General features: G+C 42.3%; 6 protein-coding genes, 1 long non-coding RNA gene and 1 pseudogene across 23 annotated transcripts; 3 read left to right on the plus strand and 5 right to left on the minus strand.

Moving 5' to 3' along the window:
• The first annotated feature begins 1,818 nt into the window (after positions 1 to 1,818).
• On the plus strand, positions 1,819 to 18,050 carry gprc5ba (G protein-coupled receptor, class C, group 5, member Ba). 2 transcript variants are annotated; one of them, XM_070980483.1, is made up of 4 exons: positions 1,819 to 2,756; positions 11,561 to 12,592; positions 12,840 to 12,961; positions 14,595 to 18,050. In XM_070980483.1, exons 2-4 carry the CDS (start codon positions 11,563 to 11,565, stop codon positions 14,637 to 14,639), a joined length of 1,197 nt encoding a protein of 398 aa, XP_070836584.1. In that variant the 5' UTR covers positions 1,819 to 2,756; positions 11,561 to 11,562; the 3' UTR covers positions 14,640 to 18,050. The 2 variants fall into 2 exon arrangements, with proteins under 2 accessions (XP_070836584.1, XP_070836583.1); XM_070980482.1 differs by having other exon boundaries at positions 1,838 to 2,756; positions 12,840 to 12,985; positions 14,595 to 14,928.
• A 2,791-nt stretch (positions 18,051 to 20,841) lies between these two features.
• Positions 20,842 to 33,344, minus strand: iqck (IQ motif containing K). The gene is given in 10 exon segments (XM_070980484.1): positions 20,842 to 20,991; positions 20,993 to 21,075; positions 25,350 to 25,461; positions 31,945 to 32,029; positions 32,256 to 32,333; positions 32,450 to 32,502; positions 32,619 to 32,716; positions 32,816 to 32,966; positions 33,052 to 33,179; positions 33,263 to 33,344. Coding segments are annotated over 10 exon segments (876 nt in total). The 5' UTR covers positions 33,315 to 33,344; the 3' UTR covers positions 20,842 to 20,955.
• Positions 33,345 to 34,431: 1,087 nt separating this feature from the next.
• Positions 34,432 to 61,551, minus strand: sun1b (Sad1 and UNC84 domain containing 1b). 12 transcript variants are annotated; one of them, XM_070982161.1, is made up of 23 exons: positions 56,551 to 56,896; positions 56,019 to 56,116; positions 45,713 to 45,901; positions 45,135 to 45,397; positions 43,968 to 44,225; positions 43,667 to 43,801; positions 43,125 to 43,253; positions 42,326 to 42,409; positions 41,299 to 41,409; positions 41,036 to 41,155; positions 40,714 to 40,807; positions 40,168 to 40,226; positions 39,584 to 39,786; positions 39,070 to 39,345; positions 38,890 to 38,982; positions 38,293 to 38,384; positions 38,008 to 38,152; positions 37,605 to 37,919; positions 37,411 to 37,495; positions 36,925 to 37,040; positions 36,575 to 36,742; positions 36,386 to 36,478; positions 34,432 to 36,296 (listed from the first exon to the last, which is right to left on the minus strand). In XM_070982161.1, exons 1-23 carry the CDS (start codon positions 56,560 to 56,562, stop codon positions 36,180 to 36,182), a joined length of 3,255 nt encoding a protein of 1,084 aa, XP_070838262.1. In that variant the 5' UTR covers positions 56,563 to 56,896; the 3' UTR covers positions 34,432 to 36,179. The 12 variants fall into 12 exon arrangements, with proteins under 12 accessions (XP_070838262.1, XP_070838270.1, XP_070838269.1 ...); XM_070982169.1 differs by lacking the exons at positions 56,019 to 56,116; positions 56,551 to 56,896 and adding an exon at positions 61,464 to 61,551; XM_070982168.1 differs by lacking the exons at positions 41,299 to 41,409; positions 56,551 to 56,896 and adding an exon at positions 58,793 to 59,051.
• Positions 61,552 to 62,770: 1,219 nt separating this feature from the next.
• LOC139342921 (uncharacterized) lies at positions 62,771 to 63,290 on the plus strand. Its single transcript, XR_011603080.1, has 3 exons — positions 62,771 to 62,918; positions 62,999 to 63,117; positions 63,198 to 63,290. It is a non-coding gene; the product is annotated as an uncharacterized lncRNA (long non-coding RNA).
• Positions 63,291 to 64,672: 1,382 nt separating this feature from the next.
• Positions 64,673 to 72,604, plus strand: LOC139344171 (centriolar coiled-coil protein of 110 kDa-like). Of its 5 annotated transcripts, none has more exons than XM_070982141.1 (14): positions 64,673 to 64,848; positions 65,626 to 65,836; positions 66,661 to 66,789; positions 67,442 to 68,660; positions 68,883 to 69,004; positions 69,202 to 69,379; positions 69,635 to 69,744; positions 69,842 to 69,958; positions 70,085 to 70,186; positions 70,268 to 70,384; positions 70,797 to 70,870; positions 70,961 to 71,026; positions 71,144 to 71,203; positions 71,537 to 72,604. In XM_070982141.1, exons 2-14 carry the CDS (start codon positions 65,672 to 65,674, stop codon positions 71,610 to 71,612), a joined length of 2,535 nt encoding a protein of 844 aa, XP_070838242.1. In that variant the 5' UTR covers positions 64,673 to 64,848; positions 65,626 to 65,671; the 3' UTR covers positions 71,613 to 72,604. The 5 variants fall into 5 exon arrangements, with proteins under 5 accessions (XP_070838242.1, XP_070838243.1, XP_070838245.1 ...); XM_070982142.1 differs by having other exon boundaries at positions 64,685 to 64,848; positions 65,665 to 65,836; XM_070982144.1 differs by having other exon boundaries at positions 64,714 to 64,848; positions 70,115 to 70,186.
• A 1,398-nt stretch (positions 72,605 to 74,002) lies between these two features.
• LOC139344184 (nuclear GTPase SLIP-GC-like) lies at positions 74,003 to 85,712 on the minus strand. The gene is made up of 23 exons (XM_070982175.1): positions 85,609 to 85,712; positions 83,601 to 83,682; positions 82,919 to 83,031; positions 82,731 to 82,778; positions 82,569 to 82,607; positions 81,663 to 81,696; positions 81,402 to 81,488; positions 80,882 to 80,972; positions 79,494 to 79,710; positions 79,163 to 79,402; positions 78,501 to 78,707; positions 78,202 to 78,377; positions 77,296 to 77,389; positions 77,125 to 77,212; positions 76,538 to 76,659; positions 76,072 to 76,245; positions 75,823 to 75,980; positions 75,513 to 75,630; positions 75,289 to 75,397; positions 75,067 to 75,200; positions 74,634 to 74,715; positions 74,424 to 74,501; positions 74,003 to 74,313 (listed from the first exon to the last, which is right to left on the minus strand). Exons 2-22 carry the CDS (start codon positions 83,665 to 83,667, stop codon positions 74,428 to 74,430), a joined length of 2,472 nt encoding a protein of 823 aa, XP_070838276.1. The 5' UTR covers positions 83,668 to 83,682; positions 85,609 to 85,712; the 3' UTR covers positions 74,003 to 74,313; positions 74,424 to 74,427.
• A 1,386-nt stretch (positions 85,713 to 87,098) lies between these two features.
• LOC139344183 (nuclear GTPase SLIP-GC-like) lies at positions 87,099 to 98,581 on the minus strand. Its single transcript, XM_070982174.1, has 23 exons — positions 98,478 to 98,581; positions 96,476 to 96,557; positions 95,794 to 95,906; positions 95,556 to 95,603; positions 95,395 to 95,433; positions 94,570 to 94,603; positions 94,308 to 94,394; positions 93,788 to 93,878; positions 92,360 to 92,576; positions 92,029 to 92,268; positions 91,383 to 91,589; positions 91,084 to 91,259; positions 90,179 to 90,272; positions 90,008 to 90,095; positions 89,421 to 89,542; positions 88,955 to 89,128; positions 88,706 to 88,863; positions 88,396 to 88,513; positions 88,172 to 88,280; positions 87,950 to 88,083; positions 87,508 to 87,589; positions 87,298 to 87,375; positions 87,099 to 87,187 (listed from the first exon to the last, which is right to left on the minus strand). Exons 2-22 carry the CDS (start codon positions 96,540 to 96,542, stop codon positions 87,302 to 87,304), a joined length of 2,472 nt encoding a protein of 823 aa, XP_070838275.1. The 5' UTR covers positions 96,543 to 96,557; positions 98,478 to 98,581; the 3' UTR covers positions 87,099 to 87,187; positions 87,298 to 87,301.
• A 1,370-nt stretch (positions 98,582 to 99,951) lies between these two features.
• LOC139344185 (nuclear GTPase SLIP-GC-like) lies at positions 99,952 to 109,841 on the minus strand (annotated as a pseudogene).
• Positions 109,842 to 119,074: the final 9,233 nt, after the last annotated feature.

A 119,074-nucleotide genomic window follows, 5' to 3' on the forward strand; every position in this document is an offset into this window, starting at 1 on the left:
TACTTCCTATCCTATTTCCTGCTTCCTACTGTTCTGTTCTTGGGTGCTTTTGTGATGTTGACTGTGCCCCCCCCCCCCCAAAAAAAACAACAACAACAACAAACAAACAGGAAAGCTGTCATGTACTTTCACTTTAGGTTTACTCATGATTAAAAAATCTGCATATATGTCCTAAGTTTGATGTAAAAATGGAGAATCTGTCAGCAAGAAAGCAAAAAAAAGTTTTCCCCAAAATCTCAAATTAGTTTAAGTCTATAGGACTCACACACACCAAAACACACACCACCAAACGGGTCCAATTTATCTTTCCAGATCCACTTTCAGTGATTACCTGTTAATACACCCCTTAAATACACTATCATCCTATCGGTGAGGTGTCCCTCCAAATCCAGTCATTGTGATTAGTTATGTGTGATAGTGTAATGATTGCATTTTCTCCACACAATCTCTCACTAATAACAAAGATGATGAGGATGAGGATGGTATTGACGATGCCTGTCTGCTGATAAAGTGAGAGAACCATTAATCTCCCCAGCCGCCCTCTTTCGAGCTGCGACCCCTCCTCCTCCACCACATCTACCTCCACCCCCTCTTCCCATGCTGTCACTCTCCCAGGCTGCACCTGTCAGATTAGTCTCACATCCTCAGCTGCCACTCCATATGATACGCCTCCTTACTGCCCACAGCCCGCATGTCATCTCACTTTGCATGTATTTATGCGTTTGAGTGTGTGAAAGGGAAAGCAAGGGGGGAATGAGAAGACAATCCCATGCAGAATGTGTGTGTGTGAAATGTGTGTGTGATTGGTTGTTGGTTCCCAGTGTCTCCCTCATGCTGCAGCGGGATTTATCTTGGTGATGTTCCCAAACCACTGGATTATTTGCAGTCCCAGAAAATGAGCCTTGGCTTTGTGAGTGGATGGAGAAAGGAGGTTTGGTCCTCCACTGTCTGGTAATATTTTATACCTGCTGCACCATTATGGTTACCTGGTCAGAGGTGTCATGGCTGCTGTGCTCCACTCCTGCTTGACTGCAGAGGTGATTTTTGGGAGGCAGTTCAAATTGTGGCAACACTGCCACAAATCACTACCACTGGCTCACAGCATGCACCGGGATAAAGGCAGGATGGAAGACCAGGGTGGGGGTGGAAGCAGTGGGGGTTGTGTGGGCTCCACCATAGAAAGCCTCCCTGGCAAATGGACTGGAGCAGCTGAGGCGACAAGCATGTGACGAGAGGGAGAAATAATAAGCGCCACAGTAGTTTGTGGCTGTGTCAAGTACCCGCAGCTAACGAGAGTAATCCCCGACATGAGGCTAGATTACTTTCAAAATGCAAGTATCATTATTTACAAAATGACTGGCAGAAAAAGGAGGCAGAGATTTGTGAGTTTACAATATGTTAAGTATGAATAACTTGGCACTAGGTCTCAGTTGAATACTCACAATGCGCTTTTATGGCTGCATTGGAGGGTTTATGGTCCTTCCGTCTATCTTCATGTTCCCTTGAGCACCTAACCACTGAATTCTACTTTGCCCCATACAGATAAGAGGATAAATGAAAAATTGGGGATTGGGAGGCAAGTGGCACTGTGCTTTGGATAAAAATGCAGTCCATTGACCAATCCATCAGGGCAAAGGCACGTTTGTGTCTTATATAGCAACACATTACAGTAAGTTGTTTTGGTTTTCATCCGACGTAAACTACTCCTAAGAACTTTATTGTGAAAGGTATAACCAACTTCCGGTTATACCTTTCACAATAAAGTTCTTAGGAGTTGTTTACTAGTTTAACTTGACACTATATCGGCGTATTTTCTATGACTTAACGCAGTGAACGAGGCAAAACCAGTGGCACAAACTGGAACTAAGCAGGAGCAGCATTTAGACAGTCCATAGTGTGTGTTCAGCCTGTGACAGTGACATTAAGACAATAGCTTCACGAGGTGTGTGTGTCTGTTTGTGTGTGAGTGCGTGTGTGCGTCCGTGCGCGTGAGACGCGCTGTGAGCCTCGAAAGGATTTAATAAGGCGGTCCCCGCGTCAGGCACCAATTCACTTACCGGAGGGTAAAACGGTGAAAGGAAGGCAGGACACAGGGGACTCAGTGGGGACTGTGGCGGCTCTGGAGAGCTGTCACTTTCTCTCTGTGTACGTGTGTGTGCGCGCAGAGAGGGATTATCAGTACGCACGTTCGGAGCACAGTTTTGGTGATGCATTCAGTCGGGAGATGTGCAGCGGGGAGCAGTGAGCGTCAACCCGGACATTCGGCGGCATAATCGGCGCAATAGCAGGAGCGGGGGATCCGGCTTGTTCGGGGGGTCGCCGTCTCAGCGCGTCACAGGATCCAGCCTGATTGTGTTTGATTTATTTTTGATGAATGCCGCTTTATTGGTGCAGAGTGAAAGTCTGAGGTGCGCACCGCTGAACAAAGGATTTAGGAAAACACGATCAAGAATCTCTCCCACATTTGACACCCGACTCCCCGGGTTGGACTTGTCAAGACTCGGCATTCATGCCCGCTCTGCCTCTGAGGACAACGGACACGGGCTGAATAACCGGGATCCCCCAGTTTCAAACGTGGAGCAGGAGGAATCGTCTGGGCTGATCGCGCACGGGTCCATGTGGATGGAGAGAGGATACGCAATCCCAGTGAGCGGAGCTGACACCGAAATGTGACATTTTTTTACTCAGCCTGCCATCGTACCTGACAACCGTGCATCTGCCTTCGTCCTGCATCGGATTTGTTTACGTCGATTAAGGTACGTGCTGCTCATCATGTAGCCCACAGGATATTGATCAACAGGAATGGGAGTAGAGGGGTGATATGTCCTTGTGGATAGGCGTGTGCGTGATGCACAGTATATTCAACGGGTTGAACTATTTTAGCTGAAGAAACCACAAGGGATCTCCGTGTGTTTGAATGCATCTCTCGGTGTGTGGGGGCTTATCGCCGCTGAGGTGGAAGTTGCATCACTGACAGCCCCCGGAGAAAGGCGATGTCGATGCACCAAATGTAGCTGTAGGTGTGTGAAGCCGACACATCACGCAGCGTTGTTAGACGTGTTACAGAAATGTGTATTTACGCACAGAGCATGCTGCAGGGATGTACAGATATTTACGCACAGGGCTTGGCAACATATGGCCTTGACCCCAAGGAGCATTTGACAGAATCATGTTAAGCGTGACTAAAGACTGCAGGACTTTGACCTGTGTGAAATATAACGAGAGCCTGGCTGTGGCACGTTTTTCTCACGAGGATGAAAACGTCGGTCTCTTTTAGTGGCTGCGCCTCCATTTTCACCTCACAATACAGTGGGATATTTTAGGAGTGTCAATCACTCCTCCATTCTTTAGTTTGGAGGTTAGATGTCATTCTTTATTTTTGGATCTCGCTGTCTGTCTCTCTCTCATACACACACGCGCGCACACATGCACACGCACCAACACACATAGAGAGAGAGAGTAACAATGGTCTTACTGCTGCTTGCTCAAACAAACACACTCTTCTGGAACCCTACAGGGACCCTCCCATGTGGCCGGTATTGTTAAGGATGGGGGTTGGGGGGGTGCTGGAAAAAAGAAAAGAAAAAAGAGCATTCTCCAAATGTGTGTTTGCATTAAGCTGCTCCTTAGGTCAGCTAAAACCAAGGGTGTCCCCCTGCAGGAGCCGTGTCCCTCCCACGCTGGCCTCATAAACAAGAGGCAGGGCCCTGCACTCTTCTCTTAACTCATTAAGGAATTGCACTTAAATGCCCACTGGAGTCAAATTAGATAAAGGAAGTTTGTTTGGGAATGGAAATCAATGTGTGGATTGACTATGTGTTGGTGAACAGGCAGATGATACATGAGCCTGGAGCCTCTGTCAGTGCAGTATTTGTGTACTCAGAAAGCTCCCGGGCCTATTTTGGAGTGTTCTCTTTTCCATCATTAATCAATATTCAGGAGAGAGGAGCTGTTTATTCTCAGGCTGCGCTTTCATGAGTTAGTTAGCTTCCTCATGGGAGAAGACGATGCAACAGTATCTCCTCAGGGCTGATGCCATATGTACCTTGTTCAGATGAGTGTGTGTGTGTGTGTGTGTGTGTGTGTGTGTATGTGTGTGTGTGTGTGTGTGTGTGTGTGTGTTTGTATTACTCATGTACACAGTCACAGTGTGGTGACTCGCCTTTCTTTTGGGGACAGAACACAAGTTCTCAGCTTCAAGAAATGAATTTAAGTCTCTGTAACGTCCCCCAAAGTGATGGAAACATCACTCGTGTGTGTGTGTGTGTGTGTGTGTGTGTGTGTGTGTGTGTGTGTGGCCTCTTTATGTGCATGTCACAGCTGAGTCGAAGCTGAACAGACTGCGATTTTCACGTACATTCGAACTTCCCTGCTTCTCTTTTCATTTGTGCATTTGTGTTTATGCACCCACCCCTCCTCCACACACACACACGCACGCACGCACGCACGCACGCACACACACACACACACACACACACACACACACACACACACACACACACACACACACACAGGCGCACACACGCTCCAGGCACAAGGCTCGCTCCAATTCTTCCTTTGCACATCCGGCTGTTCCTTGTTCCTCCTGCTCCTCTGATCACTATCATCACACTCTCAAACCAGATCTGATCTTTCTGTAATCCTGTGATCACCCCCCCCCCCCCCCCCCAAAGATCCTGTCACTTTATCAATTATAGAATGGTTATTGATATCACATGGAATCTCGCTGTGCTTATCAGGGTGCATTTTATTGGGATGCCTTCACATCCATGGCTGAACCCCCTCCCCATCTGTTGTTGTTGTAGGAAGAGGAGGAGGAAGAATAAAAGGGGAGCAGAGGGAGGGGTGTAAGGCACTGGCACTGTTAATTGTTAAGTCAATTAGCATATGGTCTTGCTGTGAGCCCAGTCACATGATAATGAGGCCTAATTAGGATGGCTGGGGATGTCTGAGGCGGCTGGGGAAAATACTTCCACTGTCACTTTCTTCGTGCTGACACCCAGGAGGCCGTGCAGTGAATGAACTACCACTTTTTCAATCTCGCCGTTCAATATTGTTTCATGTCTCTCTCCTTTTAGCTCTGCCTCGTCTGTCTTCTGTGAGTCTATTTTTTTCCCAAAAATTCGTCCTCACCGACTTCTTTTCAATACTTTAGCACTCCATATGTCATAGCCTGACATCTACTGCATCTCTCCCCCTCTGTCTTCTCCCTCGTCCCCTTTTATTCCCATCTTTTTTATCTGCCACTACCAGCTGCGAGGGCTCGGTGACGTCACTGCGGAGGCTTACAGATGTGTGGAGGTTGGAGACAAAGTCAGCGTGTGCATTGTAATTCATGGTTGTTGTGCATTTTATTTGAAGGAGGAAGTGGGATGCGTTTCCAGTGGTGAGCTAAATGCATTCCTTTGCATTTGCTCAAGAAAAAATAGAATTGTCTGATAGCTATGTCAATCAAACAAATGATATCATGAGCGGGCTGGAAGAGGCAGCTACAACATATATCTTGTCAGGACATTAAAAAACAATACGTTACTGCAGATGTGGTGTAAATCTATGTGCAGGGAACTTGTATTAAAGGTTCACTGTTCGGACGTTTCTGTTGTTGCTTTTGGCCACGCATCAAACCATGTCATGCTGATTTGCCTTTTCATCACCACTTTAAACGTGCTGAATTGTGCCGAGTCGCACCCAGGATGGACCGTCTCCGGAGTTGGGTCAAAGCACCCCCTACCGCGTCCAAGTGCAGTGATGTCAGATGGGCTTCGTCATCATTCAGGGTTGATTCAGCGACATGTCTAAATAGCCTCTGTTGCTATTGCCAGACATAATAGATGTCTGTTTTTCAGGCAATAAGCAGTAGATGCCAAGCAAAATCATACAAACAGCCTGAAAATCCATGATCATAAGTAGCTGGCTGCCAAGAAACAGGGCAACAACAGGGCTGAAGAGGGCACTGCTTTTAAATGTCATTGACTCAAACAAGTGCGTCATCAGTTAAAGGCACACCTTCGAGCAGGTAGCCCTGTTGTAACGGAGATACGCTGAGTCAAACCGAGTCAAGCCAAGCCAGCACATGTGTATGGAATGGGGCTCTGCGTGCACTGTTGTGCAGCTGTGATGTTGGGTCCGTTTATGTCAGCAAAGATATCTTTCTCGAAATGCAGACTTGGAAATCTCATGTAAATTGGCTGCACTTTTACAGTTTTCTGCGTAGGAGGTCTCTGACTCCAGCTGAATGCTCGATTGGTAAAGCCATCTCTGGGAACGAGTTTGTAGATTACAACAATAACCATGTGTCCTGTCAAAGTGTCCTTGAGTGCGAAAGAGAGCTCCTGCGGATCTATTGTGGGTGAGCGTCCTCGCTAAGAGGCGGTTCGTTTAAAAAAACCCCATCCTTTTCTCTTTGTTTCAGCCTTTTGCTTACATTAAAACTCCTAAATGTGCACGTAAAGGTAGGAAGTGATTTGAGAACCAAAAAAGACATGAATCAAAGAAGAAAGGCGTACATTTTTCTGTAACATATCTAAGATTACATATCTTACTTGTTCTAATACTTTATACACTTGATGCTGCTGTATATTGGAATTTCCCCTCGTGGGACTAATAAAGGAATATTGAAGATCTCCTTATTGGCACTCCTTACTGCCTCCATTTCTTCTCCTTTCTGGGCAATATTTCCGACTTTAACTCTTGGAGCAACCTCATTCAATACTCACTCGAGAAGGTGAAACACAGGTTGCAACTAATAAAAAAAAAAACAGTCTGAGATGCCACTAATAACAAAGTTGACCATTAGAGCATACCGACTTATTTAGAAGTGCAGTTGTGTTTTTAATCCACGGTAAATCTCATGCAGTGAGACAGGACATCCGCACAGCCCGGGTTAACTTAACATGACTGATATCTAAGGCCTTATGTAATCCCAGCGACTGATGTAAGATGTAAATTTATGCACTGTCAGAAAAGGAAAGGTGTCTCAGTGTTGGAGGAGACAGTGGATAAGGCTGGAGTCTCGAATAGCGTCACCAGCGAGCAGATGCTAGCGCAGGTCCTGCAAGTGACCTGCTCACCTCGACAGCTGGATAAGTGTCTTTCCAGACACACGCACACACACACATTTTCTCCATTATCATCCCAATAGTCTATATGAATAAAACAGTAGGAGAAAAAATGAGAATTGAAGCGAGTCATCAAAACGCAATAATCCTCCCAATTATCACCACAGTAATTAGACAGCATCTGGTTGTGTGCTATGTCTGATAATTATAGGAGGAGGTAATTGTACAGGACGGTTCGTTAGATTTCCTCATCTCTGCCTATCCTGGATCAGATCTGAAGGACTGCAGTGCTGCACATTTGCACTCTCACGTCTGTATTCCTGCGTGTGTTAAACAGCAGCGCTATAAGGAATGCATGCTGCATACTTGCCACATTCAGCTTTGTGTGAGAATGTGGCGCCTTCACAGGCACACACAGACGCTTAATGCATGCCACCAAGCAGAATGTTATATTTACATGCAAACAGAGCCAGCACACATGGGCATTATGCTAGCCTGTCGTGCAGCGTGAGTGCATGTAACCCCGCTATGTGCAGAATACACAACAAAGATGGACCTCTGAGCGCCAGCAAGCTGCTTGGCACTGAGGAAGATGATGCCTGAGAAACAGCAGCCATGCAGCAGAACTGGCAGGAGCTGGATCCTTCCCCGGTTACATAAGATACACAGCAAGAACAGAGGCAAAGGGGTGGAGGGAGGAGGAAGGGGCACAAGGAGAAGCCAAAATGGAAGGAATTGTGGTGAGCTTTGGATTAGATGTTGGGGTGAAAAGAGGGAGAAAACGTGGGGAGAGGAAGTGTGTGAGGCGCATCTTTCACAGCACATCTTCAAATGCAGCCGAGAGATGAGACCGCTCCGCCTGCTGTGGAGGAGAGGTGGCATTGAAATCTGACAGAATAGAGGATTTTAAATGGAGGGGAGGACAGAAATGGCTGCATGGAGCGGGAGTGACAGAGAGAGAAACATGTCTAGAAAGATGGGAGGGAGGGGAGGATGAGACGGCGGCAGCATCCTCTGTGCTGCACAAAGCGGAAGGCCAAGGGCTCTCTCTCTCTTTTCACATGACTCATATGAGTGAGAAGCAGCGTAGAGGACTCGAGTGTGTGGCATGTGTGCTGTAGGTGTGTGTTAATGTACTGTATGTAGTGCATGTTTGCATGGACACTGGTGGTTGTGCACAAGCGTGTGTGTGTGTGTGTGTGTGTGTGTGTGTGTGTGTGTGTGTGTGTGTGGCCTCTGGCAGCCCTCTATGTGCATCCCTCAGCTTTCAGCTCACTAGTCTGCCAAGTCACACTCAAAAAGCAGCCAGAGCAACCATCTGTGCAAGAGGGAGTGACTGGGTGAGAGGGTGAGTGAATGAAAAAGCAGTCCCTCGCTAGGATGTTGTGAGTGCACACTGTGTCTGTGTGGTTTTACGGGCTCTGTCATTAGGAAATGGCAAAAGAAGGCGGTAAAGAAACACAATAAGAAAAGTCCCAAAAAATAGACAGAGGAGGAGCAGTCTGCCCGAACGAGCGAGCCTTTCTCTCTTTGTCTCTCTCTCCCTTTTGTTTTATTCCTGTCATTTAGAGATGGGGTGTAACCAGTTAGGAGAAAGCTACGAGTGTACCAGGAGTGTGTGTTTGTGCCATTTGTGCAGGTATGCATGTTAGTGTGAGGTGCTTGTGTTTGCGTGTGTACAAAGCACTGTTTATTGTGCATGTTATGGTGACTCATCCCTCCATAAGCACTGACTGATGTACCAATAATAACCAGCGGATGTGAGCAGCTGCAACAAGCAGGGAAGGAGACGACAGGAAACGATGGGCTGCAGTAACGGCAGGAAACCAGAGAGCGAAGAATTTTAGTAATGAGGAGGCGTGAGGAGGAATTTGGAGGGTGTAAATCTCTGAAGGATACATGAAAGAGCTCTAAGCAAATTAATATGCACAAACACACATACATGCACACATGCACACATCATTATGCCCTCTGGGGTCTTGCCGAAATAAATAATGATATTTCAGAAGTTGTAAACAACCGCTGCCTTAAAAATATTTTTTTTTAATGGATATTAGGGCAGACACATCAAACGGCTGCAATAAATGGATGGATGCAATATCTGTGTGTGCGTGCGAGTTTGTGTTTTGTGGAAATTTGGGGAAGAAGTGAGCCAAACTGAACTCTTCTGTGATAAAGTACCTGTCGTTTGAAACAACCTCTCCAGATTTCAGCAAGGTGGAATCATGGACATAACTTTTATGCCAAAGTGTTGTTAATAAATTTACTCTCATTACCTCATAGAAAAGCAGTGGCAGCAGAAGAATCCAGATCTGTTACTTTTAGTAATAGTACAAATACCAAACAGTGAGATACTCCACGACAAATTAAAGTCCTCCATTTAAAATGTCATTTCATTAAAAGTATGTAAAGTGTAATCAGGAAATTATACATAAAGTATTAAAAGTGAAAGTATTCAGTGTACTTGCATTAATGTGTGAGCAGCATTTTACTTTAAAGCTCATTTTAAAGTGTTTTATAGAACCACAACTAATGATTATTTTCATTATGGATAATTCTGGTGATTATTTCCTGATTAAGTGATTGGTTGGTTTGTGATACTTCAGAAAATAGTGAGAAATGCTCATCACCATAAGCAAGAGCAGCAAGTGACGCCTTCAGATTGCCCGTTTTGTCTGTGCAATGGTCTGAACTTCAAAAAGCTTCAGTTTACTGTAGTTTAAAACAAGGAAAAGTAGAAAAGCAAAGTAGTAGTACCTCAGATTTAGAAGTGCGGTATGTGAGTAAATGTACTCAGTTACATCTCACCACTGTAGAAAAGTTACAAGTCACAGTGACAAATAATTGTACTATGAAAATCAGGAGTTGTCTGAGTATATTTGCTGCAGATCCACCAGACTTCCTCCCAATTTCTCGCTATTTTCCTCATGACAGAATAGAGTGTCTGGGGGGTTGTCTCTTTCTCTGTCTGCCCCACTTAATAAGCTGCACGCTGGAAGGACTGTGTGTGACCTGTAGCCCTGGCTGGTGTGTATTTAAACCTACCACTCTCCCCTGACAGCCTTACCGTGTAACTCCCCTTGATTTACTGGCATGGAGAGAATATGAAGCCGGGGATATCCAGTGTCCTTTACAGGGTATGTAAATATTGTGTATTTGTGGACACCGGGGGATTTTTTTCATGTCCAAACTACAGCGAGACTGAAGTCCTCTGAAATAAACAATCCAAAGTGTAGCTTCCAGCATGGAGAAGCTTAAATTGTGTGTGTGTGTGTGTGTGTGTGTGTGTGTGTGTGTGTGTGTGTGTGTGTGTGTTCTTTGTGAGAGCAGATTGTTTGACACACTCGTGTATGAGCCAGCTTGGAAAGAATTTCTGAAAGCTTGACAGTAACCTGGCAAAATGATGTATATGTGTGTGTGTGTGTGTGTGTGTGTGTGTGTGTGTTTGTGTGTGTGTGTGTGTGTGTGTGTGTGTGTGTGTGTGTGTGTGTGTGTGTGTGTGTGTGTGTGTGTGTTTGTGCGTGCATGTGTGTGTGCGGTTTCGTGGTGGCTTTAAATACAGATCAACCTCTCCTAAAACACACAGCTTGTCAGGAGAAACGACAGCACTGATCATCCAGCAAAGACCTCAATGAAGCGAAAGAATGTGTATTTGTGTGTGTGTGACAGCTGTGATGAATAAAGGGATAGGTAGACTGGGACAGCATTGGTTTTTCCACACAAACTACTGTGTTTATTTTTTTCTTCTCTGTGACACACAAGTGTATGTGTGTTTGTGCTTGTGCTCGGGGCGAAGCGTATTGGTGTGCAGTGCATTATGCATTGTCTCATGTCTTGCTAGATGCCCTTAGATGCCTGATAGTGAGGAGAACTGCTTGTACCCACCGCTTCCCTTCTCTGTATCTGTTTTTTCATAAAAATATGCATGATGCTGCAGCTTTCCTGTCAGTGCTCCGGGCAGCCTGTTCATTGGACAAGGCTTGACAAATAATGCATCTGAAAGTCCGCTTTGTAGCATCGTAGGTGCTACGATTCTGACCTCGCTTCTCTGCGGTCAGCTTATCTGGGCTCTTCTGGGTTTATGGGTATTTTTCAGCCACGTGTATGCTGTTTGTTTCAAGTTGTTTGCCACAAAACGAAACCTTAAAGCCTTTAAAAGGCTCAAAAAAAGGGCAGGGCTATGGGCTACCATTAGTGAAACAGGATGTATGTGTGCTTTTGTGTGTTTGGAAAGGCCTCAGTCATTCACCCTGCATGAACTACTGTCCTTTGTTTCCTCTCTAAAACACAGCAGTGGCTGATTGTCTGTATTGTCACTCACAGGCGGATGATTACTGTGGATGACTGATTGCTCAACTCAACTGCTGCTTTTCAAACATTTATGACCAGAACCACTGACTGACTCTCTCTTTGTCTCCTGTTTCTCTCCATTCTTTTGACTTTCTCCATTCTCGGTCTTGGTCCTTCATCTCTCTCTGTCTTCTGCTCTGTTGATCTCTCAGAGATGGCGTTCCTCCCGGTCCTCCTCCTGCTGCTGCTGACTGTAGCTCAGCGCGCCACTAGTCAAGACTCTGAGGACTCTGAGGCTCTCCCAAGAGGCTGCGGCTGGGGCCTTGTGCGTCCCTACACCCTCCTCTGTGACCTGGACTCCATATGGGGTGTGGCTGTCGAGTCAGTGGCTGCCGGTGGGGTGCTGACTGCCATCTTGCTAGCCCTAGTCCTGCTGTGCCGTTTACACCACATCAGTGAGGCCGAGAAGCGCAGCGGCGTGGGGCCCATCCTCCTGCTGCTACTCGGCATCCTTGGCTTGTTTGGCCTGAGCTTCGCTTACCTGATCGAGCAGGATGAGTCTTTGTGTTTGCTCCGCAGGGCCCTGTGGGGTCTCCTGTTTGCAGTCTGCTTCTCCTGCCTGCTGGTGCAGGGTGTCCGCCTGCGTAGGCTTGGCCGGGAGCGCCGGAGCCCCGGTGGCTGCGCCCTAACAGGCCTTGCGCTGGGTTTGAGTGCCGTGCAGGGCATCATCGCCGCGGAGTGGCTACTTCTGACCGTGCTGAGGGAGGGACGAGCTGCTTGTCAGTACCTGCCACTGGACTTCTCACTAGCCTGCAGCTATGTGCTAGCCCTCCTGCTAGCCGCGCTGACTGCCGCCTCCCTGGCCCTGTGCGGGAAGACACGTCAGTGGCGCTGCAACGCCATCTGGCTGTTGGTGACCTGCCTGCTGTCGCTGCTGCTGTGGGTGGCCTGGGTGGGCTTCTATCTGTACGGCAACGCCTGGCTGGGGAGGTCCCCGGACTGGAATGACCCGGCACTGGCTATCGCTTTAGTGGCTCAGGGCTGGCTGCTGCTGATCTTCCATGCCATTCCTGAATCCCACATCTGCCTGAGACCCCCTCCACAGCCCACTGCCCCGGATTACTTTGATACCTCCCAGAACTCGACACGCATGAGGGAGACCAGCTTCGACGAAGACATCCCTCTTTCTCACAGGCAGTTTGTGGAGAACCAGGGCTACGGATACAACGATGAGAACACTGCAGGTGCAGTACAACCCAATATTTTAAAGCAGACAGGCGTAATATGTGTGGACAGGCTGTAGGTGGAATGTAGGCCAAAGTGAGTAATAGAACACCAGGAAATATTTGCATATGTGTCTAGAAATAAGCACAGGAGGAGTTTTCTGTGGTGCAGAATTACACAGCAAGTGTTTCTTCCTTCAAGACAGACAGTGATGCGGTGAGTCACAGTAAGTAATCTCTGTCCGCCTCTCTGTCTCTTCCACGCCAGGCTTGAGAAGCGGTAGCGGTGCCGGGCAGCATAACAGTAACACCGGCGCCAGGCCCAGCGCTCCTTTCCGCAGCAATGTCTACCAGCCCACCGAGATGACCATGATCCTGAACGGGGGAGCGGTGAGTACATCCGCCCAGTCACAGGTACACGCCGCTTACACGCCGCTCTCTCATTCGACCACGCCGGCAAAACTGCATGCACATTTGTGCGTTCCAGACCGTACTGTACGTCATTGCACAAGAATGAGGGAGAGGTGTGAGTGTGTGTGTGCATTATCACTTTGTGGGTGCATGGTCATGTGCCTGTGCGTGTTGTATTTTGTGGGCACATGCATGGATGGGTTTGTCACAAATGGTCACTCGTCTGAGATTGATTTGTGTATGGGTGAGTGTCAGAGAGTTTCCATGTGTGTGTAAATAAGCCGCGATGCTATCTGTCCACTGAGCGATGTGACTGTCCACCGGCCTGTCACCGCCTTCATTATGCAGGATGAATGGGCACTCTGGCTGGCACAGGTGAACTTCTTTGCAGCCACTGTGTTATGAATTAAGCCTGCCACACAACAGCATAACACACCACCTCACACAGCACTGGAGGCTAAAACGCTGAAGCACACACTCTCTACTGACTAAAAGATAATTTATAGTCACTATTCCCAGAGACTGCAGCGAGGTGTGCTCATTTAGCTGACAAAGAGAATGCAAAGACGTCTCCTTAAGCTGCTCTGCATTAAATATCATTCGTTTGTACGAACAGTGATTTTGTGTCATCATTTTCAAGACGAGTTTATTCATATAGCATGCTTCATACTCAAAGGGCTTTGCACAAAGCATAGAAGATAGTAAATGAGAAGTTCTCACACAGCAAATTAAAAGGATAAAACCATTGTAAAAGATGAAACAGAAGAAAGCTAAGGATGCAGGGGCAAAGTAATGGTTTAAATGTCTGAGATTGAGTTAACAGTTTGACATTTTCGAGAGCCAGACGAGAAGATCAATGCCACTCTCTTGTCTGTCTGGTAATTATTCAGCCAACAGTTAGCTTAGCTTAGCTTAGCATAAAGCCTGGAAGCAGTTTGACATGCTCTGTCCAAAGCAAACAAATTATAACCTACCACAGACAAGATGTAGTTTTTGATGTTCAGCTTGTGTGTGGATTAAACAAATGAGGTTTAAAATGTTACCTCATGGGTTTTAGAGGTTCTGGTAGGTGGATTTTGTTACCTTTGGAGAAAGCCGGGCTAGCTGTTTCCCTTTGTTTTCAGTCTTTTAGCTAAGCTAAGCTAACCAGCTTCTGGTGTGACTTGAGGATGATACTGGTATTTTCTTATCCATGTCCTAGCAAACAAAAATGCTTAGTTCCCAAAATGTCAAACTGTTGCTTTAAAGGGAATGGTGAGCGTAACGGATTTGAGGTTTAAAGGTGGTAACAGTTGGACCAGGTCTTACATCTTCTGGAGGTTTGTTCCAGCTTTGTAGAGAACAATAATTAAATATTGCTACTCCGTCGTTAACTTTAAAATCTGGGACATTAAGACACCTACTGGATGACATGAGAGGGTTTTATTTTAAAGTAAGAGACAGTCAGAAATGCACTTGCCCTTAACCTTGAAGGGATTTGTAGAAAGCATGGGTAAAAAGTATAAATGGGACCTATGCAGCTCCTGTATGCATGTGTGTAAAGATGTGTGTGTGAGTATAATATGCTATCCAGATTGTTAATCATCTTACAATCTTAATTTTCCTTCTACAGGTGCCCTCTGCCCCTCCAACCTACACGGGAAGGCAGCTGTGGTGAGTGGGAGGACTGGAAAGAAGATGTGTGGTAGAAAATGAAGAGAAGAAGAGGATGGAGAGGAGGGAGGGGTCCGGGATGAGGGGCCCACCTGGTTGAATTGGACTTAAAACATGGACACCAACAGGGCCCTTTCATTCTGTGTACAGACTTAAACACTGACTGTGTGCCAATCAACCATAGTATGAGTGTGTGTGACTGAGAGAAAGTAGGGTATGGAGGACAGAGCTAAAGCTCTTCTAGAACACAAATCTCTATTAGATGGGTTGGAAAAACTCGACCAGCAAGTAGCAAAAAAAAAAAAAAAACTAAAAAAAACCCACGCTGACTCGGATCTGAAAACATCAACATGCAGTATTCTTTTTCGTTTTGTTTGATTTGCTCCCCTGAGACTACAGCACTGTAAGCATCCTCGAAAACTGTGAAATCTATCGCTTTTTCCTGCTCTATCTCTCTTTCCTGTCTGTCAGGATGTCTTTGCTGCTGCTCCTCGCAATGCTGGCGCTCAAGTGGAAACATTTGGCTCTGTCCTCCATCCATCCACGGCGTAGGTGAAAGGCAGAGCACATGGGCAACTGTACAGCTCGAGCACGGCCCTCTTAAAAAGAATCCAGCCTCTGTGGGTGTGCGTGGAGAGTACATGAGAGGGAAAAAACAGTGTGCGTGTATCCCTACACCTCACCTCAAACCCCCCCCTCTCCAGACTGTTACCCCTCGGCCTCCAACCCTCCAACATGTCTCCTTCCTGCCTCTCCATCTCTATCTCCGGTTCACATTTCTCTGCACCGTCTGTGAATAACACACATAACTCTTCTCACCTTGCATCATCCTCCCACCTGCATGGACACTTTGCAAAATGTGAAACAAACTGTGAAGCCTGAACTGCGGTCGGAAAAGAAGCTCCCAGTGACCACGCACACAACAAGAGCAGCCCGAACAGAGGGATCACAAGCTGCTAATGAACTGCTTTTAGGATATATATATAGATATACGATGGAGTGGATTCTGATTGGACGAGGAGGGCGTCAGTCGTTAGCAGGGAGCCGCCGCTTCATGAATCTAGGTCAGACTACTGTGTGCTGCTCTCCCACATCTCCGGTGGCCACTGGCGGTTTGAACCAGCCAGGAGAAACTGTCACTTTATATCAGCAGGAAACGGAGCGAGGAAATGAAATGGTCTCCTGTTCTTAGTTCCTCTATCTGTGTTTTATGTGTGCGTACGTGAGTGTTGTGATTTTATGAGCGTTGGGAGTTGAATTCAAAGTCAAGGTTGCTTTCTGGTGCTAAATATTCCTCCACACGGCTTCCCAGTGAGGCACAGAACCACAGGAACAACACTGATGCAGATACAGTAGTCAGACTGTGAGTGACAGGCTATATATAGGGCTGTGTGTGCTGGTGTGTGGAGATATCCTAGAGCCTTAGAAAGATCAGATTTACAGTGCAAGGTAGAAGGAGGGAGATCAAATGGACAGGAAGAGCGAGGAGGAAGGAGATGCGAGGCGGCCCGTGGGGGGGTCTTTGCGACAGTGAAATCCCAGTCAGTCCGATCTGTTTGAGAAAATGGCTCCCTGGTCTGTCTGTGTGTGTGTTTGTGTGTGATGTGGGGGCGGCCCGTGCTGCTCTGCTCTATGTGGTTCTTCATCTGCTGAAGCGTCTCCTCCTCCTCTTCATTCTCCTCCTGTCTCCCTGTGGTCGACTAAAGCTCAAGTCTCCGTGCCAAGACGGACTCTTGTTTCACCGGAGTCTCCGTTTCACGCCCTTTCCCTTCGCCAGCTCGCTCTCTTCACCCGAGGAGCTGTGTACATAGTAGTGCTGTAAAGCTTTGCTTGCTTGTTTACTTTTTTCTTTTTTTTTTAACTGTAGGCTGAGTTTAGACACCAGTGTCATATGACTGACTACTGCAAACTGTTTTTATCTGGATTTCTTTTTTAACTGGTTTGCTTTGTGTTCATACATTTGCTTGTTGTTACATAATGCTTTTATTTGATCTCATGCTGGTGTCTTTTATTTTTTAAACTAGCATTTTGGAACTGTTTTGCCAACACTAGATATGCTTTTATTTTAAATTTTTTTTTTTGCTTGATTAATGTTCAAGGAAATGATATGAGTTGTCATTTATGGGGATTTTTGTCAGTTGTACCTCCTGTGCAGACAGTGGTCCACTCTTTACTGTAACAGTTACGGGGGTGCAAACATAATTCTTTCTATTTTTCCAGTAAAATGACAATGGCTGTGAATAACTATTGGCACTTCATGCAGTAAACCATGATCAATCTGTGATACTTAACAGGGAGGGCTGAAAAAAATAGCCCACCACCAGTCATTTTGGTGACCCCTGGTCTTACAGAAACCCTTGACTAAGAAAAGACTAAGGGTCAACCCTTGGCTGCTGCTGTATGTTTATGTCTTACCCACTGGCTATTCTAAAATAGGACTGGTACCAGCAGGCCAGCTCCATGCCCAAAGAGAGCGTGTGCTGCTATGCCAGGCTCTGTTTGGGCCGATCCTGGTCAGAAACAGGCTACGGGCCCCAGATCCGTGCATCGTAGCCCATGGAGAAGAACTGTCCTCAGGTTTTTGGAAGGTCAGCAGTAACGAGACAAAACTCTGTCAGTGTCTACACTCGGAGCGGAGGGGGGAGGTTTCAGTTCTTGTGATGAATTCACTCAATGTGGAATTTAAAAAAAAGAAGCATAATAACATGTGACTTTGTAGATTTTGCACTTGTCGACTACCTATCTGTGCATGCTTATCACCATTTCTACATGTAAGACCTTTCTCAGACGTACTTTTGAATACTAACTCTATTTATGTAAGGGTCATGTGACAGCAATCATAATTTCAGTGTATATCAGATGACACACTTAATGTCTGTGCTTTCTTGAACAACAAGAGAGAGCTGTCTGTTGAGAAACAAAGAGATTAAAGTCAGGGGAAAAATGGTCCAAAATAGTATGATTCCCCAAAAAGGAACAAAATGCCATCATCACTGGACCTAATAATAACTTCCTCTGTTAGTTTGAAGACTGGAGGGGAAAAAAAGAGAATCTTCCGACTGATATCGTCTCTGTGTTTAAAATCAAATAGACTGTGGTGAAATTTGCACAAAACTTCTATATGTTAAGTTTGTCATCCCTGGGCAGCCCACTGAACACCCATCCTCCCTGGGTTTGACATGTCCTTGCCTGTCCTCTCCTGATTTGTCTTGCCTTCAGACTGTTCCAGCGGGGCAGCTGACGGGGGTGATATTGGTTTTCACAGCTGTGACTGTGCAGTGACGCAGCATGCCTATGTATAGAACTTTATTCCCCTGATTAGAAAAGAAAAAAAACAGTTAACTCTCTTGTTTCTGTAACTGAATCAGGAAAAAAAAAGTTCAATAAAAGTGTCATGTTTGTAGTTAACTTTTAATTGCATGTGGTGTTTTTTTTTTTTTTTAAAGTATAAGTTGTCTTTGCCAGTAGGATATTACAATCCTTATCTTCGCTTGCTGTAGGTGGCGGCCTCTTGTGGCTGTAGTAATTATGACACGAGCAAAGGAGGGAGGTGGTGGTGATGTAGTACAAAGAGCAAGAAAAGCCCACAGAGGTGGAGGAGGTGGAGTGAATGGATGGGTCAAACCAACCCAGGAGGCCGCTGTTTGTGTCCTGTGTTGACGTACTTTAATCTACGTAATGTACGTGAGTTAGGTCACGTATGTAACAGTAATGTACTTTCTAGGGTTTCCTGAACCTAGCCAAGTAGTGCAACCGTTTCACAACGTTAACCATGTGACGATGAAGGTCCAGTAAGCTGGCACACTCTTCAACAGGCATATATGTCATCTCACTGGCAGTCAACCTGTTCTGTCCTTTACAGATGAGGACATGGCACTGATACAGTGACAATCATTATTAGCCTGAAGAGTTAAAATCAGAGCCTGAGGGATTTTTTTTTTTAAGCAGACAACGATATTGAGATTCGAGAGTTTAGAAATCTTAAAAACGATTTGTCATCCAATATTTGTTTTTTAAGAGGAATAATATAGACACATATTCATTTTTGATAAAGATCCCTAAAATTATGCAATTAAAGATGTGCTGATATATCAATGCTGTGTTCACAACTTGTTTCTGCTGCCCCCAACTGGCCAAAAAAATCCAATGATCTTACACTGGCTGTCTGTCATTGAGTGTGTTTTTATGAAACCAACTGGATTTTTTCTCTTCAATCCTAAAGGTCATGCAGCAGTTCTATCGGGTTTTATTTTTAGTGGAAGTTAGTAGCTACTCCACTCTTAAATAGAGTAAACTGCCTTTAATTTCAGCGTCTAACATCCTCCATGTTTTATGGGTTTGAACAATATTTGTCCTACTGTTTAAATCTAAGGACATGGTGCGAGTGGAACTTACAATCACTGTATTCCTCACTCACACATGAATACACTCTAAACCCTGTGCGTGTAAACAGTCGTGTTCTATGCTTCCATCTTCGGCCTAGTATCGCAGCCCAGAACCAGCTGTTTTCTGGCTTCGCTCTGACAGCCTGGTGCCCACACCCTCCTGCTGCTGTGTGATCCAGTTTCATCTGGGCCCAGAGCTGCCAGACTCTGTGGAGCTGGCTGCACTATCAGATGTCCCCAGAATGAAATGGGCTGTTTTATCACCTCACCCAGTGGCAGCTGTCTCCCAGACATCCACATACCTGCAAAGGGAGATACCTGACCCTCCTCGTGCTTCAGTGTGAGTCAGTGTGCGTCGGCGACAGAGACGTTCAGGATAGCCATCCATCACAAGACCACCGCCTCTGCTCTGCCGAAACACTGGAGGGGAAACCAGGAGTATCCTCTCAGGTATGCAGGGTTCAAGGAGTGGTGGAAATATGCCAGGAGTGCACTTTATTCTCTCTGTTTAATTGGCATTCAGTCAGGAGAAGACAGTTAAAACCTGTCCTTAAAGTTGGAATGGAGGAGAGCAAAGACCTACAGAGTTAGTTGTGCAGCAGCCTTTTTACCTGGAATATTTGCACATTGAACTTTCTATGGCTGACATTTCATATTTAATTTGATGTTTGATTGCTACCTGGTGCAAAAAAAAAGTACTGGAGTCAGCAGGGTCAGTGCAAAATGCCAAAACTTTAGGTACAAAAAAAGACCAAAACCGCACAAGAAATATACAAATATTCTAACTCTAAAATCCAGCATGTACAGAATGCATCAGAAATATAATGAATCCTCCTACAAATCATACAGTGTCGATTTTAATGAGAGTGTATATTTACTGTGATGTTGGTGTTTTATGTCTTCATGAGTGAATGTTTTTCTATATTGGGCAAAGCCACAAATCATCACACAGCTTTTCTATCTTAGCAAAATTCATTTATTGGTAACAAGTTAACACGTCTCTTTTTTCCTCTGTGACATGAAGCAACTTTTCCATAAAATACACATACTAGTGTTAAAGCTATATTAGGGTTTAATGTCAAACTTGCCTCACTAAGCTACCATTCAATCCATATAGTGTCAGGAGATATATAACAGGGTTAATATCATTTGTAAAAGGTAAGATTTAAGGAGAATTTTGGATTTTCCTGTATGCTGCTCTGCCAGATAGTTGTCAATCACTCATGAGTGATCTCAAACACTCTTTTCTTCATCCTCTGTTTCCCTGACAGGGTAATTTCCTTTTCTGATAAACAGGACAGAAAGCGCTGCTCTGCACGCCGAGTCACCTTTCACTCTGGCCTCAGTTCCTGGCTTGAATGGAAATGCTATAACCTCTTTTGTGGAGTGATATGTATTGCTAAGGAAAAAGGAAATGACAAGGCAAGGAAATATGATTTGGGTATCTTCCAGTGAGCTGAGAGGAAATATTAAGTCTGTTACGACAGGTCCTCTAATATGTGAACCGTGCTATATGTTGTTCATTTGTTGGGTGAGACTCATGAAGGGAGGTAATCCATCAAAAAGGCAATGAAAGCAATCAACTAATTAGACATGGATCTCAGACCATAAATCCCTGCCTGGCCATATCCAATTGGTTACAGGCGTTTTTAATGGCCTGTTTGACTGATCACTTTGGTCGGTCTGACATCAACCTAACAGAGTTTAATAGGCTTTAAACACCACAGAACCCTTGTACACAGAGCTAATGATTTCAGTTCATAGTACCACCATTCTAGCCCAGGTTTGGAGTTCCTAGTAAAGATGGAGACAAAGCAATCTGGGATTTGTCACCAGGCTCAGGTACAACCAGGAAATCAGTCACTGGTGATGGGGTGGAGGCCATTTTTTCATCGTTGTGCAGGCTGGGGGTCAGCCACTCACCGTCCTCAGGGGTCATCTGGGTGGTGGGGGTGTGGACCACGGTGCTCTGCGGAGTGGGGGAAACGACCTGGATGGATACATCGGAGTTGCCGGGCTGAGGGCTCTCTAGTAGATCTGTCATGCCAGAGCCCACTGGAGACAAACAAGAGCTGCATCTTTAATATGAACAGCGTCACTGTTACTTTCAGCAGACCGTGACAAATGTTCATCATTTAGAAATGTGCACAGCAGAGCTCAACAATAAGCTTTATTCTTTGAGAATGTCGCCATTCTGCTGCACGCTGCACAAACAACAGTTTGGTGTCCTAAAAACCGGGAAAAAAAATCTTCTGTTAAAAGATTAAAAGCTCTCCGAATTGTCAGACAGATCCTTAACTGTTGTAGCAGAAACTTGCCCACAAGGCTCTTTGCCGTCAGGTCTCACAGACTTCACTTTGCACAAATTTCTGTTTCCAGCACAGACGTTGCAATGGGAAATATCAGTGAAGCCTTTTAGAAAAAAATGAACGAACAAGCCGTCTTTATATCTGTAAAACAAAGACACATCTAATTATACTGTGAACGCCCTGTTTTTGGTAAGTTACAGTATTCTGCTGATTGCAGCTTCTCAGAGATCAAATATGGTGGAGATGAGCTTGTCCCAATTACAGCTGATAGGAAACAGTATTTTAATAAGGCCTGTGTTGAAAAAACAGTGAACCTGTTTAACACATCATGATTCAGCCAGTTCTCTCTGTGACAGCTGCAAAGCTATTGTGGTGGCCTTTTGTTAACTGCCAGTAAAAGGCAACGGCTTTGACATTATGGAAGTGAAGCTGTGATGAATAGACTGCTACATTTGGCCATTTATACCACAACAAGAGCCATGGACGGGTTGTCAGTGATGGCAGTGAAAGCTCTTTTGCTTTATTTACACACTAATGACTGTAACTGTGGTTTAAAACGAGGTTTTGAAAATCGCTAAATTGCTGCATTTTTCTTTACTCTTTGAGATGGATCAACAGAGCTTTTCATATGTGCCAATCAGAAACATGGCATGGAGGGTCTTTATAATAAATCATGATCAGAAAAATGCAGAGTGCAACTTACTGTATGTCAGACTTTGGAATAATTTACTGTAATTGGCACATTTCTTACACTGTTTCATGTCGTGATATACTATCGACAACAACTGGTGTTTTGATACAAGCACTCTGACTTACTATGCTCTTCACCTTCAGGAGGAAAAATGCTTCCCGGGCTAGCTAACAACTCTGTTTTAACAACGACTGGGCTCGTGGTAAACATCCAACATGTCAAGGACAGTCTTGCCGTGATTCATGAGCTGTTGAGAGCTGCACCTGTCCAATGAGCCGTGACCTTTTGACCCTGACGAATCATCCTGTGTCTGCTCTCTGGATTACTTTGCACTTCCCCCTTTTGTTTTTCTCTCCATCTCTGACTAATTCTCATTTCGGACTGTGAAACATGAAATGGCACAGGAGGTATCGCATGCTGGTCCCCTCAGGTCAAATGAGACGAGTGCAGCTGTTGGATCGACTTAAAGAGCGTGTATACAGTAGGGGGGGGATTCCCTAAATAATTTCTCTCTCTAGCTCACGCTCTCTGGACCACAGTCCTAAACACGGGTCATTTATCCTTGAGTGCTGGAGGGCAGTGCTCGCTTCATTAGAACCAAAACAACAACAAGCAAAACCAGGAAAGAAAGTGCAACTTCAGCATCAGTCTCTTCCCCTCCCTCCCTCCCTCCCTCCCTCCCTCCCTCCCTCCCTCCACCTCACACATTTCTGGCTCTCTCCCAGTCTCATCCATTTCAGGTCAGAAAATGGCTTCCATTCAGGACAGTCTGGGCAGACTTTCTTGTACACTCACACACACATCCCCAGCCACCAACCCCCCCACCCCCCACCCCCCAGCTGGAATGACAGGTCAGCAGTAGTGGTGTCGTAGCAGTAGCAGCAGCTAGCAGCAGCAGCAGCAGCAGCAGCAGCACAGTGTGGCTGTGGAAGAATGTTCGTCAGCCCGCCACGGCTGCAGTGGGCGCCTTTGTTGTGTGGAATGTGTCAGTGTGGAAGAAACCTGTGTTTATGACAGTGTCATTGTTTGTGAGCCACAAAAACAGAGATGCAACGACACCCAGCTGTAGCGTGTGTGCGTGTTTGTCATTATCTATGTGCACATTCATTTAAGGCGCCTGTAACCAAAACTTTTGGACACATGGCTACTTGAACGTGGCAACTCGTAGCAGCAAACTCATGACTCTGCACTTCCACTCAGTTCCACTGTGTTTTAAAGCATCTGTAAGCTATTTTGATTTTCTGGCCCACAACTGTACTGCTTTGGTTCACTGTCACCGCTTTCACAGTGTCGTTTACAGTCAGAGAAAGCAGCTCTTTTCAGCAAAAACGCTCCGCTCAGCACCAAATGGCAAACAAAACTAGTAACTATGTCTAAGTCTACCTTATTATTACAATTATCATGCACAGTCTACCACTTGGAGTGGCTGAATCTGGACGTTTCAACCAGTCATCTATTGCTTTTATTGTGCTCTTTTTGGGAACATCTATTTTGACTTTGCTGTTCACTCGTGTACTAGTTCTCATGCACTCTCAATCGCAACACGTGGTGGCACAGTATTACAACTGATTCAGGTGGCTGGGAAACTGGGGTGTGTCCTGTGCAGTCAGCTTGTTGTAGCTGGGAGTTGTTGTTGCAAGCTGTTGTGACAATAAATATATTAAAGAAGACAAAGACTCTACAGCAGGTCTGGGGGTACTTAGACGCAGCGCTTAGCTAAATGCTAAATCAGCATGCTACATAACATGGGAACAATGACACTGCTAATATGCTGATTTAATATGCCATGTTTATCATTTCAGTTTAGCATGTTAGCAAGCTAACATCTGCTAATTAGCACAGAGCACTTCGTATAGCTGAAGTTGATGCTAATTTCATTAGTTTTGCCCGTATTTTGTCATAAACCACAGTATTGGACAAATTCACATTTTCACCTGATGGTGGCGCTGGACTAAAAATCAAGAGCTCACCAAAGTCATGAGGCTTCATCCCTGGATAATGGATATCTGTAAGATTTCATTGTCATTGATTCAATAGTTCAGTCTGGAACAAAGTGGTGGACTGAGTCATCGACATTTGAGCTAAAATCAGAACCAAACCAATTAGTCATCTATTTGTGTGTTAATTTCCTTCCCTTATTTTAATAAAATCTAATTGTATATTTTTTCAAATTTGCTGAACTTCCTCAGTCTGGTCATGCACCCTCTAATATCTGTATACTGGTTGGGACTGACTCCTACAGTGTACCATTGTGTGTGTGTGTGTGTGTGTGTGTGTGTGTGTGTGTGTGTGTGTGTGTGCGTGCACGTGCATGTGTGTGCGTTCAAGGGCAAAATTTCATCACTCTCATCGAGCTCTAATGCCAGTCAGTCACACTGGACATGGGTCTGCATTCTCAGCTGCTCTGCTCTGTCCTTCATGTGCACACACACACACACACACACACACACACACACACACACACACACACACACACACACACACACACACACACACACACACACACACACACAGCCATACTTTTGGGGACATTACATAGACTTACATTCATTTCACGGACACTTAATGTAACCATAAATAACCTTAATCCAAGTCTCAACCTGAGTGTGTCAACAACAGATTTATGTCGCTACAACAGGAGGAATACACACCCATGCAGACAAACACACACACACACACACACACACACACACACACACACACACACACACACACACACACACACACACACACACACACACACACACATACTCACATTCACTCAAAGACCTAGACACAGTTTATCAGTTTCTATTTCTCTCCGTCTTCGCTCTGTATCTCTTCTCTTTCTTTACATGTTTTCCCATTCCCCATCCTCTGCTCTATCTCTCTGTGACACAAACACACCCTGAGCCCTGCAGACATTTTCTTTCTCGCAGTCTACTCTCTCTCTCTCTCTCTCTCCTTACTCACTGCCCTTGTCTCTTTCTCTCTCTCTATCTCTGCCCTCATTCTCTCTCCGTGTCACTGCGCTTTGAATCCTCATCTCTCTGCTTTAACTTCAAAGCCGTGTTGGGATGAATACTGTATCTCTGCAGTTTATACGTGTGTAATTGTGTGTGCCTGAGACTGTACGGTGCACCAGTTGATATGATATGTGTGGGTGCATATTGGCGTGTATAGCACTGTATGGGTTGACATCTGTGCATTGTTGTGGGCATCCTGCCTGCCTATCAGCAGCTGTTGTCAGCCACAGGAGAAAATTCAAAGATCAATGGTATTGTGTTGCCAGCGAGCCCGAGGCCTGGCATTCAGTGATACCGTGCGTGTGTGCGCATGTGTGCTCCCACCTCGGCTCTCTTGTTGGGCCCAGAAGTGCTCGACAGTTTTGGCAATGTCACGGTTCTCTCTCAGTTCTTTTTGCCACTGGCGCAGCTCCTGCACATCTGGGCGTGCCCTGATCTATAACACACACAAGCATACGCGTGAAGGCAGCAGCACGTGCATACAGTAAATTCCCATCAGCAAACATCATCAATAACATTATTAAGTTGCTAGCTAGCCAGTCCAAGCAAGCTGCCAGTGTTGCCAAAAGAGGTCCATTTAGAGTGTCCCATACATTATATAAGAATATATTTGTGTTCATGTTACATAGAAAATTGACAATTATTTTCATTATTTGTTTATTTCATTATTTTTATCTTATATTATTACAGTTTATTATACTGTATTTGGTTCTTTATATTTTGATTTTCCCTCATCTTGATTTTCTCATGTGAAGTACCTCGTAACTTTCAAAGGTGCTGTATAAAGAAGCTTTATTATTACACTTATAGCTTTAACACGTGGTAAGTTATGAATTGCAACATTAACTTTGACGCTACTTTGCACAATATAGCTATGAACATAAACTAAAGCCTGTGAGTCTCAGTGTGTGTTAAGTAAAAGTCTTGCACATAACTGTATTGAGCTGTATTCTGCGGAGAAACACCATCACTGCTGAGAGAAATGAAGCGTGTTAAGATATATGAGCGAGCATGTGTGTGTATCCGTGTCCACATAGGTGGGTAAATGGGTCACATTCTGCTGCAGATGAATGTGAATAAGCTGTCTGCTATTCTTCTCTCTGTCCAGGCAGTAGTTAGCCTGAGCTGTGCTTTTGTTCTCGTAGGAAACCCCTGCAGTTGTAATGTGTTTGTGTGTGGGCAGCTGGATTTCCTGAGAGGTTACTAAACAGGCTTGCTGTTTAAGATTAACAGAAAATGTCCCTGAAGAGCTCACTCTCCCACTAACTCTTTCTTTCTTCTCTTTTCGTCCTCTCTCTCCTTCAGTACCCAGTTGTGCCTCTCCCTCTCCTCACACTTAACCTCTAACACTATCTCTCATACCAGCCCCTTATTCTCTCCTCATTCTCCAGCACATCGATGTTTCATCCCCCTCCATCCATCTCTTTCCTCTCTTGTCTGTATTCCCTCACACCTCTCCTTTCTCCAATCTTATTTTCCTCTTACTCCTCCCTCTCCATTCGACCCCAACTTTCTCCCAAGTGCCTGCTTGAATGGCGACAACTGTGTTGCTATTAGCAGTGGGTATGAAAGTGGGCCTGTTATATAAGCCTGGCGATGGTTTGAGGAATGGGCAAGACTAGCGGGCCCCAATAGTTAATTTACTGGGTGTCACAGTGCCGCAGCAGTCCCTCTGCTGATGGGAGCAAACCATAGAAATGGAAATGAGGGGTGAGGGTCAGGGGGGTGGATGGGTTGGAGTCTTGTGTTTGCTTGTGTGTGTGTGTCTATTTGTGTATTTTTGGCCATTTCTACTCTGTGTCACTTTCCTCTGGTGTGCAGTAGAATCCTTATAACTCCAGTACTTGTGCTGCTGCCAGCCACTGCTAAATGACAATTTAATATTTGACGGCCATCAGACCCCTGAGGCAATGCTTAAATGTGTCACACACAAAGACATAATCAAAGTCTCGGTTCTTGGAAAGCCGGCTTTTTGAATAAACATGCAGGATGCTGACAGTTTGTGTGTGATAGCAGGAGACAAAGAGCTGAGTTGAGTGTGTGTGCCTGAGCGTTTTGAAGCCTGTCTGTGTGCATCAGCGCAGCTGATTAGCAGGGCTGGCGAATGGTTTTGACTGTGTGCATCTAGGACTCTGTGTGTTAGTGTTAGTCTCTGCATGCTGTGTGCGATCACATGTGCATTTGAACTTGATGCACAGCAGCAAATTATGTTTTTCTTCATTGATTTTTCCTCAGCTGCGTCATTCACGATGCTTTCACAATACAGCATCTTGTTGCTATAATCGTCTGTGTCACACATGACGGAGTGTGTTTCACTGTGCACGTGAGTCAGTCCTCACATGCTGTGCGTATGCATGAAGGCTGGGATTAGAGTGATTAGAAAAATTAGTAAGACATTTCAAGGCTGCGTGCATTCACACGCATTATTTGACACGCGAAAGCAAAGCCAACAGCAAACACACACAAACTGAAAATCACACAAAAGCACCAAAACACTAAAAAGAGGGACTCCATCCTCTTCCCTCTCTCAAAGCCGACACCACCAGCAGCACAAGCAGAACCCCCTAAGCTCACCCACAAAAATGCGTACAACCGCACACTGACACAAACTGTGTGCACTATGCCCTCTTTCCCACACACACACACACCTCAATCCCACTGCACAGCCTTTCAAGCTGCCTTCCTTTTTGTGCAAAGCTGCCTGTGAGACTGAGCTCCTCTCCCATTCTCACACTCTGCAGCAGCACAATGGCTTCTGTTAGGAGGAACTGGCTGCACTCACATCACCAGCCTCACTGACAGGCTGCATAAAGACACAGCCACCGCAGCCTGCTCTATCTACGCGTCACACTCCATCCACCCACCGATCCATCATCTTTTTGTTGACCAATGCTTCTATCAAAGCTTAACCAGCTGTGATCTGATTCGTGCCTTTTTAGTGGTTGCACCGTGGCCCTATTGTCCTTTGGACGAACACTTACATGTAAATTAGATCCAAAATATGATCTATATCACAGATTATAGTGGATGTCACAGGACTACTCCAGGAGGCCTCATGCTATGACCAGTCCATCTCATTCTGGGACAGCGTGCCCCTACAGGCCCTCTGCAGGAGGGGGAAGTGAGGACGAAGCAGGGCCACCGGCTACTGGATGTCCTGAGTGCCTGTGACATATTTTCTGCATGAGTGTCAATGCATGTGGTCTGTCACTGACTCAACACCGGACCTCAATTCAAACCATTCATCTATTGCTGCCCTAGGATCATTCAGCCGGAATCACAGACCTAGTTCTGCTCTTAACTACACAGCTCTCCCGGTATGAGTGTGTGTGTGATTCTTTCAAACAGCTCTATTAGTTTATGTCAAGAAGAATACACTCACTCGTCACAGTGTCCCACTTTTAGACAATAGCTGCTAGTCCAAGAAGTCTTTCCTCAGACATGTCAAGACTGTGACACTTTTGTCTTTAAATTAGTTAGCAAATGATAAGAAAGCATTATTTTTTGTGCATTGCATTGCTATTCTTAGACACAAAGCATTCACTTCAGGTGAGCAAATCACGATTGTTTCTGCAAACAGTAACCAGCAGCTGGTTAGCTTAGCTTAGCATAAAGACTTGGAACAGTAGGAAACAGCTAGCTTGGCATGTACATGTTATGTTGTTTTGTTAAATCTCCACAAAGACCAAAGTGTAAAAACAATTTGCCATTGCATGAGCTGTTATGTGGCAAATCATTTCCTGGCTGGAAGCAACGACTTCCTGGAATCTCCGCACAACACATAACTCTTATAAAACTGCAAGGAGAATCGTCATTTTCACGCTTGCACAGAGCCAGGCGAGCTGTTTTTCCCTGTTTCCAGTCTTTATGCTAAGCTAAGACAACCAACTACTAGCTGCTAGGTTTCTATAAACCGTACAGACGTGAAAGCGGTATCGATCTTCTCATCTGACTTTCAGCCAGACAGCAAATAAGCTTATTTCCCAAAATGTTGAAGTATTCCTTTACGTTATGTATAAAAATAAAATAAACCAACAAGACACAGAATTAAATCTGACAACAGATCACAGGCTGAGAAGAGCTAACCAAACACAAACACCTGGTCCCACCTGGACAGAATCGAGAGTGTCGGATTAGGTTAGACATGGTCATGCTGCACAGGACGGTGCTGTGCTATGGTCAGGAAAAGGCCAACCTCGCTGTGTGTATGCTTAATAAATGTGCAAAGAGTGGGCAGAGGAAATGATTATGATAAAAGCCTTCGTCTGTGCTGACCGCAAACCCCTAATACTGACAGCCTAATTGTAATGCCTATTTATTACACAGCAGCCACGTTACTCCGACTCAGCTGACTGGACCTGAGAGAGCCTGAGAAGTCTTAGTGATCAGCAGAGTGTGTGTGTGTGTGTGTGTGTGTGTGTGTGTGTGTGTGTGTGCATGTTCTGTACATATGTGTGAATTACAGCAGCAGGCATGGATGAATGGATTAGACTCGGGCTAAGGCACACAGTCTAAAGAAGATTATGTAATATGTTTAGACCCATCAGCTCTTTCTAGTTGTATGTGAGTGAAACAAGACACAATCGCCTGCTGGGTCACAGATGTGAGTGTTTGTGTGTGTGTGTGTGTGTGTGTGTGTGTGTGTGTGTGTGTGTGTGTGTGTGTGTGTCTGCGTGTGCTTTCTCTACCGCTGCTCTTCTTCAGTCCCTGATATGTTTTGATGAAACTTATTAATAATGGAGAGTAAAAATCCAATCTACAAAAATACCCTCCTTCCCAGCTTCCTGCCCCGGCTCTCAGTCTGTCTGTCTGTCTTTCTTACAAACACACACACTCGCACAAACACACACACACACACACCCTCTGCAGTCAGCGCTGCGTCAGGCAGGTTATATAACAGCAGAGGGTGTAAGAGTGAGGGGGAAAGAGGGGGTGTGGACAGGGTTGAAGAGAGCAAGGTATACTAATAAAGGAAGAGGATCAAATCTAGATGAGGATAATAATCAGAGCATTATCTCCATATCTATAATTTTTTAGAGAAGAATTCAAAATCCGCACAGAAAACTCATTTCATTGAGCCAATTTTTGTTTGTGTGTTTTTCTATAGCGAAATCCCATAATCCTATTATACTCTTACTGTACATACCCTCAAGAATATTCTCAAGTATTTAAAAGTCTCACAGTAGGCCATTTTATTGTGAAAAATAAGCTTGTTATTGTACACTTTGATATTAACTTTGTAAGCCGTGATATCTAGAAATATGAGTTTAGGCAGAATACATTTATAATGGGAGACATTTAGTGCACATGCGTTCTTTCGCCAGCAGACACAACTGAAGTTTTACAGTGCATCAGTGCTTCACGGGGGACTCATTTTGTGCTGATGTCCTCGTCTCTGCTCTGCTGCCCACTGAGCTGTTAACTGTTATTTTTCTCGAGCCAAGGTAACAGCAGTCGTGACACACCACAATGCCTGTCAGAACTTTGCCACAGCGCCTATACCCAAAATATCTCCACCCCGTGTATCTTGAATAAGTCATGATCCTAAGAGGCCAACTTCGGGCCCTGATTGTTCTGCATTCACAGCCTCTCTGTGCTTCTCAGAGGCTCCAGCCTCTGTCTTTCTCCCTGTTCTTACCCACTGCAGAATGCTGCCAAGGCTGCATTTCCCTCCATCTCACCCCATTCCTAATCCAAGGCCACTCTGCAACATCATCTTGCTTCTTTCCTCCCTTTCGTCATCCATCTGAAAATATTCCTGACACAGCCTGAGCTTCATCCTCCCAGATATATCCTCCCATTCTCTCACTACTGACTGTCTCTTTCTGGCTGCATCTGTCTTCCTCTAAATCCCTTGGGGTGCTGGGCTGCAGTGCTATCTGTGGCCCCGCTGAACCTCCCTCAGTTCAGGGTAAACACAGGGAGGAGTGACAGGCAGCTGGCTCAATGCTGCCATCTCATGTGTGCAAAGGCCAACTTGATTCTGTGTTGTCACACAAAGAAAAGAGGAAGTGTTGCCCCCTGCTGGTGAACAAATAGGGCAAATGAATGCACTCACACATTCAACACATCTTGTCATGCACACACCCACAAACTACATGAAAACATATTTTCATATCATTCAAACAGACAAATTGTGCATGACGGCGCAGCTGGCATCTTTTGCTTTCAATGGTTTGTGTAGCAAGATTGAATCTGAATCTTCTCAAAGGAAGAAGGATAATGAAAGAGAAAAGAAGAACCTCAAGACTGGCTTTATGTGTGAGCGCGGAGAAATCGCTGCTGTTTGCCTCTGGTAGTGTCTGTTTATGTCTATTTATATCACAGTACAGAGCACTTCAGACCACAACGCCCACACAGGAAGGAATTAAATCCCGGCATCATCACTGATGACATAATCAAGCTGCTGAATGAAATTGCTGTCCCTGTGGAAGAGGGGCTTTTCAGCGGGATAGGATTATACAACAAGACCGGACTGTGGGCCAATGCACACGCAGGAGGTCGCCTGTTGTGTTTGACCAGATGCACACAGCCAGGCAGAGAGGCTCACTGTGGTGTGTGGGGTAATTGCAGGGTTCCTTCACGCTTCCAACTTCAAAATCCCATTTTTTCACATTGTAACTTCTTAAATCAGTCTGAAAAGAGGCGATAATCAGAGCTGGCCTGAGCCTGAGCAGCCCAGCCAGGCATAGCTGAAGTTATATGTCAAGTGATAGCTGTGTAAAAACTCATTTTACATTACAAACACTTTATATTTTTACAAAGCTTTTAATTTAATTTGAAATTGCCTTAATTTTCTCAGACTTTAGACTTAGTATGTTTCATTTCCATATTTTGGGGGGCTTTTCAGACCTGTGTTTAATATACTATTGCACAGAAAGCCTGCAAATTCTTTTTCTTTTGGTCATGTCCAGTGTACCTTATATCCCCTCCAGAAAGCCTGGATGAGCAGAGCAGCTTGGTCCTCACTCAGCAGCAGAAAGAGAGGGAGCGCAGGCCTGGGACTGAGGATAGAGAGAGAGAAAGACAGAGAGAAAAAGTGTCAAAAGAGACAAGAGATGAAGGTTTGTCGAAGCATGTATCTGTAATAGTGTACTGTTTGTGTGTTGTTGACAGGAAGCTGGTGGCCATGAAACGCCAAAAGACAAATTTCCCATAAAAAATAGGAGTTTCATTTCTTCACAAACTATCAGTTTGCAGGTGACAGCTGTGGACTGAGGAGACACTCACTGAATGCTGAGCTGCTCTTTCACAAAGGGGATGTCATGGAAGTTCACTGGAACTTGTCCTTGCCTGCAGGGGTTGTGGCTGTGGAAAAAAACACACACACAGGCACGCATTTTTGGGGAGAATTGATGGGGTGAGGTAAGATAAGCATTATACACTGAAGAAAGACCTCTGTGTGTGTGAGGGAAGGCTCTTACTTGTAGAGCCACTCAGTTAGGAAGTCGCACGGGTTAAATGCTGTCATTTTTCTCTGCAATGCAAAAGACAGTAATGAATGTCCTGCATCATGCAAAAGAAGTGGTCAGAATCACGAGCTATGAGCCGCTTGTAGCTTGTTTAATAGTTAGAAGGAGAAGAAAGTCAGACCTCAAAACAGCCATGTTTCTGGGCTTCTTTCAGCAAAGCCTCCAGTCCAGGCAGCAATACCGGAAACACTCTCCTCTCCAGAAAATGTGTGACAGGACCTGACACAAACTCATTAACATATATTTATACAGCATATATAAACCAGGAACATATCAGCATACAGTTGCACCCTGCAGAGCAAAGCCCGTTTATCTTACATTCAGGTACTCGTGGAGGCGATGTTGTTTCAGCTGCTGACAGGCGCTTCTGGCTTGCAGAACGAGGTTTTCCAAACACAGAGAAGTCAGCAAGAGCAGGGTGGCAGAGAAGAGGGTCGAAGTCTCTCTGAGGATCAACATCCACACACACCTGATAAAACCAATGACGATGGTGTCAGAGGATGCAGGTTAAACCAATCAGATGCAGGGATGAATGAGCTGAATGATCAGCTAACCTCCCGTGTGGTGAGTCCATAAAAGTCCAGGGATTGTGTACTGGCGCCGTACTGGGAGAGCTGGGTGCTCACTGGGCTGCTATCTGTCCTCACAGCACTGGGAGAACTGGGCCGCTCAGCTTCAAACTCTCCAAAAACACATAAAAAAGTTTTAATTGACGCCGTTTTTCAGTCCACAGAAGCATAAACAAAACGAACAGTACATTCTTACCTTCACACACTTGCTGCCAAAGTGTTTTTTTGGCACCCATTACCTTTGCCATTACTCTTCCAATTGTCTCCAACGGTTGCTGGGACTCCCTGGTCTCCAAGGAAGTAGTCATGTCGACGACTTCCGGTGTCACGCAAATGAGGTCCGCAAGAGCAGACTGCTGGGCAGCGCTAGCAAGTCACAAGGTAAAACCATACAAAACTAGTGGACAAATATATTAAAAAACAGAAAAATAACCAGAATATTAACAGAATAATAACAGTATCTGGAATACAATACTGACACAGCTTGTTGTAGTCATAGTGTAACATATCATGACAGCATTACTAGTAGCATACTATGGACTGAAACGGTGCAATTCATGCCCAACAAACGGAGCACATTTTCCTGAAATAGCCTACAGCCGCTGGTTCTGTCGACGTGTACCGCGCCTGAAGCGGTCTTCTTTACATCACAATAAACAAGGTCGTATTTTTGTCCCTGAATCTAAAAAGCTAAAATGAGAAAATATTCCATTTCAGCCGTTTTCAGTGTCGGAACAAAATCGCTGCAGCACCTCTCCTTAAATCCCACAGTTCCCGGACTCACCGACAGAGGGCAGCAGATAACGTACAATTAATACTACAAGCACTTTCACTGAAATTCTGATGAAATACTTCAGATATAAAATATGACTCACTAGGGAAAAAAAGAGAATTCTGTTTGAGTCCGCGTCTATTTAGTTTACTCTGAGAGGACTGTTGCAAATAAAAGTCTATAAATCTAACTGCTCACCTATGTCTCTGGTTATTGTAGAGGTTTGTGCCTGTAGGAAGTGTCTATATGCTTTAAAAACACCTTAAACTGAGAGTTATTTCAAATTAATGTATAAACAAAGGGGATTTCATGTACATGATTTGTTGGTTAAGTAGCTGGGGGTATCTTTAAGGTGCTATCATACCAAACACCATCATTAAAGATGACTTCAGAAGTATAAATTAAATTAATGGTATTTCTAGGGATTCTTGTTTCATACTGCTGGTCATCTTGTACTTTTGTTTATTTAAAATTTAATTATATTCCTGATGTGCTTATTTTTCTCTTCTACCAGGAAAAATTCTGCCAATGTCACATTTGTTATTGTTGCGCAAAAATAAAGATCAAAATAATCTTTGTCTTAAATTGTGATTATGTTATTCAGAGAAGTTTTTCAAAATTAAAGTCTTTATTGGAACATATTCCAAAGCAGTTAAGTCATCTCATGACTGAACAAAAATAGCCATTTATCTTAAAAAAGAAAGTCCCAAGATGGTTCCAAAATGCACTGAACAGCTTTTGACAAAATATACATTGCAGTAACTCACATCTTGCAGTCACTAATTGACTTGTTAATAAATAAGATTGTGAACAAAACAGTTTATACATAACATTTTAGACTTCCTCATGTTTGCACCCAAAATTGATGACTACACCCCTGCCCCCATTTCTTTTAAACAAATCGTGAAAACCCGTGCCACAAATACTTCTCTAACAAGTCGTTGCAGTGCATTCTTTGACATCATCAATAACCCCCCAAAACAAAACAGGAAAAAAAAAAACAAACAAGCAAAACAACACGATGTAGAAATAATGGTAGTAATACAATAATAGTTATGATAATAACAGGATGATTCTTTATAACGCAACACTGATAAAAGCAGATATTATAAAGGACCAGCTATCAACAATGAAATATACAGATTACATTCCTTCAGGGGTTTAAGATAGAGGGAGTCCATGTGAGGAGGACGTTTAGAACTGAGCAAGTGGGAGACAGAGTCCCCTCTTGCTAAAAACAGAAGGGGAAAAAAAAAAATAAAAATCACACTTGTCTAGAGGAGTAATTATATTATTTAGCTTTCAACATTGATTGGTAATTTCAGTTCCAGGCACAGGACTCAAAGCTTCAGAGAGGACACTCATATGTAAATCCATGATGCATGTAACAGGTCAGGAGTATGGTTTGCGAAGAGTCACACGCTAAGATTTATCCTGGAGCCCATCCTTAACCGTACACGTTTTTGTACGTAGTGAAGAGCCTCCTGGTACTCTGAACACACAGAGCTCAGGTCAGTGGTTATATAGTGTTGCTGTGAAGTTAAAGGATGATTTGCATCAAAGCCTCCGCTTGAGAAAACATTCAGAGCCTGTCCATAGGCAGCATGTTCAGTTCCAAAGGAAAACAAATCTTAGTTATGGCTGTGTGGATGCATGATGCCGAGCCTTGAATGTAGTGAACCTTTCATGTCCAGTGTACACCCGCTGTGAGTGTGGTCCAGTCCTGCAGGCTGCGCAAACAGCTCAGTTAAAGTCAATGCAGAGACTTGACGGCAACAAGGGAGTGACGCGCCTGGACAGCGTCGCAGGCAAAGGTGCAGCGGCTTTGATCCTGATAATGGCGGACTAACAGGAAATCAAAGTTCAATAGAGATGGTCAAGAAACACAAACTAAATCAGACTGAAATGCAATGTGTGAGGAAATGTTGGAGATGAGTCTGTAATCCCCCATTTTCCACTGTACAAGTGGAAGGTGCTGAGGGGAGATGGATTTGTCTGCTCAGTGGACTCTTCCACCCTCGTGGGTTGATTCAGTGCAAGAGACCTTTTATGAAAAGGGGACTGGGAGTTTTAGCTTCTTCCGTGGCTCCATTCTTCCTCTGCGACCGCCGACAGTCCTCATACAGACTTTCCCGTGATTCTTTCAATATTACAAAACACACGTTCAAGATTCAGTCCGGGCACGTTCCTTCGACCATCCTCGACTTCTGCTTTCTTTCGGTCTTTCATACAAAAACGTCCACAGCGTACTGCCGAGTCCCCTCTGTTCTTAACAGGTCGGTGAGAGCTATGTACAGATAGTGTGATATGTCATATATGAGCTTTTATGTTAGTGGTTGGTTCACTGAGGCTGAGGTTCTCCGTGGACTCGGAAGCGATACATGCAGGTGTATTCTGGATGGCCCCAGTTAGACAGGACCCGCACCTCGATGATCTGGAAGGTTTTGTCATTCTGTTCCTGAAAGTGAAGAGGACAAATATTCAGAACAGGCCACCGAACAGAGGAGTGAGCTTTACTCTTCTGAGAGGTTGGAAGTGTTACGTTACCATAACAGGAAAGGTTTGCAGTGACTCCCCATCTTCCTGGTATGTGTAGTGCCCCAGCAGCTTCCCTTCTTCCTGGTACTCATCATCTAGACCCTACACAAACAAAACATCAGGGAAAACACTCACGCTCATGCTTGCGTTGGATTCAGAAAGTCCAGTTGCACGGCTTTATATTTGCGTGTTTCTTACAAAAACAGTGAAGTTGCGTGGGGCGCTGGTGATGTTTCCAGTTGGGGACAGAGCCTTGGGGATGTGCTCCACGCAGAAGGAGGTGGGCAGGATCCTCAGGGACAACCGGATCACCAGGTAGCCCTGAGAGCCTTTGAACGCCCAGCAGTTACCTGGGTACACATCAGGCTGGGGGAGGGGGGATTCAAATGTGAGCAGTGTGAACAGGAGGAAGGATTGGAGCTAGAAAAGCTGTTTCAGTGTTCACAGGAACACCTCACTTTTATTTTAAGACAGACTTGAAAAACTGTGAACCTGTTCTTTAGCTAACTTCACAGTAAAATAGACATTTGTGTCACAGTGAGGCTCACCTGGATGACAACGCGTGGAGATTGGGAGAAGTACCAGAGCGGCAGGCCAAACAGACTCATGAGGGCCGTCTTGGTCTCATATGTCTCCGAGCAGCGAGTACTGAGGATGCTGCCACCTGAACACACACAGAGGTTCAGAGGAATTTGATATTTAGCCTGTTTTGATGGTGCAAGTAGAAAGACAGGAAAATCAAACCAGGGATGCTGTGATTAACTCATAGGAACATCTCAATGCCCATGTTACTATGTAGGTCAACACACTGCTCAGCAACACACATGAAAATGGAGTCTGAGATTCTGCTGTTAATACCCTGTTGTCCTCGAGCCTGGCTAATGCCTGCACCCTCGTTACGTAAGGGACGTACATTAGAGTACGGCACTGCGTTATGGAGCAGAGAGCTTGCTAATCCCTGCAGGGTTAACTACAGACTTGCAGAAAGGCCCAGGATGGACAGAACTGATACCAATGCGAGGCTTCCTTCCTACCTCCAGACTCCAGGGCGTAGTCCACCTGGCCTGTTCGATCCTGGGAGTAGAGCCTCAAAGCGTTTTGGACAATCAGCTTCACTTGCTGGGTAGAGACCAAAACACAAGAGTTGCAGATTAAACAAGAGCCTAAAACATGACAGACAAACTTGATCTAACAGAGCTCTGCTCAGATTATGTGATTGATTCATTACCTCTTCTGTCAGTCCCTCAGTGGCAGCAGTGTGCTGGACTGTCCCGGTTACTGTCTGAACCAGGGTCTTGGCTTGGGACTCGGCCTCACCCAGGGTTTGGGCCCGGTTAAGCTCCAGCTGCAGCGACACATTTCTCAGGATGCTCATCTCCAGTGAGGCCAGTGAGGCCTGCAGGTCGGGCGTGCTAACGTAGCGCTGGGACAGCCAGTGGATCAGAGACTCAGGCACCGCTCCCTCCTCCTCTCCTGTCCCACCACTGCCGAAGAACAGAACCTGCAACTCCTTACGCACCTGGGAGGACACCTGGGCTGATATCTGGAACATTAAAACAGAAATCTACTCAATAAAGAAACATCAGTATGACTGTAAAGCCCAAACAGGAGTCAGCATTTGTGTTACTTACCGATTCCTGCAGTGTGTCCAGCTGCTCACACTTGCCCTTGCATCCCAAAACACCCTGCAGGTCCTGTCGGACTTTGCCCAGCTCTGCCTCAAGTCTCTGCACCTCCACTAGCAGAGCATCGTGGTCCTCCTGCTTCACACCCACACTGAGTGAAAGACACATATGTGAGCTGCCAAAATCTTCACAAAACGTAAATATCAGACTAAAAAATATTAGCAAAAAAATCAGTAAACGTGTGGAGTTGAAAGTTTACGGATTTCTTGTTTTGGTTTGGTTTTTTCTTACCTGACAGGAGCTGTGTCTGCTGCTGAAGTGACAACCTCTCGCTCTCTTTCTTGCCTCTCGTGCTCAAACTGCTGCTGCTTCTGTTGCACCTCCTACAACACATGTATTCTCTTAGAACCAGCTCTGCCTTTATACCTGTGTAAGCCTGTCAGCATATTATTTTTAATACTGTTCTTTCTACAGCTGTAAGAGTGCCACCATTTCATCTCCTGCCAACAGTTTTTTGTCAGTTAATAATTAGACTCCACGCTTTGCATGGCTTGACATGTGTTGAGTATTGTTAATGTTTACCACTTGACCTGTACTCTTAGATTCTGTACTTGGTTATGGATTAAGGTTGTGTGCTTGCTTGCTTATATGATTTGCTTTTATTTACAAATTTAGCTGCTTTAATGATTTATGTTTCATGGCTAATTCAACATTATCTCCAAGGACAGTAAATGACGATTACACATTGAGATAAAACCGGCACGAGTGTGTGATTAGCCTGTGAAATGCCAGAAATGTAAGATAAATAAGCCATCTTGCAACATTTTCACATGCATTCTGCAGGCATGTTTTCAAGGTGTTTCCTCTGTGGAAAAGCAGTGAATCTACCTCAGTTTTGGCTGCCAGAACGTTGAGCAGCAACTGTAAATCAGCCAGCCGTGCTGCCTGACTCTCTTGGTGTTGTTTCTGCTGCTCTGCACTCTGCATGGAGCAGGAAAAGGACAAAATGAGAAACATTTGAAGCAAAACATCACTCTGGTAGCTTCACACTTATCCTCATCTGCCTACCTGTGCCTGTTGTGCACTCTCCTGCTCCAGCTCTCCTCGTAACACCCCGAGTCTCTGCTCCAGCAGGGAGGACACCCACAGTCCCAGGGTCTCCCTGTCGGTCTGAGTGTGGAGCTGCTCCTTCAGGCTGCCGTAGAGACCCAAGATGTCCTCGTGACGCTGCTCCTGCTTCTGGTCCCCATGCTGGACTCGCTCCCACAGCAGGGCTAGTTGGCGCTCTAATCGTTCCAGTCGCTCTAAGTCCACACTAGAGACTGCCATAGGAGGAAGCACCGGCTGAGGATGAAGAAGTGAACAAACAGAAAACAAGTTACAATTTTGTGGTGACTCCCAGGATGGCCCTGCCTTGCACCAGAGACACAATGTCATTATTCATCTCTGAAATACACAGTGTCTGTGTGCAGCTGACCACAGGAAAAAACAACAACATACATCATGTAATAATTTATACACACATTCGCAATCACTCAGTGCTTTCTGATAATGCTTTCATTGCTTTATCGCTGTATCTTACTGGTGCCTGTGAGACTGGGGTGGCTGGGGTTTGCTCCACTGGAGACTCTGGTGCAGGGACGGGAACAGATGCAGGAACAGAAGCAGATGCTGGCACCAGGTTAGACAGGAGGGTGAAGGGAGAGGCAGGACGCCACTCGGTTAGATTTATGGCTGGCAGGTAGGCGAGCAGGGCAGCAGTGGACGGACCCCACAACCATAAAGCTGCATGTAAGACGAAAAAGGTACCAAAGGTTGAACTCATCATAAACTCACAATGTGTGGATAAACTTTGATATAGCCCTTCAGAGATGTCAGGATGTCAGGATTCACAGATGTATGGAGCAGCATCCAGTACCCAAATCCATAAATGTGTACTTTGTTTTGTTGCTGTGTAAGTGTGTGTGAGCCGTGCTGAACCACAGAATGGAATAACTCCCAAACAGCCAAGAGAGGCTGACCTGAATCTGGTCCTGTTCTCTGGGGATGCGTGCTGGTTAGGACATCTATTGCTTCACTACAGACTGATTTTTCTCTGTATATGCTCACAAAATGGGTTACACCGGAGATAAAAGAAGAGGGCGCAGCGCATTCTTATAGACTCACCGAGGAGGAGCAAAAGGGGCAAAAGGAACAGCAGGAGCCTCCAGAGTTTGGGAAGGCATCTGAAACACAGAGTCACACACGGTCAGATAAATGCACAACTGACAGGGCACATGCTGTTAATCCAAAAACACGAGAAGCTTTATGGAAACTGTCAAAACTTCCCAAAGGATAACTGATAAATGATAGAAAAATGTCAGCTTTGTCTATTTGACAACATTTTTTGTTGAAGAAATCATTTACTTTTTAATGACATTGCAGAAAATCACCCATTTTGAACATTTAAACCGAGACTAACTGATTTTTTTTGGCCACCTGGGGGCAGCGGAAGCAACACAACAATGACATAATATCACAGTGTGGAGTTAGTATGGTGGATTTGTTAGCAAACAGTTGCTTATTTACACATCCAGCAGCTAAGGAGCAACATTTGCATTCATGTGGAGTCATGTTTCTGGTCATCTGATGAATGTAAGTCCAATATTCGTTGACAGTGCTGTCATAAACATATCAAAAATAACTGGTAGATAATGGGGGGCGTGCTCTTACCGTGTCAGAAAGAAGACGTTGAGGACAGACATGAGAGACACCAGCTGGTACCATCCTGTTGCAAGAAACCACAGAAGTGCCCTTCCTGCCTTCACTGGGCAGATTGAAATAAAAAACAAACACACACACACACACACACACACACACACACACACACACACACACACACACACACACACACACACACACACACACACACACACACACACACACACACACACACACACACACACAGAACAAGAATGAGAACACAATCAGACCATGTTGCTAAAGAAAGAAGCAGAGCATATTCCAAAGAAGAGGAGAAAAAAGCTCCCCTAACCTGGAGCTGCCAAGAGCATCCAGAACAGCGACAGCAGTCTCTGCACCACTGTCCCGGCTCCGGAGCCAAGTGCTTTGCCTGCTCTCACCATGCAGTAACCTGGCTGGAGGAGGCAGTAACCTGGAGGACAGGGTGACAGAGGGACATACTTTCACTGATTAACTGCATGAGTGGTCTATCCCTACAAAGAGGTTATGTTAGAAACTATCCTTGTAACAGTATATCTATGGGCTGTCATCAACATAAGGGAAGTGCTGGTTAACCTGTGTAAGCTAGGACGCTCCACAGTGCCCCCACCAGGCGTCGAGGCCTGGAGGACTGTGTGAGGAGGACGGTGTGTGTCTCGGAGTGCTGCTTCCCTTTACAGTCATCACCTGTGTGCGTCACAATGATGGACAGCAGGCAAACGGAAAAGAACAGAAAAACAAAGGATGCGTGAATGAATGAAATGAAGATGGCTTACAAAAATAAGAACCAAAGTAACACAATTCTGAAAACAACCAGAGCAACGGAAATTAATAAATAAATCAGCAACACAAAACCAAATGCATATGATTAAAAAAAAATAAAAAATACTAGTGGGCCACTTGCAGCCACTTGGGCCAGTATGCAGTGTACTGTGTGTGATGACAACATGCACAGCTAAATGTATGACAGCACTTCTTGTTGAACCCTCAAATGCTCCTGCAGTCATTCTCGTTGTCTTCCGACAGAAAAATGCTTTTATTTTACTTTCACTTCATCCTAACTTTTTTTTATTATTAGCATGATTTTACGACTGTGTGGCTGAATGGACTTCACCATCCAAACCTTGCTAATGACCCAAAATGCTAATTGTCATTGCATTGCTGTACGCGTGTCGATTTCTTTTGTTTATTTAATATTTTAGTTTTATTATACTTTCGTTTTAGCAATTTGTGTTTTTTATACGTCATTTATTTAATATAGGGAAAGATCCGCATCTGTTCAGCCTCAGTTTCTGCATGAAACAAGGAGCTTGTTAAGAGAAGTTTATTTATGTTTGGAATTGTCATCACTTATGTTTCATTTTGGTGTTGAACTGGTCCCTTGAAATAGCTTTGGAGGACTGACTTGACTGAAAGAGAAGCAAATGGAGGTCACAACGGTCAACAGGCTGCTGACCAGTTCACACAACCTCTGCTCGCTGGTCCTCACACAGGTCACGCATATAATTAACTCCGTCAATCACGGCTAACACAAGAAAATGTACCAAGTTTAGAGAGAGCATGTGAGTGTGTGTGTGCTTTTTGTGTGTGTATGTCTGCTTACACAGTGAACCATTGAGATTAAGATGTGATGCATCTTCAGTCACCAGGTCCTTCACATTCATGCTTCCACAGAAACTTGAGTGAGCTGCAACATATATACAACACATTTATTTACATAACAAAACGATGTTGCGTGAGAAAATTGTGGCGGAATGAATGACGGATGATAAAGTAGAAGAGTTAAATGCACATTTTGCCAGTGTGACGGCAGCTCTATGTCTTCATGAAGAAAATGAGAATAGAAGTGCGTGAAAACAGTGAAGGGGACACACTGTGATGACTGCTAGAGACAAGAGTGCAGAAATGTGGTGAAACCGAAGATTCAGAGGTGATCCAATTCTTCAGCAGCTGTGAAAAGAACCAGCTTAAATCGGGAGCATACTAGAAATAAAACCAACCTTGATCAAATTGAGGCGGGAGTCAGGCTGTTGTTTCAGTTCTGCTAAAAGAGTTCATTTAAGTGCACATGCTCTCACAACCTCATGTGAACTAAAGGATTCCTATTAAAAGAAATGCAACTTATCATGTGATAGTTTTATCGGAAGTCAGGAAATGGTGTTTTGGGGTGTTAAAATTTTGTTTCTAGTATACTTCCTCCCTCAGAAATAAAAGGTGTGAGGGCTGGATGGAGAGAAATGACAAAGAAAATCCTTCAACTATAAATGAGGCTTCTTTCTCCTTAAACACAGAAAGTAAGACTTTTGAAAGGAGAGAAATGGTGACAAGAAAGTTTATTAATAGAGAAGAAGCAGAAGAGGTCACAAGCTGTGACCCTTAACCTTTGGAGTAATGGCTGGTACCTTGTTTTTCATAACCATTAGCCCTGTAGGCCATCACTCTGTGGAGAGTGGTCTGTTTAAACAGCGACAGTTGGGACAAGCTGGAGGACACTGCTCGTCTCATCGAGTCCGCAAACGATGCAAGGACACCTGGTGACACACCCACCCCCGTGCAATCACTGTTAGTCACAACGCACAGTCCAGGCACAAAATTATACAAATATAAATGTGTGACAGGATGAGGAGGAAGTGACAGTTAGAAACATCCCCTGAAGGTAACCTGAGAGAAAACCCACAGGAAGCCACGGAAAGCCCAATAAGAGGAAAGATAGTAAGGTTACATCTGAAATAGATCTAGACCATGACTCAGCCAGAAACATTAGGAGTGATGGCAAGATGCCTCATCAGCCAGGAACCAACAAGGAGTTGAAATTTCAAATTAGCAAAGAAGTCAATCTCTCCTTGAGCTGAGTGACTCAGGAAAAACTGCCACCACAAAAGACAGGAAGGAGACAGAATGATGGGTGATGGATGACGAGCAAAGAACGTCTCCTGTTGTATACCTTTTCCTGGAGGGCTCTTGGCCCTTGAACCCAGCCAGAGCACATTGTTGAAGAGCAGGGTGACTAAGGACACTATGGGGGCCAGGGCTCGTTTGCTGTAGCGCATACACGTGTTAGACATAGACACCAGGACACCTGGAGAGAGACACCACTACCAATTATATTCTCATTATCACAGCTTCATGAAGCTATGAACATACTGGACTGTCAGCACGTCCCAGCTCCAATCACTTCAATATGAGGAAGACCAGCAGTCTGCATTTCAAATGTGACACTTGAGTCCAACTCAACAGCTTCTCACCTGTCTTATTCCTTCGACTCCGGTCTCTGGAGTATATACTTGTGAAAGGCGACGAGGAGGACGAGGAGAGGGCGTCTAACGAAGCTTCTGCAGCCTGAGATGATGATGATGAAGACCGTGTGATAAAGGAGTCCATCTTCTGAGAGTGTAAAGAGCAATCTTTGCAGATGTAACCATTGGCGAGCGAGGTGTGGGACTTTGACGCGCTGGCGCCGCCATTGACACTTGATGAGCTGTGGTCAGTGCTGAAGCTCCTCCCTGAGAGAGAGCAGCATGTACACAGGTAAATAAAACCAATTCATTTTTAAACACACAGCAAAACACTCACATGCATTTAGTATGAGTGGAAAAACATTACTAAGCACAAATGTTTTGCTTCACTTGGAGGGAATCCATTGACTTTGTTTTCATGTTCACTAATTTTCCACTATTATTCCAAATATGACAAGGTTCCTTTTTTTATAGGGCTCATGTAAACAGCATATTCCGATTAGGACTTACTTTCAATGCAGAATTTGCAGATTAAGACGTGGGATATGATACACTAATTCAAGAAAAAGTATTATTTGAAAAATGTGCTTGAAGTAAAAGTACCCATTATGCAACCAAAACGGGCTCTGTCAGTGTTATATTAATATATTTTATAATATTGGAATATTATTGCTCCAATAGCATGTAAACTACATTTTAATGCTGCAGCTGGCTGCAGGTTGAATGTGCTTGATCTTACTCGTTTTATGCTAGTGGGTTGTTGGATGCCTTGCATTTTATATGCGCAATATATACTATACTAAGTAAAGGCAACAAAAATGCAGTACTTGTACTTGAGTAAATGTACTTTCCACCACTGAAAATTTACATAATGCTGGTATCAGAGCCTAACTTTTAATTAACACATCATTTCTATGCAGCAGCAATAATCTCACTGTTCTAATGTTCCATATCATTCAGGTTCAATCCGTATGGCAACATATTGAAAATACAGATAATATAGGTCAGAACCTAAACTAGTATTTACCATTGTATTATTTTTTACTGTTTCATGCGCGTCTTACATTATTCTAGCTTTGTGTTGTGTATCCTGCATGGTGAAGTTGCACAGATAACTTCATTCTGCACAAGCATAATGGGTCATTTGCGACGGATTCTATATTTTCAACAACTGACCCAAGTGTCCATCCACAGAAGTAGACGTGGTGGTGGTGGTGGTTGTGGTGACAGTGCGGTGTCTCAGGTGGGTCTGGTCCACGAAGGAGGTGAGCAGAGAGGCATCGCATGCTGTGCTGCTTTCCTGAATGACGCTGCTGCTGCTGTCGTTAACTGGGGTACTAACAGCTGAGAAGGAGAGGGTTTTCCTCGGTGTGGCGGCTTGGCTCAGGGATAAAGACAGGGTGCCTGAACCTGACTGCTGCTTTTTGCTTCGCAGTGTCCTGGGAGAGCAAAGACAGGAAACACGAAGAAGTATGAGTTTTGCTGCATGTATACGAGTATGACAGAGGCATGTTTAGACCACTAGTTAGATACAGTATGTACAGTGGAGTCTGGTCACTTAAGTGCACATTCACTGCATGCCAGGTAGTAGGCAATAAAACAGGCACTTGACTACTTGCAAATACCACAAGAGTGGGTACGGGCACATACCCATAGACTGAGGCTCAGACAGGCATAAAAAGATGACAACATTTACTGATTTACTCTCTGGTAAGCTGACATATGAGAGCATTAGTATCCATTGCTAGTCTCACCGTGTGTCTTTCCTGGTGCTGGAGTAGCTGCTGCTGTGGCTCTGGGAGTAATCAGCCGTGCTGTCGCCGCCGTAGTGGCCAGCGCTGGTCTGCAGACGCAGGCTCCGCCGTGACATCCTGGGCGACTCGTATACGGCTGCAATCTTGTGCTCCCTCTCAAACTCTAAGGCAGCTGTGGAGTAGCTGGAGCTGAGAGAGTGAGACGCAGGAGGGAGGAAAGAGGGACGAGTAGAACGGGAAAAGTGGGGGAGATCGAAAAGAAAGGGAATGCGTGACGGTTAATTCCAAGGCGGGAAGTTTCTTATATCTGCTACATGGAAATTCGTTTGGAAACAACAAACAGTGGCTTTCAACCTCAATTCAATACTGAATAGAAATATCCTGCGCTTTTCCAGATGCATGTGTCATCCTCAGTCAGAGAAGTGTTCTTGTTTTTGAACAAAAACAAACAAAACACAGGGACAGACGGTCCGTTCAGAGAGCTGCTGCTCCCTGCAACTGGCAGTGGGCCTGACAGGAAGTGACTCACTCACAGGGGAGTGAGAAAACAAGACAAAAGAATAGGGACAATGTGTCTCTGCAAGTCAAATTGGAAAAATGAGCCCAATAAACATGCCGAAGTATGCTAGTGGGTTGGGAAAAAAAGTATTCTACACTCACTGCAGCCTAATGCCAACCGTAAGTGGAAACACACCATGAATGTTGTAAATTTTGCCTCTGCCGTGCAGCTGTGACTCACAGGGCCAGGGCCACACCCACCTGGCAGGGTAGGCACACAGTCATAGCCAACAGTCAGCCTTGACTAACTGGCAGCAGGACAGCAATTGCGAAATCCACAGGAACCACTATAAAAACTATGTCTATAATCCCTCCCATGGAAATGCCCTCTATTAATGCCCCCTCAGTGGTACAGCTGGTAAAGGTTTACTTAAAGCTTACTATGCTGGTACTCTGCGATCAATTCCAATCAGACAACCTGAACTGAAAGGACCATGTTGCACTTTCCTTACAGGCTGTGTACTCTCCTCAGCATGTGGCTCAACTGGGTCAGGCAGAATTACTCCACAGACAGGCAGGGGGGGTTGGAGGAAGAGGAGGGGCAGAGCACTTTATCTGTCCCTGGAGGAGAGAGAATCAACTTCCTGCTTGACACTTAAAAAGGAGGGACGTTCCCTGTATAAACAAGAGCTGTTTGGCTTAAGGCACCTGAGTCCCTGTCTGTGGTCCTTGCACAGAAGTGAGTATATCAAGGCAGAGACTGTAGACTGAGCAATATCAGCTGTATGTACATGCATGTGTACATGTACTGTGCGTGTTGCTCTCTGGTCCTCCCACTGGCTCTAAACCCTGAGGATTACACTCCCACTGAGAGCCAATTATGTGCTTTCATCCTCGCTCTGCCTCCTGCCTGCTGCTGCAACTGGCTTTTCTCGGAGCACATGACCAAGACAGCACCTCTCCGTCTGTATCCTGTTGGTCTGAAACTGATCAGAGCTAGCTTCTACAAGCAAGCATTTACCAAGGAGAAAGACTACACATGTACTAGTTATTTAGGACCACAGCCCTCGTTTACATGTGCGTTTATGTGGAATATTGGCTTCTTCTCTAAAAGCACAACACTGCTTCATATTCCAACACTAGAAGATTATCATCATCTTGTCTGACAGGACCCTCTCCTGATGTCAATCTGTCCTCTATAAAAAAATAAATAAATACATGGGAGTGGAAAATCAAGTCACAGATATGACAACTGATTATCATATAGCTACACAAAACTGTCCCAACAGAGAAACTCCTTTATCTATGCTACTGTGTCTCTCCACACATACCTATGAGCCATCATTTACACCCTAAAAGAAATTAAATCTCACCCAGGCAGAATGCAAGAGGTACAATATTATATATCAGACTTACAAAATAATTTAAAATGCAGTGGCACAGTATGAAAACAAAGCTGACATTAGTACTACCTGCAGCAGCTAATAAGCAATACCAACTTCCAAATACTACTTAACTAACAGATAATCATAGTATATTCAAATTCATATAAAACTGAGCTGTAAATCAACTGTTATCTACAAACACATCTGTACTGAACTGCCTGAGAGCGAGAGGTACACAGCAGAGCAAGAGACCACACAAGGACAGTCGAGCAGAGAGGTGAAGTAAAGTCACTGTGGCTCCCCGTAGCAGACAACATGGGGACCCAGGAGGACACGCTGAAAGCAGAGGAGCGAGAAAACAGGGTGTCCCTAAATGCAGGAGGGCCAGAAATCAACCGAACAATCTTCTTTCCATCACATTCTGCTTGTCTCACTCAAACATGAAATTCAAATGTTGGAAAACAGCTGCAGAGAGTGCAAACCTCATGTTTGCTCTGAATTTCAAACTTTGTAGACAAAAATATTCATTCCAGTGGGCCGAATGTCTCAAAAACCAGTGAGTCCAGAGTCCAGTGAGAGCACAGTAAACAATATTTTATTGACCTCACAGTTGCAATATAAAGCTGCAGGGCTATTAAACTTAATATAGCTTGCCTCAAGGTGACATCCAGAGCCAAAAATGAAAAACATTCACTGTGGCATGTCTTCATGTGCATTCAAACTTAGTTTATCATACCAGATCATAATGGCTCAGGATTTGTTCGTAATGCCCTGACTGAGCTCCTGGGTGGGGCAGGGTGTGTGTGAGAAAGCAAACAGACTCATCTGTCTGTCTGTGTAGCCTACAGCCAGACACAATCGTTGATGTAACCTGCACCTGACAACTCATGAACAGAGATCTTTACTTGAACAACACACCTGCCAAGCCCCTATCCAGACTGTACAAATTAGAATGTACATCTCAAGCTAAAACAATGTTTAAAAACGGTTCAGATCCAATCCCATCTCATCAGGGGCTGTAAACAGTGTTTAATTCGTTTGCAAACTCTTTTCAGCTGTTCTGGGTATCCAAACTGATCTGTGTGCCGCTCTCTCCCAGGTGGCTCCCACGGCCTACATCAGTGATAAAAATAGAGACGCGAAGAAGACGTGGATGAAGAGACAGACATACAGTATTGAGAGAGAAGACACTTCCATCCTGACATTCAGCTTCCCGGAATCTCTCCTTACGTAACACTAAAGCTCTGATACTCTTCCCACACTCAGTGGGCACAGCCGGCTTTCTTACAAGGCACAACTACACAGAGCATTGCATCAGACAGGATCCTACATTTTAGCAGCTTTTGTTTTGTGAAGCACGTCTCATAATGCAGAGCAACATGAAACGAGTTAAAGGTTTGGTGATGATCAGAGGACAATGCAAGACACTGCTATGATATATGGCCCACAATAAATAGCCATTCGTCTTTTAAATTCTTTATAAGGTCTTCTCTTATTCCTTTACTATGTTATTCTTACATAAGGATTATTTGACTTGATTTTATTGATTACTGACCCTCCCATTGTATTTGAACTGTTTTTTTTGTTGTTGTTTTTTTTTGTCCCTTTTACCTGTCCTTGTGTGTACTTGTATTCTGTATTGTTGCAAGCTGTTCATAACAATTGCCCCTGGTGGGATTAATAAAGTTGTCTGTAACTGTAACTGTAACAAGAACACAAATATACAAAAAGCTGTGAAATGATTAGTCCATAAATCAATATGTTTGCTCTCTTCCGTAATCTTATGGTCTCTGTCGCAACCATGGCAAAATGAAACTGCACACAACAGTGCTATAACATGGAGAGCAAAGGACAATCTTTATTAAATGAATATGACTTGTCACTTTTGTCACCCTAATGTCGGTAGCAGGGTAATCCAAAACAGGCATAAAATAATGAGGAAGTAATAATCACGGCCTTAGGCTTATTGCTCGAGAGCAACCACTTTTTTGACTGCAGTGAAATATTATATTTGATAGACTACATGCCAACAAATGTGGACTGAAGCAGAATATTTCGAATTTTGGAAATGATTGCATTTATCCTTTTAATAAATTTGGACTTACCTTACAATCCTACACAATACTTATAATATTAGTGTAGTGCCCTCTTTATCTGTAACTGTGCACAAATACAGGGTTTAAATAGAATGACCAGACATGCAAAAAATAAATAAATGAAAACTGCAGCGTTGGGGCTGTTTAAATCCAGCAAAGTGCCAAGTTGCATTCACATTCATGTCTCAAGGTCACAATATCAAGATTATTAGAATGGGATGAACATACAAAGGATGGACAGACACAATATTATGCCTCTAGTCGGCAGCATAAAAAAAAACAAACTGTGCAGCATTTGAATGTTGATTTAGAATTTGAATGTCAACACAACGAATAAGGCGTCGAACTACTCAGTGCGGTTCTGAAGAAAATAATGCACAATGTGATGATGAAAATAAGATGAGTTTAGCAAAACGTGTTAGCTCTAAATCGCTTTTTATGCCAAGCATGTTTAAAACATGATCTATGTCTGGCCCAAGAAAAATTAAAATCACTTGAAGATGCACATGCAGAGTGGAAATAGGATCAGATGTGCCAGATAGCCTCAGGATGGGCTGATTGGATCTAAGGCATTCATCCAGGTGTAAACGTGACTTGACAAATGTGTTCACCATCACTTCACTGTCTGCTCTTAACTGGCTCCTCAGGATATTATAACCTGGAGACAGCAAGAAACCAGATTTTTTTTTGCAGCAGCGGCAGCATGGGGTTTAGATTAGCTGCCAAAAACACAGAGACAAAACCGGCTTGTCATGATTTCCTTCAGATCTATTCAGAGAGCCGCAGAAGACAAATGACAAAGAAAAAGTAACTCTAGTAAGATTGCTTCTGGTGAGTCTACACCTCCAGCACCATGTTTGCTTTGCTGCCACTAAAGAGACTTGCCACCCACCCACCTTCTGCCTGCTTTGCATAGTGTATACAAAAAAATGAGATCCCATCGCAAGGCATACAGTATGGACACTATGAGATATCCAGGTTTACACGCAGGGACAATGATCTGGTTCTTTACCAACTACACAGCAGATGTGGTTTGTATTTGAACAAATCAAAAAAGACATCTGGATTCAAAAACACATTTGTGCTTGGTTTACTGGAGCAAAGTTTGAAGTCAGAATCGTTTGGTTATTAGTTTTAGTTAAAAATGGTGCTCCACTTATCACTTAATTGACTAATTGTTCCAGCTTTAATAACTTTATCCAAAAAATTGATTTGATAACTAAATAAACGCCAGTTTTTAAGAGATAGGAGACATTTAGTCTGTTCTCTTTGCTAGACTTCTATTACAAGTTCAGAAACTGATTACATAGTAGCACCTAACCTGCCTGGATCGAAGTCGACTGCAGTGAGCTCACATGGTAACACACTTGTACCACAAAACCCTTATGAAAAAACACTGACTACCATTTGTGGTCTCCCTCTCCCTCTCACGTTAAGATAGATTATAGAAACCCGACAGGTTGTAAATCTCAGCCTCAAAACCGCAAATGTGGTCACAAAAGCCCTGTCAAATGCTTGCCAGAAAGCCTATATCCTCTCTCTCTTTCTCTCTCACACACACACACACACACACACACACACACACACACACACACACACACACACACACACACACACACACACACACACACACACACACACACACACACACACACACACACACACACACACACACACACACACACACACACACACAGAGAAAAGAAGAAAACAGAGAAAAGTTCTTGCAAGACGAGGGGGTGAGCTGTTCCCAATGAAAATCAGGAGGAACAAGAACAGACACTCAAAGTTGCTGGGAAACATTTGTTAGTTAGCCGTTATTGTGTGCTGTGTGTCTTGGGTAAGACGACTCAGAGACTCTTGTCCTACCATGTAACAGATTAATAGAACAAAATGTTAACACTTGCAAATGTTAAGTCAGACATCAGATCTGCAATCTCGTTTATTTTCCACGGACGAGTCTGCAGCTGCCATTTCATAAGGAGGAATTTGTTTGGTTGGCTCTTTAAACCAATCACAACTAGTAAATACAGCTTTTCTCCCTCCTCTCTAACACACACAGCACAGGATGTGATATATGGGAGCAGTGCAAGCACAAGCAAATTTGAGGCAACCGCACTCTTACTAAACCTTCATGTGTTGGATCCCTTCCAAGGAAAAATAATGTCAAACTTGGGATGCTTTCATTCGGATGAAGGAAACTGAGTATTTTGCCACCCATTCCCAACAATTTATTGAAATCTCCACCCTGTGAAGCTGCGGGAGCTGTGTTTACCAAAATTATACTCTCAATTTGTTTGCCTGAAATTCAGCTATGCGAGCCTCTGGAAATCCGTGGGGGAAAATAACACACGAGAGCAAAATCGTAGTACACTGCCTTCCTGTTTCCTCAGACTGTTACAGAGTGGAGAAAGTCTTTTCCCCTGAGGTGCAGAGGCCTATATTTACCAGAGGCCAGGAATTGGTAGTCTGGGAAAGAGCAAAGAGCCTTCAAATTTCCATTCCAACTATCTCCGGGTGGGCACAATTTGGCACTGTGATTAAGATCATACGAGCCCATCCTCATTTTCCCTCCCACAGACAGCACTTTCCTGGTGCCCCACTCTCTGTGGTGTCCTTCGCTCTCCACGTTATAGCACTATAGCGTGTCGTTTCATGTTGCCGTGGTTGCCAGAGAGACCACTCAAACAGCTTCCCTGGCTTGACAGAGACTGTGATAGTAGCAGAGGCTGAACATGTACCATTTACCAACAGACAGAAGCTGTAACACACAAGCTTGGCTCATACGGAAACAGAAATGCTTCTAAGGTCTAAAATATCACAACATAGGCTTAAATGCATGCGATGAGTTCTTGAAGAGACCTTTCCAGAGTAGTATTAAGCGTATGAAAAGTGCAACAGTTATAGAAATATCTGTGCTGCTGTGAGTTTAACTTTGAAAAGGAATAGGACTCCAGCTGCTGTCATTTGCTTGGCACTTGACCAGTGATGCATGAACTGAAATACACCCTTACCAGATGTCAAAACAACTGTGACAGCAGGGTGAACAACAAACGCCCAACTGGCACTCAGTGAACAGAGCTTTAGTTGCATCCCCAAGCCTCGTCTTCCACAGCATGACTTGCATGCACAAATGTCACAATGCATTTCATATGCACTCTCAGATTTATGTTAAAGCCAGTTTGCTTTAATGCTTTGTACGTTTTCTACCCTTGTACCACTCGTACAACCTTTCAATCGTTTACATACTGCTGCTGCTGTTCACAGAAAGCCACATATAGCATCAGATAACTCTGCTGCTTACTACTAGCACAGTTTCGTTATCACTTGTGGGGGGGTGGGGGGGTAAAAAAGCACTCCAACCAGAGGCCCCACTGACCCACTTCCACCATCATAAAATATGAAGGTACAATACAATACACAGCACACGCGACTGCTTTCAGTGGAGAGATGGGCTGATTCACTCTGTCTTTCAAGAGGTGGAACAATTCAGCGCTGAACCACATAGTAAAAACAGCCACTGTACCACCTTCCACCTGAGATGCAAATTGCAAAGCTTTATTGATGCAGTACTTCTCTAATTTGTAGGCCAGTGACCAATGATGGTGTATCAAAGACGTGTGTATGTAAAAAGAACTGAGGGAAATATTATGAGGTTACACGTTAATTCCAACTATAGTATTTCCATCTATTCTGCCACATCTCTCCACTCTTTCCTCCAGTTAACAGAATATAGTTTTGTCTAAACAACAGCAACAATTAAATGTGATACCTGTGATTACAAGAGAAAAACACAACGTCCTATATTAAAGGATTAGCTAAACTGATTGACATGATTTAAGACATTGTCCAAACAAGACCATACTTACTACAAACACTAAACATAATACCAAAAGCAGGCTAGAAGAGTGTGTTGGGTGAGGCTTTGCACCCTTCCTGCAAACACTGAATTAGTCCAGTAGAGAGTGAGAGGGAACGAGTGAGTGCTCAAAAATACCAATTCACGAATAAAAAACTTGCTTGGTTATAAATCTGTACATGAAAGCGTACAACCCTCATTGTATTTACTGTATTCATTAAATTAACGGGACTGTGTTTGACTGGCCTCCTCTCTCTCTTTCTCCTGTACCATTCAATGCCACAAAACTTGTGACTGCTCTTTTGAGTTGTGACAACAGATGGGCCAACGGTTTCTGTCACCTGACCCCGTCCGTCTCCACACTGCCCTCCTGTATTCGCTGTAGGCCACAGACACGTACAACAGACACCCTCTGAAGTCTGAGCACAATCAGCTGTCAGACTCTGATGGGCTGACTTTGAACTTTGGACAAGTGGCAAATATAATATTTACTCTCTGGTTGTTCTGTTTTTCACTGAGAATATACAGTAGGCTGAGTCAAAGGCATGTAACTGTCCTGTTAGCTGATTTAAACTTCATCAAGTTTATTTCTCAGGAGAGCTGAGAATCATTAGCTGCTCAGCTGCAGTTCACACAGCCTAATAAAAACCACAGATATCTCGACTAGCTGGTCACAAAGCATAAACTATTAGTCTAATCCTGGGATCAGGGCCATGGTTGTGACTGTGAGGTTCATTAATAGCTCCTCAGCTGACCGCTTTCAAAGGAACACGATTAGCTTGTTCCAGCCTTTCAGTCTACCTGGCAGATTCCAGCAGGGTGTCAAACGAGCTTTTGTACATTCATCTTATTTTGCCTCAGTCCATAGTGTGACTCATAGGACGGGTATCAAGAGAGGATTTCACTTTACTGCAAAGCACTTTTGGTGCCACAAAGCTGAACTGAAATCACAGGAATGTTAAGGGTTTGTTCGCTTGTTGTTTAGCCAATTATCTGTACAACATCAGCATATAGGACATCTACAGCTCCACATGAAAACACCAGGCTAATTCCCACTGTGCATAATCAATGCCATACTCACAACCTAATCAAACGATAATAACTGCTGACATTTAAACATAGATTACAACAAATGCAACAGTCACATAACGTGACATGCAATTATCATGGCGGCCTGAACTTGTCCAACTGGATGGGAAAGAGCTCAATGTAATGCATCTGCTGACTTCAGCTTACACAGTGTGCTCTGCATCTCTGCAAAACACGGCCATAAACCTAATGAGGGGTCTTTGTTCTCGAACTCGAGAACTCGATTTTTTTTTACAAGACACTTTCATACTTTTACTGAAATGTTGGTAGGCCTCTGCCTGTGCAATTACTCTTTGTTTCCCTAAAGTCAGAAAGCGAGTTAAGCATGGGGAAACGTGAGATTTCATTTCCAGACCTACACACTCAGCCACCTCTGATCTGATAGCTACTGACATCAACGGTGACAGCACTGAAGACAGCAACATTCCTCCACATGCACAGACCTCCGGTGAAGTGTCGACCACGCCTACAGTATGATTTGTAATGACAAGCTGGAGAAACAATGCATAGATGAGGAGCATGACAGGAGAGGTTGGTATTACAGGAATGGCGCGCCCTGTTTATCCAGAACTGACCATGCTGCCCTTAAGCTGAAAAAAAGTTGACGTTTGCACCTTGACTCTACAACTTAGTAAAAGTATGTGCAGAGAAATCGAGGGTACACGCCGTTTTTACCCTGTGCAAGCCTCCTCAATTCCCCACAAAGCATATAAACACACACCAACTGAATCATGAGGCTGAGTCATCAAAACCACAACCGCAGGATTTTTTTTTAGAGTAACTGATTTGCAAAACCTCTGAAAGTTTAAAAAAAAAAAAAACAATATAATCAAAAGTACAGACTTTTAAATATTTCATTCTGTAATTGTGTTTGTAGGCAATTTCCGATCTAACTGGGAAAAGGGGCTCGACTATCAAAGCAAGCTGCACCCTAAAAACAACATACGGTCGGCTCGTTGCTTTTAAGGTTTTTAAACAGGACACAGAAAACCAGCATGCAAGTAGTGGATATAAAACCGCCTCTGAGATAAATTGGCAGCCAAGAAACCTTTGATTATATTACGCTGTCACAATGACATGAGTAAACTGACAACCATTATTATAGCAGTGTCAAGGCTGATGGCCCTTAATAGCATAATATGCTAAAAACAAGACAAGAGCAAATGGAATATGGAGTAGCTGGTTGACACTTCACTTTAAAAGCCTAAAAACTGATTAAAATGCAACAGCAGGGTCTCAAGGACAATTTGGCTTCATTCAGAGTTAATTCTCTGAGCTGTGTGGAGTCACAAATGACAGGCAGAGTGTGACAGAAATGCCACAGGCCTGACCGTTTGATGCTGCAGCCAGCGTACCGCAGCTCACCACTGAAGTCTCACCTGAGAGAGTAGGTATAGCCGGTGTTCTCTGGAGCACACTGTGGCGGCGTATATGTGTGCAGTTGGGAAAAATCCATGGTCATTCTTCTTTGTTTAGACTGCAACAGTCAGGATGCAGAGAATAGGACTCTTTAACCAAAGCTGACATGGAGGAGAGGGATAACAAGCACAAAATAACTTCCAAACACACTCACAAAAAACGCATGCGTTGCCTTGTTCAGCCTGTCTCTTGCAGAGAAATTTGTTCTGCTAATGAGCTCAAGTTTTGCCACTGAGAAAATGTATTTTAAAAACAGATTCAGAACCGCATCTACGCATTAAATGCAATACAGCACTGGCAAATTCCCCGCCTCTTCCCAAATCAATTCAAGTGCTATTCACTGGGCTGCTCTCCAAGATAACATAACCACCGGTTACTGCTACGCTATAAAACCATGTCAGAGAGACCAGCGCAGGCAGGCCCTAATGAGAGCTGCAGGACATTCCTTTTCCCCAGGAACAACAATGCTACTGTGGACGAGAGTTGGCCGACCTCTTCCTGCATGCTGGCTCTGGCTGGTTGTTGACGGACGCTACGGACACCACTGAAGCTGTAATGAATGACTTGTCTCTTCTCTGGTCGGCAAAGCAGTGGCAAGCAACTGACAGGAATGGCTGGCAGAGACAGAACAGAGAGAAAGACGATCCTCTCTCCTGTTGTATTAAGCAGACTCCTCACCAGGACAGCTACTCCTACAGTGACTTCTTGGGTATGCTCGACACACACAGAAAGAACAGTATTATGAAACCAAGTGAAACAGCAAGGGGTGGGGCTGAGTTTTAGGCAATGGGCGGGAAAAAAAAACTGGTTTGAGGGTTGAGCTTCTCCCAGGGAAACCTGCATTGTATGAACAGGCTGTGCAAATACTGTCACCATTACACACTATGGCATTCAGTTGCCAGCTTATTAGGTACACCTAGCGAAAACTAATGCAGTACAATGCACAGTCCTGCAATAAGTACTACCTCTATGAAGGCAATAACATTCAGTTTTTGTTGAAACTGCTGACTGAGATACTAATTCAACTCTACGGTCATGTCCTCTGCAAAGACAAATCTGAGAGGTTGTGAATGATTAATGGGGAGAGGAAAAAAATTAACACGCTGATCTTTCCTTCTTTATGAAATGCTGGATATTTTCCACAGGTATTTAAAGGCAACCATTTGAGAAGTTTAGGGGGGTAATCTCTTCGGTGGAAATGCAAACCACTCAGCTGAGACACCTGAAATGTGACATGGAGCCCCAAGTAGACACTGATTTATGCATAATGGGAAACACCTGCTCATACAATGCAGTAAAATTCAACTCCATCATCCAAAATAATCAGTAAGTTGAATCAAAACCTCTCTGAAACAGTTTCAACAAAGAACATATAACCATTATAACCTTATGAAGGTCAGATTTATTGCAGGACCATTGTATTAGACTGCAGAAGTTTTAGCCAGGTGTACCTAATGAAACTGAGTCGCCATGCAGCATACAGCTCTATCCATGTGGCCAAAACCTCCTCATGTATCCTGAGGAAGAAGGAAGCTCCTGCTCCAACTTCTGCTTAGCTATTCCATCAAACAGAGATCATGTGTAGCCGGAGCGGCAAATAAAACAGATGGCTTTTCCTAAAATCCACCACCAAAATCTCAACTCATAATCTTAATCACGTTTCAAATCCGCATTCAAGTCTCCGAGCCGAAAAGAGGGATAAACGGAAACAAATATCCAAAAGCCAAGGGACTACTTTAATTCAGCCAGGCTTACTTTATTTATTTATTTATTTTTGACTAGCCAAGTGGTGCATTGAATCATGATGCAAGCCCCAAATGTGGGTCCAAAACCAAACACCAAACCTCCTGCAGCACATCAACTGTGCCTCACCTGTGACAGCTGAGGGTGAGGGACAGCACGGCGTAAGCTCACCTGTACTCTTCCCGCAGGTGTATTTAGTAAAGAGCAAAATACATCCTGCAGTTTATATCTGCGCATGTGGCTGAATCGTTTCAGAAAAATTATGGCATTTAATCCTTGAGCTCATAAATCAGGCGACAGGTTCAATATAACAGACCATGCTGCCACACACACACACACACACACACACACACACACACACACACACACACACACACACACACACACACACACACACACACACACACACACCTTTCCCACAGTGCTGCATTTCTACTCACACGTTTGTTTTGCTAGCTCCTTTACGCAAACCACCTGCGACGAAGAGGGCGAACTACGAGTTTTGAGACTCGTCCGACTGTCAAAACAGTGTTCAGAGCGGTGCCGTTTCAAACACACACTGAGTTTAATAATAACTGCAGATAGCGTCCGGCCAAATGACATATAAGCCCAGATTCATGCTCATACTGCCCAGTGCTAAAATTAGACGCCATATATTTAAACAACGCCGTCACTCAGCTCTGACTTACAGGCTTGTGCAACGACGCACTATTCCCATTTCTCACCGTACAGGTTCATTTCACATTTCCCAGTCAAAACACGCACTCGGCTGCCACTCTTTATGCCGGATAACATATTAAACAGTTCAAGTCGCAGATGTGTACAAATCAGACCAGAAAGTAAGGCCTGAGATTGCGTTAGTTGTCGGTAAAGGAGCTCAGCAAGGACAAAATAGACGTGGAGAAAACGAAATGGCACATTCACGACAGAAAACTGCAGCTATATTTAACATATTTGGTGTTCATTCTAGGCTAATAGCATGTCAACTTGCCCGCGTGGTAAGAGTCCATGTATGTTGATATTCCTTAAGAGCGTTATCCAAAGGAAACAGATCCTCACATCACTGTCACGGAAGATGCGCAAACTTCTGCCAGCATCCCGACGAACAGGATCTCAAAGATTATTTATTACTGCGCTCCCGCAGACCATTAACCTTATCCTCTAGTTTAAAAAAAACGCAAAAGTTTGCAAGTAGCCTGTGAATGTTATGCTAGTGCACAACAAGCAGATTTCCAAAATGGCTTCCCGGGCTAACAAAGCCAGAAGGATCGCTGCCGAGCTGATCCTCCCACTCCCAGGCCGTCTATTGTCGGCCGGGGCGCACACTTTAAATCTATTGGAGGAAAGCAGCACTGGTGCAACGGCATGCCCGGGACTGCTGCAGGGGGTCTGTGCATTAGCAGGGATCACACTATTGTTTAAGTTGACATTGAACCCCTGGAGGTGATCTAAACTCAAACTGAAGTCCCTGGATCGCATCACATCTGCCACCAAAACAACCTTAAAAGACATTCACGATCGCATGAAAGATCGATGGTATTGTAACAACAATAATATTAGTAATATCAAGACGTGTAATTTTTATTTATGTGTGGAGAATTAATATTATAATATAATGTAGAAAATAGATTTTTAGCAACCAGTGTTAGTTTCTGCTCTCCTTTATCAGGTAAATAAGTAATTGCTATATTCTGCCACATTTACTGCAAATGCAGGGACGAGTCAGGACTTTTAACACCCCCCAAAAAACAAAAAAGAAAAAAGCCCTACATGACCATGTACATTATGTTTAAGTTTCAGTGGTAGAACATAAACTGCCCCCCCCCCCATTCCCTAAAAAATTAGACAAATGGCCTCATTGTATGCTATACTCCATGTACTTAATGCCATATTCAACACTGAAACAGAGTTGCCATAACTTATCATTAGACTGCAGTAAGAGGGAAAGGTGGCATCAGCACTGCTGCATTGTTACTACAAACACAAATACAACCGGGAAAAAAAATCATTACGTCATTAGTTTACATACAAAACATACAATCATCTTTCTAAATATAATGCATTATCATGAGTGGTCCCACATAACCACAAATGTTTTCATTCGTTTCTGATTAGACCTACTGTGTGAAGTCATCATTTACTAATAAGAATGATAAAGTTGGACATTGTCTTACAACAAACAGGAGAGTCCCAAAGTCCAAAAAAATTCTTATCTTGCTGTGCAGAATAATAACTTATGTGTAAAAACTATCATCTTGCGTGTATAACATAAAAAATATATCTCTCAGGACCTTGGAGGTTTCAAAATGCAACACTCTGAAAGGGTCAATTGTGCATCGTGAGCATTACTTTTTATACTAATAGTTTGTTGTCACTGTCTGACATTAGAAACAGATGAAAAACAGTATTGTATTATAGTTATACTATCATATGTGTTGGCAGGAGTGAGGTATAACATTATGGATTATGGTCAAAGTCCAACAATATGCAAGCAAATGAATCCTGACCTGCAGCTCAACAGATGAAGCCGGAAATGTTCCACAGGGATGTATTAAGCATAACCGATGACTAAAGCTGGATCCCGTGATTGTACTGATGAGAGCATAAAAAGGTCGTGGACACAGCGCCATCTTCTGGACAACAGTCTACACACTTCATTTAGATGGACTTTGAGGTCCAATCTCACTGCGACCTTTACACAGCAACAGCAGAGGTGGGCTATCCCTTTGCCAAAGACTTAACAACATGGCTGATCACACCCCATCTCAGCCTAGATAAGACCTCATATAGATGTGTTTCAGGTGAGCAACACCCAGTGGTGGAAGAGCTTTTGCTTAAAAGTACAAAAGTAGCATCAGCAAAATAGCTCTTAACTGGAATCATGAGTTAATTCATCAATGAGCGGCAACAGCACAGGTGCCCCAACAGCACTGATTTCATGTAAGGGGTCACAAGCCAAAAGGCTGGAAACCAGCAGTTTAAGCTTTAATGTATGTCACAGCTTATTATATGTGTTTAGTGTAACATATCAAACTGCAAAGTAACTAGTAACTACCTACCTATAGTAAGATTCATGTAGTGGAGTATTAATATGAAGTAGAAGTGAAGTAGAAGTACAAAGCAGTAGAAAATGTTAACTCAAATACTTATTTTCCACCACTGGCTTCTTTTTCAAGCCATAACTCCAGCCCTGTGTGCCTGCAGCAGCCTTGGACCAGGGGAAACACCATGCTCATGCTTGTCACTGACAAACAAAAATCCTTTTGTTTAATAAAACAAGCCAGTAGTCACTGCAGCACAACAAAATATATAGCCTTGAAAAATGCGACTGCGAAGAAGGAAGTGTACAAGAAATTAGCATAGCCCCCTGCTAGCTAGGTCCAACGGCACTGGTCAGGAAAAACAAAAGCTGATGTCAGTCTCTAAGCCTCTTTATGGGCTTCTTCTTTTTCTTTTTTTTAAATCAGTAAAACCTAAAATAAGACGGAGACACAAGGACGGCACAACACGTGTCCTCAAATATACTGCACCACAGCAAAACGTTATGGATACCATCAGTAAACCAAAGACTTGAGATAACTTCTAGCCTCTCATGACAGTTCAGGATAGCACATGTGAAATTCATTTACATAATTAACAACACAGAAGTTCAGGCTACTCACATGTTGACTCTGACTGCGGATTATTGAAGGTACACGCTGGGGGACCTCCCTCTGGTTTATCTTGTAGTTTCTTCCATCAAGTTCCTTAAAGCTTCTCCAACAGTTGTACATTTGCTCCCCTGAAAAGAGGACCTTGCTCTAACGTTCGCCTTTCCCGCACACGGTCATATTTTCCGTTGCAACGCGAGCGTCACAAGCGTCAATCCTTATATGGTAAAAATGACCATATATGGAATCTGTCAAAATGTCTTGAAAATGGCTCTCGATTTAAAACAGCGTCACTTAGTGGCCGTTAACCAGAACAGCAAGTAACAGTGAATTAATTTTAAAAAAGACTAAAAATTACCACCACTACAATTAGCATCACCACCCCTACTACTGCTGCTGCTATAAATGATGATGACGATACTACTACTACTACTACTACTACTACTACTAATAATAATAATAATAATAATAATAACATGACAAGAAGCTGCTTGTGCCTTTTTGCAAAATAATCCTTTCAGTTCTACAGTTGCTATTCAAAATATTTATTCTTTGAGCTTGTCCTTTTTCTCCTCCAACTGCTAAAAATACTGTATCTTTTGTATTATTTTATATATACTTTTAGACCCCTGTTCAAAGACCAGTAACAATTCAATCTGTGTGCGATAGCTTTAAACAGTCAGAGGAAAAACCTGAAAAACTGGACCCCTGTCATTTGTGGAATGATGGTGATGTGATCCCATTGTCCTCAAAATCACATGACACCATTATGTGAACGGAAAGATGATTTAGCCTGAGAGTAGCTGACTGCTCTGTCTTCTCGTTTCTTTCCTAGCGTGTAGAGAGCTGTTAGTTCACAGTGTGCATGCTGAGCTACAATTACTGACGATGAAAATCCTAATTTTTGTAATTTTTTTGTTTTGTATGTGCTTCCTTCTTCCTGTGCAGGCTGATGACAGAGAACGCTGTAAGTCAATTCTCCCAGCTTGGTTTCTCCAGTTGTGACAGTATTTGCCATTTAGCATGTCTTGGTTTCTGTTGGGTAGTGACTGTAGCTTGTTGACTGTTTCTTTTTTCACAGATGCCTATTGTGAGAGTTGTCTGGCAGCAGCACACGGTATGGTGGATAACTTTTTAGCTTGCATCAGAGCAAGAAGCAATGGTTTAAAATGATATGCAGTGAATTATCACCTATGTGACACTTGTTTTGACTTAATGGTTTCTTATAACACTGAGTCACTTGTTCCTCATATAGTTTTGTATTTTATTCAAGACAGAGAAAGTAAACAAAAACATATGCATACTGCCCTCCAGAGATTGAGAAAGCCTTGAGGGAAGCCCCAGCTGAGAGCAGACAGACAGTAGTTAAGAGCCTCATCAGTGGAGGTGTGTGTGAGAAACTGCTGTCACACAAACATGACCACGTCTCAAAGGACAAAATGATATCCTCCTGCATGCACTTGTTAGGTAAGAATGGGATGAAATAACAATGTGTTTGCATATTTTTTACACTTTAATGATTGATTTGTTTTTGAACGCCCATGCAGAATCTCATTATGACCAGTTCCATGTAGCTTTGGTGAATAAGGAACCAAAGCATCTGCATATAGCCCTGTGTTATGAGCAGTCCACAGCATGTGTCGGGGTGAAACGGCAGTCTTTTGAGGTAGGCCTTGATTCTAATTGTGAAACATATAAACATTAAGATCAATCAAATTAGACTAAATTCTTCCTATTTTGTGACAGGATTCCATAAAAAACACCTTTACAGAAAGTGACATTGAAGCTCTACTTCGGGCCAACAAGCAAAATGTGCGCATTGCTCGACCTACACATTCAGGTTCATATGTGCACTCAAGAGATGAGTTGTAAAAACAGCTACGCCACCTTGTTTGGTCCTGACGGCGAGACAGTTTGCTGCCATGATACTGCGTCTCTGAGTGTCAGTATAATAAAGACATCATTGAAAAACATTGTTCTGGGCTGATCATTATATTGGGCCTGATGGAGGCTGCTTTGTCCTCACATGGCCTCACCTTTCAGTGATGGAAAATAATATGAAGCGCTTCAGACCTACTAAAGTTTATTGTAGAATTAATTAGGCCTCAGATACTGAGCGTATATTGCAATTCTACCTTGATGTAAGTATATATCTATCTGGAATCTTTTCTACTGTATTTTCCCTTTGCCCTATGTGTCAGGGCAGTGGTATATCAACAGTCAAAAGGGCGGCTGTGGCTCAGGAGGTAGAGTTGTCGTCCACCTATTCCTTTGCTGTGATCCAGATCCCTCAAAACAAACGCAGACACATTGTAAGTGCCTGCCTATGCAATGCTGCAAAATAAAATGATGAAGAATAAATATGAATCCATGCACACAGTATGCTGCTCTCCAGTAAGCAAAAACAAGAGAAACCACTCTGTGCTATCTGTGTAAACTGAGAGGCATGAGCTTATAGTGCATTCATCATACTAGATTTGCAAAGGAGAAAATATGATCATAGGTATATTAAAGTGATGTTGCACAGTGCTTACATAATGGTAATACCTCATGGGCAAAGAAGGAAACTTCCTTGAGGCTCTATATCCCCAGGGACCACCAAGAGCCAGGCTTGGTCTGAAGCTATTTTGTGACACTTATTGTGGTAATGGCAATTGTTTGGAAATTTTGGAATAGGCACATGTGGCATAAGGACCTTGAGGTGCACCTGCTTTGTTACCTAATTTTGAGGCCCACTCTTATGTCAAAATCTAAATTTAAGACCAACATTTCATCTTATGATGTGCATAAGTGGAGCAATTTCACAAGCTGAGTAGTGTTTAATCAGGGTAAAATACAGCAAAACTGGGGCCATGCAAAATTCCAGAATAGAAATACTGTACACAGTGCAAAGAGCAGGAAGAATGGAGAGTTAATAGGGCCCCAGTAGCTCATTTTGCCCCTTGATCCCCTTCAGATTAACCTATGATGGACAATAGGATATACTTTTTCATCTGTCACAATAGAATGATTTCAGATGGAAAAGTGAGATACCTGTTCCACAAAGACTTCAGTTTCACTCTTTTCTTTAGTCTACTTTCTTTGCTATCACTTGAACAACACTCTGAAAACACTCTTCTCGCTGCTCTAACCAAACTATTGATAACAGAATCTCCGGAGAAGGCAACGTGAGCAGGTTGCGAGAAGCGTATTGGAACGTGGCCCACGCGCTGTTGCTAGGAGGCGCTGTTGGAGACCGGAAGAGTTGAACATGGGGATGATGGGCAGATCGAGATTGAGAGGGGAGACGTAAGCTTCGTGTTGTAGCCGCACTTTGTTGTTTCCCCGCAACATTTGTGCGTGCCTATTTGTGGTCGGGCGGAGGGAAAGGACATATCACTTTTTCTCCACTGTGAAGGTAAGAAAGGCGTAAAGGGGCGACATGCATCAACTGTCATTGCGCCAGGGCACATCTGTACTTCAGCGCCTTTATGGCTTCACAGGATGCCGTAAAATCGAGCATCTCTTAGCCGCCAGAAATGCTGGTATCAAGCTTGCCCTGTAAGAGCTGGATGCAAAAAGGAAACCAATCCCACCTATGCCGTGCTGTCACTGTAATGAATCAGTGTGAGGTAGCTACTGTAATTAGGCGACTGAAGACCACTAGGTTACGGGCGGCATCGCAGGGATCCCAGGTTGAATTAAAACCTAACCAGATGGATGGTGGCTTTAAAAGAATAGCCCTGTAGTATAAACGAGTGACACTAATTATAAAGCAGTTTGCACTGATTTCATGCTTTAATTCCGTCCATATAACAGCTGCACGCTCTGGCTAACGCCCTGAGTTACCTTACCTGTCTGCGAAAGGTCTGTACCATCCATTCGCTGACAGGCATTTCAGAAATAGAAACAGTATTGATTAGACACACGGTTCCACACCACATCCAGGAGACACGGAAATGGAAGTCGGTCGCAGCCAGGTCTGACAGAGAGGAATGGCAGGAATGTGATGAGTGAGATAAAGCCACTAAAGGCACACAGACCCTCTTTTGTTGTAGGCGATTTTTTTTCTGCTCGTCCACTTGCGATCCCAGGTGGTTTTCTCCACTGATCCACGCCCAGGGAGTCTGAACTCACATGTCCCACTGACCTGTGGACGTCCATCTAATCCCACACTCTCCGTTTAATTTAACAGCTGGGTGACGAGGCTACATGGTGTGTGTTTCCCATTCAGAGTGTGGATGTGTGGGTGTCCAGACATGGAAAGCTATGAGGAGTTCTGTCTGCGGAGTTTGGCCATACTGCAGGAGGAGGGGAAATTCAAGAAGAGGACATGTGAGCCACTGTGGTCCCTGAAGGCTCGCTCAGTCATCTGCTTCTATGGAAGAGCTGTGCTTTCTCCCCTGGTAAGGAAGAAATAAGCAGACATGAGAAATTAGTAGAGTAAAAGATGTGGCTGAACCAAGTTTCTAAAGTTTCTTAAACACAGACAGAAGCTAATGTAGCTAATGGATTTTTTAAGAGGTTTGCAGATGACTTGTTATTCATAGAAATATGACAGTGTTTGACTGGTTTCCATAGAGAGTCTGTATGTCTGTGACTTCCCCGCTCAAGGTTTGTATTTCGATGCTGCATAGTAACAGAAAACACTGCTTGCACTGTTCAGGCTCAGTGACAATGGAAGGATGTTATGACACATATTTGAGGCATAAAACACAGATGTGCAAAGAGATACATAATCACATGGTTTACATTAAATCAGAGGTAACATTCAGGGGAAATTGCTGGTTTCTTTTTGAGAATATATCTGAAACACGTGGGCCGAGTAGTTCAATTAGATCAGCAGTCAGCAGGGCGAGGAGAGAGGAGGTAATTGATGATATGGAACACCAAGGCTGTTTGATGTCAGTCAGGAGAGGGAGACTGCTGACAAAACAAGTTATCAGGAATAGCCACATGATGAGGAGGTCAGTGTGAGGATTGATGAAGATTTCTCTTCCAGTCAGACAAAGGAGACACTAACATGTAATGGAAGAAGAGTGATTGTCTCATCAGTAATAACGGAAAAGAATTTTACATTTTCTGTGTTGTAAACCTTGTTATAACGAGTTCTTGACTGATCTCGTCTTATGTGTCATTGCTTGAGTCTGTTGCAGTGGAAAGCTGTATGAAGTGCAGCTCAAGAGACACATTTTTGAAACAGTGTTTTAATTTTTTTTTCTTCTTCCAGCTGAATGCAGAGCAGCGTAGTGAGATGTGTGACCACAGACAGAAAGCAGTCCAGCTGGAGGGGAACAGGCAGAGCCAGCAGAGGAACAAGCTTTTGGCTCAGGTTCAGGACATACTGGACCAAGCTGAGGTCAGTAGCACCCAATATTCATGTGATATTGTGTATTGAGTAAGTGAAATGAAATAGCAAAATCAGTCCCTTCCATAGAAAACATAGGTAATATGCCACATTACATTTTACTATTATGTATAGAAAACAGTAAGCCACTTTATTTGTGTCTCACATCACCTGAAAGTCTCAAATATGAAATAGGTATGTGTGTCAGTCCCACGATATCGTACAAAAACTGAATTACAGTCTGTCCCAGAATCTCTTGTGACATTTGCAGACTTGAACACAGGTTGTCTGACTGTCTCCGGTAAGCTGTGCTATTTTTGCCTGATGACGGCCCTTTTTTGTCAACTCAACATCCAAAGCAATAATGCTCACTTGCAAATCAGCTGATGCGAGCTGCACCACTTTGTGAACACATGATTGTGTAAAGGATGTTACTACATGGGCTCAGGAACACTTCGTAAAGCTGTCATTAAGCACAGTTTGTCTTAACTGTTTTGGAATTGGGGCTGTGAAAGTATTTTTACTCAAAAACCAACAACCAGCAATCAAGACTGAGCTCTGTATTACAGTAAGAGTTTGAGACGTGTGATGATAAGTGTGGAAATAGCATGTTAGCATTCAGTGTCTCAGTTAAGATGAATCTTAATTGTCACTCTCTGCACAGGCACATAAAGTACCGAGTGAAGAGATTGAAAACCTGCCAGTTTCTAAATCTGCAACAGTCAGTGGCTACACCCTGGTCACTGACTCTCCTGGCCTTCCCAGAGACCCTGGATTTGGGCTTCAGACAGATGATCATCCGGCCACTCCATGCCCTGAAACCCCCACCCTCAATGGCTACAAGGCAGTAGAGGAAATGATGGTGGAGAGGGAAGAGAAGAGTGAGGAGGAGGAGGAGGAGGAGGAGGAGGATATTAGTTTGGACAGCCTCCTTAAGAGATCAAGGGAGTATGTGAAGAAAGAGCAGAGTCAGCAGGGGTCAAAAGTTGTCCACACGGTCACCAGGACTCCCCCGCCTGAGACCGTCTCTGACAAGGAGAGTAAGAGCTGCAGTCCCATGGGGGACACAGGCATTGAGTTTGGATTCAGTCTGCACCATAGCCCTATTGGCCCACCTCAGACCCAAATCCAGCATCAAACTCTGTATGACCCCAGTCCCCAACAGTCTGGCTGCCTCTCACCTAGTCTACCTGACCGGTATGCTCGTCTTCCCAGTCCAGAGTCCACCGTTAGTCCCCGTGCACAGAGACGTAGACCACGCCCAGTTTCAACAGGGAATATTCACATTTCATTTCCCGTCGGCCCAGCAGACCTTATTCCCCGAAGCCCAGGACGGTCAGGGGATGGTTCTGGCATGGCGGAATGGGGAGAAGCTCTCTCAGGGGCCACAAAGTTCCCGGATCACTGGGGCTCAGTTGCGAGTGAAGGTGGGACCAGTGTTCGCAAGAGTGGCAGTCGTCGCTCCAGCCACTGTGGTACCAGTCCAGTGCAGGAGACCTGTAGCCCTGTTAGTGCCTCAGGGCCTAGCCCGAAGGGACATGACCATCTGGCGGCAGGATTTCGCCGGCGCTGCCACACCCTGGACAGCCAGCTGCATACCTACCACTCTGGAGTTGAGCACATAGACCGCAGCCAGGAAAGGGTTCCTCGCTTCATGGCAGGAGTTACATGGAAGGCTCCAAGTTGGCGCACCCCTTCAGCTCCCTTAAACCAGTCGTATGAGGTAGATAATCCTTCACCATCTCTTTTGAGGCCCCGCGTGACTCCTGACCTGGCTCAGGTCACACTCAGGCTGGAGCCCGACGACCCTCAGGGGACAAACAGTGGAAGGATCACACCGGCGGTCTTCAGAAATGCAGCTGAGGCACAGACCAGCAAGACAGGTGACTTTCTCTGGAACACTTGCAGTAATGCTCACTTTATTCACTAAAATCTATAGAGTTAAACTGTGTCATGTCCACTGAGATCACTGAGTCTTTCCCAGTGCAGCTTTTAGGTTAAATATTGTGCGATCGAGAGACAGTGAAAGTGAAGGAAAAGGATAAAACCATTTAAAAGGTAAAAGATCAATGATACTACGTGTGTTTATTTTTTCACATCAACAGAGGAGACCCAGAGGCGAGCGCAGGCTCTGGAGGACATGCAAAGGCGTCTGGAGGAGGAGCATGCCTTGCAGATGTCTCTACTCCTGGCCGAGCAGGAGAAAGAGCAACAGCGCCTTCGTCTGGTCAGCATGTGGAGTCACATGATATCTATTCTAAATAGAAGTAGATACCAAAACTTTATTTTTAATTTGATTTATTTATATACAAGTGGCCAAGAAAGGAACAACAAAACCTATGAATTGCATTTTGGTGTATAGTTGAAATGCAGAAGTGTGAATTTAATTGCTGAAATGTGTGTGTGTGTACTGCATGTGTTCAGGAGCTCGAGGAGACAGAGAGAAGACTGCAGGAGCAGGGCTGTGTGCGGCCTTTGAGTGGGGATGCTTGTGGGTGGACTTGTAGGTCTGTGAGTGACAACTGTCCTGCTGTGAGCCCCCCCTGCCCAAGACTAAGCCCCGGCCACACACCATCTGAGCGATCACCTGGACACAGTACAGGTACCACGTCACCATACTCACTAACTGCTGTGTGGGAGTTTTATGCTTTGCCCTTCAAAACACAACACTTTTGTCCATATTCTAAGCTAAATTTGTATTTACTACCGCCCAGGACAGTAATATTTGAGCAACTCTTCATTAAATATTTAAACATGGTAAAGAGATACCGTCATTTGCGGCTTCCTCACACAGACTGCCCTGAACAATGAAGGTCAAACACCTACACTGAAAGCATCTGCTTGTTTCTTTTTCCAGGTTTTCCCAGTCCCGTAAGTTCCAGTGTGTCCTCTCCCTCAGTCCAACCTCCCGTTTATCAGTGGGGGCCCACATGGGTAGTTAGCAAACCTCGAGTGAGGCTAAGTCTGGTGCGTATGCCCAAGTAGACAAAAGGGTGTGTGACTATGTGTGTTTGTACAGTACTGTAGATGGTATTCTCAAACCCGTCTGCTCTGTGTTCTCCAGATTCTGACCGCAGAGCAGCAGAGAGCGTTTTGTCGAATAGGCGCCATAATTCGCGGATTCCTCACACGCAGACTCCTCAAAACAGAGAAGGTCAAACACCTGCGCCAGACCATCGTGGTGAGACTACACTCTCACATACACACACAAAAAACACACACACACAATAAAAAATGTGTACCCCCAGTCGAAAACAGTGATGGGAGTGTCATAAGGAGAGTGTGTTCTGTATGTGTGTGTGCTTAGGATACGCAGGAGTTCATCCGTTCATTCCAGACTGAAGCTTCACAGAAGAGAGGCACCTACTCAGCACAAGATCGCTCCCTGCAGGAGAGAGTTCGAGCCCAGGTATGAATTAAGTAGTTACACTCTGTAGACAGCAGAGGTCCATCTTTCTTTGCGTTCATGTGTGCATCTTTTGCCCCTCAGTTACGTGCAGCCCTTTATGACATCCATGACATCTTCTTCGAAATGCCTCTGGGGGATCGATTGGCATTGCTGCAGCAGGACAGGGAGCTCCGAGCAGAGAGGAAGCTACGAGACATGGTAACCCGAAAATGCAGGCCAGTAATCAATCACATAGGCGTGTTTCAGGAGGGTAACGTGTTGCTCGAGGTGAACGCTGAGTCAAGTTCATATTTTGGGGGTTTATATTGAAGCTTGCCAACCATGCTGGACAGTTTGTGTAATGCTTACCAAGGTATAAATCAAGACATCGATGGCTTGTTTTTCTGCCAACTGCTCAGCTACATCTGTTAAGATTAATGATAATTGGTCTACCTGCTGATAACTGATGGCAAAAATAATCATGATGACCTGCATTTATGTAGCACCTTGATCACAGTGACTTGCCGTGAAGCTTAGAACAACACTTGTGGCAGCCTTCTTATAACACGCTTTATCTTATGCTGTCAGTGTTCGTACTTCCATCATAAACTATGTTCTTTACTGACCGCAGGAGAAAGCGAAGTGCCCCAAGGAGAGAGTGGCTCTGTCTGCTGCCACACAGAGGTCTTTGGACAGGAAAAAGAGGTAAGATGGGAAAGAGGAACACAGCCTTACTGTTTTTAGATGTTATTGTTTTTAATGAGATCCACTCATCCGTGTTTGGTCCTCCCTCAGGGTTGGCGAATCCCCAGCACAGGCTAGAAGGATGCAGCAGAAGCCAAAGAGCCCCACTACCAGCAGGTGCAGTGGTGATTTGTTATCACCTCTCTTTTAGATTGTCTGGTTTCATGCTGTATACTACATTTTTTATTGTCCCTGGAAAATCACACTGTACATACACTGTTATTCCTTTCCCAGGGTCCTCAAGCCAAGCCAAGGCCAAAACTCTCCTGTCCTAGGCCAACTGAACCGCCAGGGGTGAGTATATACTTGTGTCGCCGTGCTTAACTTTTCTCCCCTTATCTTATAATTGCTGTCATGAAACACGTTAACTGTCATTTGTAATTTATTTGAAGAGACACTTCCTCCACTCCTGAAAAAACTTTGATTGACTTGTTGGGCTCCTCCTGTCCTGATCAACGATGCTTAAATAAATTAACTTTTAAATGTACTGAAAAATGAACGGTAATTCCAACATCATTTTAATCACCTCACAGCAAAAAAGGCAACCATGCATATAAATGTATGGATTTCAGATTTAAAAGACGTCTTTAAGGTCATCATGGTATGACAGTGGCCGTGTCCTCTCAGGAGCTGGTACAGACGAACCCCAGAGGAGAGAGTGAGGCGCTCAGACAGCCTGAAGAAGCAGCACTCTCTGGGCTAACAGGTGACCCAACATCTCCTGACGCTCAACTTGAATTTTCGGTCTTTGAACACAAACCTTGCACCACCGAAACTCCAATCACAGCTGCTAGTAGTAACATGATTGTCTTTACTGTACCTTCTGAAATGTAAATGATTGTATTCACGACCACACTTAACTTGATACACACCGTCACAAAGCCCTTGTTGTAGCTTGCTAAAATAGATTTTAGTAGCAGCAGCTGATTGTTATACACAAAACTCAAACGTAGCTTGATGTGGAGTATTTAATGAATTGGTAGGTACATTTAAGAATTTTTGATAGAGAATCTGTACTTAAATGAGAACTAGAAGAAGGCCAGAAGTAAAGGAAGTGAGGCCAAAAGTTTATCTGTGCCTATTGACAATGCTTTTGCTATCTGTCGTATCTTAGCATGCATATGGTATATTTGCCACTTTTGTTCATGAGCATCTAGTGGTTTTAACTGTGTGAATTTCCAAACACCCGTTTCATGCTGGCAGTCACATCATGTAGTTGCCATAAAAATAGAGTATTTATGTGTGTATAGTTCATGAAGTCTTTTGTTCAAGGGCTTTGAGTACCTGTTTGTGCTTTATTTCTTAATTAAATGGTGCTGAGTTTACAGTACTATGAGACATGTCAGTATGTTTCAACATTTGGCTTAAATTAACGCCAAATGGCAAAAAAAAAAAATTCTAAATGTATTTGTTTACTGACACTACAACACTACTGGTACATTGTTGCGTTAATGTAGCTTCACATAACAGCAGAGTGTCCTCTAGAATAACGAATATTGATGTGAAAATCTTCATATCAATATCTTATCGACCCACTTGTCCACTGCAATACACAGTGACTTTATACTTCTGCGTCAGTCGTATTTAGTGTATGCTGACATCGCTATGCTCTTTTAAAAGCATTTTTGTTTTTTTATTTGAAATGCCAAATTGTCATGTTTTCTATGACCAGAATAAATTCTGACATTACTTGAATTTTCTGGACTCTCATTCATGATAAAATGTGAAGATATTTAAAGTGAAACTCACATGACTCTACAAGACACGCATGGGAGTAAATGAATGTGATGATGCAGTGCTGTCGGCATTAATGGTCCAGTCTGTAGGATTCAGGAGGATTTATTGGCAGAAATGTAATTTAATGTTCACAGTTATGTTTTCATTGCTGTATAATCACCTGAGCTCCAGAGAGTGTTTTGCATTTTTCATGGCCACCATAAAAGAGGGTGAGACAAGGGGCGTTCAGCTGGTTGCAATCAGCTGCCTGACCACTAGCTGCCACTAAATCCTACAAACTGGACCTTTAACGTCATTTAAAGTTGATTTGGGGTCTTTAAAGCACATTAATCCACATTAAACTCATTTTCTCCTATTTGATTTCAGTTGATGATGTTTCATAAACACATTGCTCATGGTTTCAAACAGGGATTCTGTTAAGGATATTATTTTTCATTTCATTTTCTTTAAGACCTAAGTGTGGGACATTTAGGTCTTCAAGCCACGGAGACACAGTAGACCTTTTTTTCTGAAATTCCAAAACCACATTTCAAGCAGTCAGTCTGTCATGCTAACAATGTTATACAGTATGTGCAACAGGGTACATATTGCAATGACAAGAAGAGCACTCACAGGAGGCACCTTTTTATTGAAACCAACGTGCTGTTCTTTGCCAAACTTAAGTCCTGCTACTATTACATTTTCCTGTTTTTGTGTCCATCTTTAATGTCATTCCAATGGTTGACTTTTTTAGGTAACAACTGAGTGCCATGAGTCTTTAGGATGTCTTAAAATTTGTACACTTTTACTACTGTTTTGATGTCGGAGCTCTTTCATTGCTGTCCCCTCCCTGCACAGAGATCACATGGTTTGATGAGTCCAACTTGTAGGTGCATGTAATAAGAGAAGCTTAATCCCCATTGTACACACAAAAAGAACTTATGCAAATGGGGTTTGAAGGAGGGTATGAAGAGCGTGATTTCCATATGATCTGCATGCTGAGGAGAGAACATCAGTCTTGAACCCGAGGTCCACTCTGAAGCCTCTGGCACCGCTGAATACATGTGACACTTTGACTCAAACATGAACTTGATTGAGTTTTATTTGCCAGTAAATGATATCAAATACATTTCTACATTTAGAATCAGTGGGAATGAAAACAAAACATTTGTTGACTAAATAACTGAATGACTTATTTTCCATCTAGTTTTTCCATTTCTCATATTTGAACACACAGAGAAAGCATTTTTTTTTCAGTAAGCAACAGTTTTGACTTTGAACATGAAAGAAAAAGTAATTGAAATCCCAGAAAGCATCCCAATCAAGCAATACTAAAATCATTAACAAAAAAATGAAAACATGGAGAAAAAACATGAATATGTAGAGGCTAAAACTAGTTCCATGAAAACCACAACGTCCCTGCTGTGAATATGACTGCCCTTCCCACATTTTCTCTGATTCTTAATCAATTAATGATAAAAAAAATTTTTCCCCCAAAATCAAATCAAATCTAATCTCTCTCTTATCTAACAGCAAGGTTGAGACATTGACAAGTAATGACAGTTGGGCACACAATCCATTCTGTTATCTGTGTGAAAGCTTGGTTTGCATCAGTCGCTGTCACTAAAACACGCCTGTGCACATGTCATGGATGCAGTGCAGCTCCTGGGCCAGCTGCAGATTCAGGCCTAGCATCATGAAAAGTGCTGTTAGCATTATCAAGAACATCTTATAATCAGGCATTATGCAGAAATAATGCAATTGGGCCATTATGGAGACATTTTAACAAATGTTTTACCACATTAGTCTTCCTCATCTGGACTCCCGATCAGGTCCTTGTAGTGTTTCTTCACCTCTGCAAGCTCCACTGAAACATCTTAAAAAGAAAAATGCCTTGTTTATGAGTGCGCTATAAATTACGCTGCTGGGAGTTTGTCGACATGTTCAATACAATAATCACAGTATTTTAAGTGATTATCATGTTTTCATTTTGATGCCTTCCCTTTACCTGGGAGTGAGTCACCATCTGTCTTGAGTGACAGCTCGATTGATTTCTGCAGTGTGTCCTCAAGCGTCTTCAGGATGTACTCCTGCAAAATCATCATCACTGACTCATATGGCCAAATACTGTGTTCAAGATTAGCTGAAAGCTGCATGGATTAACTGCTGAAATGGAGGTTCAGAGGGCTGCTCAGACAGGGAAAAACAGTTCATAGCTACATAAACTTTTGTATGTTTCTGTTTTAGCTGAATAATGATGTTGCATGTTTGTAACAGTGCCTGCAGTGTTTTAGTAGCAAAGCAGCTTTCAGGATGATACATGTTTCACTAGAATAGAGAAAAGCCTTCATGTAAATGATGACAGAATAGTGGATAAAGATGTGCAGCAAACATCTTTTACTTTGTCATCGCTGTATGACAAACTGCAAAACATGACAAACCTTCAAGCATTTCAGCTGGCTCAACATAACATCTTTGGCCTGCTCAAACATGGTGTCCTTTGAATAATGTACGTGCTTCTCAATAGCGCTCCTCATGTTTTCCAGTGAGCCTGTTCCTTTAAATCCTGCTGCATCTACAATAAAACAGAACATTTCTGCACAATCACAATGAATGTAAACATGTATTATTATGCTGTCAGGCTGCGTGTGTCATGATCTTACTCTGATAGCATTCTTTCATGGTTTCCCCAATTGTCTCTGTCAGACTTCTGTAGATTGTCTTCTTATACTCTCGGATGGTTTTGTTGAGTATAGTCTTGGTTTTTTCTTCCTAAAGAAGAAACACAGATAAAGACATTTTGTAAATAAATTCAAGGTGATAGATATAAGCCTTTTTAGCTTGATAATGCACTCATGGACAGGACGCTATTAGTCTCGTCTTTTACCTCTGTCTGGAGAAATATCAGTTGCAGTTTGACATCTTTGTACTTTTCAATCAGCCTCTTTGTGCCAAGTGAAAATGTACTGATGACCCCATTGAATGGTCCACATTCACGCTGATTCCTGAAACATGTTGACAAGTTGACATGTTTCAGAATGGCGGCACTGGACGTCAATAATGTCCTTTGTCTGTATGTATGATCTTACATAATTTGTATAAGTGTATAATGTAGAATCTATTGATTCCAGACACTCTGTGAAGTTTTAATCATTGGTCAACAAAGGGTTTTATGTTCTCAGGAAGTCATTTCTTACGGGAAGGTCTTCTTGAATTCCTCATCAATGCTGTCAGTCAAGTATGAAGCCAGCTTCGCATTGAGGTTTATTTGTTTCCTGTTTTTTGGTTTGTGGGTGCCGCCGTTCTCAACCACACACTTCAGTATCTTGTGAAAAGCACTACCTTTCATCCTTTTCTGAAACAGAACAGAAAACATGTGAAGACAGTTGTTATTCAGATTAAGAACCAAATCGTTGTTTTGATGTATTTCTAATTCAGATACGTACAGGCTTTAAGACAGACTCCATGTCTCTTTGACATGAGCTTTTTGATTTTTCAACCCCCTCACTGAGGCATTCTTCAAAGGCCTCATAAGCCTCTTCCATGGGTTTTCTGACTTTGTCCAGTTCACGCCTCATGTTTTCTTCAAGGTCTTTGCACACATCTACTTTTTTACCAGCCTGAAATGAAACAACACATTCAGCATTAAAAACATTGGAGATATAGTGCTGCCTACTTGTTGAAGACAGAATTTATTGGTTACTTATTCATGAAATTCTGTTGCTCAAGTCAGTTCAGAGAATCTACCTCGATGGCAAAAATTTCTTTAAATGTGACCACACGACAATATTTTTTTCACACAGCATTACCACATTTTCACTGGATTTAGGCAGAGTTTGCTTAAGCTTACTTATTTGTGATAAATATTATTTGTGTCTGTAAATATCAATGAACGAAGTGACTTAATCTCACCACGTCTCTGCAGCTGGCCCCTTGAATCAGAGAAAGAATCCCATGAGCTCCAGACACGTAGTTTAATGTCTCTGAGTGATTGTCATTGAGACCTTGAAGAAATTCCTGAAGTTTGGGTATTTCTGTAAAAAAGAACAGAAAAAGAACATAAGGGCGGCACGGTGGAGCAGCAGGTAGTGCGCGTGCCTCACAGCAAGAAGGTCGCCTGTTCGATCCCCGGGTCAGGCGGGCCTGTGTGAAGCTTGCATGCTCTCCCACGTGCATGTGTGGGTTCTCTCCGGGCACTCCGGCTTCCTCCCGCAGACCAAAAACATGCTCATTAGGTTAATTGGCAACCCAAAAATACTACCTTAGGTATGAGTGTGAGCGTCTATATATGTTGCCCTGCAATCAACTGGCGACCGGCTCAGGGTGTACCCCGCCCCTCGCCCAATGACAGCTGGGATAGGCTCCAGCCCCCCGCAACCCCGAAAGGGATAGTCGGGTATAGACAACGGATGGATGGATGGATGTTTAACATAAACAAAAAACCAAAATATGTTTTGAGTGTTATTTACAAAGATCTGACATATGAAGACTTCACCCACCAGTTTCTTCTGGTGTGAGTCGTTTTTTCTTTAGAAAGTCTTTGGAGCTCACTGTGAACACTTTGAAACAGTCTTCGCTGAAATGTTTCTGAAAAAAAAAAAATGAAGGTTTTAAGGAAGCATTTCAATTGTAGACAGTATTTGTGTTTCCTGTCGATCTATAAAACTCACCTTAACCTTGAGCAGTCTGCTGAATTCTTTGTTCACTTCTTCCTTGGCTCGCATGTTCCTTTGAAATATGAGTGCACGAACAGCAGCTGCTGAACTGTAAGAAAAGATTTGCATCAAGTTGCACCTGGTACAGTATTTGGAGCATTTTCTTCTCACCTCTCAGAATAAAAGTCAAAATTTTCTTTTGTAAAACCTGTAACTGTTACTAATAACTCTAGCATTCATATTGGAAAGGGTAAAAGTTTGCAGGTCTTTCTGTTTTTGTTTCTGGAAACAAAGAATAATCTGATTTGGTTGTTATTATGATGAAAATAAATAAAGTTGGAAGCTTCTATTTTAGTTCATTGTCTTGAATTTATAAGCAGCTGTTGATTTCTAAAGGAATTTCCTTGGAGGAACTCCTCCAGTTACATCATTAATAATGTGATTACAAGAATTTCCCTAGAAATTACAGTTACAACAGTTCCTTCTAGGAAATTATATGAATTCTGGGGCCCATAAATTGGGGGGATTATCTGGAGTAACCAGGTCATGGAAAGAAACATTGCTGTTGTGTTTCTCAAATGTATTTTTGGACCGAGTGCCATCTAGTTCCATCATATTTGAGAGAGCTGATATCTAAAGAACTCGCAACTCTCACCAAAATAATCCTGATGGATAAAAAGCAGAAAAGGTGAGAAAAAAAAAAAAAATTCTTGATTTTGGGGTGAACAGTAAGAATTTCCACAGCCAGTTAACTGCTGTTAAAAGACAGAAATGTTATTTTCTAATGTTTCATTTATTTTTTTGTGTGTGATCCCAAAACTGAGGTCTATACTGAACTATGAATTACATCTCTAATAGTATTTGTATGTTTGTGTTCACTCATGTTGTGTCGTGTCTATTCTGGCATCTTAAATCACTCACTGATCATCTGAATCTTCAATAAGATCAGACTTGGTGCAGATAAAGTGGATTTGCTGACACTCGCCACCATTTCCCATGAGGCTGCTGGCACTCTCCAAGATGTCCCAGGCTTCTTTCTCTGCTGCCGCTCGATTGATCTCAGTTACAACCCACAAGGTAGAACAACTTCCAACAAACTGAAGGGGTATCACAATGAGGTAATCATAAATTAATGGTCAGTGCTTTGTAATAACATGATGTAACAGTTTCCAGATGGCACAGTAAAGCAGAATAAACAGCAGTGAATATGAATGAATGACCTCTTTCCACATTTTATCTCTGCTCTTGTTCCGATCCCCATTTCCAGGAAGATCCACAAGTGTGACATGTTGGAGAAGTTCATTACGAGGCACCCTGACAGTCACACACTTCACCAGTGGCCAATACCTCCTCCTTACTTCTTTACTGTTGCTGTCTTTTGAGTCACTTCTTGTGTATTTGCCAAGTTTTGCAGATAGCTCTTCAGCCTGCAACAAACAACAAAAACTAAAGCAAAGGTGATTTTATTGATATGAACTTTCAAGTCAAGTCAGTGTTCATGGTCATGTCACCCTTAATGCATACCTGTCAATACTGTGATTTGAAAATCGGGGACATTTTTAGGTGCTCTGCCCTGGTCTGACCCCCCCATCCTTACCACTGTCAACATGCCCCTTACATTCAGACAAGGCTGCACACAGTGAATCCTAAAATCACTGCTGGGCAAATACTTTAAGATATAGGAGAGGGTGATTACAAAAACTACTGACAACATGAGGGTCAACCCCCGCCTCTCTCTACAGATAGATAGATAGATAGATAGATAGATAGATAGATAGATAGATAGATAGATAGATAGATAGATAGATAGATAGATAGATAGATAGATAGATAGATAGATAGATAGATAGATAGACACATTTTCCATTTTCCTCTTACTTACTGATTCACATGTCAAAGTCTTCTTCTTGGAAGGAAGAAATTCAGGAACTTCTTTGAAATATTTGCTGTCCATGAGGTTTTCAGGAGATTTGTCTTTCCATTCTTCTCCATACACAGCTGAAAGCTTTTCAGCTGTGTCACGATCATCACTGTCATCTTCCTGCTCATCTTCCTGATCATTTTCCTGATCTGCATTATCGTTAAAGAAAGTAGACGAGGACCAAAACTCCTCTTGCCACTCCTGTAAAATAGAATAATAGTTAATGTAATGTATCCAGAAACTGTAGTTTTGCAGCGATATCTTAACTTTTCAAATAGCTTCAGCTCGTTACCTCTTTTGTAATGAACTCAATTTCTGCCTCATACTTCGGGCTGTGCATGTTAGCCTCCACTTTGATTATGACTGAGGTACATGCACTGATGTCTCCAGAGGGCAGAAGATGCTTCTCTCCAATGATGGCATTTATCAACGAGCTTTTTCCAGCCCCAGTTTTACCAAAGACACCAACCAGCTCCCTTTTGTCTGTCTCCAAATCATTGATTTTCTCCCTGTTGTACAAGAGTTTAAATTGGGGTTAAATGATCGATTTTGGAAAATATACAAACACTGAAAGGAGGTGTCAAAATCAGGAAGAAGAGTCCACAAATAGGCTACTTTTAAAGAAGATTTTATCAGTATTTTTACATTAGCAGTGGTTCTAATGATGACCGGTCCAGGGTGCACCCCGTTTCTCGCCCGTTGACAGCTGGGATAGGCTCCAGCCCCCCCGCAACCCCAAAATGGATAGGTGGTATAGAAAATGGATGGATGGATGGTTCTAATGACTATCTGTATGTGAAAGGGCTCACTGATGAACTTGTAATGATCAGTCCATCCATCCATCTCCAAATCTGTCATCTCTCCACCGTCATCCCTCCATCATTCCATCATTCACTCCCTCATCCTTCACTCCCCACTCCTTATCCCTTGACCTTCATCTCCTCATCCCTCAACCCTCATCCTAATGTATTACCATTCATCAGCTTTGCTCTCCTCCATCCATAATACGCATTAAACCATTTCAAATCTCCATCTTATTAGATAAAAATGTATCAATAATCAAGATTTGCTCTCCCCACCAAGTAATTCTTGTGTTTCCTTAGGACAACTCTGTGCCATAAGGGCAGTAAAACAACAAGAAACAACTGACTGTGTCAAAACATTTATTAAGTTCGCATTTGGTTTTGTGTACAGTTTTAGTCAATGTATTGATCCTAACTGTTTGATATGACTTCCTCTGCCCAGAAAATGTCCCTGTGTCACTTTCAGTATGTAGGTTGATAAAAAACATTGAGCAAGACCTTCAATTTACATCATATCAAGTGCTTCACATAATACTACTCCTGATTTGCAGTAAAGCTGCTTTTCAGTCTTTATTCTCAATGTGTTTCTAAAGATGCTAAAGAATGAAACTTATCTTACTTCACTTCACTTCACTTCGCTTCGCTTCACTTCACTTCACTTCACTTCACTGTGTTGTTTCCAAACATTGTCATGTGTAGGAATGAAAAAAACAAAACAAAACAAAACACAAAATCTCACTTTTGACCAAAATTATAACCAGCTCAACACTCCAGAGCAGTCTAAAATCTCTTAATGAGCCTGGCCTCTGGTCAGGAGTGGAACCACATCAACAACAACAACAACACAATTATGGAATATAGAAAACGTAATACTTACTTCAGGAACTTATTGAGCTTGTTGTCTTGTTTAGGTAGTCTACTTTGAACATGACTCATGATGATTTTCACATCAGACAGGATGATTCCTTCTGTTGAGAGTAAAAGTAAAAACCTGATGAGCAGAAACCATAAACCAGATTATTCACTCAGTAGTGATGCGCAATCAGGTGTCTTCTTACACAACAAAGGAGAAAAATAATGTGCAGCATGAGAGGAACTTATCTGCCACGTTAATGAAGGATGCCTCAGAGTGCATCTTCAGGCTTACATTATGGCCACTGACCAAAGGTAGTCTGGGTTTAAACCATCATCTAGTTAAAGGCCACGGTTACACTTTTTACTGATGCCTTCCAAGGTGTGGTACGGCTCGGCTCGGCTCGACTCGGCTCACTTGGAACGTGGAACCTTTGTTTGTTTGTTTGACAGTCAGCTAAGAATCCCCCCCGACATGCAGGGGGCACTATCATCATCATCCATGCCATATTAGGTTAAAATTGTTTAGAAAGTAATATAAATACCCGTGTATGACGCCAGTGTAGTGTCACATCGTCGTTTTGGAGTTGATGATTGCCTGCACTCAGCCTGTAGATCCAATTTTCTCTTCCCTTGTTGCATTTTTTTTTTTTTTTGAGAAATAAAAAAAGAGCCAAAAAGAAAGATATTGGTTTCTCTCACAATGTGAAAACTTGGTCACAATATAGTTAATTAAACCAAAATATTAGTGCCTTGAACACATCAATGAACACTGCATATAATCAATTAGTTACTGTGTATCTCACCTTTACCACTTGTGTTACTGGTGGATGGCGAAGCCTGAGGATGAACATGAATATTTGATTCTTAAAAAATGTATTTAATCAAGAAATGATATTCAGGGTACGTTTGGATTGGAAACCCAAGTGATCACTTCTTCTCTATCAATAACAATCTCATTATTTGTACTTAACTACCCTGAGACCCTTTAAAAAGTTGTACTAAACTAATCTTGAGTTTTGAGGAAAAGACAAGCTTAAGTCTGGAAAAAAAGGACAAAGTTAAAACAACAGAATTGGGCCATGCTAGCTCGTGACGTGGATATAGTCCACAGACAGAATGTGACCAGTGCAGACATCATGAAAGCGATCACGACTTTCATCAGAAAATCAAAGGAGCACCAACAGCCGCTGAGGCTAATATGAGAGAACGCACTGCCTGCTTGAATGAGGCTGAAGAACTCATTTCATCTGTAGAAGATACAATTAACAATGTGCAGATGAACGTTAAAGACCGTGAGGCCGAAATAAAGGTACTCGTGTCCAAAACAGATGACTGAGAGTGGAGAATCAGACATAACAACTCCAGAATAACAAGGAAAGGTTTCATGCTCGGGTTGATGCATAGTGCACTTCTTGTATGCATTTAATGAATAAAGGCCTGAACAAACATCTTTACAGTTCACATCATGTTTGAATTTGTGTTTTCATGCAATCTGGGATGAGACTTTCAAACCTCTGAGGACTGGAGCAAATTAAAGGGCTAATAAGTGATCACAGCAGCATCCAGCAACAACACTGTGAACCAATGAGACACTTCTTCAGTCAAAGATGACTTTGTCTCAGGACACTTCAGTGCCTCAAGTGTGTCTGCATGAAGAATAGAGGAATGTTCACTGATTACATGCCTGAGAAATTCAGTGTCATCCTTACCTGAGCAGAGCCAGATGCTTCTCCATGCTCCTGCTGATACTGCAGATAAAATAGTCTTAAGCGTGAGATCATGTGAACTTTTGAGCAGATATTGAAAATATAATACGACTGTAACAAATGCCTTAAATATTATCTATTTTTCTGAAGCTTTATTCAACTTACTTGAGGAGATAAAGTAACTGTTTCCTGATTTGTCGTGTTTTGCCCTTCCTGGTGACCAAAGAAAACACAATATTATATTAAAACCTGATGCTCCTGCAAATTATGAAAGTGTGTGTGTGTAAATAAGCCAGTTTTTTTAGACCAAATACAATATTTGTTTAAAGTATCATCACCATGCAAAACATTACCTTTAATTTCTTGAGTCTCTTCTGGAATTTTGCCCTTGGTCCCACTCTTGGCATCAACTCAGCAATGTGATCATCATCAAGGCAGAGAAAACCTTCCTCGTCAATGCCTTCATCTGTTATTTAAAAATATTCAGGTGAATCTTGGTCATGCAAAAATGAGAATTAATTTCAAATTGCCGCAGGAATTTATCTGATAAGGAGTGAAAGAGGTGTGGGCTCCGCTGCTTATTTGACTTTTTTAAGAGCATGACAGCCTCACACAGCTGATAACTTTATGAGCTGAGTGTATATTGATTTGACTGTATTTCATCTCTTGGTTACTTTTCAGTCTTGAGTTCAGTGCTGCTTGTGCTGAGATCCTCATCTCAATGCTAATGCTCAGTGAGCGTCTCACCTCAATTCTCAGTGTTCTCAGATGCTAATGAACACCAGTTACTCTCAAATGAATGAAGCGTTCCTTCTAACTGTGAAAATGTACAAGACTTCAGTTGTGAGTGCTCTTGTACTTTTTGAACACAGACAGCAATTGGCAGAATTTATCAGCACTGATCCCTCCCATCATGGATATGTCAGCACTCTACTACAGAAACATGTTGCAGCATTTTTTCATATTTTGGTATTGCTAGGTCATATCAATATTGTATAATATCTATACCAACAGAGAAGCATGGTCATACTTTACCTTCAAATTTTTGTATGAACTCGGTGAGACCCCATTCAGTTAATTTGTTCCGAACAAAATCATCCATGACCAAATACAGCAACTGGAAGAGAAACAAATTATCATTGCCCTTTAGTCATTTGACATTTTAAGACAGTTCTCATCAATTACAGAAAGTTGAAGGAAGCAGAGCAAACGAACACCATCTTTCTTATCAATGTATTGTAACTGTTGTCTGCTGAAGGCCTTGACTTTATGACAGTGGGTCACAAATGCAGCACTGGAATCACTTTATTTTAACCTGATAAACAATGAAATATTGTATTTGAAATATTAATATAAAGATATATTTATTCTTTTCATAATAATTATTGTTTTTTCCAGTTTCTCACAAAAAATGGCATGCGTCTCACAAATGCATGCACACCTGGAGGCATTGTTTATGAATCACAGTCCACCATGAAATGTGTGCACATGGATCAGCCGCATATCCCGCCCTCGACATGACCACATTCAACCACACAGTGCCATGCAAAAGTTGGGCTATTCTTGGTCAAAATTTCTGTTACTGTGAATAACGATGTAACCAAGAAATGACCTGATTTCCAAGCAGTATAAAGCTAAAGACCACACATTTCTTTTATAATTTCAAGCAAGATTACTTCTTTATTTCCATCTTTCATAGTTTCAAAATAACAAAAAGGAAGAGGACCAGAAGAAAAAGTCTGGGCTCCCTGCATGGTCAGTACTTAGCAACACTACTTTGACAAGTATCACAGTTTGTGAAGGCTTATTGTAGTCAGCTAAGAGGCTTTCAGTTCTTGTTTTTGAGGATTATCGCCCATTCTTCTTTTCATGCACTGCTCTTTTGAGGTCTATTCACAGGTGTTGGTGATATGAGGGCCATGGCAAAACCTTCAGCTTTCAGAGAGCTTTGTTTTCAATCAATTATTAATTTAACTATTTACAATCTCATAACTATCTACAATCTCATTGCACATTCGGTCTACTTGCACAACATTTTTTGCTGTTTTTTGCTGTAAATACTGTTTATATACTTAGTTATATTGTATTTTTATTATATTATTATGATATTATATAACATGTATTATATATTATAATACATATTATATAACTATAATTAGTTTTACTTTGTTATATTTTTATTTTCATTTCTATTCCTGTTTATTTATTTTTTTCTTTTTTATTCTTTTTCTAAATAATTGTGTATACACCCTGTGTTTGCTGTATGTTTAATTGCTATGGCAACAAAATCATTTCCCAAATTGGGATCAATAAAGAAACTGTCTAAGTCTAAGTCTAGATTTTAAACAGGGGTACACAGACTCTTGCATGTAAATGGTTAATGCAGAGCAGCTCCTGACTGCTAAGCAGATGGTACGTCACGTGGTACATTACTATTATTCATGGAAACCACAGAGAGGAGGGAAGTTTTCAGGCAGAAATCTTTTAGGGTGTGGTGGAGGCTACAAAAACTGCTGCGAGTAGCAACACGTTGCAAGTGTGTGGATATCTGTTCCATCAATTTTGACTTGAAAATATTATTAAAAATATGCACACTGTGTTATGCAATGATTTAATGCTGTTTAACGTAATAGTGGGTTTTGTCTTCCTTGTATTTGCACCTCGTCCCACCACTCGAAACACTTTCACTTTTGTCAAAACGAAAGAAAGAGAAAGAGGTTCAGCTTTTCATATTTTGTGGATTAAACAAAACATGTACATCATAATTAAAAATGCTCTTTGGAGATACATGAAAAGTTGGAATATATAAATATATACTGAATAAATAATAAATCTATATCATACAGCATTACCGGGTTATAAGAAGAAGAAGAAGAAGAAGAAGAAGAAGAAACATACTTTATTAATCACTAAATAAATCCCACAGTGTAAAATTAAAAAGACAACATAGTACAGTAACTTTCTCCATGATCTTACTGTTTAACTTAGAGTCTTTGTAATATGATCAGTTGTCAATTTAACACACTGATTCAAGTGTACTTACGTTTAGTTCCTCTTCAATGCCCGAACATCTGGCGCTTGATCTAACTTGCTCACGACTCTTTTATATTGTCTCCTCCTCTCTGCCCAGGAAGCACATTCAGCAAGATCAGTTCAAATCTAAATATGTTGCATAATCTGATGTCATGTTGCAACAAACACACCTCGCAGTCTTTAAAAGGCAGTGATGGAAGAACTCACTTAACTTGTAAAAATACTCTACAAGTTAAAGCTGCATTCATTCATCCTATTTAAACAAAAGTGTAAAAGTATTATCAGCAAAATGTCCCAAATGTTTTTTGGATTGGGGTTGTGTTGTATCAGTCACAGGAGCAGTTAATCTTTGGAACGAATTTTAGTTTTGATTCAGTTATTTCTTATGCATTGAGGTACATTTTTGGCGTGAGGGGTTGAGGTTTGGGGCTGCACGGTGGCGCAGCAGGTAGTGCGCGTGCCTCACAGCAAGAAGGTTGCCGGTTCGATCCCCGGGTCAGGCGGGGCCTTTCTGTGTGAAGTTTGCATGTTCTTCCCGTGCATGCGTGGGTTCTCTCCGGGTACTCCGGCTTCCTCCCACAGACCAAAAACATGCTCATTAGGTTAATTGATGACTCTAAATTCCGTAAGTCCGTAAGTGTGAGTGTGAATGTTTGTTTGTCCTTGCATGTGGCCCTGCAATCGGCTGGCGACCGGCTCAGGGTGTACCCCGCCTCTCGCCCATTGTAGCTGGGATAGGCTCCAGCCCCCCGCAACCCCGAAAGGGATAGGCCATTATAGATAATGGATGGATGGGTTGGGGCTTGAAGGAGGGTATGAAGAGCGTGCTTTCCATATAATCTGCACGCTAAGACGAGAACATCAGTCTTTAACCCGAGGTCCACTCTGAAGCCTCTGGCACCGCTGAATACACGTGACACTTTGACTCAAACATGAACTTGATTGAGGTTTATTTGCCAGCAAAACATATCAAATACATTTCTACATTTAGAACCAGTGGGAATGAAAACAAAACAGTTGTTCACTAAATAACTGAATGACTTATTTTCTATCTGGTTTTTCCATTTCTCATATTTGAACACACACAGAAAGCTTTTTTTTTTTTCAGTAAGCAACAGTTTTGATTTCGAACATGAAAGCAAAGTCATTGAAATCCCAGAAAGCATCCCAATCAAGCAATACTAAAATCATTAACAAAAAAAAATCAAAACACGGAGAAAAAACATGAATGTATTTGAGAATAAAATCATTAAAAACTAAAAGTCTCTGGGACTTCATCACTGTGTAGAGGCTAAAACTAGTTCCATGAAAACCGCAATGTCCCTGCTGTGAATCTGACTGCCCTTCTCACATTTTCTAAACTTTCTCTCATGTTACAGCAAGGCTGAGACATTGACAAGTAATGACAGTCGCGCTGTCACATGATCCATTCTGTCTGTCTGTCTGTCTGTCTGTCTGTCTGTCTGTCTGTCTGTCTGTCTGTCTGTCTGTCTGTGAAAGCTTGGTTTGCATCAGTCGCTGTCACTAAAACACACCTGTGCACATGTCATGGATGCAGTGCAGCTCCTGGGCCAGCTGCAGATTCAGGCCTAGCGTAATGAAAAGCACTGTTAGCATTATCAAGAACATCTTATAATCAGGCATTATGCAGAAATAATGCAATCGGGCCATTATGGAGACATTTTAACAAATGTTTTACCACATTAGTCTTCCTCATCTGGACTCCCGATCAGGTCCTTGTAGTGTTTCTTCACCTCTGTAAGCTCCACTGAAACATCTTAAAAAGAAAAATGCCTTGTTTATGAGTGCGCTATAAATTACGCTGCTGGGAGTTTGTCGACATGTTCAATACAATAATCACAGTATTTTAAGTGATTATCATGTTTTCATTTTGATGCCTTCCCTTTACCTGGGAGTGAGTCACCATCTGTCTTGAGTGACAGCTCGATTGATTTCTGCAGTGTGTCCTCCAGCGTCTTCAGGATGTACTCCTAATTCAGCAACAAAATCATCATGAGTGACTCATACAGCCAAATACTGTGTTCAAGATTAGCTGAAAGCTGCATGGATTAACTGCTGAAATGGAGGTTCAGAGGGCTGCTCAGACAGGGAAAAACAGTTCATAGCTACATAAACTTTTTTATGTTTCTGTTTTAGCTGAATAATGATGTTGCATGTTTGTAACAGTGCCTGCAGTGTTTTAGTAGCAAAGCAGCTTTCAGGATGATGCATGTTTCACTAGAATAGAGAAAAGCCTTCATGTAAATGATGACAGAATAGTGGATAAAGATGTGCAGCAAACATCTTTTACTTTGTCATCGCTGTATGACAAACTGCAAAACATGACAAACCTTCAAGCATTTCAGCTGGCTCAACATAAAATCTTTGGCCTGCTCAAACATGGTGTCCTTTGAATAATGTACGTGCTTCTCAATAGCGCTCCTCATGTTTTCCAGTGAGCCTGGTCCTTTAAATCCTGCTGCATCTACAATAAAACAGAACATTTCTGCACAATCACAATGAATGTAAACATGTATTATTATGCTGTCAGGCTGCATGTGTCATGATCTTACTCTGATAGCATTCTTCCATGGTTTCCCCAATTGTCTCTGTCAGACTTCTGTAGATTGTCTTCTTATACTCTCGGATGGTTTTGTTGAGTATAGTCTTGGTTTTTTCTTCCTAAAGAAGAAACACAGATAAAGACATTTTGTAAATAAATTCAAGGTGATAGATATAAGCCTTTTTAGCTTGATAATGCACTCATGGACAGGACGCTATTAGTCTCGTCTTTTACCTCTGTCTGGAGAAATATCAGTTGCAGTTCGACATCTTTGTACTTTTCAATCAGCCTCTTTGTGCCAAGTGAAAATGTACTGATGACCCCGTTGAATGGTCCACATTCACGCTGATTCCTGAAACATGTTGACAAGTTGACATGTTTCAGAATGGCGGCACTGGACGTCAATAATGTCCTTTGTCTGTATGTATGATCTTACATAATTTGTATAAGTGTATAATGTAGAATCTATTGATTCCAGACACTCTGTGAAGTTTTAATCATTGGTCAACAAAGGGTTTTATGTTCTCAGGAAGTCATTTCTTACGGGAAGGTCTTCTTGAATTCCTCATCAATGCTGTCAGTCAAGTATGAAGCCAGCTTCGCATTGAGGTTTATTTGTTTCCTGTTTTTTGGTTTGTGGGTGCCGCCGTTCTCAACCACACACTTCAGTATCTTGTGAAAAGCATTACCTTTCATCCTTTTCTGAAACAGAACAGAAAACATGTGAAGACAGTTGTTATTCAGATTAAGAACCAAATCGTTGTTTTGATGTATTTCTAATTCAGATACGTACAGGCTTTAAGACAGACTCCATGTCTCTTTGACATGAGCTTTTTGATTTTTCAACCCCCTCACTGAGGCATTCTTCAAAGGCCTCATAAGCCTCTTCCATGGGTTTTCTGACTTTGTCCAGTTCACGCCTCATGTTTTCTTCAAGGTCTTTGCACACATCTACTTTTTTACCAGCCTGAAATGAAACAACACATTCAGCATTAAAAACATTGGAGATATAGTGCTGCCTACTTGTTGAAGACAGAATTTATTGGTTACTTATTCATGAAATTCTGTTGCTCAAGTCAGTTCAGAGAATCTACCTCGATGGCAAAAATTTCTTTAAATGTGACCACACGACAATATTTTTTTCACACAGCATTACCACATTTTCACTGGATTTAGGCAGAGTTTGCTTAAGCTTACTTATTTGTGATAAATATTATTTGTGTCTGTAAATATCAATGAACGAAGTGACTTAATCTCACCACGTCTCTGCAGCTGGCCCCTTGAATCAGAGAAAGAATCCCATGAGCTCCAGACACGTAGTTTAATGTCTCTGAGTGATTGTCATTGAGACCTTGAAGAAATTCCTGAAGTTTGGGTATTTCTGTAAAAAAGAACAGAAAAAGAACATAAGGGCGGCACGGTGGAGCAGCAGGTAGTGCGCGTGCCTCACAGCAAGAAGGTCGCCTGTTCGATCCCCGGGTCAGGCGGGCCTGTGTGAAGCTTGCATGCTCTTCCACGTGCATGTGTGGGTTCTCTCCGGGCACTCCGGCTTCCTCCCGCAGACCAAAAACATGCTCATTAGGTTAATTGGCAACCCAAAAATACTACCTTAGGTATGAGTGTGAGCGTCTATATATGTTGCCCTGCAATCAACTGGCGACCGGCTCAGGGTGTACCCCGCCCCTCACCCAATGACAGCTGGGATAGGCTCCAGCCCCCCGCAACCCCGAAAGGGATAGTCGGGTATAGACAACGGATGGATGGATGGATGTTTAACATAAACAAAAAACCAAAATATGTTTTGAGTGTTATTTACAAAGATCTGACATATGAAGACTTCACCCACCAGTTTCTTCTGGTGTGAGTCGTTTTTTCTTTAGAAAGTCTTTGGAGCTCACTGTGAACACTTTGAAACAGTCTTCGCTGAAATGTTTCTGAAAAAAAAAAAATGAAGGTTTTAAGGAAGCATTTCAATTGTAGACAGTATTTGTGTTTCCTGTCGATCTATAAAACTCACCTTAACCTTGAGCAGTCTGCTGAATTCTTTGTTCACTTCTTCCTTGGCTCGCATGTTCCTTTGAAATATGAGTGCACGAACAGCAGCTGCTGAACTGTAAGAAAAGATTTGCATCAAGTTGCACCTGGTACAGTATTTGGAGCATTTTCTTCTCACCTCTCAGAATAAAAGTCAAAATTTTCTTTTGTAAAACCTGTAACTGTTACTAATAACTCTAGCATTCATATTGGAAAGGGTAAAAGTTTGCAGGTCTTTCTGTTTTTGTTTCTGGAAACAAAGAATAATCTGATTTGGTTGTTATTATGATGAAAATAAATAAAGTTGGAAGCTTCTATTTTAGTTCATTGTCTTGAATTTATAAGCAGCTGTTGATTTCTAAAGGAATTTCCTTGGAGGAACTCCTCCAGTTACATCATTAATCATGTGATTACAAGAATTTCCCTAGAAATTACAGTTACAACAGTTCCTTCTAGGAAATTATATGAATTCTGGGGCCCATAAATTGGGGGGATTATCTGGAGTAACCAGGTCATGGAAAGAAACATTGCTGTTGTGTTTCTCAAATGTATTTTTGGACCGAGTGCCATCTAGTTCCATCATATTTGAGAGAGCTGATATCTAAAGAACTCGCAACTCTCACCAAAATAATCCTGATGGATAAAAAGCAGAAAAGGTGAGAAAAAAAAAAAAATTCTTGATTTTGGGGTGAACAGTAAGAATTTCCACAGCCAGTTAACTGCTGTTAAAAGACAGAAATGTTATTTTCTAATGTTTCATTTATTTTTTTGTGTGTGATCCCAAAACTGAGGTCTATACTGAACTATGAATTACACCTCTAATAGTATTTGTATGTTTGTGTTCACTCATGTTGTGTCGTGTCTATTCTGGCATCTTAAATCACTCACTGATCATCTGAATCTCCAATAAGATCAGACTTGGTGCAGATAAAGTGGATTTGCTGACACTCGCCACCATTTCCCATGAGGCTGCTGGCACTCTCCAAGATGTCCCAGGCTTCTTTCTCTGCTGCCGCTCGATTGATCTCAGTTACAACCCACAAGGTAGAACAACTTCCAACAAACTGAAGGGGTATAACAATGAGGTAATCATAAATTAATGGTCAGTGCTTTGTAATAACATGATGTAACAGTTTCCAGATGGCACAGTAAAGCAGAATAAACAGCAGTGAATATGAATGAATGACCTCTTTCCACATTTTATCTCTGCTCTTGTTCCGATCCCCATTTCCAGGAAGATCCACAAGTGTGACATGTTGGAGAAGTTCATTACGAGGCACCCTGACAGTCACACACTTCACCAGTGGCCAATACCTCCTCCTTACTTCTTTACTGTTGCTGTCTTTTGAGTCACTTCTTGTGTATTTGCCAAGTTTTGCAGATAGCTCTTCAGCCTGCAACAAACAACAAAAACTAAAGCAAAGGTGATTTTATTGATATGAACTTTCAAGTCAAGTCAGTGTTCATGGTCATGTCACCCTTAATGCATACCTGTCAATACTGTGATTTGAAAATCGGGGACATTTTTAGGTGCTCTGCCCTGGTCTGACCCCCCCATCCTTACCACTGTCAACATGCCCCTTACATTCAGACAAGGCTGCACACAGTGAATCCTAAAATCACTGCTGGGCAAATACTTTAAGATATAGGAGAGGGTGATTACAAAAACTACTGACAACATGAGGGTCAACCCCCGCCTCTCTCTACAGATAGATAGATAGATAGATAGATAGATAGATAGATAGATAGATAGATAGATAGATAGATAGATAGATAGATAGATAGATAGATAGATAGATAGATAGACACATTTTCCATTTTCCTCTTACTTACTGATTCACATGTCAAAGTCTTCTTCTTGGAAGGAAGAAATTCAGGAACTTCTTTGAAATATTTGCTGTCCATGAGGTTTTCAGGAGATTTGTCTTTCCATTCTTCTCCATACACAGCTGAAAGCTTTTCAGCTGTGTCACGATCATCACTGTCATCTTCCTGCTCATCTTCCTGATCATTTTCCTGATCTGCATTATCGTTAAAGAAAGTAGACGAGGACCAAAACTCCTCTTGCCACTCCTGTAAAATAGAATAATAGTTAATGTAATGTATCCAGAAACTGTAGTTTTGCAGCGATATCTTAACTTTTCAAATAGCTTCAGCTCGTTACCTCTTTTGTAATGAACTCAATTTCTGCCTCATACTTCGGGCTGTGCATGTTAGCCTCCACTTTGATTATGACTGAGGTACATGCACTGATGTCTCCAGAGGGCAGAAGATGCTTCTCTCCAATGATGGCATTTATCAACGAGCTTTTTCCAGCCCCAGTTTTACCAAAGACACCAACCAGCTCCCTTTTGTCTGTCTCCAAATCATTGATTTTCTCCCTGTTGTACAAGAGTTTAAATTGGGGTTAAATGATCGATTTTGGAAAATATACAAACACTGAAAGGAGGTGTCAAAATCAGGAAGAAGAGTCCGCAAATAGGCTACTTTTAAAGAAGATTTTATCAGTATTTTTACATTAGCAGTGGTTCTAATGATGACCGGTCCAGGGTGCACCCCGTTTCTCGCCCGTTGACAGCTGGGATAGGCTCCAGCCCCCCCGCAACCCCAAAATGGATAGGTGGTATAGAAAATGGATGGATGGATGGTTCTAATGACTATCTGTATGTGAAAGGGCTCACTGATGAACTTGTAATGATCAGTCCATCCATCCATCTCCAAATCCGTCATCTCTCCACCGTCATCCCTCCATCATTCCATCATTCACTCCCTCATCCTTCACTCCCCACTCCTTATCCCTTGACCTTCATCTCCTCATCCCTCAACCCTCATCCTAATGTATTACCATTCATCAGCTTTGCTCTCCTCCATCCATAATACGCATTAAACCATTTCAAATCTCCATCTTATTAGATAAAAATGTATCAATAATCAAGATTTGCTCTCCCCACCAAGTAATTCTTGTGTTTCCTTAGGACAACTCTGTGCCATAAGGGCAGTAAAACAACAAGAAACATCTGACTGTGTCAAAACATTTATTAAGTTCGCATTTGGTTTTGTGTACAGTTTTAGTCAATGTATTGATCCTAACTGTTTGATATGACTTCCTCTGCCCAGAAAATGTCCCTGTGTCACTTTCAGTATGTAGGTTGATAAAAAACATTGAGCAAGACCTTCAATTTACATCATATCAAGTGCTTCACATAATACTACTCCTGATTTGCAGTAAAGCTGCTTTTCAGTCTTTATTCTCAATGTGTTTCTAAAGATGCTAAAGAATGAAACTTATCTTACTTCACTTCACTTCACTTCGCTTCGCTTTACTTCACTTCACTTCACTTCACTTCACTTCACTTCACTTCACTTCACTTCACTTCACTTCACTGTGTTGTTTCCAAACATTGTCATGTGTAGGAATGAAAAAAACAAAACAAAACAAAACACAAAATCTCACTTTTGACCAAAATTATAACCAGCTCAACACTCCAGAGCAGTCTAAAATCTCTTAATGAGCCTGGCCTCTGGTCAGGAGTGGAACCACATCAACAACAACAACAACACAATTATGGAATATAGAAAACGTAATACTTACTTCAGGAACTTATTGAGCTTGTTGTCTTGTTTAGGTAGTCTACTTTGAACATGACTCATGATGATTTTCACATCAGACAGGATGATTCCTTCTGTTGAGAGTAAAAGTAAAAACCTGATGAGCAGAAACCATAAACCAGATTATTCACTCAGTAGTGATGCGCAATCAGGTGTCTTCTTACACAACAAAGGAGAAAAATAATGTGCAGCATGAGAGGAACTTATCTGCCACGTTAATGAAGGATGCCTCAGAGTGCATCTTCAGGCTTACATTATGGCCACTGACCAAAGGTAGTCTGGGTTTAAACCATCATCTAGTTAAAGGCCACGGTTACACTTTTTACTGATGCCTTCCAAGGTGTGGTACGGCTCGGCTCGGCTCGACTCGGCTCACTTGGAACGTGGAACCTTTGTTTGTTTGTTTGACAGTCAGCTAAGAATCCCCCCCGACATGCAGGGGGCACTATCATCATCATCCATGCCATATTAGGTTAAAATTGTTTAGAAAGTAATATAAATACCTGTGTATGACGCCAGTGTAGTGTCACATCGTCGTTTTGGAGTTGATGATTGCCTGCACTCAGCCTGTAGATCCAATTTTCTCTTCACTTGTTGCATTTTTTTTTTTTTTTTGAGAAATAAAAAAAGAGCCAAAAAGAAAGATATTGGTTTCTCTCACAATGTGAAAACTTGGTCACAATATAGTTAATTAAACCAAAATATTAGTGCCTTGAACACATCAATGAACACTGCATATAATCAATTAGTTACTGTGTATCTCACCTTTACCACTTGTGTTACTGGTGGATGGCGAAGCCTGAGGATGAACATGAATATTTGATATGATATTTGAATCTCATTATTTGTACTTAACTACCCTGAGACCCTTTAAAAAGTTGCACTAAACTAATCTTGAGTTTTGAGGAAAAGACAAGCTTAAGTCTGGAAAAAAAAAGGACAAAGTTAAAACAACAGAATTGGGCCATGCTAGCTCGTGACGTGGATATAGTCCACAGACAGAATGTGACCAGTGCAGACATCATGAAAGCGATCACGACTTTCATCAGAAAATCAAAGGGGCACCAACAGCTGCTGAGGCTAATATGAGAGAACGCACTGCCTGCTTGAATGAGGCTGAAGAACTCATTTCATCTGTAGAAGATACAATTAACAATGTGCAGATGAACGTTAAAGACCGTGAGGCCGAAATAAAGGCACTCGTGTCCAAAACAGATGACTGAGAGTGGAGAATCAGACATAACAACTCCAGAATAACAAGGAAAGGTTTCAGGTTGATGCATAGTGCACTTCTTGTATGCATTTAATGAATAAAGGCCTGAACAAACATCTTTACAGTTCACATCATGTTTGAATTTGTGTTTTCATGCAATCTGGGATGAGACTTTCAAACCTCTGAGGACTGGAGCAAATTAAAGGGCTAATAAGTGATCACAGCAGCATCCAGCAACAACACTGTGAACCAATGAGACACTTCTTCAGTCAAAGATGACTTTGTCTCAGGACACTTCAGTGCCTCAAGTGTGTCTGCATGAAGAATAGAGGAATGTTCACTGATTACATGCCTGAGAAATTCAGTGTCATCCTTACCTGAGCAGAGCCAGATGCTTCTCCATGCTCCTGCTGATGCTGCAGATAAAATACTTTTAAGTGCGAGATCATGTGAACTTTTGAGCAGACATTGAAAATATAGATGATCATAATAAATGCCTTAAATGTTATCTGTTTTTATGAAGCTTTATTCAGCTTACTTGAGGAGATAAAGTAACTGTTTCCTGATTTGTCGTGTTTTGCCCTTCCTGGTGACCAAAGAAAACACAATATTATATTAAAACCTGATGCTCCTGCAAATTATGAAAGTGTGTGTGTGTGTGTGTGTGTGTGTGTGTGTGTGTGTGTGTGTGTGTGTGTGTGTGTGTGTAAATAAGTCAGATTTATGAGACAAAATACAGTATTTGTGCAACATGTCTTCACAGTGCAAATCATTACCTGTAAAAGCTTGAGTCTCCCCTTGAATTTTGTCCTCAGTCCCACTTTTGGCAACAAGTTATCAATGTCATGATTATCAAGTTGGAGAAAACCTTCCTCGTCAATCCATTCATCTGTAATTTAAAAATATTCAGGTGAATCTTGGCCATTCTACAATGAGAATAAACTTCAGATTGCTGCAGCAATTTATCTGATAAGGAGTGAAAGAGGTGTGGGCTCCACTGCTTATTTGACTTTTTTAAGAGCATGACAGCCTCACACAGCTGATAACTTTATGAGCTGAGTGCATATTGATTTGACTGTATTTCATCTCTTGGTTACTTTTCAGTCTTGAGTTCAGTGCTGCTTGTGCTGAGATCCTCATCTCAAAGCTAATGCTCAGTGAGCGTCTCACCTCAATTCTCAGTGTTCTCAGATGCTAATGAACACCAGTTACTCTCAAATGAATGAAGCGTTCCTTCTAACTGTGAAAATGTACAAGACTTCAGTTGTGAGTGCTCTTGTACTTTTTGAACACAGACAGCAATTTGCAGAATTTATCAGCACTGATCCCTCCCATCATGGATATGTCAGCACTCTACTACAGAAACATGTTGCAGCATTTTTTCATATTTTGGTATTGCTAGGTCATATCAATATTGTATAATATCTATACCAACAGAGAAGCATGGTCATACTTTACCTTTAAATTTTTGTATGAACTCGGTGAGACCCCATTCAGTTAATTTGTTCCGAACAAAATCATCCATGACCAAATACAGCAACTGGAAGAGAAACAAATTATCATTGCCCTTTAGTCATTTGACATTTTAAGACAGTTCTCATCAATTACAGAAAGTTGAAGGAAGCAGAGCAAACGAACACCATCTTTCTTATCAATGTATTGTAACTGTTGTCTGCTGAAGGCCTTGACTTTATGACAGTGGGTCACAAATGCAGCACTGGAATCACTTTATTTTAACCTGATAAACAATGAAATATTATATTTGAAATATTAATATAAAGATATATTTATTCTTTTCATAATAATTATTGTTTTTTCCAGTTTCTCACAAAAAATGTCATGCGTCTCACAAATGCATGCACACCTGGAGGCATTGTTTATGAATCACAGTCCGCCATGAAATGTGTGCACATGGATCAGCCTCATATCCCGCCCTCGACATGACCGCATTCAACCACACAGTGCCATGCAAAAGTTGGGCTATTCTTGGTCAAAATTTCTGTTACTGTGAATAATGATGTAACCAAGAAATGACCTGATTTCCAAGCAGTATAAAGCTAAAGACCACACATTTCTTTTATAATTTCAAGCAAGATTACTTTTTTATTTCCATCTTTTATAGTTTCAAAATAACAAAAAGGAAGAGGACCAGAAGAAAAAGTCTGGGCTCCCTGCATGGTCAGTACTTAGCAACACTACTTTGACAAGTATCACAGTTTGTGAAGGCTTATTGTAGTCAGCTAAGAGGCTTTCAGTTCTTGTTTTTGAGGATTATCGCCCATTCTTCTTTTCATGCACTGCTCTTTTGAGGTCTATTCACAGGTGTTGGTGATATGAGGGCCATGGCAAAACCTTCAGCTTTCAGAGAGCTTTGTTTTCAATCAATTATTAATTTAACTATTTACAATCTCATAACTATCTACAATCTCATTGCACATTCGGTCTACTTGCACAACATTTTTTGCTGTTTTTTGCTGTAAATACTGTTTATATACTTAGTTATATTGTATTTTTATTATATTATTATGATATTATATAACATGTATTATATATTATAATACATATTATATAACTATAATTAGTTTTACTTTGTTATATTTTTATTTTCATTTCTATTCCTGTTTATTTATTTTTTTCTTTTTTATTCTTTTTCTAAATAATTGTGTATACACCCTGTGTTTGCTGTATGTTTAATTGCTATGGCAACAAAATCATTTCCCAAATTGGGATCAATAAAGAAACTGTCTAAGTCTAAGTCTAGATTTTAAACAGGGGTACACAGACTCTTGCATGTAAATGGTTAATGCAGAGCAGCTCCTGACTGCTAAGCAGATGGTATGTCACGTGGTACATTACTATTATTCATGGAAACCACAGAGAGGAGGGAAGTTTTCAGGCAGAAATCTTTTAGGGTGTGGTGGAGGCTACAAAAACTGCTGCGAGTAGCAACACGTTGCAAGTGTGTGGATATCTGTTCCATCAATTTTGACTTGAAAATATTATTAAAAATATGCACACTGTGTTATGCAATGATTTAATGCTGTTTAACGTAATAGTGGGTTTTGTCTTCCTTGTATTTGCACCTCGTCCCACCACTCGAAACACTTTCACTTTTGTCAAAACGAAAGAAAGAGAAAGAGGTTCAGCTTTTCATATTTTGTGGATTAAACAAAACATGTACATCATAATTAAAAATGCTCTTTGGAGATACATGAAAAGTTGGAATATATAAATATATACTGAATAAATAATAAATCTATATCATACAGCATTACCGGGTTATAAGAAGAAGAAGAAGAAGAAGAAGAAACATACTTTATTAATCACTAAATAAATCCCACAGTGTAAAATTAAAAAGACAACATAGTACAGTAACTTTCTCCATGATCTTACTGTTTAACTTAGAGTCTTTGTAATATGATCAGTTGTCAATTTAACACACTGATTCAAGTGTACTTACGTTTAGTTCCTCTTCAATGCCCGAACATCTGGCGCTTGATCTAACTTGCTCACGACTCTTTTATATTGTCTCCTCCTCTCTGCCCAGGAAGCACATTCAGCAAGATCAGTTCAAATCTAAATATGTTGCATAATCTGATGTCATGTTGCAACAAACACACCTCGCAGTCTTTAAAAGGCAGTGATGGAAGAACTCACTTAACTTGTAAAAATACTCTACAAGTTAAAGCTGCATTCATTCATCCTATTTAAACAAAAGTGTAAAAGTATTATCAGCAAAATGTCCCAAATGTTTTTTGGATTGGGGTTGTGTTGTATCAGTCACAGGAGCAGTTAATCTTTGGAACGAATTTTAGTTTTGATTCAGTTATTTCTTATGCATTGAGGTACATTTTTGGCGTGAGGGGTTGAGGTTTGGGGCTGCACGGTGGCGCAGCAGGTAGTGCGCGTGCCTCACAGCAAGAAGGTTGCCGGTTCGATCCCCGGGTCAGGCGGGGCCTTTCTGTGTGAAGTTTGCATGTTCTTCCCGTGCATGCGTGGGTTCTCTCCGGGTACTCCGGCTTCCTCCCACAGACCAAAAACATGCTCATTAGGTTAATTGATGACTCTAAATTCCGTAAGTCCGTAAGTGTGAGTGTGAATGTTTGTTTGTCCTTGCATGTGGCCCTGCAATCGGCTGGCGACCGGTTCAGGGTGTACCCCGCCTCTCGCCCATTGTAGCTGGGATAGGCTCCAGCCCCCCGCAACCCCGAAAGGGATAGGCCATTATAGATAATGGATGGATGGGTTGGGGCTTGAAGGAGGGTATGAAGAGCGTGCTTTCCATATAATCTGCACGCTAAGACGAGAACATCAGTCTTGAACCCGAGGTCCACTCTGAAGCCTCTGGCACCGCTGAATACACGTGACACTTTGACTCAAACATGAACTTGATTGAGGTTTATTTGCCAGTAAAACATATCAAATACATTTCTACATTTAGAACCAGTGGGAATGAAAACAAAACAGTTGTTCACTAAATAACTGAATGACTTATTTTCTGGTTTTTCCATTTCTCATATTTGAACACACACAGAAAGCTTTTTTTTTTTTCAGTAAGCAACAGTTTTGATTTCAAACATGAAAGCAAAGTCATTGAAATCCCAGAAAGCATCCCAATCAAGCAATACTAAAATCATTAACAAAAAAAAATCAAAACACGGAGAAAAAACATGAATGTATTTGAGAATAAAATCATTAAAAACTAAAAGTCTCTGGGACTTCATCACTGTGTAGAGGCTAAAACTAGTTCCATGAAAACCGCAATGTCCCTGCTGTGAATCTGACTGCCCTTCTCACATTTTCTAAACTTTCTCTCATGTTACAGCAAGGCTGAGACATTGACAAGTAATGACAGTCGCGCTGTCACATGATCCATTCTGTCTGTCTGTCTGTCTGTCTGTCTGTCTGTCTGTCTGTCTGTCTGTCTGTGAAAGCTTGGTTTGCATCAGTCGCTGTCACTAAAACACACCTGTGCACATGTCATGGATGCAGTGCAGCTCCTGGGCCAGCTGCAGATTCAGGCCTAGCGTAATGAAAAGCACTGTTAGCATTATCAAGAACATCTTATAATCAGGCATTATGCAGAAATAATGCAATCGGGCCATTATGGAGACATTTTAACAAATATTTTACCACATTAGTCTTGTTCATCTGGACTCCTGATCAGGTCCTTGTAGTGTTTCTTCACCTCTGCAAGCTCCACTGAAACATCTTAAAAAGAAACATGCCTTGTTTATGAGTGCGCTATAAATTACGCTGCTGGGAGTTTGTCGACATGTTCAATACAATAATCACAGTATTTTAAGTGATTATCATGTTTTCATTTTGATGCCTTCCCTTTACCTGGGAGTGAGTCACCATCTGTCTTGAGTGACAGCTCGATTGATTTCTGCAGTGTGTCCTCCAGCGTCTTCAGGATGTACTCCTAATTCAGCAACAAAATCATCATGAGTGACTCATACAGCCAAATACTGTGTTCAAGATTAGCTGAAAGCTGCATGGATTAACTGCTGAAATGGAGGTTCAGAGGGCTGCTCACACAAGGAAAAACAGTTCATAGCTACATCAGCTTTTGTATGTTTCTGTTATAGCTTAATAATGACATTGCATGTTTGTAACAGTGCCTGCAGTGTTTTAGTGGCAAAAGCAGCTTTTAGGATGATGCATGTTTCACTAAACCTTCAAGCATTTCAGCTGGCTCAACATAAAATCTTTGGCCTGCTCAAACATGGTGTCCTTTGAAGAATGTACGTGCTTCTCAATAGTGCTCCTCATGTTTTCCAGTGAGCCTGGTCCTTTAAATCCTGCTGCATCTACAATAAAACAGAACATTTCTGCACAATCACAATGAATGTAAACATGTATTATTATGCTATCAGGCTGCATGTGTCATGATCTTACTCTGATAGCATTCTTTCATAGTTTCCCCAATTGTCTCCGTCAGACTTCTGTAGATTGTCTTCTTATACTCTCGGATGGTTTTGTTGAGTATCATCTTGGTTTTTTCTTCCTACACAAGAAATACAGATAAACATATATTGTTCAAACAAAGTCAAAGTGATAGATTTAAACCTTTTTAGCTTGATAATGTACTCATGGATAGGAAGCTATTTGTCTCGTCTTTTACCTCTGTCTGGAGAAATATCAGCTGCAGTTCGACATCTTTGTACTTTTCAATCAGCCTCTTTGTGCCAAGTGAAAATGTACTGATGACCCCATTGAATGGTCCACATTTAATATGATTTCTGAAACATGTTAACAAGTTGACATGGACTCTCTGTAACAGAACAGAAAACATGTGAAGACAGTTGTTATTCAGATTAAGAACCAAATTGTTTTGATGTAATTCTAATTCAGATACGTACAGGATATAAGACAGACTTTACGTCTCTTTGACATGAGCTTTTTGATTTTTCAACCCCCTCACTGAGGCATTCTTCAAAGGCCTTATAAGCCTCTTCCATGGGTTTTCTGACTTTGTCCAGTTCACGCCTCATGTTTTCTTCAAGGTCTTAACCAGCCTGAAATGAAACAACACATTCAGCATTAACACCAATGAAGATACAGTGCTGCCTACTTGTTGAAGACAGTATTTATTGTTTATTTATTCATGAAATTCTCTTCTGCTGCGTCAGATACATCAGACTGGCACCGACTTGAGAACAGGCTGCACCATCTCAGTCATACTTTTTGCCCTTGCCATGAACATAATAGTCAAGTCAACAGAGGTGGAGTGCAGGGGACCCTTGACAAAATCAGGAGTATGCCAGCCCCCAATAAGAGCCTTTACAGATGACCTGACTGTCACTACCACATCTGTCCCATCAGTAGGTGGATTCTTCAAGGACTGGAGAAGCTCATCGCCTGGCAAGGATGAGCTTTAAGCCAGCAAAATCAAGGTCTCTAGTGCTCAAGAGGGGAAAAGAAGTGGACAAGTTCTGCTTCTCACTGTCTGGAGCCGCCATCCCATCCATCACAGAGCAGCCAGTCAAGAGCCTTGGAAAGTACTTTGATTGCACCCTCAAAGATTCTGTGTCCACCAAGGAAACCAGCAAAGAACTTGAGGACTTGCTGATTCAGGCTGACAAATCAGGTCTGGCAGGGAGGTTCAAGGCCTGGATTTACCAGCATTCCATCTTACCCTGGATCCTGTGGCCCCTGCTGGTGTACACAGTACCCATAACAACAGTCGAGGCCATGGAGAGAAACATCAGCATCTACCTGCATAGATGGCTTGGTCTAACGTGCAGTCTCTGCCCTGTATGACACCAGTAACATCCTGCAGCTCCCATTCAGCGGCCTCGCTGCAGAGTTCATGGTGACCAGAACATGGGAAGTCTTGCAGTACAGGGAATTCAGGGATCCGAAGGTGGCATCGGCTGGCATCCAGATGTGAACAGGCAGAAAATGGACGGCAGACAAAGCTCTGGAGGTGGCTGAGTCATGGCTGAGGCAGAAGGCATTGGTGGGGTCCATAGCCACAGGGCGTGTAGGAATTGGCTACGTCCCGGCAACCTGTTTGGACAGGGCTAAGGGCAAAGAATGACAACATCTTGTTCAGGAGGAAGTGCGGGCAGGCATGGAGGAAGAAGGAGCTAGCAGGATAGTGGGAATGAGGCAACAAGGAGCATGGACTAAATGGGAGAATGTTCTGTAACGAAAGATCACCAGGTCCAACATCTGGAAAGCAGACTTTCATCGCATCAAGTTCTTAGTCCAGGCTGTTTACAACATCCTAACAAGTCCAGCCAACCTTCACGTCTGGGGCAAAACAGAAACACCATCCTGTCCCCAGTGTCCACGACGGGGATCCCTGGAACACCTCCTCAGCAGCTGCCCAAAAGCCCTTGAAGATGGGCGCTATCACTGGTGCCATAAACAAGTGCTTAGGGCAGTTGCTGACAGCATAGCCATCAACACCATCAAGGGCCACCAAGGGAGAGAAGCCCAACACTCAACCACAGGCGAAGTCTGGCCTCCTCACCTCCGCCCCTGACTGGCAACTGGAAGTGGATGCGGCAAACAGCTAAAGATCCCAGCCAGGATAACATCTACACGGCTCCGACCAGACATGATTGTCGTGTCAGATTCCAACAAGCAGTTGATCTTTTTAGAGCTCACAGTACCCTGGGAAAAGCGTATGGATGATGTCAACGAGAGGAAGTATGCCAAGTACCAGGAGCTGGTGGACGAGAGCATGAGGCAAGGCTGGAAAACTCGCTGTGAACCTCTGGAGGTGGGCTGCCGAGGATTTGCAGGGTGCTCCCTCTGCAAAGTACTCACAGTGCTGGGCAAAGTGGAAGGCAAAGAGGAAGGCCATCAGGTCTGCAACTGAAGCTGCAGAAAAAGCCATAAGGTGGCTATGGATCAAGAGGACAGATCTGTGGCAAACGCTGCTGGGACACAGGCCGGGATCTCATCAACCCCGGTCGAGTCGCCTGGGAGAGGGTGGATGTTGAAAGACCTGAAACACCCAATGACCCCAGGTTACATCACTGATGATGTGTCCCAGCGCATCCACAAGATGTTGCTCAAGTATGAAAAATTCAGAGAATCTACTTTGATGGCCAACATTTTGTTAAATGTGACAACACTACAATATTTTTTTATTGTTTGCTTAAGAGTTTGCTTAAGCTTACTTATTTGTGATAAATATTATTTGTTTCCGTAAATATCAATGAAAGAAGTGACTTTGTTGTGGTCCTTTTTTCTGTTGTGTGTTTTTTGCTCCCACTGATTCTCTCTCTCTCTCCTGAAGTGCGAGTGACGGGGGGCGAAGTGATCTCCTGGAGCGCAGGTTCTCCTGGCACACCTGCAGCTTGTTCTATCTAATCATCCGGCTTCATAAACCACCCTCTCGTAGTCTCCAGTGCCGGATTATTCTCTCTGTTTATCGCACGTGTGCGCTGCTTGAGATCATCTGCCCCTTGTCATGAGTAAATCTCCAGAAGACTGTTCTCTCGAGTTTTTGGTTTTGTGTTAGATATCTTAGTTGTATTTTTGGTCTTGGCTTTTTCCCTTGAAGGTGATTTTCTGTTTAGAGTTTTGGTTGGAACTTTTGCCTGTGAGTATTTCTGTTGTTACTTTGTTCCATCAGTCGTTCCTTAAGAACTGATTTTCTGTTGTTACTTTGTTCCATCAGTCGTTCCTTAAGAACTGATTTTTTGTTTTGTTTTGTTGTTTTTGTTTGTTGTTCTGCTACACTCTGCTACTGGGTCCCGGTGTCCTTTGTTTGGCCGTAACAGACTTATTCTTACCACATCTCTGCAGCTGGCCCCTTGAATCAGAGAAAGAATCCAATGAGCTCCAGACACGTAGTTTAATGTCTCCGAGTGACTGTCATTGAGACGTTGCAGAAATTCCTGAAGTTTGGGTATTTCTGTAAAAACAGTACAGTTTGCAGCTTACATATTTGAACATAAATATCAGCATCACTTTAGTCATTCCTATTTGAATAAAATTTTTGAATATAAACTAAAACAAAATATGTTTTGAGTGTTATTTACAAAGAGCTGACATATGAAGACTTCACCCACCAGTTTCTTCTGGTGTGAGGTGTTTTTTCTTTAGAAACTCTTTGGAGCTCACTGTGAACACTTTGAAACAGTCATTACTGAAATGTTTCTGAAAAAAAAAAAAAAAAAAGGTTTCAAGGAAGCATTTCAGTTGTAGACAGTATTTGTGTTCAAGTTTCCGTCAATCTATGAGACTCACCTTAATCTTGAGCAGTCTGCTGAATTCGTTGTTCACTTCTTCCTTGGCTTGTATGTTCCTTTGAAATATGAGAACACCAACAGCAGCTGCTGAACTGTAAGAATTGATTTGCATCAAGTTTCACTTCATGCAAAATTGGCGGGATTATCTGGAGTAACCAGGTCATGGAAAGAAACATTGCGGTTGTGTTTTTCGCATGTATTTTTAGTCCTTTCAACCAAGTGCCATCTAGTTCCATCATATTTGAAAGAGGGCATTCATATCTACAGCGGATATCTAAATAACTTACAACTCTAACATAAATAATCTTGATGGATAAAAAGCACTACAGGGAGGAAGACAATAATTATTCTTGATTTTGGGGTGAACTGTTACTGCTTTTAACTGCTGTTGAATGTTGCATTTTTCGAAATAAATGATAGAAATGTTTTTTTTCTAATGTTTCATTTCCTTTCTTGTGTGTGATCCCAAAACTACTACTATACTCAAATACGAATTTATATCTCTAATAGTATTTGTATTAGTGCTGTCAAAAATATGGCGTTATTAACGCGTTAACGCAAATCAATTTTAACGGCGTCATTTTTTTTATTGCGCGATTAACGTTCTTTGTGACCTAGTGAACTTGTAGTTTTTTATGAGCTGTGGCCACTGCTAGTAACGTTACAAAAACTACAGGATCCGATTGTAAACCGGAAACAAAACAATGGGAATGCCCCACGCATGTTTTGGTCTTGACTGCTCGCTAGCTGTGAAAGTGTAGGCTAGTGATGGGCACGCCAGTTCTTTTAGATGTACCGAATCACTAGAATCAGTTCACTAGAAAGATTCGTTCAAAAGATTCGTTCACTGAATCACCGAATCATTCAGTGCTTGGCAGGAGGAGCCTGCGACTCCTGAATTGATATACGGCTCAACGGTTCAGGTTTCAGTTCAGTTCACAGCTTCCAGGACTGGGAGACGAGAGTGTTGTGACTGCGTTGCTTTGACAAACACATTTGTAAATATAAAACTCGTTTATAAATCATGATGTTTTAAGTGTTCTGTCCTATGGTATGCTATTTAACTGGTCTACTTGGCAAATTGGGCTCAGTGAGTGATCCGTTCACTGAACGTATACCCCACAGTACATTCAGTGAAGGATTCACACTGAATATGCACTGTTCCCTCGCAAATTGTCGCAATGAGATGATCAGACAGTCACGCATTTTCTCAAACTGCGGGTTTTATACACGACTTGTTACATGCTGTGTCCTACTGTACATGAGTTGTACAGTAGGACACAGCATGTTTAGCAGAGTTTGAAAAAAAGTTAGTTTTCTCCGAGGTACACTTAAACACAACACACCCCTATCTCCCTCCATCGGTCCTGCCTAGTGCCTGCTACAGCTGGTGAGTCTCACTCTCTTCTCATTACTGCCAGCCTAACGTTTTAACGTTTTTTTACGGAAACTAAATCTGTTAAAAGAACGGGGAACAACGGTCGCCATGAAAGTGTTGATAAGCCTCTGGTGAATAAACAGAAGAGCATTATAGTCTGACTGCATATGTTCAGAGGAAACTGTGACATTTATGCGATTAATCGCGATTAAATATTTTAATCGACAGCACTAATTTGTATGTTTGTGTTGTGTCTATTCTGGCATCTTAAATCACTCACTGATCATCTGAATCTCCAATAAGATCAGACTTGGTGCAGATAAAGTGGATTTGCTGACACTTGCCACCATTTCCCATGAGGCTGCTGGCACTTTCCAAGATGTACCAGGGTTCTTTCTCTGCTGCCGCTTGATTGATGTCAGTCACAACCCACACGGTAGAACAACGTCCAACAAACTGAAGGGGTATAACAATGAGGTAATCATAAATTAATGGTCAGTGCTTTGTAATAACATGATGTAACAGTTTCCAGATGGCACAGTAAAGCAGAATAAACAGCAGTGAATATGAATGAATGACCTCTTTCCACATTTTATCTCTGCTCTTGTTCCGGTCCCCATTTCCAGGAAGATCCACAAGTGTGACATGTTGGAGAAGATCATTACGAGGCACCCTCACAGTCACACACTTCACCAGCGGCCAATACCTCCTCCTTACTTCTTTACTGTTGCTGTCTTTTGAGTCACTTCTTGTGTATTTGCCAAGTTTTGCAGATAGCTCTTCGGCCTGCAACAAACAACAAATAAAATTAAGGCAGAGGCAATTTTATTGATATGAACATTCAAGTCAAGTCAGTGTTCATGGTCATGCCCCTTACATTTAGACAAGACTACACACAGTGAATCCTAAAATCACTGCTGGGCAAATACTTGCTTTAAGATATAGGAGAGGGTGATTACAAAAATGGATGGGAAAGATAGTATAATCAATTAGGTATTTTTTTTTAGAAAAAGTAACTCTGAACAACATTGCTCTTTATTAAGTAGGTACTCCATCCCTCAGACATTCAGCTGTCTTCTTGTTTTACTGGCGTGTGCTGTCTGAATGAATGACTCCTCGTCAATAGATGTGACAACTGACGCTCAACAAACTGCTACTGCAGGAGGGGAACGCAGAAAACATCAAATAGGCAGTTATGCCTACTGACAACATGAGAGTCGACCCCCATGTCTCTCTATAGATAGATAGATAGATAGATAGATAGATAGATAGATAGATAGATAGATAGATAGATAGATAGATAGATAGATAGATAGACAGACACATTTTCCATTTTCCTCTTACTTACTGATTCACATGTCAAAGTCTTCTTCTTGGAAGGAAGAAATTCAGGAACGTCTTTGAAATATTTGCTGTCCATGAGGTTTTCAGGGGATTTGTCTTTCCATTCTTCTCCATACACAGCTGAAAGCTTTTCAGCTGTGTCACGATCATCACTGTCATCTTCCTGCTCATTTTCCTGATCTGCATTATCGTTAAAGAAATAAGATGAGGACCACAACTCCTCTTGCCAGTCCTGGAAAATAAAATAATAATTATGTTTAACTTGGTACAGTATCATTAAACTGCATGTAATGTATGCAGAAAGTGTAGTTTTGCAGCGATATCTTGACTTTTCAAATAGCTTCAGCTCGTTACCTCTTTTGTAATGAACTCAATTTCTGCCTCATACTTCGGGCTGTGCATGTTAGCCTCCACTTTGATTATGACTGAGGTACATCCACTGATGTCTCCAGACGGCAGAAGATTCTTCTCTCCAATGATGGCATTTATCAACGAGCTTTTTCCAGCCCCAGTTTTACCAAAGACACCAACCAGCTCCCTCTTGTCTGTCTCCAAATCATTGATTATATCCCTGATGTACAAGAGTTTAAATACATTCGATTTTGGAAATATACAAACACTGAAAGAAGGTGTCAAAATCAGGAAGAGGAGTACACAAACAGACTACTTAAGCACATTTAAAGAAGATTTTATCAGTATTTTTACATTAGCAATGGTTCTAATGACTATTTGTATGTGAAAGGGCTCATTGATGAGCTAGTAATGATACCACACAGAATTATCTCTTGATAAGCAGCTGTTAGCAGTACAGCTGGTGAACATGGTGAATTTAGCGGTTACACAGTCAGATATTGATGGAGAATCAGAATGAAAGCTAAAGCTGCTTCATATCTCCTGGATGTGAAAACAGGCAACTGTTTGCTGATAGCTTTGCATATCAACTTAAAAGGTGATAATGTTGTGTTGTTGCAGGTTTAAATACAGGTGTTATCCAAGAAGAAACACACGAAAAATCAGTAAATGTTCACATACTTTGATATGATTAGTTTGATAACTGGGTTCAGGAACAAAGACCACGCCCCAAACACATCCCACTTCCGCACAAGTATTTAAGATCACCTGATTCATTCATTTCCCCTTCCACTCTGTCTTTTAACCCCCTTCTTCTTTGTCTTTCCCTTGTCTCTTGCTTGAATACACAAACTCGGGGCTTTCACTGAAATCTGAGAACATATGAAGGGCCTCAAGTCCGCCTCAAGTCCCCCGGTTCATCCCATCCATCCATCCATCCATCCATCCATCCATCCATCCATCCATCCATCCATCCATCCATCCATCCATCCATCCATCCATCCATCTCCTAATCCGTCATCTCTCTACCATCATCCCTTCACCATTCACTCCATCGTCAATCACATCTCATCCCTTCATCCCCTCATCCCTCACCCCTTATCCCTTGACCTTCATCTTTTTTGACGAAAATTAAGACTGGCTCAACACTACAGAACAGTCTAAAATCTTTTAGTGAGCCTGGCCTCTGGTCAGGAGTGGAACCACGTCCAAAAAACAACAACGATTATGGAATATGGAAAACTTAATACTTACGTCAGGAACATATTGAACTTGTTGTCTCGTTTAGGTAGTCTCCTTTGAACATGACTCATGATGTTTTTCACATCAGACAGGATGATTCCTTCTGTCAAGAGTAAAAGTAAAAACCTGATGAGCAGGAACCATAAACCAGTTTATTCACTCAGCAGTGATGCACAATCAGGTGTCTTCTTGTACAAAAAAGGAGAAAAATAATGTGCAGCATGAGGAACTTATCTGCCACGTTAATGAAGGATGCCTCAGAGTGCATCTTCAGACTTACATTATGGCCACTGACCAAAGGTAGTCTGGGTTTAAACCATCATCTAGTTAAAGGCCATGGTTACGTTTTTTACTGATGCCTCACTTCCAATGTGTGGTATGGCTCTGCTCGGCTTGGGTCCCTTGGAGCCTTTTATTTGTTTGAGCCGAGCCGTACCATGCAGTGGAAATGAGGCTTTGTTGTTGCTATGGATACCTGTAGCTTAATACAAAGTGATGGCATACATAACATGCATGCTGTTGACAGTTTACAGACCCCAGCCAGCCAATGAATAAATATTTTCTGTGGCCAAGATAAAGAAACAGACATTTCCGATACAAGTCAAAATGTCATTAAATAAAAGTTTTAATGCCATATTAGTTTGAAATTGTTTAGAAAGTAATATAAATACCTATGTATGACGCCAGTGTAGTGCCACATCGTCGTTTTGTTGTTAGTGATTGCAATTTGCTGGACTCACCCTGTAGATCCAACTTTCTCTTTCCTTGTTGCATTTTTTTTTAATATAAATAAAAAAAGGGGCCAAAAAGAAAGGTTTTGGTTTCTCTCACAATATGAAAACTTGGTCACAATATAGTTAATTAAACCAAAATATTAGTGCTTTGAACACATTAATGAACACTGCATATAATCAAGATACTGTGTATCTTACCTTTACCACGTGTTACTGGTGGATGGCGAAGCCTGCGGATGAACATGAATATTTGATTCTTAAAAAATATATTTGATGAAGAAATGATATTCAGGGTACGTTTGGATTGGAAACCTGAGTGATCACTTCTTCTCTATCAATAACAATTTCATTATTTGTACTTAACCACCCTGAGACCCTTTAAAAAGTTGTACTAAACTAATCTTGAGTTTTGAGGAAAAGACAAGCTTAAGTCTGGAAAAAAAGGACAAAGTTAAAACAACAGAATTGGGCCATGCTAGCTCGTGACGTGGATATAGTCCACAGACAGAATGTGACCAATGCAGACATCATGAAAGCGATCACGACTTTCATCAGAAAATCAAAGGAGCACCAACAGCTGCTGAGGCTAATATGAGAGAACACACTGCCTGCTTGAATGAGGCTGAAGAACTCATTTCATCTGTAGAAGATACAATTAACAATGTGCAGATGAACGTTAAAGACCGTGAGGCCGAAATAAAGGCACTCGTGTCCAAAACAGATGACTGAGACTGGAGAATCAGACATAACAACTCCAGAATAACAAGGAAAGGTTTCATGCTCGGGTTGATGCATAGTGCACTTCTTGTATGCATTTAATGAATAAAGGCCTGAACAAACATCTTTACAGTTCACATCATGTTTGAATTTGTGTTTTCATGCAATCTGGGATGAGACTTTCAAACCTCTGAGGACAGGAGCAAATTAAAGGGCTAATAAGTGATCACAGCAGCATCCAGCAACAACACTGTGAACCAACGAGACACTTCTTCAGTCAAAGATGACTTTGTCTCAGGACACTTCAGTGCCTCAAGTGTGTCTGCATGAAGAATAGAGGAATGTTCACTGATTACATGCCTGAGAAATTCAGTGTCATCCTTACCTGAGCAGAGCCAGATGCTTCTCCATGTTCCTGCTGATGCTGCAGATAAAATACTTTTAAGTGCGAGATCATGTGAACTTTTGAGCAGACATTGAAAATATAGATGATTATAATAAATGCCTTAAATGATATCTATTTTTATGAAGCTTTATTCAACTTACTTGAGGAGATAAAGTAACTGTTTCCTGATTGGTCGTGTTTTGCCCTTCCTGGTGACCAAAGAAAATACAATATTATATTACAATCCTTTGTATGTAGGCGTCATCAAAACTTGTTGAAGCTCCTGTTAATTACAAATGTATGTTACAATTACAATTAGTCATTTGGCAGATGCTTTTATCCAAAGCAACGTACTTATGAATTTACACACCGATGGCACAGCATCAGGGGCAGTTTTGGGGTTTAATATCTTTCCCAAAGATACTTTGTGGACTGTGGACTGCCGAGGCCACGGATCAAACCACCAACCTCCTGACTGGCAGACGACTGCTCTACCTCCTGAGCCACAGCCGTGTACATTCATAAGTCAGATTTTTGAGACAAAATACAGTATTTGTGCAACATATCTTCATAGTGCAAATCATTACCTTTAAAAGCCTGAGTCTCCACTTGAATGTTGACCCCAGTCCCACTTTTGGCAACAAGTTATCAATGTCATGATCATTGAGGCGGAGAAAACCTTCCTCGTCAATCCATTCATCTGTAATTTAAAAATATTCAGTTGAATCTTGGTCATGCAAAAATGAGAATTAATTTCAAATTGCCGCAGGAATTTATCTGATAAGGAATGCCTTCAAAACGGCAGTGGTGAAGACCCTTCTGAAGAAGAGCAATCTAGACCCCAGCAATCTTAATAACTACAGACCCGTATCCAACCACCCTTTTTAAATGAGATTTTAGAAAAGCTGGTTTTTAACCAACTAAACAACATTTTAGAGAAATATCAGTCTGGTTTTAGAGTGAACCACAGTACCGAGACAGCCCTCTTAAAAATTTTAAATGATATCAGGTGTAATGCGGACTCACAAAAACTCACAGTCCTGGTGCTACTGGATCCAAGTGCTGCCTTTGATACAGTAGATCACCACATTTTATTAAATAGACTCAGAAACCTGGTGGGCCTCTCTGGTACTGTTTTAATTGGTTTTACTCCTATCTCACAGACCATTGTTTCTATGTAAGTTTGGATACATGTTCCTCTGGAACCCGTGAAATGAAATGTGGGGTACCCCAAGGGTCAATTTTAGGTCCAGTACTTTTTAATCTTTACATACTTCCCCTTGGGGATGTCATCAGGAGACACGGCATCAGCTTCCATAGCTATGCTGATGATACACAGCTTCACATTGCCGTGTCTCCTGATGACATTGGGCCTATTGATACCCTTTTAAACTGTATTTTAGACATTAAGTCATGGATGGCAGAAAACTTCCTACAGCTCAACCGGGATAAAACAGAAGTTTTAGTTATTGGTCCTGAAGGCAAGAGAGAGACACTTTTACCAAAACTACAAGGTTTTACACCCTCACAATCTGTTAAGAATCTGGGCATCATTTTTGACTCTGAGCTTAATTTTATTGCTCATATTAAAAATATAACAAAGATTGGTTTTTACCATCTTAAAAATATAGCCAGAGTCCGCCCATTTCTCTCTCAGGCAAACACGGAGGTGCTGATGCATGCTTTTATCTCCTGCCATCTAGATTATTGTAATGCCCTGCTCTCTCCCAAAAAGACTATCTATAACTTACAATTACTCCAGAACTCAGCCGCATGTGTGCTGACGAGGACCAGAGGGCGGGAGCACATTACACCGGTTTTAGACCTTAAGGTGCTTTTATTAGTTTTTAAGTGTCTTAACAGTCTTGGGCCATCTTATTTATCTGACCTGTTTCTATCATATCAGAAACAAAACAAAAGGCACGCCCCACGCATGTTTTGGTCTTGCCTGCTTGCTAGCTAGCTGTGAAAGTGTAGGCGGATGTTAAGCGCGAAACGCCGAAATGGATGCAAACAAGATACTGTATAGAAAGTTTAGTTTCAAAAAGTTGTCGGATGGGTCGACTGACAAGACCAAAGTTTGGACAGAGGCATATGGATACCACAACTAAAAGCAAGCTTACTGCAGCCATAGCCAAGTAATGTTCATTCTTTCTGGAGAGAAATAAGAGGCTGGGCTGATGAGCCTCTGGTGAATAAACTGAAGAGTATTATAGTCTGACTGCTCGTATGTTCAAAGGAAACTTAAGAAAGGAAAGTTTAAGCCATTGTTTAACTGCAATATAGCCACTATAGTCCTAGTTTACAATGATGTACACTTTGTAACTTTTCTAACTTTGTAACTTTGTATCACCCTGTTTTGATCCCTTAGAAAGGGTTGTTGAAGGGGCTTTTTTGTAACCAAGTATTTATTTTTTTGCCATCTGTTTATTGACAGTGTTAAATTGTGTGAGATTTGATTCATTCACAAATTGTTTTCAATAAAAAACATTTGCACAAAGCAAGCCGATCCATTTTTCCATGTTAATAAGAGTATTAAAATGATAATTAATGGGACATTTAGAATAGATAAAAATGTGCGATTAATTTGCGATTAATCGCGACTTAACTATGACATTTATGCGATTAATCGCGATTAAACATTTTAATCGATTGACAGCACTAATTTTTATGTATGAAAGGTGCTATAGAAATAAAGTTTGATTGATTGATTGAAACAGGTGTGGGCTCCGCTGCTTATTTGACTTTTTTAAGAGCATGACAGCCTCACACAGCTGATAACTTTATGAGCTGAGTGTATATTGATTTGACTGTATTTCATCTCTTGGTTACTTTTCAGTCTTGAGTTCAGTGCTGCTTGTGCTGAGATCCTCATCTCAATGCTAATGCTCAATGAGCGTCTCACCTCAATTCTCAGTGTTCTCAGATGCTAATGAACACCAGTTACTCTCAAATGAATGAAGCGTTCCTTCTAACTGTGAAAATGTACAAGACTTCAGTTGTGAGTGCTCTTGTACTTTTTGAACACAGACAGCAATTGGCAGAATTTATCAGCACTGATCCCTCCCATCATGGATATGTCAGCACTCTACTACAGAAATATGTTGCAGCATTTTTTATATCTGGATTAGTAGATACTCATATTTCAGTATTGCTAGGTCATATCAATGTTGTATAATATCTATACCAACAGAGAAGCATGGTCATACTTTACCTTTAAATTTTTGTATGAACTCAGTGAAACCCCATTCAGTTAGTTTGTTCTGAACAAAATCATCCATGACCAAATACAGCAACTGGAAGACAAACAAATTATCATTGCCCTTTAATCATTTGACATTTAAGACAGTTCTCATGGATTACAGAAAGTCAATGGAAGCAGAGCAAACGAACACCATCTTTCTTATCAATGATCAATGTATTATATTGATGCCTGTTGTAGACCTTGGGCTCTATTTTAGTAGTGGCGCAGTAGTATTTTCGAGCGGCGCAGGCAGGCGCACGGCGCATTTGGAATTTTGGTAAACCGAGGCGTACAGAGGTGCGCCAGGATGGGCGTTGCGGCGCAGTAGGGGGGAGGTGTCGGCATAATGAGCCGGTGCATTGGAATTTTCGACCATTTCGGTCTGCGCCGGCGGCGTAAAAGTGCGCTGAAAGCTCGCCACCTCAGACCTGGTCAACTCTGTGCGCCAGTGGCGCAAGTGGATTTTCGTAAACTGGCGGAGTCGTGCGCTCACGTCACCAACACCTCACAGTCAGGTTTCCACAGTGTCTGGCATTTCACTGCGATCAATTATTAGCAATAGCCGCAATTCAATGCAACTATCTGAGTCAGAACATACAGTCAGACCTAAATGTACATATTTTGATCAGTATCTCATCTGACCACATCGCAAGCGCGTTCGGCACACGTAATGGTCACTCAACCTGACCGAATGTACAAAGGTGAAACAGGGATGTCTGGTGATCTGTGACTCAGATTGCCTGGTGACAAACGTGTATGCCACTTTCAACGGCACATGACTCGTTCATCGTGCCGAATTCTAGCGTCCCTACAGAGCATACTGCATCTATCTCAGATCACTCGAGAGACAGAGAGAGACAGACACATAGAAACGTAAGTGATGATCGTTGTCCGCTATTACTCACGTCATTTCATTCCAAATACAAATGTAATCATAGTAATGCTTAACATTATCTACAAAGATGGAGTACATCATTGCTTTGAGGAGGATGAGGAGGAGGCCGACCATCTAAGGACCTCATATTTAGACATCAGAATCAGAATCACAAATCCTTTATTTATCCCCGAGGGGAAATTGTTTTTGTTGCAGTGCTCCTTTCAAGAATAGAATTAGGATAAAATTAGAAAAGAAAGAAAAGAGAGAGAACTATATATATATATAAACAAAATATTTATATTGAGAATATATATATACACACACACAGACATGAGTGACGTCAGTCTCCTCCTGAGAGAAGTTTGGGCATCGGACTTGCCACTTGCCTTGCGCCTCTTTCCAAATGGAAATATGCGCATGGAATAATTATGACTCATTTCAAGCGCCAATACAGATAACACCGCTGGTTTGAACGTTCATGCTAATGTGTATCCATCCATCTCTTCCGTGTATTTGCACTTCCCACCGCTCGAAACACTTTCACTTTTGTCAAAACGAAAAAAGAGGTTTAACTTCCCAGACCTCGTGGGTTAAAAAACATGTACAATTAAATCAAGGTTGGATCAAGGTTGTGTTGTATCAGTCACAGGAGCAGTTTATCTTTGGAGTAAATTTTAGTTTCGATTCAGTTCCTTCTGATGCATTGAGGCACATTTTTCGACTTGAGTCGGATTTTAAATGCAGGACTTTTACTTGTGATGGAGTATTTTTACATTGTATTGGTAATTTCACTTCATGATTACTTCTAGATTAAACATCTCTCCAGATCAGCCAAGTAAAGATGGAGAATACACCTGGAGACAAGGGCTTTATTTCCATGTGGGCCAGGAGGTTTACAAGATGACTCTGACTACTTGCTACAAGAGTTTTTGTTTTGTTGGCACAAAGCAGCAGCCTGAGAAGACACCTTCATCGATGGATCAGACCATTATGTATCTCTAAGAAAGGTTGAGTTTTTTTCAGCACAGATTTGGATGTTTCAATCTAGAAATCAGAAATACTGCATGTTGTTGCAAATCACAAAATTATTTTTTATTTCTTTCCAGTGAAGCTTGTGTGTTGGCATCGTTCCAATCACATGTAAACATCGCTTATAACTTGCTCACACCCAAAACAGACAAACCCATTAAAAATGAATACTCTCTGTTGATCCTGAATTAACGCTGAAGGCAGAGGCCAGCCTGTTGCATAACACAGGGTGTTTTACTGTAAGGTTATGTGGTTGAGTGATGTCATGCCACTGAAAAGACACTTAAAGATTTTTTTCCCTGTGATTCCACTTTAATTTGTTTCTATCTTATGTCTTGACTTAAATTGTATTACTTTATTTCTTGCACGATAATAAAGGAACTGATATGAATGATGATAAACCTCTGCACCAACGAGCAGCAATAAAAATGGTCCTACTGATGCGTGTCCGTACATTTGGCCCTTATTCATGTCTGCATTTCCCATTTTCTTGTGTCAGTAAGAGGAACTTTGATAACAGGAACAGAGTATAACTGAAATCTGAAATGAATAACACCACGCCTCGACTGAATGTGTTTGGACATAAAGAGTGATCATTATCATTTTTCATGGCGACCATGGGAGAGGGTGAAACAAGGTGTGTTCAGTTTCATCAGTAGATGCCACTAAATACTACACACTGGACCTTTAATGTCATTTAAACAGGGTTTATCAGTAATTTTCAGCACAGTAATAATGACTTTTATCATGATACAGCTGAACCATGACGTCATCCAAAATGATTTTATATGCAAGTATTTTTGCATTGCTTTTAACATAAACATAATACACCAACACAAACTGTTCACAAAGTGATTTAGAATATTATGTGCAACATACTTTCAAGTGGAGATACAATCAAGACATATTCGTGACATATTGGTCACCTCAGATGAAGAAAGGGAAGACTGTGTTTGACCAAAGTTACTAAATATCTGTCACAGCTGCATATATAGTGTCTATTTCTCTCACTTTTTCCTCATGTGACGAGTAACAGGCAACATTACACAATCAATGATCACTGACACACTATTTACATACAGACATTGAAAGAAAATACATCCTGGAACATGATGATGTTACAACCCAGCTGACTAGGGGAAAGGAAGTAACAAAAAACAACTGATGGAAGTGGCTGAAAAGTAGTTATTTATTTAAATCAAAGCTTTTTAAATTGTTTTAGCACACAAAATGCAAAAGGCTGCGACAACGAAAAGAGCGAAATAAAAAATGAAATAATCAAAACCGAAAGAGAACTCTCCTAAAATGAGAGCTTAAGTAAGGATAACAAAAAAAAAAAAAAAACTCTCCAAAAGGGAGAGCTTACTTAAATCCCACACAAAACAAAATGGAAATAAAACCCTCCTAAATGAGGCCTACAGTTCAGATGGAAAAAAAAAAAACGAGAACCAAAATACAAGGGGAAAAAACACCCCTAAGCCTATTGAAGCTAACAAACAATAACTAAGTGTATGTGAAAATCAGTCTAACCTAGCTCAGTTCGAGTCTGGTCGCCAAAACAAAATAAAGAGCAGAACTCTGACAAATCTGTCGCAAATCAATTTGGATCTCTCCTGTGCCGAGGACATGCCAGCCACACACTGCCATGCTGAGACGTCTCTTCTAGCCGCCAGGAGATAATTGCTTGCAGGGGATTCGACACCGGCTGGTTCCTCCCCAATCGCCCTTCTCTTCCTGTTTCCTGAGTCCTGTTTCCATTCACATACACACACAGGGCACAAAAACACACACACAAACACACACAAGAACGGTGGCAGCCGTAACACATGATAACACATGATAACAAAAAATAAATGATAGAATTAAGTTAATAAAATGTTAAACTTCGTTTTTTTTTTGTTTTTTTTTCAAAGGCGAGAAGTCCTTAAAGTGTCTAGAAAAAGGTTTTCTTTTGCCATAAACAGCCACAATTCACGGCAAAAGAATCTGCTGCCAGTGCTTTAGCCCTGCAGTGACTCTAATATCTCTCATATGTGTTTGGTAGAGACACAAGCCAACCATCCACATACATACATTTACACCTGATATCCTCTAAGAAGAAAGCTTTAGGCTGATCTGTCTTTTCAACTCTTACGACAGGTTTTGGTATGTTATTAGGATGCATTTTGCTGAACTGTGTCTCAGGCTTGATGTCATACAGGTGGACCACAACGATTGGAACTGCCTGGCACAAACAGCTGGATGTGCAAACGCAGTTCTCTTTAAGAAGCAGCATCAGCTGTATTTCCCCACAGCAGCCATTCTTGAGTTTAATCACACAGTCAGACTCTTTGCAGTTTGCAGAGTGATAAACTGTGTGCTCACTAGAGAAGCTGTCATAAGCTTCGACTGATTTGACAAGAATTGGTCGGTTTAAGAGCTCTTGTAGTGCTACTTTTGTGGATCCTGTCAGATCCACGTGGCGTGGATTTCCATGGGGTCTGTCAGAGGCCCTGCCATCGTTTACTGGTGTAAGTTTGGCCAACAACTCACTAAAATCTGACTGCTGGTTATAAACTAAAGAACTAAGGTGACTGGGCAAATGCTGCCAAATGAGAAACCTCTGGTAAATTTGTCGAGGGTTATCACTTATGCCATTAAGCAGAGTCCTTAGATTTCCATTGTTTCTCTCAAAACAAAATGTTGATGTTGCCCAGAGAGGCCCCCAGTTCTGTACACTGTCAGTTAAGTGGATTAACTGATGGCAGTTGAAAGACATGTTTTCTTCACCATAAAGTCGTTTCATGGATTTCACAAAGTGTACCAAGGACTCACGGGCTAGCTGAAGGTCATGGTGGGATACTGCTTCTTGGAGCAGAATGTGAATGCTAAATGACAAGTAAAAATAATGGTCCAGAAATGGAGCATGCAGGATACCTGGCAGGACACTGAAAGCATAAAATAAAAGGAATGCTCGCCACTCTGATGCTTTCCAATTGTCCCTACACCTGAGTGATCGCGGAGATCTGGTTATTTCTAATGGCGGCTTTAGACAGAGAAG

The sequence above is a fragment of the Chaetodon trifascialis genome, chromosome 15 (assembly GCF_039877785.1).
Source record: "Chaetodon trifascialis isolate fChaTrf1 chromosome 15, fChaTrf1.hap1, whole genome shotgun sequence".
NCBI lineage: Eukaryota > Metazoa > Chordata > Actinopteri > Chaetodontiformes > Chaetodontidae > Chaetodon > Chaetodon trifascialis.

Coding starts and splice junctions, on each gene's coding strand:
- gprc5ba (XM_070980482.1), top strand. CDS start 11,563: ATGGCGTTCCTCCCGGTCCTCCTCCTGCTGCTGCTGACTGTAGCTCAG. Junction 12,593..12,839: donor CAACGATGAGAACACTGCAG/GTGCAGTACAAC, acceptor CTTCCACGCCAG/GCTTGAGAAGCGGTAGCGGT. Junction 12,986..14,594: donor GTACATCCGCCCAGTCACAG/GTACACGCCGCT, acceptor TTCCTTCTACAG/GTGCCCTCTGCCCCTCCAAC.
- LOC139344184 (XM_070982175.1), bottom strand. CDS start 83,667: ATGGATGATTTTGTTCGGAACAAATTAACTGAATGGGGTCTCACCGAG. Junction 81,697..82,568: donor AAGCATCTGGCTCTGCTCAG/GTAAGGATGACA, acceptor GTTCATCCTCAG/GCTTCGCCATCCACCAGTAA. Junction 75,201..75,288: donor CATGAAAGAATGCTATCAGA/GTAAGATCATGA, acceptor GTTTTATTGTAG/ATGCAGCAGGATTTAAAGGA.
- LOC139344183 (XM_070982174.1), bottom strand. CDS start 96,542: ATGGATGATTTTGTTCGGAACAAATTAACTGAATGGGGTCTCACCGAG. Junction 95,434..95,555: donor CAGTTACTTTATCTCCTCAA/GTAAGCTGAATA, acceptor TTTTATCTGCAG/CATCAGCAGGAGCATGGAGA. Junction 93,879..94,307: donor TACACTGGCGTCATACACAG/GTATTTATATTA, acceptor TACTCTCAACAG/AAGGAATCATCCTGTCTGAT.
- LOC139344171 (XM_070982141.1), top strand. CDS start 65,672: ATGTGTGGGTGTCCAGACATGGAAAGCTATGAGGAGTTCTGTCTGCGG. Junction 69,380..69,634: donor ATCACCTGGACACAGTACAG/GTACCACGTCAC, acceptor TTCTTTTTCCAG/GTTTTCCCAGTCCCGTAAGT. Junction 69,745..69,841: donor CTCGAGTGAGGCTAAGTCTG/GTGCGTATGCCC, acceptor TGTGTTCTCCAG/ATTCTGACCGCAGAGCAGCA.
- sun1b (XM_070982161.1), bottom strand. Junction 45,398..45,712: donor AGCACCAGGAAAGACACACG/GTGAGACTAGCA, acceptor TTGCTCTCCCAG/GACACTGCGAAGCAAAAAGC. Junction 39,346..39,583: donor CCCCAGTCTCACAGGCACCA/GTAAGATACAGC, acceptor CTTCATCCTCAG/CCGGTGCTTCCTCCTATGGC.